We start from the raw sequence: 144179 nt of genomic DNA, 5'->3' as shown, positions 1-144179 counted from the left end.
CCAAGAAATTACTATCTGAATAGGCCTCATGGTTGTAAGCTGCGTGTAGGTCGTAGGTGTAAGATCAGCTGAAAGCCCGTCTGGCAATTAGCGGAGGCAGTGCAAACTGCAAACCCAGCCCAGCCTGTTTGCTGATACCGACAGAACACAACTTTACATTGGTTTATTCTGAATTTATGTTTTGAATGAAGTTTTGTTTGAGGATGGTAGAAAAATCTCTAATCCAAAAATGGGATTAATTTCTAATATCATTTTGGTATAATAGCTAATAAAGAGATTCATGGGTTGACGCGCACAAGAATCGAGAATATTGGCATTTTATTTGTTCCGCTGTAAAAAGAGTGTTAGGAATTTAATTTACTTACCTACTTATAAAAATAAATATTATTGGTGGTATAAGAGATGAAGAAAAAAAATGCAATTTTCCTGTAACCAAGAACATGTGTTCTTGGTTACAGGAAACTACTATGGTTACTATGTCGTCATGTTCAAAACGTCACGTCAGGACAAATAAACAAATGAAATAAGTGGTTTTTCGACCTAGTGTAGAGCCGGCCCAAACCAACCTAACTCTGCATGGCATTTGCATTTCAAAGTATGGTAATGTCATCATTTGTGTCAAACTTCTATGAAAATATGACGTTTATAATGAAACTGCCTCTCTTTGTTGTATGCTTAAATAGACGGAATCTAGTCCCATTTTATAAAATTAATTATGTTTGAAAATCGTGCTATTTTACTTACGATTGCGTGTTAAGTACCTAGGTATTTATAAATACCTAGTATTATCTATTTACAAGGTCTGTTGAGGAAGCAAAGAAACTGTAATTTCATCATCATCATCATCATATCAGCCTTTTATCGCCCACTGCTGAGCATAGGCCTCTCTTCGAGTACGCCACTTATCCCGGTCCTGAGCCAATCTCATCCAGAAGTGACCCAACGACCCAACGGACCGCAAGCACTCCTTTCGTCTGTAAGTGGCCACCACTCCGTTAACATTTTGGCTCACCTGCCATCACTCTGCCTGGCAACATGTCCCGCCCAGCTACATTTAAGTTTGGTAATGATGTATCCGACGTCTTGCACCTTGGTGCGTCGTCGGATCTTGACATGCCTCACTCGGTCTTGCAGTTGCAACTGTAATTTATTGCCCATAAAGTAATACGTAATACATAATTAAACGTAATATAGATTACGATGGATTAAGAACTATCTAATATGTACTACCTAATTTGTCGTGCTAAAGTTTTGTTCCGAGAAGCAACACTTCATCGCAATTTTTGAAGTGAAAACTTCTTTAGCGGCGCTGGGTACTTTTTGAGGTGGGGAAAAAATGATAAACTCGAGACTACCGGCCATATTCGAACTTTAAGATACGTCAAATACTAGAGATTGAAACGATATGGAATGGATATGTCAGTGTCAAACAAGTGTCAAAAGTGACGTTTCTTCAAACAAACGCGTCACTTTTGACACATGTTTGACACTGACATATCCAATCCATATCGTTTGAATCTCTAGTATTTGACGTATCTTAAAGTTCGAATATGGCTGAACGTAAGGCGATCACGTTACCGTAAGGCGATCACGTGACCGTAAGGCGATGACGTGACCGTAAGGTTTAGATGGCCACTAATTTAGATGGCATTTAAATCAATAAAAGAAAAACTCAATGACATTAGGTACATGAAAAAGGTTCTAGTCTTGTACGGGCTGATATACGAGGATCTCACAGTTACATTCTAACTTTATATCACTCAATATAATTCAATAAAGCTATACATCTTGATGAAATCGCTAATAAAAGTGAACTCTAGTACTGGTGAATAAAACTCAAAATATCATGACCAAATACATTTAGATGCGAGGTCTGCAAGGTAACTTTACAATTTCTATTCGAATTTTAAACAATTAACGCTACAAATTTAAGCTCACTGGCCAGCAATTTTCGGAACTAAAGTTTTTCAATAGAAAGGAGGATGGGTCAATTATACATAGTGCTGCAGACATTTTATAGAATAGAATAGAATAGAAAAACGTTTATTGCAAAAACCATCTACATACAGCACCACACATATACATTTAAGAAAGAAGATCTTATACACTAAACAGTTTTGGACTAGTCATTGAGTTTTCACTTCTGTCGGCACTCCCGGAGTGCAACCCGTTGTATTTTTTATACCACATCGGTGGCAAACAAGCATACGGCCCCCTAAGCAGTCACCATAGCCTATAGACGCCTGCAACTCCAGAGGTGTAACCAGGGCCGGATCTAGGGTAGAGCGAGTGGAGCGGCCGCTCTAGGCGCCGGATGGCAAGGGGGCGCCAAAATGGCAAATGAGGAAAAAAAGACGCGAGTGTAGCGAGGGGGGGAGGGTGGAAAATACGCTTGAAAACTCAACGAAGGGCGCCGAAACCCGATTTCGCTCTACCCTGATCAAGGGCTCGGGCCGGCACTGGGTGTAACATGCGCGTTGCAAACCATAATTTCGCGAATATGAATAATAAAGCGATTTACATCTCTCGCACAATCGTTCACCGCATATTTACAATTTGAATTCCATTCAATGTCACACTCGCATTATTTAGGCTATGAATACTTTACTGTCCTAAGTACCTAATACTATTTGACGGTATAAAAATTATCGGCTTTCGATTCTGCTATTTGTGTAAATATTGCTTGAAAGATACACGTCGCTCTAGTAGAAAGCCAAATATCTATAGGCATCAAAGTACGCTTATACAAGAATGCGTCACACTGGCAATGGATCAAACTATACTGAAATTAAATTCGCATGCAGGACCTATTCGTCTGACGCTACTTCGTTGTAGCACACGGCAACATAGTGCGCATCTTAGGCGCGGACGCGCGTCCCGACCCGAGTCAACACTCACGGAATGTGGCACGCGCACATCGCCTTCGCTTTACCCGTGACCCCTTTCACAGACGTACAGTATCCTTACTATATACCTACCTATAGGTATTGCAGCGAACAGTACTTTAGATATTGTTATTACTTATCTCCCGACCTTGCCAACCTCATCATCCGCATCACCATCCTTTAACACAAAAGCCTGTATTTACAAGACAGTTTCGGCACGAAGGTTGAGCTAGCGTGGGTACTATTACAATTACAAGTTAGAAATTATCAATAAAAACTTTTTACAAAAAAAAACCGACTTCAAAAAGGATGAAATAAAATATTATCCTTTTTGAAGTCTATGCGTTACCAACTGATATGTTTGAAGTCGGTGCCAAGCCAAGTAGTAACAATACCAGTCAAAAATAGGATTTACAGCCATAAAGCTGATTATTTTTGACTGGTATTGTTACTACTTGGCTTGGCACCGACTTCAAACATATCAGTTGGTAACGCATAGACTTCAAAAAGGATAATATTTTATTTCATCCTTTTTGAAGTCGGTTTTTTTTTTGTAAAAAGTTTTTATTTTTCCATTTTTAGTTTTAACGCATTGTTAAGAGCGCGACACATGAATGAAAAAAATCGGACTACTCTGTAAAAAGATGCGTGGTCATACGTTACAATCGGTGAGTGAAAAATCAATCATCCCCTATTTTCCTACCCTTAAGGTTGGATTTTTTTTCCCAAATTTATATGGGACCAACTTCGGGGTATACCCTTTCCAATAAAAAAATAATTATCAAAATCGAACTACATTGTAAAAGGTTATGCGTGGTCATACATAAAAATATATATATACGCGTCGACTTGAGAACCTCCTCCGTTTTTTTCGTCGGTTAAAAAGGTGTGCTGGTGTGTGTGTGGTGTGCTGAGGTGTGCCAATAAAGAGTATTCTATCTATCTATCTATCCCTCAGATAAACACGTATGTACTTGTCCGGGTGCCCCCAAAGTGGGGTCATGAAGCTTTTTTCAGGAGTTCGTACTTCCACAACATAGACGGCTAAAAGTGGTTAAGGTAGACTCCACGGGTAGCAAGATATCACACATACGAGTATCTTAATCTGACACGCTCGAGTTACTACAGATATCCCCTCTTTGGCTCCCCTACTATAACGTAACATTTTACTAGTAGGATAGATATAGGTTTCATCTACATTCTACGTGATCTACGGCAGAGGTGCATAAACTTTTACCCTTAAATACAGCCTAAATTTCTACATATTCCTTAATTTGATTTGTCCAATGGTAGCGTAGGTTATTACCTATTAATAGTCGAAATCATATTTGATTTTGACTGAAACTTATTTTACTTACCTGTTTATAGTAGGTAGGTATACCTACTACATCTATTAAATAGATGTAACTACATAATATCCCACGGTAACGCGACAGATATATATTCAGTTTAAAGCTTTAATTAATTGGCAGTAATTTATTGTCCAAACATGCTGCAATAAACCGTCCTAAATGGCCGGGATCATTCGAGGACCAACTTTTATTCCAATTTTATTGGTACGCAAATTAAGCTGGTAAAAAACGTGAAAGTACCTACCTACTTCAGAGAGTAGATATAGAGCATAAATCAGTAACTACGTTTTACATTTGAATTTAACAAAAAGAGTCAGTAAAAGTCTCTATAAAATAACTAATGTCCTAAATTTATACATAATGGAAATTAACATTAACATTACTACCTCTACCCTGCACTAGCGCCATGTTCTTGTTGTTGCTCATTTCCGTTTTTTTATAATTTTGAATTTTTGATAATTAAACGGTTCAAACACTAACATTAACATACGCTTTAGTATGAAACCAATTAAATCACAACACTAAATTTATTATTTGGTATAAAAGATCGACATATAAACGTAGCAACTACAATACCTACACTATAAGCAGGTAAAGAAGAAAAACCAACATCAACCTGAAGCGGTATTCGATAATATTTTTTAACGACTCGTGACACGACTAGGTAACTGGCAACATCAACGTTCAATGCGTCAACGACGAACCGTTGACATTTCCTATTCTGGGATTAAAATAACCTATTATATAGAATAAGCATTAAAGTCGGGACATCGCAGGATTTGCAATGTGACGAGCTGTCTTTATAAAATACGAATATGTACTAACAAGAGAGACGAGGAGTAGTCTGCCCTCTATCATATCCCGAATGCATTATAAAACAATTAGGCCCGTATTCTCCATTAAGTCATTTGAACAAAAAGCGCATAGGTAATTAAAACGAAATAAACAGTACTTTACAGTACATAAGATAACTCTTGGCATTCGAGATAACAATGGTTTTATTCTCGGCCGCAATTATAATAAAATGATGAAATGTTCGTGTAGTTAACCAGCCCCGACTAATGCCCTCACGAAAACACACACTAGTAAATTATTTTAGTGAGGTACTTCAATAAATTTTTTTGTTTGTTTTGCGTTTTATAAGAGGTTATTTTTTAATTAGTGTAGATTTGTTATAACGCATGGGTCTGTATGGAATTCTAACTTATAAAATTCAGCTGTTGATAAGACAGCGCATCTCACTAGACTAGCGCAAATAAGGTAGGTACTTGCGCCTAAGATGGCCCATATCGTCTAAAAACTAAAAGATGTCTAGCAGTTATAGAAATATTTAAAAAAATATCATCAGATGAATGACACTATGCTGGAATGGAATGCTCAAAAATCGATCAAGTAACCTACAAAACCACGATTCAATTTTATACCTATTATTTTTCTTTACTCTTAATTTATTGCTCGTCTTCAGAGGCAAGGGAGCGTGGCTAACGAATGAACTCTACTAGTTAGGTAAACTCTTTATTTTGATAATGTTGCGCCTCCGCTAATTCCGCACAATGAAAGTTTACGACGTTATAGAACAATAGTGCGCTGACCGCCGTTTACTTTTATTAACATCACCTCACAAGTGTTTTGATTAGCATAGTTTCCTTGCAATCATAATCTCATAGAAATCTGAGCATGCAATTAAAATAAAAACCTCAATTAAGTGTGGTCTGCCTTATCTTAGTCATTTATATTCGTGCGAATCAGTTTGACAATCGAGTCGGGTTGAAAAAGCGAGGAATCCACGAAGGGTCGATGAGACATTTCCCTCGTCCCGAGTCGACGGTACATACCTATACCGCCATGTATAAGATCAAAGATGAGGGACCATTAGGGCTGTCGCGCATATAGGGCAGAAACACTTGACTTATTCAAATGTTTAATAAAATGTTAAATGTTTTTTGATTTCTACTCGTATTAAAAGTAATTTAATATAAATCTAAATTTACCTAGAGATCATCACTATGGGTACTCTGTAAGTCTTTGCAGGTTTATAGCGTAAGATCCTTTACATATCTTATAGGATTACTATCAGAATAATAGGTACCTACTAGGTATAAGTGTATAAGAATCATGTCACCAAAACGATAAGTAGAGATATATCTGAAACAAATAGCATACCTTTTAAAAGGCCGCAAAAGACACGATCTCAGATTTTGCACATGGCCTATGGCCCTACACGGCGCAGTGTCACAGCAGTGTCAGCCCTAGCAGGCAGGCGGCGCGCGCTTATCCAAGCAGTCGTCCCGGGCCGCGGGCCGCCCGCCCAGTCGCGCCGCGCTCGCCGCACTACGTCGCTCGCCTCCGCGCCAGCAGCTCGCCGTTCAGCCGCTCTGACAAAACCATAAACTATTAGTGCACATAATTAATTTACAACACAGTAAAAGTGATGATACCAGTTTATCGACTATAAATCTGTGTGTTGTGATCGCGTGTCGCAGGTAAGTGATAATTGCTCAGTCGTTACCGCGCCGTTTGCGGGGCAAACAGTGACAGTGTGAAATGCCGTTGGAAAACAATGCGTCGGTAACCCTTTGGCTGTCGGTCGCGTCTGTTTGCGTTTTGACAGTTGTTTGTGTTGTACGTTTTTTTGTTTTGTGCGCGATCGTTATTCGTTAGGATTTCTAATTTGAACCAGTCTTTGAAAATGCGTAACATGAGATTGCTTGCGTCTTTCTGCGGTCGTTCGTTATAATACCGAAAGTACCTATTACGTCCTATACCTACTCTCAAGGATCATCTGAGTAAAATATACGTCTGCGTCACAGATTGTGGCAACAGGCAAGGTAGACTAGCGTGCTTTTGGTTGTTACGCTATCTACCTAAGTACCTACATCTGTATGTATGTGTGTCAAAAACCAAAATGTTCGATAGCAAAGGTGGACTGTATATTTAGCGAAAAAGGGGCGAAAGAGAGAGTGAAATTTAGGGCCGATGGAGCAAGAAAGTTGGGATAAATTGGGGATAAATAATAAGGAAATTGAAACTAAAGTGTGTATAGGTGTGAGCGAAGTTACCTTTGATCCGGAGACAGTGGGAACCAAATCGTTGGTCACCGTTGGAGACCGCTGGTGGTGATTCTGGCTTTCTGTCGCAAGCTAGAGGAAGCGTAAAATCGTTACCTGCAGTCGGCCAACTTAGACCTCAGATTTTCCCCGCCACGGATGAGTTCGGCGTCCTCCGGTACACAACACTGATCTTAATAATGTACTGAAGGTACTTAGTATAGTAGTGCTTTAAATAAAAGGTGCGAAGATAGACGAGAGCAACGAAAGGGGATGTGAACTGGTGGTAGGTTTTTGACACACACACTCTATTAAAACACTCTATTGTACATAAGGCGAACTTATCCCTATAAGGGATCTCTTCCCGTCAACATTCTCATTGGTCTCATCTTCAGATTAGAAATTAATCGAATAACAAGATAAGATAATAATGATATCAGAACCTACCTTGACTTTTTAACTAGGAGCTTCTTTAATATTTAACTAAGTACCAAGTAAGTAAGTTTGTAAGTTTGTGTTTACCTGACGAAGCCTGCGTTGCGGATATAAAAGTATGGTCTCTGAATAAATAATACTAAGTACCTACATAGGTACTAAGAGAGAAAAAAATCCCTCATAGGAATTCCTAAGAAACAGTCTTAAGAAATTCCTAATTTATGGGTGTCTACATTACACGATTAGCTTTGGCTAACTGCAGGTTATCCACAATACCCACTTATGTAAATAAAATAAGTACAAACTTACGGCACGTTAATACCTACCTACGTAATTTAAGCACCGATATCATGGCCATCACAAATATTTTTCAGAAATCCGCCTAAATTTTTCCGGCTTTTCATTAATTTAGTAAACGTGAACTGTTAAAACGCAAGACAAAGATCAAAGGCGCCCGCCTGACACCGCGTTGAGCCAGACATCAAACATGTGACTAGGCTTGTGTCGGTCGCGAACTAAGAACTGTTAGGAATGAAATCCCGTGAAGGACCGAAAGGAACTAAATCTTTTTGCGCGCTCTTAATCGGTCTTAAGGTCGTTTAGTTCAGTGTTCAGTGGGATTGGAGAGCGCTTGACTGAGTAAAACGGAAAACGGACGGAACGAAACGGTTCAAAATGTCGCTAGCACAAGTGCGAACGAGACAAAAAACGACGTGACACGCCAAAGCCCGAAAAGTACCTATGATGGAAAAACAAATATTTTTTAATATATGTTAATTTTTTTATTGAGTTTAGGTGTTTAATGTTTAATATCGACATAATCATATCATACAATTTGAATTTACCAAAGATTGTCATTCCCGGCTCCCAACAAGTTCAACGACCGAACTGAACTAAAGGAACTAAAAGAGCGAACTAGTTTGACCGATTGACCGAGAGCGGAGCGCTCTCTGTAGTGAACGAGCAGGCACAAGCCTACACGTGACATGCCTCACATGCCTTCGGCCGACGCGCTACGCCTCCGCTCGGCCGACGACGGTGCGATCAACGCCTGATTTGCATGCACACTTCCTGTAGGCAGGGCTGTATATTATACAGTCATTTTGATTGATATAGGAGTAGTTATTATTAGTGACTTGCAGCCAATGTACCTATACTAACCTTTCTAGTACTTACTCGCAACTACGGGTATACCTTACCTTTGTACTCGAACCTACGACCTACATTTAGGTTAGACCTACCTACAGGCTGCTCTAAAAATAGGTACGTTAACAAAAATTATGAGTATTTTTTTCTTACTTAGGTAGGTACATGTGTTTTACAAAATTTCATTAAAAGTTAAAACTAATACTACCTTTCTAGTACTTACTCGCAACTACGGGTCAACCTTACCTTTGTACTCGAACCTACGACCTACATTTAGGTTAGACCTACCTACAGGCTGGTCTAAAAATAGGTACGTTAACAAAAATTATGAGTATTTTTTTCTTATTTAGGTAGGTACATGTGTTTTACAAAATTTCATTAAAAGTTAAAACTAATACAATCGTTGAACTGACTGAAACAAAACGCATTAATATCTTCAAAATATATATTCATACGTAAGTACTTGTAAATCCCTGTAGGTATACTCTCTCATAGATACATAGGTACAACGTAGTACAAACACTAGTACCTACCTATCATACTAATATAATATATGTACTGACAGATACAGTCGGAATAATAGACCTTACCTTAATAATTACCTAGGATTTACCTAATTACTTCGTCTGCGTGGAATTAGTAATTTAGGTAGATATTTATTTTATCCAATCTGCTTTTTGTTGATTCCCCATATAAACTTCTCCCCTTTTGACCCCCTAAAAGCCTAAAAGAGTGATTTCTGGAATAAAAACTACCCTTAAACCGGGACTTAAACTATCACTATACCAAATGTCAACTAAATCGTGCACCAGCGCCATCGCCAGTGCGCGGGCGGTGCTGGACAGTTCCTATCGACAAAGTTTGTAAAGCAGTTCTTGTTAATTCCCTATTCAAAATTCTACCCCTTTAAGGGATGATTTCTGGGATAAAAACTATCCTACGTCCTTCCTCGAGACTCAAACAATCTCTACACCAAATTTCATCTAAATCGGTTCAGCAGTTTAAGCGTGAAGAGGTACAGACAGACAGACAGACTTCCTTTTATAATATTAGTATGGAAGTATGGATTTAAACAGGACTTTATATGGCGTGTAGGTATCTACTTTTAGTATTTATCTAGACGTTTTGAACGTGACATTTCATTCTTGTTCTGCCTGCGACGAAAAACGTAAATGCCGACGTTTTGTTTTAAATACTTAATGAGTGAAGACTGATCATATTAGTTTAAAACAATATTCGCAGCTTTACTTTAATAACGCTGGCTTTAGTTATGATTACTTGCATAGGTAAATATTTACATTTCTGTCTACGAGTCATCCAAAACTTGATGTATTTATATATAAATCTGGTTAAAAGATAATTCTCTTTGATGTCCACATGCCTGGTGTTCCGAGCCTCAGTGTGATACTATGAAGTTTTCATTCATAAATTGAGACAGCTTTATAATAATCATAAAAAAGATTTATCGCTGAAACCTGTTTTCGGTGTCAGCTGAAATTTGTTTGTGATGACCAATTTGTGAAAATAAAAATAGAGTCTGTGCGGAAATAGAAGAGTCGTGGAATGTATTCTCTTTCCGAACATATCTGTAAATAAATGAATTAAAAATTAAAAAACACGACTGAAAATTAAAAGCGAACTGAAAAGCTAAATGTTTTTCTAAAGGTTGCGTAATATGGCGTATTAAGTCCGCCATATTGTTTTTATAATGACGTCACATAGCCTATGTTACTCGGGATGATGTAAGGATTCTAATGATATATCATACATGTAAATCGGTTAAAGCGTTTAGCTGCTAGAGTGGAACAAAGAAACTTACATACCCACCCACCCACAGTCGTGTAATTAGGGCAGTCGTGTAAAAAATAATCGACTGCTAAATTTGACAGCTAACCTGAAAAAAGACAATGATTTGATTGAATGAAATTTAATTGTATCGCGTGTATTAGCTTTCCTGAATAATAATTACTTACCTACTAATTAGCTAAATTATGACATTAATTATGGCTGGCGTATCTTAAACTATTTAAATTGCATTCGCTTTTATTGCAGGTAGGAATTTATTGCATTCCTATGGGTAATCTATGCAGCAACTAAGAATAATAAAAATGATTTATAACCAAGTGCAAGTTAATTACAGTTAGTTCGCACCTGGTAGCAGGTTGTAGAGGATAGGGTAGGAAGTTATTAAATTATAGATTGTTGTTATTACTGGTACATGATAGCTCCCGGTGTTGACGCATCCCATAGGGTTGCTTTCGGATTTTTTTTCACAACGCTTCACCACCTAGTCCTAGTTACCTATTAAATAGGTCAGCTGCCTACCTTATATTTTACATAAGTTCATTTTTGAAAATTTAACAGGTACCTGCAGTTTATATGGTACCATACTTCAATTAGTTTTACACAGTAACACTAGGCTTCACTGGATTTACTGCTAAATGTATTCACCACAGAGGGCAACCCGTGGAAAATAAAGAAGTGAATAAACTCGTGCCCTACAAAAACATTTCTTGGTATAGGTGTAGGTTAAGGTTAGGTAAACGTGAAGGACTCTCTGGTACACATAGATAGTAGATAGGTGTGTAATATCGGGCCTGTGTTAGGTTGCTTTTGATTTTCTTAAGTTTGTGATGTCTGCAGGAAAAAACACGTAAGACTAAAGCATATAAAATATGCATGATCCTGGTACTTGAACTCGTTTTTACTGTAAAGCTGACAGGCCAGCACAATTTTATCTCTATAAATGTACACTCTGCAAAATGAAAGTAGGGTACTGCTGGTATGGTTTCAATAAACCAAATCATCGAGTATTTTCTCCAATGAGAAAGTACTCAATTCGTAGTTCCAGCAGCATTACCTACACTTTTATTACAACTTAAATAGGGAGCTGAATAGCTAGCTATGTTCATGTAAATCCCGTTTAATGTAACAACAAATCGTAAAGCTTGATTCGAGTCATTCAACTCAAAACTTGACCTCCATGCCTATTAATTTTACTGCTTCAATGTTGCAACTGACTAAAGATAGCTCTAATCCACTACTTGGGTGTCTACTTTTATGTTATAGGGCCATAAATACTTATTGCGTTTATAAAACTGTAAATTGTTTTATTTTGAGTCAAATGGCTTTGGAAATAAAGGTGCCAATGTTAGTTTTTGGCGCACGTGGGTGAACCAACCATTAGGTATACGTTTATGGGTGTCATTCATCTGGCGAATCGTGAATTTGTAAAGTTGTGTGGATAAATACCTATTGACTTTTAGACATCTAGGTTCTATCAATTAGCAATCTAGTTTTAAAATATTGGTAATCAAACAATAATACATTACCATTAAAGACATTTTTTATTATTATTTGTAAGCCTATGTTTGAGGTGCGTATGTTTTTTTTTAAGTAAAACAAACGAGATATATCACATTACCTACTTACACCCCATTTTAATACCGACTGCGCATCGGCGCCGTGTTATCAAAACCAGCATCTATGTATAAACCGGACGAGTAATCAGTATTATAACCGCGAAAATCGGGCATTTTTTCTGTCACTCCAATTACGCCTTCAATGGAGTAAAAGAGAAAGATCCCCGCAATTGGCGATTTTAGGTTTTTGCGGTAGCCCCTCAGTCCCGTAGGCGTAGGATAGTGAGTGTACCTACCTAAATATGCACCTGTGCAATAGACCTACCTTTCTGAAACCGACAGTGTTGCCATTTGAGACAAAACAAATTGATAAAATATTAATATCTATAGAACATTAGGTAGATATCTACCCAAAACTTGTATAAAATAAAAAGAAACAATCTCTAATTTTATTATATTAGTGACATTTACTATTTTATTGTGACTATTTTTTATGTGTCTAATAACTAAATGTATCAATATTATGATTTATCGGCAATGATAACGGCTGTGCAATGTGCATGTGTTCTACACGAACAAAGGTATGTTGTGAGAGTGACAGATTGACGCCAAGGTCCTTCGGTTTGATATCAGGGTCATACTCATTTCATAATAGGTTAAGTAGGTATTACTTACCTATGCTTAACATTCTCAATTCACTAAACCTATCCAGGGATTCAATCGAATCACGGGATTTTTCCAGATAAATGATAAAATCGAGCGAACATTCATTTTGAAATCCGTGCGATTTGATAATATAATCCCGTAGGTATTTGATGAAATCCCGCGGTTAGGTATTGTCATTTCCCTGCGTCATGTTATATACCTTCCTAAAACAAAAAAAACAAAAATCAAAATCAATATATATTTATTGTATAGTTATGGGTTTACAAAGGTCAATTTATTCATGTTCTCCATATCCTATCCTGCCTTACAAAGGCGTACAATATTTCGTAAGTTGACTTAGGACTAATTTCAACGTAGATACTTTTAACAATATATTCGTACAACAGATTAACGTGTATGTGAAAAAAACTGAGACACTAAAATATCCGTGGCCTAAAGCATAAATACAGATAAATCTGCATATACAGCAACACTGAAAACCGCCGCCTGGACGAGTGAAACGGTTTCTAATCAATATCCAATCAGCGGGCGCCGTAAACTTAACTAAGCGGGAAATTAGCTGCGGCCGCTGTCTGCGCATGCGTTCAACAGGTTTTAAAGAAATTCAAAATGCACTCGTTCCATTACTAGCGCTTCAATTGAGGTTTATCAGACATACAATTACACAGACAAAAGCTTATGTTATATACTTGATTAACCAGATCTTGACAGTAGAAAAAGGCGGCAAATTTGAAAAATGTAGGCGCGAAGGGATATCGTCCCATAGAAAATTTAAATTTTGCGCCTTTTTTTAATGACAAGATTTGGTTGACCAGCTATATATTTCGTATTCGTTTTTTTAATAGCGCTTTCCATGAAAATGTTGTATTCGTATGACAGATATCTTAATAAAAAAAAATATTCACATGGATACAGTTAATACAGTTTAATAACCTGCATACATTTATCTATAGAATATACCGTTGAATAACTAGGTTATGTACCTAATAATAGGGTAATTCCGGGGTAGATGGACATAAGCGGGAGATTGCCCATCCAAATATTTCATGGTATTAAATCCAAATATTTTAGTAGGTACCTACGCTTCACGTCATGCTTGTGAGCAAAAATATGGCCAAAATTTTGGGGGAAAAATAAATATTTAATAGGTACCTATGTCATGCCTAAAGACAAAAAAGACCTATTATAGGTAGGTAAATACGGTACTTATACGGTAAAGCGTATCTACGTAGGTATGTAAAAATTAAAGTTTATCTCACCATCCTGATAGCTTTAGGTACTTCACATAGAGAAGACAGGAAAAAGGAAATTATTTATTCGCTTTCACTCAACATTTTATTGCATAGGTAAGTACATAAGGTATAGGGTATAGGTATATTACCTTCAAAGTTTCCTAACTTGAGAAACTTCAGTAATAACTTTATGAAGAAAAGCTTTTACCTATAGACTCTAACCAGTTGTAGGAATGTACTGTAGGAGGTATATATACCTATAATAAGTAGGTATACTACTACTTACCTTATCATAAAAATTTATTCTTTAGTAAAATTTGTATGCGAATCCTATTGACCATAGCTTCGTGGATTTTTTCGGTTTTCTAATGATTATTAATTATCTAAATAGCCTATTAATATTACCTTTTTTATGGAATTTGTTTTTCGCTCCTACTTATAACTGTTAGAATAATAAAAAAATCAAACTAAAGGGGCATAGGTAGTTATTAGCTAATAAAATGCTAATAAACATCTAAGTAAGTTTATAAAAATATTTTTTATTATGTCAATATCCAGAGAGGAAAATGGAGACTATGTTTGTACATATATGCTTCTTAAACTTTTTATTAACTTTTCCTGTCAGCACCTTTTTCTTGGCGCGATGACTTCATAAAGGCACGGATGCACTGCAGCAACTTTTTTTTAGTAATTCACTACTTGCGAAATCTTTTTTCTAAGGTTGATCTAGGTATAATTTAGATAAGTATGATAGATTACAATAAGTCCAAACATGTGCGGAAACATAGGTTTATATTCAAATTGTACACAATTCTTTTTAGCAACTCAAATTACCTACCTAATGGACGGAACTAGAGTTTGACGGCAAACCACCGCAATGACCGTAATACAAGTTCTGACAACCAAAGCCGTAGATTGTTTACCAAAGCTGGATTTACTATTAGTAAATTGCTAAACACTTGCTTAGAAGTGTAAGAACACAAATCACCGCATTGAGCCAAATGGCCAATAATTCCCGCGTTATGAAGTTTTGAGTTCATAAATCGAGTTAACGGCCCTAACGTTGTTGTTTCTCGTAAACGGTACGAATGGACACTAAACCAGTCGACGGGTTACGGGTTATCACAAATTACTCGCTACTAAGAAGTAAACTCGCTACTAACCTAGCCTAACTTGTAACTTTAACACTTCTACTTATTCTACTTAGGTCTCTATTATTCATTTAATTTAACGCTGTTTAAAATACCAATTTAAGCCTGCAGTAAATTTTAAACACTGTTTAAATATTTAAGACTTAGGATTTAGGTATGCAGGTTGATAGGTAAAGTACCTACCTAGAAAATATTATTTTACTTTTAGGTTACCTATGGTGCCAGGCCCGATGCAGACCTACGAATAGGTATTCTAACAATAGATATTATGGACGCCCGGTATTACCTATTTTGTACTTTCTCTGTAACACGATAGTGCCTAGGTAATTTTTTTCTATATACCTAAGCAGAATATTGTTAAAGGACATAAGTCCTTGGTAGGGTCCTTGGTCCTAATAATAGTAGGTACTCTAATTACTAAATGTAATAAGTATTCACAATTAAATATCAACCTATTTATAAGGTAGATAAATGTAAATACGTGTGGGAATAAAATAAGTATTACAGCTAGGTAGGTAAGTACTAGGTACTAGGTAGAGTAGGTATTATTCCCTTGAACTAAAACTACTTTTACAGACAAAGTGATGGACAGAAGATAGTCGGTAATAATTTACAGGAACGCGACCATAGGACCTACCTATTTTTATAGTCACATCACAAATGCTTGAAAATAAATAATATCAACATGAGTAGCAGAAAGCAGAACACAAAAACACTGCCATCTTGTTAATTCAAGAAGAGGCACCCACTTCATCATTCCGGGTATCGGAACTGCCAATCTTCCAGTCCATCAATTTGATTTTACTCCGCCCCGCCCCGCGCCTGATTGGTTGTCTGCAAAGATGGCAGCAGCAGAGGCGGGATCGTTGAACTGGATTCGGGGGCGTGGCCCGAGATGTCCGGCCCTTTGCAAATGGCGCCGAATTCCGACCAATAGCGTGACGCGACTGACACTTGGTCTTTCGAATTTTAAAAAGATGGGTCTCAGATTCTTCAAATGATTAATCATTTTAATTATAACTGTGCTTTTTAGTTTAGCATTGGCATTTTCAATTTATTTTTGCTAGTTATCTTTCTTAGAAATACAAAATTATAAATAATAAACTATTATGGGTACTACACGGACACCATAAACGACATAAACCATAACAAGCTAATAGTAATTTTAATATTATTAGGTAAGTAGGTAGTGCCTAATAAATTATAAGTGGTCTGTGGTTTTCAACTTAAAATACTTAGTTAATGATTGAAACAGATCTAAACAGCTAAGGGCGCTAATAAATTACAAATTAAGCAAGTACAAATTTGTAATATTACTCTCGTCCCTACGGTCCCTACCTCAACTTTTATAATTATGTTATCTAAGGAAATAATGACATCTATACTTGTTTATCATAGTTATCTTCCCAACTTACTAACTTCGAGCTTTCAAAGAACCAAAGCTTTGTGACATTACAAAGAAGTTCATAAGAACTTCGATAGATGTCACTGCTTTGTTAGTCACAACCGCATAAGATGTCGTTACTTTTTAAGAGATGGCGCAATATGGACACAGGAGTCTATTTCCTTGGGATTGCTTTTGACTTGGGTTTCAAGTGTTGACTTTTTGTTTTTCATTATTCCCTGTCGAGTTATTAACTTATTACGGATACCTAATAGGTAAGTTAGGTAAACATCAAAATTATATTGATTTGTATACATTTACCAAATACACCAAAGAGTAAAGTAAGTGTAATAGAATTACAGTACATATTTTTAAAGTTGTCAAAAACCTACTTTCTGTCTATTGCGACATCTGCCGCTTCCATCCGGTATAAAAGTTTACCGCACCGTGAGGGTCCACGTATGTCACAGGGCAATTAATGCGTTTACCTAATGCCTGCTAGATGGCGCTAGTAATTTAAAATGCACAGATTTCTAAATAGGTAATAATGATCGTAAACTAAGATTAAGAAATAGGGTTACGGTTTGCATATACATACCTACCTACAGCTGTAAGTTAATTAATAATTAGATGTTACTTATTTTGTCCATTCCCGGGCTTCAAACCATCTCTACACCAAATTTCATCTTTTAATACAGACGGACAGACGGTTACTTCCGCACTTATAGGTAATATTAGTAGGGATTGGTATAGGTACGTAGGCAAAGGTATACCTATGCAATTCCGTATAAGAAAGATAAGATAAGTAAAGTCTAAGAAAAAAATGTGCTTCGGAAAATTAAGGAAAAAATATGCTAGAATAGGTGGCGCCATACCTTTGGTTTATACTCGGGTAGATGGCGGCACCGTTTGATATTTAACAATTTTAACACATAACCAAAGAGAATACCTACAACCACTCTACTGATGTGCCTAAGGAAACTTTCCAAAATTGCGAAATGTTTCGGAAAAATGTAGGAAAAATTCGGAAAATTTCTTACATTTTTGTATGAGAATTGAAACTTTCCAATTTTAAATTTAAATTTCCCATATTTCCTAGTGGAAGTTTCATGAAATTTCCGAGAATTTATAGAATTTTATGGAAACTTTCCGCAACTTGCACATCTGTAAACCACTCACATATCAGTGAAAGATCAAAGTCATCATTATATGGCGTTCTGATAAAAAAACATTACTTCATATTTATAATTATAGAGTCTGTTGGAAAAGTGAAGAGTCGTGGAATGTATGGGGTCCAATTTCGCGAAAGACTCTATAATTTTTTTGATATTTTTATTCATTTTTAGTTTTAATCCAGTGTCGAAAAATGGCAGTTTTATTGTGACTATAAAATTAACTATGAAAATAACCCTCTACTAGCTTTGACCTAGATGTACGAGTAACTACAGTTTGCCCTCGAAATAAACACATGCCTATCCTAAAATTTAGTTCTTATTATGTACTATAGGTAGTCTAGGTGAACTGGAATAAAATTCTTGAGGTTTATGATTTTTTTTCAGCTACATACCTAAATCATCAGACGAGCACATTGGTCTACCTACCTACATATTATTGTTAAGGTTCGACTTACAGTAGGTACGTAACCTAATAAAACTACCTATGTAGATATAGTACCTACAGGTACCTATGTTTAATCTTCATCTAACCAGCAACATAAAACCTACCTACTTTACTGTATGAGGGCCAAACTTTTGGGCCAAAAGATATAAATCTATTTTGTTGTTTTAGTCAGATAGGTACCTACTCACAATAAATTGGCAGACAAATAAGTACCAACCTTCAGCTTTCCAGCAACGCTATCCACCTACACATAAATGTGCTATCTTACAAAAAGGTACACTACATACCTATCGCTGTAAAGATTTATCTCTCCAATTTGTTTCCCTAGTCCTTAACTCCAACCAGCACAGGTCATAATCGCTTGGTTCTCCGAACAAGAGACGTCACGTAGCTGGGGAGGGTGCAGGGTGGTTTGCTCTATCGATCGGCGGCCATTTTTAGCGACGCATGCGTGGTCCGCGACCTGCATTCTGGTTCCCTTAATCTAATCCAAATTATAATTCTTAAATCGAATTTCCAGCGCATCGCACTCGCACGCACGCAGTTTCGTATTAGCGGAAGCGAGAACGCACGAGCTAATATACAATTTTAATCGATTTCCAAAACGTCAAGATTTGATTTAGGAATTGGCCTTTCATGTTGCCTTCAATTCATATTCAGTTCTAGAGATGGCGTTAATTTCATGCAATTTATTTTACAATGGGATATTTATCCCCGGCTATCTACGATGGATGACATTGGATGAGCATCCATTGTATGCGGAGCACAATGAAATAAAGAAGGTAAAATATAGGTATCTATGTTACCTTCAGTGTCGGCTTATTATTGTCAGGTATCTTAGTTTAGTTTCTAGTAGGTACTTCCATATTTATGCACAGCGAGTCATGACTTCCAAACACAGCGAATTATTAATATCAAATATGTAACCTAGATCTAAGTACACCTAAGATTTTATTTTATCCTAACTAAGGTATGTCTAGGTTTATATTACCTACTATATGTTATCTACCTACGTAAGCGGCCAATAAATGTAATATCTACAACTTATGCTAGCTTACCAAAAATAGAAACGAGAATTTTTCGATCACGTAAATGTCGTAAATTAAGAGCTTTAAAAGAGCACCTTTTATAAACATTAACTTACCTGCAACAGTGTTAATCTCAACATACTTAATACGTTAGATCTAGTATAATTACTCAATAAATAAAATAACATTGCATTTTTATACAGGTTTAACAAGTTTTTTAATATTAAAAATACAATTAATTAGGTACAAAACGTTATTTATGTGTTGTGGCAACTACGAAATAAGCGGCCGGGCGTCGCGCGTAGCGACGGCAGCGTAGAGCCCGGCGCCGTCGGGACGATTAGGTACCTATTCCATTTCATTTCAGCTAATAGGTATCTTACTCGTACTATACTTGCTTTATCACTGACTTAAATATGTGTATTATATATTTAAGCAGTTGTCTATTTGTTTCATAATTAGTACATCGTAAAACCGCCATTTACCTATTCATAAAAATCAAAATTGGGATAAAAATCAACTACAAAAAAACATACCTAACGCAATTTTTTTAAAGTGTTTAGTAACGTGATATTTTGTATTAGGTCCGTATATTGATTTGAATTTCCTGCCTAATACTAACATTAGGAATTTTTATTTACATTGAACAAATCTTATCTTCGAGGCTTCAGGGTATTTAGCTCATCTTAAAGTAAAAATTATATGTTAGGTTAGTACCTACACTCTGTATAAAACCCACCAAAATCGTAATCTGAATCGTTTAACTACTTCCACTATTAAGATTTACTTTAATATCTACTTACACTAATACGATTTACCTTTCGTTACCTACTCTACTTACGAGTGTCTTACCAAAAACTATTGTATATCTAGGTAAGAAAGGGCGGAGGGTCGGTTTTCCGCGCGTAATAATAACGGTCGTAGGCCCTCCCATGGGATGACCTTTTTGTCACGCACAAAATTACTAACACAGATAGGTTTTGTATCTATGTATATATAGATACAAAACCTATCTCTATCTCTATCTATCTATGAGTACACTCAAATATACTATTATTGCAATCAAAAGAAAGAAGTATTAGGTTTTAAGACTCCCACGTACCTATACCTAATGTTAACGTCTAGAAGATTAAGAAAAAAAACTGAAGCCGTGTGGAGAACATTGCGTTTAGCTCACTCCGGATATTATGTAGGCTACTGAATTAAATAGGCATTTCTGATATAATAATTTAGACATTTTCCATAGGTACTTGTATCAGGCAAGGTCTGTAGTCTACTATACATTTTCCTGGTGTGGATCTTTTTTTCTCAATTTCTTACGTGGCAAATCTCGTAACTTTTTTTGTAATAAGTACCACAGAATAAATAATAGTACTACGTACAGAAGACTCACTCTCTAACAAAACGCGTCTGTTACGATCAGCACAGATATGGCCGCTAGGTGGCGACAGCGCCACGCGCGGCTTATGGCTTTCCCCAAAATTGGAGCCGAACGGATGAACTTTTAGCTACCTGTAGCAAAGCGACGAAATCGCGGAGTGAGACACGCCTGGTAATACCTAGTTTGATATTTGTGTTGACTTATTTACGCAAGCTTTGATTCCGTTGTTATTCAAAACATAGTGTTGAATTAAGAATAATCTTTATACAAAATTAGGTTTCCGAGTTCGTTCCTAATAGGTAGGTGCCCCAGGCTCTCGCTTGCGTATCTACCTACGTACCTACTCTCCAACTTCGTCCGTGCAAGTTCCTATTGTAGGTGGATATAAATATAGCCTCGGCATGCTGCGCGAGCGCCGAGGGATATTTTTACAATGAGGGCGACGAACGCCACACACCCGTGCTATAGTTAGGGACTTCGTAGGTATTTTTATTGAGAAAAAAATGGACCCAGTAATGAAAAAAATTGCAGGATGTTTTACTTTCGTAACAGTTAAAAAGTAACATGACTACTACTAGAGGTACTTTAAGGTTGCTTTTCCATTAAGGTGGAGATGAGAGGAGACGTGTCGTGTAGGAATCAACAGTATTGGTTGTAATCCAGTGGAGCGGAGAAGAGATGAGTGAGTAAGCCCATTTTTAATTAAAAAAAAAAAAAATGAGGATTACAAACAACGTTGTTGATTGATTCCCTCATGTCTCCTCTCATCTCCGCCTCAGAGGAAGGCAGTCTTATATTTTATCTAAGATTTTTGACCCATATCGTGACAAACGAAACCTAGATATAAGTAGGTAGTAAATGAGATAATTTACATTTGTAGACTACGCAGAACTTGCGCTTGAGGAGGTAAATAAATAAGTAAGTAATATTGGCTCCACGTATTTAATTCTTTACGTATCTTACCAAGCATAAAACACGTACAAACCGTGCACCTAAGAGAATACAAAGCCTCCCGGCGTCACGTGCAGTAATAAAAGAGTGCTATCAGAGGGAGCGACTTTTCTTACATTTTCCTTGGGCTTTACGTGCCCGCCGGGACGGGACGTGACGTCTCGCTACATTCTGATTACTTATGTCAAAAGATAGGCGCCTCGTTACTTTTGTTCGCATATTTTTGAGTAGCAGGGAAAGATAACGAAAAAATTAATGGAACGCTTTATTGCAGCTTGTAGCATTTTGTATAATTAAACCCGACGTCCAAATGATAGATAGATAAATACTTACCAAGAACCTATTGCCCTGATTTATTAGTTATCTACTTATGTCTTAATATTTAATAATAAAAAAACCGGCCAAGTGCGAGTCGGACTCGCGCACTGAGGGTTCCGCACCATCAACAAAAAATAGAGCAAAACAAGCAAAAAAACGGTCACCCATCCAAGTACTGACCCCGCCCGACGTTGCTTAACTTCGGTCAAAAATCACGTTTGTTGTATGGGAGCCCCACTTAAATCTTTATTTTTATTTTTTTTTAGTATTTGTTGTTATAGCGGCAACAGAAATACATCATCTGTGAAAATTTCAACTGTCTAGCTATCACGGTTCGTGAGATACAGCCTGGTGACAGACGGACGGACGGACGGACGGACGGACGGACAGCGGAGTCTTAATAATAGGGTCCCGTTTTTACCCTTTGGGTACGGAACCCTAAAAACAGTTTATGGTTTGAATTACGTAAACTTACTTCATTTGTATACTTATACTTTTATAGGTACCTCTAGGTAAATAATGGAGTTAAAACTGTAATACTAAGGATAATACCTATGAGGACTTGTATGTTCATATGTATTAAAGTCTCTACTACGTCTCTAAATAACAGGGAGGTATATAAGTGTACTCGGATACATATCTAAAAGAGCGTCATTAAATTCCTCATCCGAAAACTTCGTTAAGCCAGAGATTTCAAAGTTAGTTGAAATTCAAATCGCTTACCCTTTTACGAGACTCGGCGGTGGGTCGGCATGTCGGCATAGCGAGATAATTAAAATCTTACATCAATGACATTTATGCTGATGCTGAGATTCTGCTTAATGAGGTAGCGGCGCTTTGACCCACCCTTCCTTTTCGTTATGGCGATCTCATGAAAATGGGATTATTTTGTTAATGCGAGATTAATCTATAGGCAGTGATAATTCCTACCTAAATGAGAGATTTAAAATATTGCCCTTAAACATCAGTGTTTTCAGCATAATACCTACCTGACAAGTTTAATTAAAATGCCAGTGAAGATCATTATATATCTAGAATCAATAAGAGTCATGACCAAGATAAATCTGCATTGTTATAATGACACTCCTCATTTTGTTCTATTCAAATCGGTGCACAGGTAGCTCAGACGGACGGACTCTATGTACCTAGGTATAGGTATGTGTTGTTTACCTTAAAGTTATTCCATAGGCACTTCAGTACCTAATATAAGGTACAACAATATAGCAACAAGTAGAATATCTGTACCTAATAGTCGCTTTTAAGTAGTAGTAACGGAAATGGTTTGACACTAAGGCACTATAGGTAGCCAAGTGGGCAATAAGTTACGGGGACTGCTGTTTCAAACTTCCCATCATAATAAAGTGTTCAAAGTCGTTGAATTTATTTTCGACTAAAGCTGGCAATAAACGAGAATCCTCGTATATCATTAAATAACATTTTAATAGCTTTTAAAATATCTCTATTTGTAGCAGATTAAACGTAGCGAAAAGAAATCGGAACTCAATGACGTCCATAAAATTTTATATAAAATTTATTAAGATTAAATTATATCTACTTATTGGAGCACATGAAGGGTAACTTTGCGACTTTTGATATATTATAGACAATTTATTCTTTGAATTAAGTATTAAGGGTGGGAACTTGAGAGAGATTGTATAAGGTATACGGATTGGTAGGTATGTACCTACCTATACCTACGAACACACGAGTAGCTTGAATGTAAGTCCTTATTTATTTTATAATTCGGCCGTCTTTCAAGCAGGTGTGACTAAATGATTTCCAGATTTTTTTTAAAATAACAATTGGAAAATGTATTTATTGAGTTTATATTGTTAGATACTTACAGAACAATCCTGCATTCTTAACATTCGACTTAACATTACAACTTCGGCAGCTTTAAATCAATATTTATATTGCTGTTCTTCTACGTGTGAACTAATGACCACAGCAAAGTATATATTACCTGCAAGAGGGTATACATTTTAGACACTATTTTTCCTAATGGGTAGCGTCAAGGTACCTTACTTACAATTTAGGTTAAATATTTTTTTTAGTTATGTATGTAGGGTTTGCACGGCGGCGGATCCGAAATGTATGGGAATATCCGCGGACCCGGATAATTTCATACATTTCGGATTCGGATTGCAAACCCTATAGTTATGTATGTATGTATGTATCTGCGATAATTCAAGTAGTATATTGACATTTAATTAATATGAAAAGTTATCCCAAGCCATACTTACAAGCAAAGTAAATGGCGAGTGAAATAATATCGCTAATATTAAAGCAGACAGGCCCTCCTGCAGCAATCGCGCCGAATAACAGCACCAACTCCTGACCCGCGAGGAGGAGCGCGAACACCGCCCAGAGAGCGATCGCCATTATATGCACTTCTAGCGCTGATCTTATCCACTGCAAAACAACTATATGCTACTGACGAGGAAAGTAATCAGGGCCTAACCAAGGTGACAATTGTACTTCAACAAACGCCAAACGAAACCAAAATGTATCGGGATGACAGATGCTACGAAAAGTCATGTGACATTTTCATATATTATTTTAAGTTTCTATTAGCATTTTTAATCAACGATTGTCATCTTGGCTAGAACCCCAGGAATCCTGGAGCAACGCTACAATACAGTTTAATTTAGCTGTGTACGTGGCAGGTCCGAATGAGTTTTAAGACTTAGAAGAAGCATTGAATCAAATTACTTAAGTATAAAATTATGAGTATGAAACTCAGTTAATATACCTACAGATGTACTGCATAATATTATTGTTTTCCATCGTATTTTCACGGAAACGTTCGTTTTTGTCATGCTACTTCAGTCAACCTCAGTACTAAAGTAGCGAGACTGACTGAAATAGCTAGTTAACACGTTCGTACGTTTCGGATTGCGGATTGGGTGAAAATACGATGGAAAATAATTATGCAGTAAGTACATTCTGTACTTGAGTATGACTATGAGTAAGGTATTAGGGGAGAGTGGAGGGAATAAGAGACTAGAAGCCTTGGTAAAAATGTTGCACAGAATTTAGATTTAAGTAAACTGTTTTTTGATGGTTTTTTCCTTACCTGCTTGTTTTACTTACCACGATGATTCCCGCAACGAAAAAGACATCGGAAGCGATGTAAAGTATCGACATGATGAAGAAACACCATCTTAAATAGTTCAGAGACAACTTTCCCTCGTCGGCAGCTTTAGTCAGGTACAGGTCGCATGATGGTGTAACACTCATTCCTATTCCGTGCAACGCTGAAACCTATGGGACAATGGTTGTATGGGTGTCCTTACTTGCTGCGTACGTTAGATACAGAAAAAAACCCATAAGAAGTTTTCTTATTCGATTGATTTCTCAATTAGGTGACAACTAATATATTAGTGATCCCATCTTTCAACTTAGCCTTCAGCGTGTAACCGGTCTCCTGGTGTACATAACATACTCTACCACTTCAGCAGCCGTGGCAGTGAGATGCAAGCGTGACACATACAGCGCCATTAGCCAATTTTATCCAATACGTATGGGGGTCGCAATCATCGTCGAGCGCACTTACACTACACGCTCGGAGCGTAAGTTCCTTTGCCCAGGAGTACTTATGACTCATAAATGAATCAGAATGAATGTAGGTAGTAGAAGGTACTTTAAGTTCTAATACGTTACGGGGTTGAAAAAAGGAAATCTAAATAATATTGATTAGGTACACTCACACATACTCTTGGCTAAGCTATCGGCTTATCGGCTACCTTCTAGAACTTTTGATTTTCCAGACTAAATAATAATAAATATGTAATCATATTATAAAGAACCTAAACTGAGAAGAAAAATAAATAAAGGAAAAATAATAATATGTAATCATACCAAGCTATAAACACTAATTAAATAACAAGCAGTCTTTAAGTTCTTGATGCAGCAACACTGATTGGTTCTAGGAAGAAATTTGAATAACCCCATATTTATTTGATCACGTGCATCGACTATTCATGTAATAGGTGTACTTTTAATTTCTTTTATATTGACATACCTACTGTGACTTCCATCTTCCATGACTTTGACAGCATTAACCACAGACATTCTCTCTATTCTTATGGCACAGATTGAGTAGAGCTTTTTCGCAAGAGTTGCAAGTAATTGCACACGGCACTATGGAACACGTGCAAGAGGCACGTGCTACGCAATGTGTAGGTATGTAATATATAGATGGTCAAGCAAATCTTATCAGTAGAAAAAGGCGCGAAATTCAAATTTTCTATGGGAAAATAAGCCTTCGCGCCTACATTTTTCAAATTTGCCGCCTTTTTCTACTGACAAGATCTGTTTGACCAGCTATAAATATAATTTTGTATTTTTGCTACTTCGGGTCTTACGCGTAGGTACCTTAATTTTTTTTCTCAAACTCAATCCAGCTTTTCTAGTGTTGCTGGTGTCCATAGGCGGCGGTAATCGCTTACCATCAAGCGATTCGCCTGCTCATTTGACTCCTATATCATAAAAAATAACATAAATAATGTGATATATAGGTATGTAATGTAAAAATAACAATATATGTATTTAAATTATTTATTAATAAAAACATAAACATCATCATCAACAACATAACTAAACGTATTACATATATGTACCTATAAAAATACACCTGACTATGAAATAAGAAGAAATAGGAACTTTTTTAAATAATCTATGCTATCTTCATAACGAAGCACTAGGAACCAATATTGTTTTTTCTTCGCATGCTGAATCATAATTCATAAAGATGCTGGTTAAGATTTTATTAAATGCACTTGTCAACGACTCGATGGCACTTCACGGCGAGATCACGAAGAGATCATGGTTGGGCTTGTATTTTTTTGCTGTAGGCATTAACCACCATTAGAAAGTAGGTCCACACTGAAAATTTAAAAAAACCTTTAGAAATAGTTTATACCTGAAAATGTTTGCGATCCACTGGCAGCAATCACGTAGGGCATTCATGAAACTGCGTCCGCGATAGTTAACAGCTCGGACTCCAGGGGCCTGAGACCCAGAGGCCATGGGGCCCTGCGCCTTCGTCCGTAAGAATGCAAACTCTTGTCTAACATTTTTTGTACGGGGTTGAGAATCATTTGAGGGCAGTTCTTTCTTTATATAAAATTGTATCACTAAGAAAAAGTAAATCCACACTGAAAAATAAAATATGTACTTGAGGTTTTTATAAATTATACACGTGACTTATATGACAAACATGTATAAAATAAGTTTTACAAGTAATGGTGATAGAGAAAATTATAAAAAAATTGGGTAATACTTATTTGCTACTCGGAATAATTTAGGCTGTTTAAACTTTTCTACCTAATATAAATTATACATAAACCTTCCTCTTAACTCTATCTATTTAAAATACTAAATCAAAATCCGTTGCGTAGTTTTAAAGATCTAAGCATACATAGGGTTAGACAGACAGCGGGAAGTGACTTTGTTTTATTGGCAAGGTGCGCAGTCGGTGGAGGGGGAAGTGGCGCTGATCGTCACAAATACAGGTAATCTTATGGAATGTCTGACATTAGTACTAGCGGCAGCCGCTTGAACTAATTTTACTCCATAAGACTTAACGTAGAAAGTCTGCCAAAATGAGGGCAGCACCAGTCGTGCACCTAGCGAATACTATGTAGTGATTAAAAACAGCATTGAGTAGATTTAACTTACATCCTAGGTCGACAAACGTTAAAAGTAGCTGACAAAGGGCGATGCCTTGACCCTGAATGGCGCAGACTATGACATACATTATTCCATGGATACTTGACAGAACCAAGGCTATGAGTCCACTGATGATAAAAGCTGTGGCCATTCGACGCGTAGGATTCTGAAAAAAAAAAATAAGTGTTTATTTAGAAAAAAAAAAATATATCTGCAAATAAATACATATTAATCGTAAATTTCTGGATCTATAATAATTTTGTGTTGGGTGACTATATAGGTACATAGTTGCTAATACCTACTGCTTATATTTTCACAAAACAGTTACAGGGCCAGGGTGCCACTCCTACTCTTTACTCATCATAATAAAAAACAAGCAACAACGGTTGCACTCCGGGAGTGCCGATAGAAGTGAAAACTTACCTCACTGTGTTACCGACGCCCGGTAACACGATACATACGTTTAGCGGAGGTATTCTATTTATTTATTATATATTATTATCATTCTCAAATAAGATCACACTTTTTCATTGACATGTTTATTTACATACTGCCATGACAACGTCAAATTATTTGAACATAGGTAAAGAGTCTTGAAAAGGAGTCCGCAACATAAATGTCAAATAACATTGAGTTTTTCTTTATTGATTTAAATGCCATTTAAATTATGAGTGGACCTTACGGGGATTACGGTCACGTGATCGCCTTACGCCCCTTACGGCCTCAAAAAGTGCCTAGCGTCGCTAAAGAAGTTTTCACTTCAATAAAGATTTTTGTTGAGCAATCTATCATCAATGTACGTAGTAAAATCTGATACTTACGAAAATAGATTTTGGGACGTTGATAATATTTAGATTTCAGATTTTGACATCTCGTCTCTATCTCACTTAGCCTTCCTGTCTTAGATAGATAATATCCCACTAAAAACATTGTCATGTAAAATGTTGCCAAGACGAGACTATATGGCTCGAACTGTCAAAAATTTATCAGATCTTATCAGAGCCAAGATTATAACTCTATATCTAGCCCTACCTCTACAAGCCCAACTTCACAAACTTTACACCTTAGTCAAAATTGTGTGGCTTGATCGATTCCCAGGTTATTTGTTCCCGTGTTATGGATATTTTCCATATTTATAAGTATTTATATATGTATAGGTACATATTATAATTATATATCGTCATCTAGTACCCATAACACAAGCCTTATTGAACTTACTGTGCTGGGACTTTGGTTGTTATGTTCAATTGTCCCATAATATTTATTTTATTTATTTATTATAACTTACCCGGTAAATCCTCACCAGAAATAACATACTGGTAACCAAGAAAGCAACGTCAGCAATCAGCACAATCCATCCCAGTGCCTTAATAATTTTGATAGTTACTCTTTCTCCATCCTGACTTTGCGTCAGACAAGAAATTCCTAAATCACCGTTCACGCCAAATCCGAAGCTAATCTGAAAAATAGGTAGGTACTCTCCATAAAGACAAAAGTAAGCGTAAATACTACCTACAGTTTTAGAGCACATTTTCCACCATTTTCCGCCTGAGACCAGAACATTAACATTTTAACATTAAACATTTTTATACCATGTCGGTTGCAAACAAGCATACGATACGCCTGATGGTAAGCAGTAACCGTAGCCTATGGACACCTCTGCAACTCCAGAGACCCTTTAAAAGTGCAACTCCAGAGACCCTTTAATTCCACAGCCTGGAGCGTCCGCGGGAGGAAAAACCGCACAGTGCGCTACCATTTAGGAGGAGGATGAACACCCTGCCGACGGCGAGCGGTGCGTTGGTAAAAAGTGATGACCGTTGGCATCATGTATAACAATTCTCCAGAGCACAGCCCATTGTACAGGCGGTAGAACACACACTAGGAAGCAGTGTCTCCTTAGACTTAAAGGTTCAATACCGCTTGTGAGTTTGGGATCATCGACGATTAGTACAGCGCGCCTTTGGACTGAAGGGTCCAAACACTCAAACACACATTTTAGACTTCATTAGAAACATATATACTTCCAAGACTTACAAGGTACATACTTACACGTAAGCTTATAAATTGGCCAACTGGTATGTTCCTTACCACGTTATTGATGTTGATGTCCACGACGTCTGTCCGACTGGCCCCGGAGAGCCGGCACGACACGCGCACCGCGTACGAATGCCGGATCATTAACCATGACAACAGTGGATTGGAAACCTGCAACAAACACATACTTAATGCACATTTTTGTGTGGTTTCTTTAAAGAAATCACTTGAATGTGTAGTCGGTTGGCGCCTGTGTTGAAGAATCCCATGATTGGGAGAATTGTATCAATGATTCTAGTATTTGTATGACGAATTGATGATTGAAGATACTGAAAAATAAAGAAGATGCATATATTGGATATACTAACAAGGGCAAGTACAGCGATAATAGTAGCAGCTGTCCTTAAACTTGGAATGCATACACAACATGTTTCGATATCTGGCCAATATTTAAAAGGCATAAGTACTAATTGCAAACGAATAATATAATAATACGCATTCTAGTATTCTAGTTGTTCTTGACAGACAAAACATGTCAAGTTCCATAGACAAAAATAGCATTGATATAGTTGGTCAAACCAAATTGTCAGTAAATAAGAACAAAAAAAACTATACACATCCTTTTCTTTTAGGTGCTAGTACAGTATGAGACAAAGATAGTATGATTCTCTCTGTTTATGTTTGAAATGAGACAATCCTTTGACAAACTATAGATTTTAATAACAAAACTTCCGTGAGACAAAGACATATTAAATATATTAAAAACGGGTCACTCACGACGACGACCATTAGTGAGTGACGTAGTAAGTGTTGTGTGCAACCCATCGTTTGACAATAATGCCATAAATGAGGGTAGTTTCTCGCCCCCCCTGCCGCCACCGGCGCCTGCGCCGAGTCATCGGGCGCGGAGAGCTGCGGCCCGCAGTCTGCGCCGGTCCGTCACCGTAAACGCAAGCTCCTGCCAGCCTATTATGGATAGCTTTATCCATCTTTATCCACGTGATAAAATAACTGTCACTGTTTAACACCGTGGGAAAGAAAGTGACGGACACCGTTTTATCACGCTGTCACGTAGACAAGAACGACCATCATATCCGTACTGATGACACTTCTCGGTACGAAGTGAAACATGTCGAGCGTTTTTCGACTTAAAATACGTGAATGACCCGTTTTTAATATATTTAATAAACTATAGATTGTAGTTTATATAATATCCTTTGCTTATAATCTTATAAAAATAAATATAATATTGTTGAAATGTTTGCATGAATACATCGAGATGAAAATAAGATGAAACTTGGAGGAAACGTCTGCGTCAAAGCAAGTTATTGGAACTGGTACCATCGCCCACACTGTTAACTGTACATTAGAATACCTACTTACTTTAACTATTTAGTATCTAATATAAGATTTGAGTGATTTGAGTGCTGTTTTGAACCTTTTAAAAGCTTACGAGTACCTACCTAATACTATCCGGAGGATTACGAGTAATATTCCTGACAATCTTGATGTATTATTTCTTGAGATAAATGGTATGAGCATGCTTCGTCTACAGCTGCACATTTAACTGCAGTCATTTTATTTTTACTTAAGGTGCCAACACACTAATTTCGCTAAGGATTCCTCCGTAATATTCGGCTTAGCTTTAAGCGCCGAAACCGGGGATCACAGCCTTATTGCCAGGGGCGCGAGGCGCGAGGATGCGGGCTCTCGCAGGGTTGCAACATCGTCTTTAATATCATTTAATGGATCGAGAAGTTTAGTATGGAATCTTTTTACACTTGCGTACCTATAGCTGGTCAACCAAATCTCTACAGTAAAAAAAGGCGCGAAATTCAAATTTTATATGGGACGATATCCCTTCGCGCCTACATTTTTCAAATTTGCCGCCTTTTTCTACTGTCAAGATCTGGTTGACCAAGTATAAGTACATACCTAGTGGCAGCTTGCTATTAAAATATTATTATAAATCGTCATTCTCTATGAAAGCTGACATATCTGTCAGTGATTTAAGGTGTTTTTGACACATTACGTAGATATAAACCAGCAAAAGCCATTCTAACAAAAAAAAAATAAACCAGAATGTTCAGAAAGGATTATTGTTCCAGTTCTTCCATCCATCTTTTACTCATCCCTTTCTACATAAGTATTACAATGCAGCATGCATTCTTCTTCTTCTTCCCTCGTGTCGAGGTTCTCCTAAACAGTTATAGGTAGGTACGTTATCTTTCTATAGCAAATATTTATCATCACGAATATATTACTCTATATAGTCTATATTCATATTGATATGTATTTTGTGCTAAGCCAATCATATTTAACCAGATGCGGATAACCTAAGAATAAAATTTTACTGTGGTGGGGTTTACACACGTATTCCTTAAGGAAATACTTGAAATGATTCAATATTAGTGCCCCTGTGTCTGTATGCTGTGGGATACCTTTACTAACCGAAAAAGTAAATAACTGCGTTACAGGTACCTATTCTATTTCGTAATATCTATTGGTATGATACCTGTACCTACACCTGATGCTCGTAAAATTTTGCTGTAGGTTTTTAGACTTATAGGCAAGATCTATTCTGTATCTCTAACTTTACCTCAACTTGTCTTATTCCCGTAAACGTTTGGTACCTTTCCCATTTCCGTTACAGCAACCCTAGCTACACAAGGCCTCTTAACAAGATTACATTGGAGATAAAACGGGGCAAATAATAGCGCGAGTGTAAGCCCGGACGAGCCCGGTTCTAAAACAAAATTAAAATTGGACGAAAACACCAAGTTGCGTTAAGATATACGCCAGCCTAGTCACTTTCATTGCCGCTCTGGCTTTGCAGAGCCAATAGGTTTTTTTTTTCTTTTTTTACTCACTGAAATCCAATTTTGATAAAAAAATCTGTAAGTATATAAAATTGTATCTTTGTGTCTTCTACAGCCTTCTGAAAGTTACAAGAAGTTATGTATTACATTATTTCTTTAGGCTGTAATCCCTACGCTATACCTAGAATATCACTAGAACTCCTACTGAAATATTTCTTGTGAATTTTAGCGGCTTTTTAAACTAACATTCGGCTAGACAAGAGAGCGAAGAAAGCAATTTCGTTGAAGTAGTAATACATACTATTAATTCTAAAAGCTTTAACAAACAACTATTAGGCAGTATCGATCGAAAAATTCGTGCACTAAAATTCTCGTATGAACACGGTTGCACAAAGAGTCGTATATTACCTAGTATTCTACTTATACCTAGTACCGCCCCCATATCGATCCCCGTTTTGGAATTCAATTCGCAGAGTGGAATTACTGCGCCGTTTATCTTGCCCGGTATCACCTGCGCCGATACGTGGCCGGAATGCTCACCCATCCTGATACCATCTGCACGAGGAATTATTTATTCGCTTTCCTGTTACGTAGGTATATTAAGTATTGAAAATTTGCTTTAAACAGAAACAGCATAAACAACTTTATGATACTGTGTTAGATATTCGAATTCAAATAAAGATAATCCCGGGAAAACATAGTTTTCATAGTAGGTACTACATCAAAATTTACAACTCTACCTAATTAGAGTAATAATGTAAATTTGTAAATTTTGATAATGTTTATTCAAGTACCTACCTAACCCTAAGCTCAATAAAGGAATTAATCAAATTGAGCCAACAAAAAACCAATTACAAAAATTATCTTTGACATCAATCAATATCATTTTAAATATACCAACTCGTAGAATTACGAAGTCTAATTATTATCGTGCATCAGATGACACATTTAAAGGTTAATTGGTAAACCACAACTTCAATAAGATGTACCTTTTAACAATACAGCGGCAAGCACAAAGCTATAAGTATTATATGGTGAATAAAATACTTGTTTGGGCAGTCAGTACTTACCTATTATCTACCTACCTAATACACGTGCAGTGATTTTAGGATCAATGTACGATTATGGTGCCGAGAGTCAGTTTATTTGTCGTAAGCCGTAATGCAGTGTATTCAACGCGGTAGAGCCAAAACATGTTTTCGTGAGTAGGTACTTATCGTAACCGCTTTTGCATATTCGATATCAAAGTTTTAGTACCTATCTGATGTTTAACGAAATTGAATACATTTTGGCCACTAAACATATATGTATTCAGGGGATTAAGATTCTTGGAATTTTGATTTTGGAGTCGACACCTCTTTTTGTAATCGATACTTCTTTTTGTAATATGATCTAACCAAGTCTCACGCTCCTCGCCTGTAATGTAAGCCTCAGCCTTGGATAGTTCCTCGAATGAACATGCCCCCAACATGGCGCGTACCGGGAAGTGTCAAAATATTTCACACAAAAAACCTTCTGTAAATATGAGAGGCGGACCGCAATAGATGATATATATCTCTATTTTTTACTGCCACCGTTGTTATCCTGTCTTTCGGCCGTAGCAAAAACACGCCTCGGGCTCGAGTCACGAATCGCAATATGGGCCTCGTGATAAATCTTCACGAATTCCAGTTTTATTTATTAAGTTGTAGGTGGTTTTACGAGGCCGCTGCGGGGGCCCTCATTACGGGGCTCCGCCGACGTGATGAAAAAACTTTTACCAACGGAATCTTCCTTGCAACATTAATTACAAAAGTCGAAAACTTTCCTCGCGCTTCCCTCCTTACCTCTGTATAGGTACTCTACCTACGCACACGTTCCGCTTTGTACGATCCAAATTTTATGATTACGCTTTTGAAAGGGGACCTAGTTCCCTGATAAGAATATACTATGCATTATATATATATAAGCAGCAGTAAAAAACTGAAGACATCACGTAGACCGGTCCACAGAGAGTTTTATGTCGGCAATTCGGAGCTTGCACAAAAGAAATGCGGACTTAGCGGAGGACGTGACATCCCATAGAAAAATGGAAATTGTTAGATACGTTCATTTTAGCCTTTGGTTAGATTTCATTATGATTATTTGGTTTGGTTTGGTTAGGTTTGTTTAGGGTTAATTCTTCATTTGTTGCTTAAATAATTTATTTGACGTACTTACGTAGGAACGAAAGGATTCAAACCAATTTAATCAGCCAGGGCACCGTAGTCCAATAATCACGGAGGGCGTATCTTGCAGTTAATTTATGCCACAATAACTCAGCTGGACAGCCAGTCAATAGGTAATTTAGACGTTCCGGCAACTTTGTAGTAATGAGAGCGCGCCTTTCCAGCACAGTTTATTGGCGCGATGAGGGACAAGCGAGTGGGTGTGTTGATGAGCTTGTAGGTTTTTCAAAGCATTCACTTCAATTCTTCATTTTCGATCCTATGACAATAAAAACAAGAGTCAAAATTGATAGCAATGGATCATGCTGTAAATATATATACAGTTTACATTCAAAACCTATTAACTGAAGTGACTCCAAGTCGGTAATACTGATGCCAATGGCATTGTAATTATTGTAGGTACATGGTAAACGATACCTCCAAATGCTATCTACATTTCTCATCGTGTTATTACTGAAGTGCGGTTGAGGATTATTGACTTAATTTGTTCACAGCTAAAAATCGATATTTGGTTGCACCTTTTATTCAAACCAGTTTTGAAACGGTCGGCAGTCCGGGCTTAAATGAAAAAGCTCATAATGTATACAAGATACTGCTACATGTGGTAGTTTGTTATGAAGTTTATTGAGAAACCAGCGGTGCTAGTTGCGGGGCTTATTGAGATAAAAAATATAAGACCACCGTCCCGAGTGTTATGTGTCATAATTTACAGATTGAATCGCTTCGCGTCCCTAAAATTATAATATTGTGAACGAAAACAGATACATTACAAATAGTAATTGGATAGTTAGATATTTTACGTTTACGATACGTAGGTGTAGGTATGTACAGCGAAGATAATCGCTTTGGGAAATATGGAACACGACGCCGGAATGTTATTAAAGAATTTTATTAAAGTTTCAGTCGTAAAGTAGATCATAGGGAACGATTCCACGGGTTAACTCTTTATAATGATGCTAGTGCTATCATTTGTCGAACGCGTTTCAAGCCTTTATGGTTTGTTATTACTGGCGTTAGAGCTGATGAAGTCGGGTTGCCTTAATTCAATTTATTATAGGTGTAGAAAGGTGTTATATTAACGTCCATAGTAATTGCTAAGCACGGCAGATGTGTAATTGTAAAGTATTTGTATATACAGCTTAGTATTTTTTCTTGCCGAGCCCCGTTTGCGTGTATTATAGTATATATCGTCTTCCTAGCGGGCTGTCACTAAATAGCGCGTAACAGATTGAAGAAAACTATTTAGAATATGATCAAAGTAAATCTAGCTAAACTTTTACCGCTGAAGAATCTGATAATTAAGTTTTATCAGTTAGGGCAGGCGAAATAAGAGTTGTGTTATTGCCAGTATCGCAGGATAGGTACCTACATGCGTAAGATTATGAGAAATTATTTACCTCTTAGTCTTCCTATGAAATGGGGCCTACAAGTAGATCTAAGTGGTTTGGCGCCACATGATCGCCACGAAATGTCGCTTATCTTCCCTTTTAATGCTACTTCATTTGCTTTAAAATATTTTCATACTCGTTCATGCCGCTTTATTAAAGATAAAATATTATCATTTATGTTTGTTTATAGACGTTTATTTAAAAATCTCTGGTCATTTGAGGAGGTGGAGGTCGGCGGGGTGCAGGTGCGCTCGTAAAGTGAACGTTTTATGGAAATATAAGATCCTTGTCGGGCTCGACGCAGTACGAGTTACGGTGGCGCCCTATTCGGAAAATGAAAACTCCACCTTTGCGTTCGATGCATACAATATTTGAATTTTATATAGTGGTTCCAATAGTAAGCTATGCGAAGATAAAAATGTAGCATACAACAAATAAAACAGATAGGTACATATACATTCTAAATTCCAAGTACGGAAACGCGTGTCCTCCTTGATGTGACAGAAAGTTTAGACAAAAAAAAACTAAATAGGTACATATATAAATTGCTAGATGGGTTCGTATTGTCTTATAAAAGTTATAAATTAGGTAGTACGATTGAAGTTAGTTTACTATTTTTAAAACAGAATATGTCTTTCGTGCTTCATATCTTGGACTTTTACTGAATACGTAAATACCCTATAATATAATAATATGTAGGTAGATAAGGTAAGGTACGTAGATAGAGACCTGATAAACAGGTACCTTCTTCATGTGTATCTTGGAATCCGATATCAAATAATTATTCATATGAATATAATGTAGAATAACAAAAGGTTTTAAGTCAGCTGCTGCATGGTGCTTATCTTTTCATTTCTCAACGGTAACAGGCACAGGCCGCTCCCGATATGTCGTGGCAACGTAACATTCACGTTACTTACATTCATTTGAAGCGAGTAGGTTGTAACCTTATCCTAAATACGACGTTTACTTATCTCGAGCAATCAAATTTGATAGCGATCGAATACGGAGGAATCTATTTATCCAAATAGCCGAGTTAACTTCCGAATTCTACAACGCGCTCAGAATCGATACTCGATGCCTATAAAACAGCATCGATTCACTAACACATAAAACGGATTCAAGTCTTCTGCTCTCTGTATAAAGCTAGAGAAGGGTTCCACTTTTATTGCAAGGAATTTGCATATAAAGTAACCATTGAAGAAAAGCGATCTCCGTTCGGCGTGGTGTTTTTTCGTATTCATTGTTGGAAGGCCGCGTACATTCCGTTTTATGGTTCATGATGCTTTCTTAGCTTTTAAATATATAAGAGCATCAACAGTTTTTTACGCTGCTTGATTTATTTTGGGAAAACACTTTTTTATGGTTTCTTGTTGCGAGTCAAAATTGTATCTACTTATTGTAATGATAATGTTCGTTCGTTTATTAACTTAAATGTCTCATCGACTTTTCTTTTTTCAGGTTCATGGATGGTTTGCAATCACAGCGGCTATGGATACATAAGCTGGTAAAGTAAGCTTTATTTCTTTTTACATAGGCGAGGCACTAATGCTTAAGACTTAAGTTATGACAACGCGACGGGATAAGGCTTAAGCGCATATGAAATGTGAACAAAAAAACGTATTGACCACGGGGCGTTACCGAGGATTCCTAATAAAAATGGTATTTAATTGAAGTCGATAACGCGTCGTGGTGAGAGGGCTAATAAAGTGTCTTTATTATGATCGTGTTAGCCGGCCTGCCGCGATAAACTAAACACTATCTGGGGCCGGCCGGCCGGGTCGTGTACCGTGTAGCGGCGAAATAATGATCTCCGGGATTTTGTTGCGCATAAGTATCCGGAGAGGTTTTATTTTGGTTTGTTTTTGTTTTAAAGCTTTCACTGTCTTGTGTTTTCTTCTTGTTTTATGTTGATAATAGTTTTTGTTTCTTTTTAAAGCCATAGTTTAAGCTTTTAGTTAAACTTGGCGTTTAAAAGTGTCTTTAAAATGGAATTGCCTTTTTAGAGATTACTCACATGCCTAGGTAGGAAGGTGTAAGTACCTATAGGTTCATTGAGCACCTAAATATAGGTATAAATAATGTTTTATCACAAATACCTAACTATGACTGCCTAAGGAAATCTTCGCGATGAAATCGATATAGGTATGTTAATAAATTCAAATGGAAGCCACATATTATACATTCCTACTTAAACATACGTAGGTATCTATATTTTATCTATATTTAGCTTATTAGATAGGTACCTACCTACCAATCAATGTCACAACCAGTTAAGTTGATTGCTTTCATCTTGTTTAGCATTAATAGGGCAATACATATTTGCTTAAATTTTAGAGCCGGTTTAGCGTGATTATTGCCTAATTATCAAACCTGATTTATCATAGCCACTAAATTGCTATTCAGAATTATATTGATAAGACGTTTTATGGGCGTGAATTAAATAAAATTACTGCGTTATGATTTTAATAAGTACTTATTACTCAAATTCCACTTTAATTTATAATATTTGCGTGACAAAGACCTTAAATCTATAATTATATAAATATCTAATAATTACGTAATCACTAACGTAATGTAATCTGTGACTATTTATATAGTTTTATTCAAATGATGAAGCCGTGAAGATTAACAGTTCCCTTACGAGTGCCTACTCGTATTAAGAAAAATATATCGCCCCCTTCGCTTTCGCCGCTCTGTAGCTTAGTTTTACTGAGCATATTTATTTAACGCCATGGCTTTCACGACATAAACATACTCGTAGGCATCGATTTTCTAAATTCTATTGCGTTAACTCGCATGATATGCGCCTTTTAAAAGTAAACCATTAAGACCAACATTAGCAGTGTTTGAATCCTTACACCTTAAATGGCACAAAGTTGCACTTTTCGTCGGTAGTTCGAGATAAAACGGTCGCAGTCACAATGGCGTTTAAGTGATAGTTATGGCAGTTTTTATAGGCAGTTAGATTTATTTTTACTGCACTGTTTGTTTAATGCGTTCGCGAGGCAAGAGTTCGCGAAAATTGCTCTCGTGTTCTAGCACTTATCTCGCTGCAATTTAATTCAGCAAAACTGTTAATAACGGAGTAATCAGAACAGAATATTACTAGAGGTTATAAATGTCGTAGTTATGGTGTGGTAGTAGCAGATTTTCTTGATTGGGATGATGTGTTTCTGCACTTAAAAATATTTAAAATAACTTGACTTCTTTTATGTTAGTTATTCGCTTAGATTTAAAAATCTAATATTTTAAATGATCTAAGTTTTGTTATTTTAATGTTAGAGCTTTTTCGATTCGGCACGTATGAACATACATATAATTATGTATATTTATTTTTATAATTTAACACAGTTAGGTAACTACCTACTTTCTGATGTCTGAAAACAGTTAAACTGAAATACTGAATTATAATTAAAGCTTTCTTAATATTAAACTATTTCTGACTTGATGTTTTTTTCACCTGTGGTGTTTTTTTACCCTACCTATATCTAAAGTACTCTAAATTTAATAGGTATAATATAGGTAGTATAATATAGGTATAGGTATATTCAGTAAGTGGGTAAACAATCTTGTGCTGGGCGTTTATTATCTTGGAGGTTGGCGGAGTGGGCCTAATCAGGAAATATGGGCGATAAACTCACCGGTGGCTGCATGACCGAATTGACAACCCTGTGGGACGTCATGGTTAACAGTATTACTATATTATTCTATCTACCTAAGTACCTAAATAAAATTATTGGGAGCTTAGTTTGACTATTGTCCAAGTAAAACTGCTATTTGATCTTAATTTACATCACCCCTATTTTTTAAATGTAGGTACATAATTTTATATCTAAGACTAATAATTTTAGTTATGTACCTATTTCTTAACTTATACTCTGGATTGAAAAAAAGAGTGATTTTTTAAAGTCAACTTTTCTACTACTTACAATGGAGTATGCAATTATAGGTACTATTTGGGCTTAAAGCTTAATTTTGGTACATATACCTACGTGTAAATGTAGGTACTATTTTTGTACCTTCTTGTTTGCATAAGATTACAAAATACAAATTGTTCCCATCTAAGATTTTACTTAATAGTTGGGGATTGGGGGAGTATTCTCGTGTTAGCTCAGGCACAGACTAAAATAGATAAAATTGCCCTCGTTATTTCAAAACAAAGATCTCATCAAAAATTCACCATGTGACTCTCGGGATGTATCCAATAAATCAGTTTTACAGCATTCCCGTGTCATTTCAGTCGTCGAACGGCATAAAATGATAATTTTACTGCGCTCCCCTTCCGTCTCCAGGCTTTACGACAATTGTGAAATGTATCGACAGTTCGGGTGTCACCTCTGAGGTGGACAAACCTTGAGAATCGTTAAAAATCTAAAATTTCCCAATTTCCACTGGCACAAGGATCATATTCGCTTGGTTTACACTTTTCCATAGCAAAATGTTGTGTGGTTAATCAGAAGCATATGGTACCTTCCCGCCCCCGCGCGAAGACTCTCGTCTGATATTTTAAGAGGTGCTCCTGAACGCATCAATCTTTCAGGTGACTTTAAAAGTAATGAATAATGGTTGTAGAGGGAAGATATTTCGAGAGCTCCACAGTAAATCTTCCACAAAATCATTAAGGTTTTTTTCATGAAGGCAAATAGGTGTAGGTGCCTACCTATACGTACGCCGGAGATAAAGCGCGTAGTAAATAGGTTGGTGTAAGTAGGTACCTAATAGATATTAAAAAAATGCATCTAGGTAAAGTCTGCAGCTATTATATATGTCTAATATTTAAGCTGATATTGTGGTACAGAACAATAAAAATAAATATAAATAATAATATATTATTTGGATAAATAAAGCCTGATAAATAGTTATAATCATATTGTAAAATCTGCTGACCAGGGATCGGAACCGGTTTTTTGCAAAAACTTAGAAGTAACCATATTTTTCGAATTATTTTATACTCAAAATGTAGGACTCAGTTGTGTTTTTAGGTTACGACTTCGTATTATTAGATTGCCTAATTAGAAATGAAGTAATTAGCAAAGAACGAAAAAATACCGTTTCCGTTCCCATACAAAAAATACCGGTATCCGATCCCTGCTGCTGACCATGCTTTTATAAAGGCAAGTCAGAGCTGAAGCTAGGATTTTTATACTGTCGGCGATAAAATACCTAATCCTAAGTTTTATCGACGATCACATTTATATTCAGTCTTCGCCTCACTGAAGAAGAAACAGCTGTAAAAAAATAAATAAAAAATCGTCTCTTAAAGTTAAACTTAGGTAGAACAGAACTGCTACTTAACTTGTAATTACTTACGGTACTTACGAGTAAATAAAATTAGTTATGTTGACGCTGTCTGCTTAGGTTTTCATCGAATTATTGTCAATACCTTTTGTTAATATTATTTTTTATTTGACTAATCAATTCTTGTTTTGTATGATATGAGTAGGTAAGAATTTCATTGAAGTTTTGTCTAAACTATCAGCACAATACAAATGTGATAATCTAACTGTCAGTGGCCAAATCGCACAGATTTTGTCCAAAATAAATTATTTTTATATTTACACAACAAATTAATTTGCCAATTAAACCTGCAACAGAGTCATAGCTCTAGCTTGGTCAGGCAAATATTTAGGCAATTTTTGTAATTTCTATAATATTACCTAGAACGTCTGACGCAAATAAACTTTTAACTTTTGATTAGGTATTGTTTGACTTAATACTTACGAAATGAGTAAACGTTTTCCGAGAGAGTCGCTTCAAAACTTATCGTCTCATAAATAATCTAATTATCTGCCCGTGGCCAAAACGTACCACAGTAAATTATGGCTAACCCCTTAGATGTTTATTGCTAGACAACAAAGGCGTCATTTCACACAATCAATGAGCCACGTTTGAAAATAAGGGACAGTCGTAATCGAACAATAAATTATGCAAATTATCTTGAACAAATGACAAAAAGACGGTTTCACTGTGAATTCACTTTCGTTCTATTCAGAACTAGGTACGATTTTATGGTTTCATAATAAATTACCATAGTCTTCAAAGCTTGCTGTTTGTGACCAATTGAAGGGTTTCTGGGGGCCTAGCCAAGATGACAAACGTATATACGTCTATATAGACAAACGCTAAACGAAAATAAGAAATGTACGGATTGCAGATGGTACGAAAAGTCATGTGACTATTTCCGTATTTACATTATGTATGTTTCAATTGGCGTTTTTCCATCAACGATTGTCTAGGATACCTATAAGTATTGGCTAGGTAGTCCTGTGAGCACAACACGACTGAGTTTTAGTTTTAGTTTTCTTTCATATGCGTGTGTTTTTTTGAATACTTAGTTTAAGTGCCTACGTCAAATACTCGTAGAAATAAGTCAGAATAGGTACTTAGTACCAAGACTATATTTTGGGAAATTTGATCAGTTGAAGATTATTATTTATTTATTTTCAAACATGTCCGGCTCACAGGGGAAACCAAACGCCAGAACATGGAAAAAAACATGTCAATTGACAAACATACAAATCAATATTTTACAAATACACAAGATAAGTAAAAAGACACAGACAAGTAAACAAAAAAAAAACAATTCATAATCATTAAGTAAACATAATAATAATATAGTATCCACATTTTATATTAGGGCATATCTCCCAACCGCTTTATTCTAGGGACGTCCGATAAAAACAATTAAATATTGGGATATTTTCGAGAGAAGATATACCTACTACCTATGTCCTATTAAAGTAGTTGCTTTCACTTTAAGGAAATAGAGGATCCCCTGAGCATTCCAAAGTGGCTTGTAGCATATTACCTTGCGCTCCCCTTGGGCTTCACAGTAGCTCACTTGGAAGATGCATCCCCAGTCCGTAAAACCTATGTTCTAGATGCTATCTCAGTGACCCACTTCACGATAAGATTGCGGGCCGTTCAGGAGCGGAACCGCTTCAGTTTACACGTCGGAAATGAAGCGGCCATTAACGGCTGCGACAATCGCGGTTTACAGCTGCGTTTCACTTTTACTGCTATAAACCTTCTCTATAAAACTTTACCGTCGCGCACATCATCCAAACACTTCTTCACTGAGGTTTGATTTGTTACGCAATGGATACTTGTTACATTAATAGTCAACCAGCACTAAATTGGTACCTATCGTAAGTTATAACTGACTACTTTTTGCGTTGTGATACGCAGATTATTTTTTAAGTAGGTACCTACTTAATATTATGTTCATTCACCAAGTTGAATACAAATACATACCTAGTTCAATATTCATTAGCCTGATGATGTCGGTATTTAGACATGTCTATATAATATCGTCTCTGTTAAAAGTCGGTACTACTTATTTTATTTCCTAATATTATCTTATTATACATAATATATAACGACTTAAATTGCCTATTTATTTGTAAAATATACGTAATAATCTAACACTTCAACCTGTCACAGATTAATTTATAGCAAAATTGTGACTTAACGAGTGAGTGAGTTACCTATACAATCGCTACTAGATATATAATTAGGTTTATAGGTACGTAATTATTATTGAACATAGGCAAAGTGCTTTTCTTACAACCACCATTTATGTAATAACACCTTCAGAGCCATTCCATCGTCTAGGAACTCTAAATTACATACAATCACACCTTGCAAATTAGACCCTTCCAAGAACCTATTTACGACAGAAGCGGGTCCTAATAACGAGGATTGAGACATGAAGATAGTCTGCCATCACTGCCTAATGCCTCATGCATCTATGGAGGGGTTTCATTAGGGAGATAGGACGGACGTTACTCCCGAAACTAATGAGCGCGGTGCTATCAAGTGAGGGAAGCTTGAAATTCATTATGGTTTGTGCTTAGGTATCTAAATTATTTTCTTGTATTGTTCGTTGTGCATAGAGCCGCAAATCTTGGGATTGAAACTTGTTTGAATGAAAGTAGCTTTATTAGTAGACATATATGTTAGAAAGTAGGTACTTAATATCAAAAGTCTAGTCGCTGTGCGCGCTGGTGGCATATTTAATAAAGCTACAAGTTTTAAAGCGAATAAAGATATTTGTATTTGTTACAATTTACAAGCGGAAGTCTCTTCCTAACACATAGGGTTAGGGCTGTTCAGCTGTTGAGCGCCGATATTCGCTAGGTGCAAGACTGGTGTTGCCCTCATTTTGGCAGACTTTCTACGTTAAATCTTATGGAGTAAAATTAGTTCAAGCGGCTGGCGCTAGTACTAATGTCAGACATTCCATAAGATTACCTGTGTTTGTGACGATCAGCGCCACTTCCCCCTCCACCGACTGCGCACCTTGCCAATACATGCGTGAAAGTAGAAAACACTGATATTGAAATAAAAAATTGTATTTAACATTTAATATTGTTTATTAATAGGTATGCTTAGCAGGTTTACCACTACATCTAAGATCTGAAATTTCAATAACTGAACACCGCCAAGTTTCAATGACAATCGCATCTGACGTCGCTATTTTACAGCTTTTTAAATGATTGTAACGTCCACAAATGCGTTACCTACGTCACGCCGTTAGGGTTGTACAAAACCGGTCGGGTCACACACACAGCACCAGTATGGATTAGCGCGCCTGCTGTGCGGGCGAACGTCACAAAATGGCGGCCGTAAAAGCAAGTTTAGTGAAGAGTGAGTTACGGTCGGATGGGGGCAGCGGGGTGGGCCCCAGCCAATGGCGTCTCGCTGAGCGAGCACGCCGCCCGCCAACTCTGCTCTTTCTTTTATAGTCGTCGTTGTTTTTCTCTGGCGCGCTTTTTCCTGATTTTTTTGCGGAAAAGTGTTTTGTTTGCTTTGTAAAGAACGCGGCGACACAATGTATGTTTAAGCGTTTTTCCCTGTCTACTGAGTGTACTTACCTACCTATGAAATTTATATTTTGAAAAGAAGGCACTATTCAATAACTACTCTTACAATCCTACATTCCTAAACAGGATATACGAGAAATTATTTACAAAATTTATCAAATATTATTTCATAGGTAAATTTCAAAAGGTAAAACTACTTACGTACTTAGGTAAGTACCACTTAGGTACTTTCAGAATGACCTATTATTAAACCACTCCTGCGTGTAATTCTGAACCTGAACTGAACTACCTATTCGGCAGAAACATTTAAAAAATTTGAACATGACCAATTTTTTTCATAATCAAATATCGACCGCGCACACCAGAAAATTGGTATCTGTCTATATATCTAGCTATCTACGGCGTCATGCGTGCTAGCCCTAAATAACTGTAAATGCCATTTGGTTACTGAATCCAGGCACGCATGTCGATAAGCGACAGCCTTGTGCTACAGCCATCCTGCCTACCGTATTGCTTGCATATCTACATAAATATGTAGGTCGTTTCATATTATGAGTAGGTATATACCTACCTACCGAGGCATGTCCTGCATAAAGAATACCTACTAATTAATAGGTTTAATAGGTAGATACAGCATTATCCACGTTATTATGTACGAGGTACCTGTGTCTACAAAAATCCTATTCAGTAAATTTTGAGAAGGTAGTTTACCTAACCTACTCATCTACAAAGTGACTAGGTAGGTAGCTCAAATAAAGTAGAGGGGGACTAAATAATACAAGCGAACTTATCGAGAAGAACGATTTCTAGGTGCTTATTCGTATTTAATTTAATTATTTTAATAGTAGGTATTATATTATTCAAATGCTTCAAGGAAATTAAATTTAACAGCTTAACACATTTGTAAAATACCTACATTTATTACATATCTGGTTTACATTATAAGTACCTATTAAGTCTTTGTAATAGTTAATCTTGTAACCGCTTAACCTAATTAGTTAAATTACACCTACCGAGGTTTCTTGCTCTAATACCTATATTTCAAACTAATGAATGGTTTTATTACATTATACTTTTTCACCTAGACGTATACCTACGGTTTCAGATAGAGGTAGGTACTCACCATTATATGTATAAGCCTACCTAAATAATAAATCTCACAACAAACTACCTAATTGATAGTATTAGGTACAAGACTTAAAAAGTTTTTGCTGAATAATTTCAACTCAAGCATAAAAACATAACTGTACAAATATAGCCAGGCTAATAAAATGTAAAAAGTTATTACAGAGAGCGAACTCATCAGCAAAAGTTGCGAAGTAATAATTTACTAAGACGGAGCCCACGTCTCCGCGCCGTGTAATATCTTCGTCTGACATATTTATTGTCTTCGAGGGTGCCTTCCCTGGAGGGGAACCGCCCTTGGCCTGCAGCCAAACCGTACCTACGAAAAGAATTAAGAAATACAACAAAAAACCACGATATAAATCGTTTCTTGTTAAGAATTTCCTAAATTCTAAAACCCTTATCTCGATTAATATAAATAGACGTCGAATAATAGCTAAGTTTGGATAGAGATGTCCGTAAGATTTGTGAAATTAATTATTTTCTGGACGTTTCTATATTTGGAAGGGAGGGTAATGATAGGCGATGAGTTTTACGAGTTGTGATATAGATCTGTTGACAAAACGTGCGATGAAAGATAATACTTGTCTCAGTAATGAAGTAAATATTTTTGGTCACGTTTTGATATCCATGCAGGTGTTTGTTTCGGGGAAAATTGAGTTTTAGTGCATATCTTAATATATTAATGAGAGTTTGGTGGGTAGTAATGGAGTTGTACTTAAAAAAAGCGTTGTAATAAATTAAAGTAAACACAAAATAGCTACTTACTTACCTAATGTAATTTTTGTAAATTAATTGGTTTTAAAGATTATTCTTATCATAATTTTTTACATATTAGAAAAGGATTTAAACTTTTTGAGAGCTGTAAGTTATTTAACTCTATCGTGATATTCGTAATAACTATTAACATTAATTTGCTATACAAGGTGTAACAAAAATAGTGGGGGCATATGCCCTTAAACGGATCCCCACTCTATCGTGTTCTGATTGTTTTTGAGAATTTTTATTCTATGGAACTGGTCGTCCAAGTCAGCCAACCCTCCATACAAAACCTAAACATTTTTCCCGTCAAAAAAACATTTTCTTCGGCTTTTTCCTAATCAGAACACAATACAGAATATTCCCTTAAACGGACCCCACTATTTTTGTTACACCTTGTAGTTTAATAAAGGTAAGTACCTATATACTTATTTTATTTCAATTGCTAATTTATAGTTTATTTGTAACCAATTAATGAGGAATTCATGGGGCGTTTTAACAAGGAGATATCAAGTATGCAGAGGGTATGTTTGATCAGGCGTCTGTCAGCTGCGAAGCAAAATTAAAAAGCGGACGCCGAGTTTATCCAGGGACGCACATCGTCAGATATGTATTATATTAACACATTTTGTTAAGAATTTCTTTCATCATCAATCAATTTATTATCTAAGTAGATATATATTTGCTTATTCAATAGGTATAAGTGTAAGGCCTGAGTGGTCGCTCAAGTTGGGCGTGCAGCGGGGCGGGGCGTGCAGCGTGCATGTTAAACAAATGCAAGCGTATAGTAGCGGCCTTAGTGCATGCTGCTCAAATCACTTGTGAGCCCGACGCCACGCTGCACGCCCCGCCGAACGCTCCGCTTCGAGCGTCCACTCAGGCCTTACACTAAGAAATATGTTATTACATATGTATTACCTAATAGATCGAAAGACACTAACTTAAATTAAGGATATGTTATAAATCTTCTTTCTAGTTTGCGTGGGTACTTATGTCAGTTAAATTTAAGACGTTTTTCAAGTCTTATTAATAAATGTTTAGGTACGATATAGACCAGGATCTCTAGAATTGTGTCGTATGCATAATTATTAGACCACAGTTTGATTTCTGATCCTTATAGTGATGTTCCTAGGCTTCAAGAAACTGGATGTTGAATTAATTACGTAGTTTAAAATTTAGTTGTAAATGTAAAAATGTGTAAATATTAGTATTTTAATCTCATTATGTAAATATGTAGAAATCTTGACTTGTAAAACAACCAATTTTACCAATAAATAAATCAATCAATCAAAGGCTGAAAAGTGGTGCCGTTACACCACCAGTCTTTTGAATTTCCCTGTTACAATTCTCATACATTGGCCGTAGAAAAAATCACGCCTAAATCACAAATCGGACTTAAGTGAGCGTATTTAATTGCACTACCTGATTTAAATTGGCATTAATTTGAAGTTTAGTTTGTTTGTGTTTACAAAAAATATTATTCTTATTTAATATATGACAAGTTAATTGCGAATGAATTTTTATTTTTTGAATTCAGTCAATCAATACCAATAACACTTGAACCAAAAAAATCAGAACAATGCAAAACCGAGCAGAGCAAGCAGAGCTATCCTGTACCTAATAAAAACATAATCTTACCATCCACCATCTTATTCTACTAAGTAAACGGCGAGAGATTGCCGACATTGCCTATATGCTAAGCATCACCAGTGGGTATATTGATTGCCCTGAACTGCTATTTAAACTTTCATTTAATACGCCCGCCCGATCTAAACGTTACGCTCCCCCCATTTCGCTCAAACGCACTTCATCCAATTACAGACAAAATAGTTTTTTGTGTCGTGCTAGTCGTAATTTAAATATTCTATGCAGAGATTTGGACATTGATGTATTTAATTGTTCCATTCCTTCGGTGAAGCGAAAATTAGCGAATCTATTTTTTAACCCACTTTGATCCCGATTGTTTTGTTTTCACAAGTAATAGGTTTGCGATTTGTCCGAGTGCTTAAGTATTTACGTACCCTTTATTTTTACTGTCATTATTGTTAGCAATTCTATATCCTTGTTAATGATAAGTTTTGAGTTGTATACGTTATTATTGTACTTTTGGAAAATATTGTTTTATTTTTTTCTTTGAAATGTATAAAATGTGATAGCATTGTGTGAAATTGCGCGCAAAGTGTGATATATTGTTTATTCCATTTCTATCTGTGAGTACCTGTAATTGGCTTTGTATTGTTACCTGAATCTGTATAATGTTTCTGTAGCTGTTGGTACTCCTTAAAAATAAAAATAAATAAATAAATAATATAACTCAATATAAGTGGCAACCCTAGCGAGCCCAGAGACCGGTGGCGAAGGTCATCGACCGGCCGCTCTGGAATATCGCGCGATATCTCGCCGCTAAACCCGCTCTCAGCTATGCAAGGTTTTCGATACGATATAGCTATAAGTGAAGCTATTGTAAAACGATACGTGATAAATGTATTGTGTTGCCAAGCTATCTCAACGGCTGAAGCCGCTCTTAGCTATACATGGCTTTCGAATCTTTCGATACGAGACCATTATAGGCCTAATGTCTAGTTATCGAGCGTTCTTTACAACGTTCAACTTCAAATTTCAATAACACGAAATTGGTAGGTTGTTTTAACCAAAGAAAATGTATTGTTTTTGCTTAAACGTAACTTTTGTGATATTAACCACGAAAAACCACATTATCGTTTTAAAGTCATTCCAGAACTGACTGCCGCAGTTCATTACACCGTTGATCTAGTGAATTCATTAATTTTATTTAAGGTTCCTTATAATAGCAAGATGAACGGTAAATATTTAATGTCACGAGGTAGACAAGTAAAACTTTTAAGCGTCCTTGGTGGATTGTAACTTAGATAGGTATACACTCCAGGCCAAAAGTATAAGTAGTAAAACAAACTTATATGACAATAAAAAACTGTAATTTTCATTTTATTCTATTATTGACAATTCAAAAACAAAAGAGTAAAATGATAAAAGAACATTTTAAAAGTAAATTACTTATCTTATCTTATCTTTAATAAAACTGTGAATTCAACCTTTCGTAGAAAGACAATTAAGAAGGTTGATTTGTATGTTCTCTCAAATTTATATTTTTTTCGCATATATTAGGATGTTTTAATACTTTGGGTGCTGTTTTAATCTTATAAAACTGCCTAAAGTAATTTTTGCGTTACCAATACACAATAATAATAATAATGGAAATATTAAAAATTAAGAAAAATAACTTTGTTTTCATACTTTTGGCCTGAGGTGTACCTATTGGGAAGACATAGATAGTTAAATCATAATACAATTATTAAGAAGGCTTTCTTATCGGAGAAACTACACTTCAAATTTCAATGTCTACGACGTTTGTCTTAAAAACTTTTTAAGGACTTTCAAGCGGACTCCCGATAAGTTATCGCATTCTAAGTATGTTTCTTGTGTTTAAGTGTAGTAAAGGAGCATACTATCTTGGGTCCATACTTTCAAAAGACTCGCGTAGTTAATTTGGAGTATCTACCTCCGATGTATGCGCAATGCTCTTCGAGCTTATAAACTTTAATTACCTACTTAATGAAAAAACATCCTACTTTACCGTAACCAAAAAGCATACCTATGCAAAAAGAGTTTTTAATAAAACCATGTTAATAAATATTTATTTTTAGTAATGCTAGGCTTCAAGACTGTGTAATAAATAATTATTAAGACGTTACACAAACCACAAACAACGAGCCCAGTCGTGCATATAGGTATTCCACACAGCTAGCCTATAAATACAGCACGCACACATGTAAACAAAATGACGTTGTTTTAACTTTATTTTATTTTTACACTCGCAAGCGGGCAGCGCGCAGCCTAAGCCTGTATGTAATTTCGCGCTCGCGGCGCAGCCGCACGCACCGATCAAGATGGCGGCGCTCTCATTCCAAGTTTAAACTTTAATTTCGAATATCGAATTTAGAAGTCGTTTTCGTACGCGATAACGCGTAGACGCAACAATTTGTTATTTCCATGGGAAATCAGTGTGACGTGCGCGATTCGTCGGTTGCCTTGGAGCTGAACGCTCTGGCTTCGTGAATTTCATTGGGAATCCGCGCTTGCTTCAGTTATTGGGAAATTACGAATGTTTAGTAAGTATTATAATATTTTGAGGATTTAATACATCATTTGCCTAATATTATCTACTCGTACCTAATTTGAATGAAATCTTTTGTATAAAATTGATAAGATTTTTTTTAAATTAAGTATAGATAGGTAATTAACATCGTGCTTGATTACTTTTATCTATTGACAAATAAGTATGGGTACCTAGTACCTACGTAACATAAATCCTTTTATAAATAAGCAGTAGGGACATTACTAAATATAGTTGCCAATTTTCAGTGCCAACTGTTTACCTACCCATTTACCTACCAGATCAGTATAATAAGTACCTAAAGAAACTAAATGAAGAGATCACATATTTACTGTCAAAATGTAGCTTAAACTGGACCTCCACTGGACTGGAAAATTGTACTGACTACTGGCCAGTGCCTATCTACGAGTAGGTATGTAAATGGATGATAGGTACCTACTTAGAGGTAGGTAAATACAAAGTGTACTAACGCGTATCCTGTTTTCTCATTGGAAACACAGGATAATAAATTTTCTTTAGTAAAAAGAAAACTATCTACTTCAATTGTTTTAACATTATCCATTTCCCAAGCGATCCAATAATCAGGATGACTGAAGTAGGGTATCCTGCCCTTTTTTTCAAGAACAATAACTAGCTATACATCGGTTGTCTTTGTAAGTCGGCCGAACAAGCAGTCACCTCCAATAATATGTTTCTCTTCGAAGGCCGCAAAAATATATGACACGCTCTTATGGCTCTACATATACAAGCATATAGCTATCCATGCCGTAATCGGCAACGGCGACCCTCTAGCTAGCTAGGGCTCTACAAATAAGATCATGTCAGATATTTTTGCGGCCTTCGTTGTGTATCATATTATTGCAGGTGACTGTTTTTTATCTAGGCATACGAATACCTAAGTCGCAGTTCTGTAAGTTCCAAGTCTTCTAAGATATCAACCTGTTCTATTCTTCGAAGCCGCGGGTAATGGCTAGGATCACAATAGCCGACCTCGCGACGGTTGAGGTCGCGTCTTACATCTCTTATTTATAGTTGAACGCATGCGCGATACGATGGGCTTGCGCACAATTTATGCACAAACAAGTTATAAAGCTAGTACAACACGTGGGTCATACAAATCCGGAATTACAATGAAATAAGATGTCACGTTCGGTTTAAACTGTTCCACTTAAGGGCCATCCGGCCCCACACTAGCGTCTTTTGAGCGTCGGCGTCTATTCAGCGCTATGGACAATGGCGTCGCTGCGCAGTTGCGCCATTGTTGCGTCGAGCAGCAGGCGCAGCAGCCATAGTGTTGACTAGACGCCGACGCTCGGGAGATGATTATAGTGTGGGTCGGGTGGCCCTGGAAGGGGGCGTAAATCCAGGAAATTAGAAGGAGACAAAAAATATAGTATAGTGTAAGTACCAGGCAGGTTTTAACTTTTTATCTCAATTACTAATTACCTACTCTAAGATTTATAAGCACGCTAAGGTTACTAAAGGTGCCTTTTAAATTCAGTATAAGTATTGGCAAAAGTTTATCATTGACACGTCATAGATCTACTGAAACTTGTATTGTACGTACTTATGTACTTTAGAATCTTAATCTGAATGTTCCATTTTCATATTCATTTGTCTTTGAGATAGCCTTTAGCATACATATATTTTTGCTTAGGAGGGCAGTATACCTACATAACTATTTTACCATTTGTCCGATTTCTTGTACCTACATAATTGGGTACCTAATAAAACAGGTTTTTATTTGTCAATTATGATCAAACCGATTGTACCTAACTAATGTGAAAATCTAGTAAACTAGACATTCAATTTATTTCGTAATACATAAATTATTATATTAAAACATACATAAATGAGAAAACGTAGAACGGAATTTGAGTCTAATACCTATGGTTATTACTTATTATGAGTTATTATTGGTAAAAATATGAAATTTATTTTATAACATCGTTACCTAATATCAAAGCAGCCCAGAATAGTACCTATAATATTTGTTCGGGGTTTTGATTGCACCCATACCTCAGTTTAATCTTTCTGAATAAAAATATCAAGTAGGTCTTAAAATAAATAGGGCAGCCGAATCAGTAATAATAGGTATGTTTTATCTATACAAGTAACTTGAAAATCCAGTATCAAGTACAAACACGGCATAAATAAAGTAGAAATACTTTTTAAAATATATAACTATCGTGACTAACTAACTGATAAGTAGCGTGTTTCATATGTTTTCTCTCCACGACGACAGCGCGACTCGTGAGTCGGAAAACATCGTGTGCCACGTTTGAGACGTGCGTGACAAAGTACATTCGGGACACGAGATTGTAGATTTTTTTCCATTGGAACACGTTTAAACTTATGGCTGAAAATGATGCGGTTGATTGCTGCTAAGCTATAATCGAAGCATATGTAATCTCGTTGTAATCGCCAAGAGCCTAAGTGGACTTAGAGTCTAGGTACTCTAAGTCCACTTAGTACCTTATATTTAGTCACCAAATTGTGGAATTGTTAGAATTTTGTACAGAATTTCATCCGTAGAAATTGCAAATAAGTATTTGTGTAATTATTTCCCTATTGAGAAAATAGATAATCGATAACACACGAGTAACGTAGCCCCGAATTTTGAAGAAATAAGTTTGTTGAAATTATCATTACTTTTAGTTACGTAGTGACTGTTCTTTAATCTACGAAACTTTCTGAAGGAATTTCTTTGTCATCGACTTTCGTAGGTAATATCTACGAATTCGGTTTATTGTGACTTAACGTTATTTACTCAACTTAACGCGAGATCTTGGCCATAAAGTTTTTTTTGCCAAAAGAAGCCACTTTTTATTTGCCAGTAACTTGTTACTCGAAGTTGACACAAATTAAAAATGTTTTGAATAACTTGACGTTAGTACCTACCTTCTAATACTTGCCGGTATGGAGCTGGTATTTGGGTCATTGGCGGCGTGTGCGAGAACATACCAACCTGGAGCCGTAGAACATACGTATACATGCTCCTTGGAATGGCAAAATTTTTATCGCATGCCCGTTATCGTGGTCGATCATAAATCTGTTTTCAAATCGTGAGTCGCCATTGCTGGCTTAGCGACTTGCAAACCGATACTGCCCGTGAGTGCGACTAAAACCAGACCTTCACCACTATAGTCTTAAAGTATAATTTACAGTTTCCTAGAGCCTTTATTTATCACGATTCGAAATCTAACGTAGTTTATTGTCGCATTGTACCTAAGTATTTGCCAATGCACGTAAAATGCTAGCCGGGTTCTCAAAATGCCAGACTTATTTACGGTTTTGCCAAAGCCGTCTTTCCAAGCGAGGGGACTCTGAAAGATAATGGCTGTAGTTGAATTATATTCTAGAATCCTCACTAGATACGACGATAGAAATCGGAACGGGCAAATAAATACCTTATTTAATTTATAGGTACTTAACTGAAACATATGTATCGTTGGTGTAGAAATTCTGAAAGGAAATGTATACGAATGACTTATTTCAATTTTCTAACACGTCGATCAGGTTCTCTCAAGTCAATTTTTTTATTCCGTAGACTAAAATGACATTTCATAGTATGAACATCATGTATCATTTCATACTATGAAATGTCATTTTAGTCTACCGAATAAAAAAATAGACTTTAGCTAGAACAACACCTGCCACCTGGTCTGTATAATATTATTAGACCGCAGTTCACTTCTGATCCTTGTTGTGGTGCTCGTAGGCTTCAAGAAACCCGATGTTGCCAGGCTAAAAAGTTATCTCCAATCTGCCCCTTGAATTTTCCCCTTACAATTATAATACCTATAAGTACATACATTCGCCGCGCCGTCGAAAAAATCATACCTACGACACTATTCTAGAGAGCCTGGTCTAATCTGAGGCGTGTTGAAAATTCAATGGGGTTTCTCCAAAATTAACTTTGTTAAATACAAATTATTATATCCCGTCTTTGTTTTATGCACTTTTCACTTTTTTCTAGCCTTTACGGAAATGAGTTTCTTTACCTTATTTATTTAAAGATTTAATTACGGAAATCATTCCTCTCATAGAGAATATCTCCAATCTCCACAATCTACATGTAGGTACTCACCCAATTTATAGAAAACATATCCAGCGGAAATTAATATAATACCTACCTACGCACAGTCAATATCCATTTATTGCTCTCAGCAAGAGCCAATTTATATTAACTCTATCAATTAATATAAACGTGAAATACAGAGTGTTTGGTAACCTAGCTGCTAACCCTTACAAGGGGCCCTTGCTTAAGGGCAAAGCTGAGGTTTTTATGAACATTTTTAGCAATTATTATTTTTTAGACGAAATTTGGTATTTAATTAAAATTTGAGGGTTTTTGGAAAACTGTTAATAGTTACTACTACTATTAACAGTTTTCCAAAAACCCTAAATAAGCAATTTGGAAATAAAATATTTTATTTCGTATAGGTTAAATACCTATTGGACCAAATGAAATATATTTCCCACTGGTATATTATTTAATTATATAGGTACAGTTAAGAATAAGGTAGGTAATATGTAAGAAGAAGGTACTTGTAAAATGTTTACATTAGTATAGTTATAGAAAAAACATTTATGAAGTTGATTTAGCAGAAACAGCCAATAAGCGCTTGTTACAGCAATTAAACAACGAAATTGAATTGATAATGAAACGAATGCGCGTACTTATTACAATACAAATGCACGTTAATGAAATCTAATCGACCGTTAAATTAAAACCGGTTCATATCAGCACCTAAACCGTAAAATGGATTTTTGAAGGCCTTTTGGAGGAGATGTAGTTTTTATGCTATCAAAGAAAGTTTCGTAACTAAACAGAATTATTAAATGATTGGTGTATAAAATGGTAATCGAATATAAGGACCTATTAATCGGGTCCATGAAAACAACTTTTAAACATAAAAAAAAATACCTCTTCTTTTCAGGAGTTTAACTGAATGAAAAATGCTTGGGCTAATTTTTTGGAAAAACCATAGGTACCTAATACCTTAATGTTATGTGTCTGTGAAATTTAACCTCAGCCTAGAACATTGGTATGGATGGAAATTATATTTTGATTAAAAAAATCACTTAAAATGGGCCTTAAACTGATTCTAGAAGAAAATATACTATTTTACCTTGACTAGGCGCACAAAAGCGAATAGGAAACGAGACGTGTAGTTAGGTTTTTGTCCGCATGCCAAACGGTCTAAATTCTCCAACAGCCTCGAGAGTTTCCAACAAAACTTCCCTTCCAAACTGTATGATTTACGATTATAAAAGATCTAGCAATTAGAGCAGGCTGCGGGCTCTGCGGGCCTTGATTTATGGTGATTCGCAGTAATCATGCCTGCGATCCGTCAGAGTAATTCTATTTTATGTCAGGGCCCTGATGAATGACTGTGGTCGTCGCAGCCATCTTGGATTGAGTTAGCTGTAGGTAATTGTGGTCGGCGGTGGCTACTCGGGTTATTTTTGAAAAAGGCATGAGCTCATTATTCACGCCGAGGGGATAAAAATAAGTAAGAAAACAAAAAATATATGTTGTACGAACTGTGTAAGTGTGCAGTAAGAATGCAAAATTCTTAGCCTGGGTGTTATAAGTAATATGAGCTTAACTTTACAATTACATAGGTCTTTTGTTACCAGCCATATGGCATATAGTACGAGTATATACTCGTACTGTGTAAAAACGTGTATCAATTATTGATAATTTTATAATTTGGGCCTAACACATTTCTGAACAATCCACATTAATGTTCAATTATGTTAAAATTATTGCTCAAGTGATCATACAGTTTCTTCATATAAATAATAACGTTGACTAAACAAGTAAATACAGAATACCAACATATATACATAAGTATTTAATATAAAGCATAAATGTTTGGTTTAATTACGTTTTTGGTATTATGCCAAGTGTCGTCCACTGTATCACGTATTTCATTATTTTCGTGGAACCTAAAGAAAATATATACATATTACATACATTAACTAAATCTAACTAATAAAAAAATATAATGATACTGTCATGCGTGATCTGGCATATTTTTTCTAATAACTATTAGGTAGGTAGGCTAGCCAGGTAGGTAGGATCACTGAAAGTAAAATTAGTGTTTTTTTTGGAAATTCTTTTTCTGTCTCAAACAGTGAATAGACCGAAGTAAAAATACCTCCTAATCACCCCAAACTAAACAGAAATAAAATCTTTGAGAAAATAGAACGCGTCGACTGAAAGCTATTAGGTAGGTAGTATAGGTAGGTACCTCTCGTATAAAGGCTGTCAGAAATGCTGTTTCCTATATGGCTACCATCAGTTTGGCACTGACATAAACGCCGTCGAGAACTTAATTTACTTTCTACACATCTCGCTCGTACTCGCATATTAGTACAAACGAGATGTATAGAAAGTAAATTACGTTCTCGATAGCGTAAATGTCAGTTTTGACACTGTCAGTGACTCATGGTTCGGCCTCTATGAAATAAAGTTACCTGCGTTTAAATTAAAACAGATTGGTAAATGTGTATTTCAGTATTTACCTGTACCGGTTCACTTGTTTTAATATCATTGTATTTTAATTTTAATTAATTTTAATTACATATATGCTTAATATTGTAATGTATGGGGTATTTAGTGCTATTTCAAGATTAGCAGTTAGAAGAAAAAACATACTAAATCATGACTGGTTATATTTTAAGTACTAGGTACCTTAAAATACACCTAGGTATATCGAAGTATGTAAGAAAGCAAAATTCGTAATAGTTAATCGGAACCGTCACGAACATAATATATATTTCATGCGGAACATTTTATTATATTTCTAAGACGTAATTCAATGTTTGAGATAAAGTGTTTATTGTGAATTACTTTTGATGCATGTTTTGCTTTTATGCAGACACTTTATGATGATAATGATATGGTTTTTGCATCATAAATTAATGCGGAGTAGTTTGCTTTGTTAAACGACAATAGGTATTATGTACCTATATTATGTTTTCTAATACATTTCACATATAAAACTCGGAAAATAAAAAAGTAGGATTATGGTTAGGTTAGGTTTGATATTTTCATGATGTGGCCAGCCAATCATTTCATGAAATGATCGCCACATCAATCTATTAAGATCTGGCCACGACATATACCTACCTATATGTAAACAGTCCATTTCATAATATTCTTTTTTTTAGGCAACAAACAGTCATTTATAAAAATAATGTAATAATACGTGATGTGTTAATAGACCTTGAGTGCCCTATGTTAATAAACTAATTCCTAATTTAAAGTAGCTAATAGTGTAGGAGCAGTAATCGGTATAGTATAATATACCTAACCTACCTAACATTTATTGACTAAAATATCATTTTCAACTGTTAGAAATATAAGATAAGTTGATTACAAAAACACCATGAAAAGTTTGATGTGATATATAACATCATGTTCTTTAGGTACCTACATCGTCCACCAAAATAGTCAGTTACATCGCGTGTCCTTACCACATGTAGGTTTTGTCACCACGTCGGGAACAGAAAGCAATAAATAGGGCAATAAACGTAACACTTACCTCAACATAAAGGGATCGGTACATAGTGCGATACCGCGTCATCGCCTGTCGACGCCCGCCGATAAACAAATCGTCGACTCCACTCAGCCCCTCTATCGGGCCCATAAAAACTTAACTATCCGGTAACACGAACACACCTGAATATAAATCAGAATAACTCGTGTGTTCTTATCAAAATAAACTAGACACGATCGCTGCCCTAAACTCATGACACGTCGCGTTTCAAACCACAACCGTGGCCTGCACTCCCAAGTTAGACTAAACCCTTTCGCTTCCAACACCCGATATTGACTAAGACGGTGTAAAATGGAAAGTATAGTTTACCGCAACAGACAAAATATTTGGTCAACGGAATTAATTTCAATATTATGCTAATTTCACCCTTTGAAAACAGAAAACGTGTTGGTTACGACAATGCGAGCAATCATCGGGATTTTTGCATACAAACTAGTGTTGACCGTTGTTACAACCTTTTCTAACAAAAAGATTTGTAATTTGCCTAATGCGTATCGATAATTTATGTAAAGGTTGCGCAAGTACGGCTTTTGTTGCATGGATACACTTTCGGTTTCAGAGGAACTCATTTGCATAAGGGTGCGTACAATGCGCGGATCTCGAACAATCCTTTTCGTTTTACTTTTAAAGCTCGCATTGTTGATTTTTTGCGGGTACCTAATAAATAAATCAAGCCAAATTTGTACGGTCCAAGTCAGCGTAGTCTGTCTAACTCTTTACATTGTTGTTATTTATTTTATGTAAGTAAACAGGTTTGCGTTAATATACAGCTGACGTTTATGTAGATAACAGGTATGTCAAAGAAAATAAATACTTTTAACGTTGACCTTTTCGATAATTTATGTTTCAAACCATGAGAAAATAAGCATAGGAAACCGGCCTCTAGGAACGGTATAGAAATCTGTAGGGTACTGAAAATCGATAGCCTTAAGGGGCTTTAAGTTAAGGTCACGCCAGGTCGGGCGGTACTTCCCGGTACTTGTGATGTAGGCACCATAAAGTGACTGATTGTACTTTACTGTGACAAATTTGTTTTAATTAAACTACAATCATAAAAGATTGTATCAATGGTCATTGATGGTTGAAATAAATGCCAATAACACACGTCATTATGGCGTGTAATATCGTTTTACAACTTTAAGGCAATAAATAAATTGACTACCGTTTGTAAATTTTATTACGATTTTAAAGTCGATGACTGTTTGAAACGAATAATTGATTTATGCGGGTTATTAATACTTAATTTGATACCGCATTCATACGTAATCAGTTAGCTACTCGTATGATAAATAAAAATGAATTATTATAAACTTAAAAAAAAATGGTAGACTAATTATAAATAAATATGGGTGTATAGGTTTAGGTTGCAGCAAGCAGAAAGTCTAAGGATGAACAGTATAAACATATTAATAAAAAATGTAAAAAAAAAAAAAAAAAAAAAAAAAAAAAAAGTAAAAAAAAAAAGTGTGTGTGTGTGTGTGTTAAAAGTAAATTGAAATAATATTAGAAAAAGTAAGAAAATTTTAATAGAGATGCAATTCACTTAAATTCAGACAGAAAATATTCTTTCAGCCTGATTCGAATTTTAAGATACGTCAAAAATTTGCTAAAGGTACAAAATGGATTGGATATGACGAATCAGACCGTTTAAATCGCACATTGACGTGTGTGTTTGTGGTATCCACGAACGAGGAGTCGCTAATATGCTCGGCCTGATCATGAATAATCGGCGGCGATAGATTTAAACGGGAAACCTGTAAGCGGTAAACTAATCACCATTATATTATGTATATTATAAAATAAACGTAACCAGATTTTAGTGGGGCCATAACTGTAGCCAGTAAGGACAGCAGTTCATCACACCAACGTGTTAACGGTCGGGGGTTTTCTACAAATGTTTCAGTATTTTAACACGTGTTAATAATCAATAAAACGTTTTAATGGTACATAAAAAGTTGAGATTTACTACGATTAGGCTCCTTATTATGATTGGTCGGAACGTGCCAGTTTTACAGTGTTATTAAAATTATACGCTTAAGTTTCATTGACTTTCACTGTTTCTTTGCTATTATGATGTCACAATCAAAGTTAATGACTTATGCAAATTATTGCCGCTTAATATGGATGTAAAGTAAAGCAAATATTAATCGTCATTAAAACACAGCCCTCGTTTCCATCCGATTAAAATTTGGTCCACGATTTAAATTTTATTTATGGTCCTGACGGTTTTTAAAGGCAGATAAAGATTGCCTTACGCGTTAAGCCTCTCTGAATTAAATTGGTTTGGAATAAATTGGGATTCCAGTTGATCGTAAGCAGTAACTTACAAGTTCATTCGGCCATAATCGCTTACCCTGCTGGTAGGCGGCTTTAACCGGAGGTTCATTAAGCAGCCACTCGCTTGTATCGATAAATTATCTACTGCATGGTAATCCACTTTAATAACTTGAAACTACTATGTAAGAATGCGTAGGCAAATGAGGTCGTTTTAAGAAGCCTATTAGGGCGTTTTTTTTAAAGTTGTCCCTTACACTTTTTTTTCAAATTTGGGATTTTTTATGTTATTTCTACTCAGAATCACGAGCTCTTTCTATCCTGATAGGAGAAAAAACGTGTCCCAAAATTTCCATACATTTTTCGGTCTTTCCATTCCGCGACCGCCATACAAAGTCTATGAAAAATGGTGACGGAATGGAAATAAAAACCTTAGGACACTTTTTTCTCCTATTAGGATAGAAAGAGCTCGTAATTCTGAGTAGAAATAACATAAAAAATCCCAAATTTGAAAAAAAAAGTGTAGGGGCAACTTAAAAAAAACCGCCCATTATATAGAATAAAACAGAACTGGCAGTTGCTAGGAGTCTACGACAGTCAGCAGATGAGAAAAGGCTAAACGGGTCTTATTATATTAAATATTAAGTATATGAAGTTGTGTTTAAATAAATTACCATGTACACCTAACAGTAGGTACCTACCTATTTTTGCATAGCTGACCTGACCTTGTGGCTTTTAGCCTACCTATAAGTACTACACAGATTTATTTAAATCTAGATATCGAATGCCAATTAACTTTTTTGGTTCCTGTTTGTAACCAACATATCAACACGTAATCCCCACAGTAATTTATACACGTACGCACTGTATATCATTTGAAGATAACCAATCTTATGGATATTTTCTCATAAAATCTATAGCTATCGATGTAACTTCATAACATGTTTTAGAACTTAAAGCTATCTCGCCTTACGATTAACTTGAATAAGATAGATAGTAGACGGTGAAACTTACACGTAGCGAAAGGTTTAATCAACAGAGAAACTTGGTTGCATTACACGTGCCCATTTTCTTACGTGCCTGCATGGCACAAATTCTAACCGATCGTGATTACCGGAGTTACCAGTTATCTGACAGCTTTTGATTTATTTCACGCATGGCTTGCGCGTGTCGTGGAAAAGCAAAGAGGTTTTTATTTTAAGTAGGTATTTAAAGTTTTCTTGGCTAAAGACAGTAATGAGTTTTTGAAGTGAAAACTTCTTTAGCGGCGCTGGGCACTTTTTGAGGTGGAGAAAAAATGATAAACTCGAGACAGCGTAAGGCGATCACGTGACCGTAAGGCGATCACGTGACCGTAAGGCGATCACGTGACCGTAAGCTTTAGGTAGATGGCCACTCATTTAGATGGCATTTAAATCAATAAAGATAAACTCAATGACATTACATGAAAAAGGTTCTAAAGGTTCTAAAGGCTGAAATACGAGGATCTCACAGTTACATTCTAACTTTATATCACTCAAATAGAATTCAATAAAGCTACATCTTGATGAAATCGCTAATAAAAGTGAACTCTAGTACTGGTGAATAAAACTCAAAATATCATGACCAAATATATTTAGATGCGAGGTCTGCAAGGTAACTTTACAATTTCTATTCGAATTTTAAACAATTAACGCTACAAATTTAAGCTCACTACTGGCCAGCAATTTCGGAACTAAAGTTTTTCAATAGAAAGGAGGATGGGTCAATTATACATAGTGCTACAGACATTTTGGACTAGTCATTGAGTTTTTTTTCACTTCTGTCGGCACTCCCGAAGTGCAACCCGTTGTTTTTTTTTTAATTTCATAGGGTCTAGGCAGCAAAACAATGGTTTATCGACAAACACCATTCGAAAAGTAAACATGTACTCGAATGACAGATGCAACAAAAATTGGCTTCACGTAACTAGGTTTCAGCTGCATACATAAATTACAAGTACCTAGGTAAGTTCCTACCTAAAACTTGGTTTACTTACTTACTTAAGTAGTTGTTTTTTGATCCCTAATTACAACTGTCATCAAAATCGTGATGGCGGCCATATTACCACGATTTAAAATGTCACAAATAATCATCAAAAAATTAGAAACGCTCCAGTTCTAAATGAATAAAAAAACCGTATATAAAAATGAAGTAAGGCCCCGCATCGAGTTTTTGATGTTAGTCCCACACATCCCACGCGTAGGGTCCGGCCGTGGGAGCCAGTCGTAAACAGATAGAATTAGACAGGAACGGGTTAAAATTAGACTAGTCTGTGGGATGCGGTCTGATAGATCTGGAAGATTAGGATTTCAAAGACTTACCTACAGTAAAATAAATTGTGGGAGACTCTTAAAGGTTTTATCTTTGTTTATAAGACGTCGCGGTGACAATTTCACATGATATAATATGATATATTATATTATATTGAGTGAGATCGAGGGACTTAATTACATACTTGGTTTAATTAATATAATAAAGTACTAATTACAAATGATAAATAAGATACAAAAAATGGATGTTAATCAAAGTTTTGATTAAATAAATATGTACCTACCTACTATAAATATGTAGGTTTATTAAAGTACAATTGCAGTAAAAGACAGGTTAAAATACAATTAAAAAGACATACATACAGTTAGTCATACTTACAAACTAACTACTAACTAAACATTACTGCCGCTCCTAGACGCTTCCGGTGCAAAAGTGCCCATAATACTCGCGGCATTGCCGCGCTGGATGGCTATGGATAGCCTTTTGCACCAGAAACGACTCGAAGCGGGGGTCCTCCCCCTTCTGCCTAAGTCGACGGCCTATGTCGCGCACCATGTTTTTCGCGTCCGCCCCCCAGCAGCCCGCCGTTGTTTCTACCGCGAAAGGGACAAAAATGTATCCTGCTCCCAGGGGGGCATACTTTTGCCGCTTCACTGCAGCCTGAGACTCGGCCGCCGCTCCAGCCGCGCGCACCGTGCGACTGGTATGCGAGGCGGCGAAGGTGCTGACACACGTAGTGTCCCACACCAAGCACCGCCCTCTCTCCCACGGTACGAGCGTTAGCCCATTAGGCCTTTTGCCATCCGTGCGACTAAGGCCAGGAGGCTCGAGTACCGACGGAATGCCCGCCGACCTGAGAGTCCTCTGAACTATATCGTTGAGGGCATGGTGACGCGGGTGCCTGCCAGCACAACGCCGGCAACTCAGCGCGTGGTGGCCGTCGGCCCCCACCATGGTACCGCAAATGCATATATGTGGCTCACATACCTTGCAGCCCAGGCGGAGAGCAACGGACACCCTCAATGAGTCACTATCCAGCAGGGTGCCTAATTGAGGAGAAGGCAGCGCGTGCAACCATGCCCCGGATTCTGACTGCGATACAGCCAGAAGTCTTGCGCAGCATTCAATATGTAGGTAGTTAACTATAGGTACAGGTCAGACGAGTATTTTAACTTATTATTCTCATGATTTTAAAGTATGTACCTACTGTTAATTTTTAGTTCATCATTTGATTCCAATTAATTAGTTTTATAGTCACAGAAATTTATAGGTAATTGGTGTTATATGTAGTGATGGGTAGGACATCAATTTAAAATGAGTTTGTATGAGTACCTCATTTTCTAAAATGAGGTGTTACAATGTCTTACTTCAAATGAGGTGAGGTACTAGCCTATTTTCAGCGTCGACTATTCCATTAATTCCAACGGCGACAAAAATATTTAATGTATATACATATTTATGTATTCATAACTTCCTTTATAAATAAATAAATAGTAACATTTAATTGGAGTGCAATTCTGGAGGTTAAGAATAGAACTTTTAGGAGAAAGATTATTTTAGAATCAAGTAAAATGAATAGAGGAGTGAAGTAAGACATTTTTGCGGTACGAAGTACTGCGACAAATTAACAAAATGAGTGGTACAAATGAGGTGCCTCACGAGTGAGCGACTCAACACTAGTTATATGGCATTTAGTAAAATTTTCTAACACTTATTTCTAACGTAGCTGAATGCTGGACAGTATCTCAATGATAATTCTTAAATCCAAGTGTGATAAAAATGTATCAGGTACAGTTTGTGCACTTTCTATTCAAAGGGTATCCGTTTGGTATGCTCTTTATTCTACAAATAAGAGCAAAGAATGTTAATTATCTTAAATTAAACTCCGTTACCCATGGTTCTCTAACAAGCAGTTCAATTAAAACGCTAATGAGTTTTCATGCCTCCCCGGTCTCCCCACTCCCCAGCGACCAATTATACAGATTACACGCACCCGCGCTGCTTAAACTTTCCCATCAACCCATTCGGCTGAATTAAAACATAGGACACCCCTATCTCTGTAGGCCTTTGATGTCACTAGTGATTTGTATGCCTTGGGTATGAAAGGGGTTGGGTTTGAGTATGTTCAGTAGGTTGTTAAGGTTTTAGGTACATAGAGACGTACGTGCTCTGTTAATAAGCTTTTGTTTTGATAAGCATGACGTTTATCTTCCAAATTAACATAAAGAAATGTAAGGAGAAAATAAAACTCGAAGGTTGATGCATTATTATTTTTCATGTTGGTAACAGTTAAATGTTTAGAATGGTGCAACAAATCATGCAAATAAATATCTATAGTTATAGGAAGAAGCCACGTGGCATAAATATTATCTAGGCATGTGGTTTAAAATAGTTTCACGAATAACCTTTACAGAAAAGATATTAGATACCGAAGTAACTTGTAAGACGAACAAATTGCAAACATTATAAAACAATTTATTGCCAAACATGTTACAACGAAAGTTTTGTATCATAAAGAATAAATAGACAATAAAAAAAAATGAGAGGTTCTCCTAGATAGCTCATAATGAATAATGCATGAAAAACTTAAAGGAAACTTTAGCCACAGACCATTTCCCCGGAACTATGGACCGGCCGAAATTATATCAGAGGGGGAACTTTTTTATTATTTATGTAATATTTTGCAATTTTTTGAATCAGAAGGGTGGATCCCCTCGCTAAAGGGTGGGCCCTGAATGAATTTATAGTTCTTTGTAGATAAACATATCAATTTGTTGGTGTTTTGTTAAGTATGTGAAGTGATTGTTGGTCGCATGTGGCCTCAGTTGGGCCGATGACTCCGATGGCCGCACTTGGGACGGAAATTAGAGTGACTTGATACCGTGCTTAATAGTTTTCATATGATAAAAGTTAGGTATGTGAGGTTTATCTACGGTGAGTGGTTTAAGTTGCTGCAAGTGATCAGGTCAGTGGTTGAGGAATTAGTAATCATTACCTACATAATACGAAATACTTACATAAGAATACTAGTGGCTCTGTGAGCTGTAGACCTCGCGAGCAGAGCTTAAAAGTTTTAAGCTCTGTTTTAAGTTAAAACTGAACAAATGTATGGCAAAAATATTTATTAAAATATAGGTATAGTACATGTAATATAAATAAACAAAAAATTAAAAACTACATAAAGCTACTACAAACAAAAATTAAACGAATACGCTTAACCCGCGCTTGATAATTAAAAAATACGAAATTTTTAATTTTTTCAAAATAAAAAAATAAAATAATAAACAACTATACGAAATTTAAGTATAAAAAAATACAAAAAGTTATGTAGCAGTATACAATTACTGGGGATGGATACCTGCCGATGCATACAAAAAAAGCGAACGTTTGCAAAATACGCCATTATAGTTCTTACTAAAGCTGACGAAATTTAGCTACTTATTCTCAAGTAAAAACTAAATATCTAAATACCGCCAAAACCAGCTATACAAATTTTCTGAATTTTTGGCCATTTAATCTATAAACATATCTCAAAAAGAAAAAACTCTTATGATACCGATACGACTATTTGTTTAGGCGGGAGCTATCACGACTCCGCCGATTTTGAAAAATTTCCAAAAACCGGATCGACAAAAAAAAATTATTTAGTCATAGAATTCGGTCACAAAATTTCACGAAAATCGGTTAAGAATTGCGACCTGTAGAGGAGAACATCCGGACATACAAAAGCAAAATGCCCGAGTCAAAACGTAGACCTTCGCTACGCTTCGGTCAATTATTAATAGTTTAGCTTAGCTCGCCTTAAAAAGAAAGCAACAATTTTTATATTTCTTTGAAATATTTATCAAATGTTCGACAGGCACTTCAGATAATTATTACAGTGCTGTGTGTCTTCTGTGTGCATTCACTTTGCATTTCTTGTAAAAAATGCATCTTGTACCTAGATCCACTGTCTAATATATATTTTTTTTGGGACTTCGTGGCCTGCTAAAACCTTCTGCGACCCTGCGTACATTAAACATCCAACAATCAACTTCTATAAGGTTTGTTTTTATAGAGTAACTAAGAGTTCCAAATTAAACTTCTGGGTCTCAGGAGGTTAGACCGATATCTATACGACAAGAAAATAGAAATCTTTGTTTTGCTCGACTTGGCGGGGGCACTGCCGGTAGGTAGGTATGTGTAAAGCACCAGGTTTTTTGTGGTTTCTTGATAGGCACAAAAAAAAAAATCATCTTCCACCCTGTTTACCCGGTCACGGAAAGGATAAGCTCCCATTTAAAAGATAAACAAGCGTTTACAGCAAACGTTGTTTACCACCATTCTCGGCCGTATCCGCTAACCACTTCCTGTAAAAATCGGACCAGCCCCGCCTTGCGTAATCGATTCCTTACCGAGCAACTTTGCCCGTGAATCGATTGGAAAGCAAGCGAATAAAATCGATTTTCCCCCAAATTGTATTGTCGTAAAATGTAGGCAGCAGTTTTAATGTTCGAATTGTTTACACCGTGGCGTCGCGAGTGTAAACGCTTGTCGATAATTGATGATTTGATTTACAGCAGCACTAAACAACCGGTGTTTAGGCGATCGCGATATGTTCCTTTGAATAATATCAATATATCCTGATAACTGGAATATCTTGCGCTGCCTCTGGTTCTATTCTGTGTGTAGTAGCTTAGTTAACGTAATAGGTAGATATCTTTTATAGAGTAAAAGTTATCTAGAACACCGTAATTTTAACTTACATTTTTCTAGAAACCACACGAATATTAAGCAAAAAAATACTATATCAATTTTTTGATTGATAGAAACGTGCAAGCATCTATCATCTAGTTTATCTCGTGTAGCCATATTTAGGAGTGGTTGTGGCCACATAATCATTTCAAATTTTAACTTACATTTTTCTAGAAACCACACGAATATTAAGCAAAAAAAAATACTATATCAATTTTTTGATAGATGGAAACGTGCAAGCATCTATTATCTAGTTCATCTCGTGTAGCCATAATATTTGAGAGTGGTTGTGGCCACATTATCATTTCAAATTTCAACTTCAACAACTTACTATTTTTTTTTAAGTAAATAAAGTGTTTACTTCTAAAATAATTCTAGGTAAGGCAGGCATATATTGTATTTTAAAATCATTATTTCTTTTAATATCCTATTATTTTGGTTTCTGTTTTACAATAATTTCGTGCGTAAAAATCCGCATTACAATCACAAAGGAGTTGAAACAAAAGGCTTTACGCTCCAGCGGGCGCGCGCACGCACGTCGCACGGCGCGCAGCGCAGCGCACCGCAAGCGCCGCTCCATACGCAAAACCATTAAAAAATCGTAATTATCCGATTTAGGGTTCAACGCTCGTGTAACGGCTCACTCATAAAAGGCACCTATAAATTTTATACGATAAACAAAGAAACAATTGCAGTTGTAATGACAAAGATTTGCGGTAGGTTATGGAGCATTGTCGGTTTCCGCGTTTTATGCAGGGCTTGTTGAAACTTTTATGCCCATAAACTTACTGGAGTAGGAAGGCAAGGTATGTTATGAAAGTCTTCAAAATGCTGCTTGTTTGTACCAAACTACCAACCACCTACACAATGTTTTTAGGATTTAAATATGCATCATATTTGAACTAACACTTTAGCTGCGGCAATAGTCATGCACATATGCGCAGCGAACATAGGTATATTAATTAATAAATCTACCTAGCTACACATATTGTTACCGACTCGACGATGTTAGTAAAATTTATTAATCTATTTTCTTATTGTTAGGTTTTTAAATTAAACGAATGAAAGGGAACCGTATATTGGGTAGTCTAGACTTAGTAGGTAGACTGCAGGCTCGCAGACAGCTATAAACCAGGGTTTGAAATATACACGAGGGGTAATGCACGCCACCTTATTTAGAATGATTAGGGATTTAGATACACCTACCTATATCTATAATACACTTTTAAGGTTTTTACAGTGCATATGGTCCTATTTTCCCGCACTAGTGCGTGTAAAATAGCACTTTTCGTGCGATGTCAAAAGTTTAAAGGGCCATATGTAGGTACCTACTGTAAAACGTTGTACGATACACGTGCGAATAGGTTTTTTGCAACTCGTGTCGATTTAAAACACTCCCTTCGGTCGGCTTTTAATTTATCGCCACTCGTTTCGAATTTCCTCTTTTCCGCACTTGTATCGTAAATAACTACCTATTTACCACGACAGCTCATAAAGGCTCATGTTAATCAAAAACACACACTTGGGTGAGAACGGCTTTTTGAATCAATATTTCGAATAAATCAGATCTTTTGAATTTACTATTACCTATATATATTAGTATGTGTTATTTCTTAATGCCATTTTTTAGGGTTCCGTACCCAAAGGGTAAAAACGGGACCCTATTACTAAGACTCCGGTGTCCGTCCGTCCGTCCGTCCGTCTGTCACCAGGCTGTATCTCACGAACCGTGATAGCTAGACAGTTGAAATTTTCACAGATGATGTACGTATTTCTGTTGCCGCTATAACAACAAATACTAAAAACAGAATAAAATAAAGATTTAAGTGGGACTCCCATACAACAAACGTGATTTTTGACCGAAGTTAGCAACGTCGGGCGGGGTCAGTACCCAAGTGCCGCCGCCCGGTAGGTACCCATCCAAATGGGTGACCGTTTTTTTGCTTGTTTTGCTCTATTTTTTGTTGATGGTGCGGAACCCTCCGTGCGCGAGTTCGACTCGCACTTGGCCGGTTTTTTTATAAATTATTGTTAGGTAAGTATAGGTAATTGTTCCTTATAAATCATCAAAATAAGCACTACATACTTATTGTTATATTTATTTTATACCTAGGTACTTAAAGTGTAAAATGGGTTAATTATATTTTTACATAAGTATTAGGTACATTAATATTGAGCCGTACTTTACATAGTGTCCGTCAAAGGTAACTTATACACTTCATATTTTCATAGAATGATATACAGACTTAGCTTGGTCCAACTCTATTATTTATTCAACTTCTCGTTGTTCGCGGGTCCGCGCGCAACGCGTTACGATGGTAATAAACTTTTATCGCGTGTTCTTTCGACTATTATTCGACAGTGTTGATGTATTAAATTACAATTATTAGATGATTACCGATTTGCCGTGACTTAACAGCCTCTTAGCAATAAATTGATTTTATTATGAATCAATCACATATCACGTAGAAGGCACGTAATATCAAGGTTGACCTTTGAAAATGCATTGTAAATAAATTTTTATCGCCTTTAGTTAGTGGTTTTAATGCGTCGTCGCACCTTCTTAGCGAGTGAGCGTAAATTTTATGCAACTATGTGCATGTGCAATTGCATACTAGTAACTTACATTAGGTACATACGTAAATCACGTATGAGTACCTACCTACCTATTATTGCCCATGCTGTGCATACAGGCCTGTAAGGTTTATTCGAGTAATCCCGAAAATCATTGCAAAATCACTCCATTATCCGCCACTTTCGTTCATTCGGAAATACCCGAATACTCCTTACAAAAGGTATGGGAAAACTTTCAGTTTATTGTTCACGCCATTGATATGACCATCGCGGTCCGTTACTAAATGAGTTTATTCAATACCTAAATGAAAATATAATATAGGTTAGCGGTCAGGATCCGGACCGCGCGGTCCGCCATTTGGTGTCCCTAAATTGAGATCGGAATTACATCTGAATTAAATGTCATTTAGTAGGTTTTGTACGTATCGCTAGCGCCTATACAATTAAGACTGTAAGTATGAGCGAAATACACGATATCGGAATGACATAATTTCAATATATTTCTGATATCAGTGTAGGTAGGTGTTTGAATTGGCCTGTAAGATTAAAGGAAGGGATCTTTTAATTGATGGCCGAAGGCAGGTTACCTACAATTTTCAGCAGGCAGAACAGTTAACTAAATTCTTTAGCGCATCTGATTAAATTAACTAATGATTCCTGGCGTTGTACGGACGATGAATGATTATAACAGTCATATTATAGGAAAGGTCCAGTCGGAAAAAGGAAGAGAAGACGGCCATTGGCACGCTGGTCTGATGAATTGATGATATAATAAAAATAGCGGGGGCCAACTGGATCTGGGAGGCCCAAGACCGAAAAAAATGGAAGAATCTGGAAGAGGCATATACCTCATAGGAGGGTTCTGGAGTAATATAATATAGACAAATTTAAGCTAAAGAACAAGCTGCTGTTACCCAGAAATAAAAGGCTTTTTTATTTATATTATAGGAAACATACCATACATAGGTTAATTTAATACATCTTTTATAATAATGACTATTAAATGTTAAATACAGCACCAACATATTTGAATTGATAATTTTATTGCAAATAAGCAAGAATCTAATTACACATTAACAGCAGATTCCATTCAATTAAAATAAATTTCTTGGAATTTTCAATTTGTATGATGTGATTACGGTGCAATCATGAAACAGTAGAAATTTAATCATAAATTCAGATGGGTGGGTAATACTATAATTATTAACTAACAATTTCTTCTAAGCTGCTATTGGATGCTGAAAAGCGAAATACTTTTCATATTAACATTACAAGTGATTTGTTTCTATAGAGTGAAAATTACGAAATGAGGGGTCGATCCATGAAGTTGTTAGAAAAAGGCCTCAAGAGTGCTACCTATTCATTTTGGCAACCGTATTATGATTTTAAAAAACGCTACGGTTTTTAAAAACCTGATGCTGGCTGAACCTGAATAGGTTCATAAACTAGATTTTTTTTGTATACAATTTTTGAAAGTTACACTAAATTTAAAATCAGGACTTAGTTATGTAATCTTTATAGGTAGGTATGTATAGGTAATTCATTTATTATTAGGTAGGTACTATTAGAGCTTTCGTCTCGAATCTTGCTAATGATGCACAAAGCAAACTTTACCTCCCTTGCAGCGAATAGTCGTTAGGTATAAACAAAACTGCACTTCCCACAAATTTACGAGTACCTACTTTACCCATAAGTACATACTTACATTTGCAGTTCCCACATAAAAGCAAAGCAGAAGCAAAACTGTAACCAACATTTTACTGCCTGCTTGTTTCTTTTTAATTAGTGTTTTAAAAATAATGAGGAATGGATGACAAGGGCTTGACATTTTGACATGGTATGTTCGTCTGGTTTTTATCATCCATCTTATTAGGCTAGTAATTTTTAGACTGACAACAACGTCAAGGGTGCTTAAGACGTAAAAAAAGAATGTTGCAGAGCACGAATATCTATAAAGGTACCTTTAATCTTTATTAGTTTGTTACTAATGGACCTTTTTTATTTATTTTATAGCATAGGTAGAGTACTCAATTTTTTTATCAAGTGTATTTTTTTATTAAGTAGTTTAATTTGTTGCAGATCTTGCCAAGATGGTGTGAATAAAAGATTACTCCTCCCTTCTTCAAGACGTAGTCCTAAAGGTGAGTAAATATTAATTTAAATGAAAAAAAAAACATACCTACAACCTCGGCCTACAACCGAATTGATAACCTCCTCCTTTTGAGATTTGGATGTCGGTTATAAAATCCATACTCCCATCTAGTTATCTAGCAGATTTTCTATAAGTAAGTTAGTTTAAATAATTAAATTTACAAAATAAATTTAAATTTACTAGGTATTTGATGTAATCCAGTGGTTCCTAACCTTTTCAGTCCGGTCACCCCTATGACTAACTAGGGAACCTGATTTTACCTCTCCTCCCAATGGTAATAAAAAATAAAACGTGTACGTTTGTTGTATTGTTAAATTAGGTTAGCTTATTACCCCCGTAAAATACCAGTTTTACCCCCACGGGGGTAATTACCCCCAGGTTAGGAACCACTGTTGTAATCGAACCGGTCGGCCCGACCACCCAAAACCCGCCATGCTTGATTTTAAAACTTTCATTCCCCTTCTTGAATTGGAAGAACGCTCGCTCTTTGCGATTTGCCAACAGATCTCCCAAACAATCCACTCTCCTTTAGTGTAAAAGAGATAGCCATAAAACACCCTCTCATGTTACATACGGTAGCTACTGTAAGAGCGACGGAGATGGCAGATAAACTAACATGGCGTCAACATGCGGCGTGGCTAATACGACAAGAACTAAAAAAGCTCTGACACACATTTGAAATTCATGGAAGTGTGCGTGTGTGCTGTGTAGGGATAAGAGGATATCAGTTGCCTGGTCTTGTCAACATTTGGGTAGTATTTATAAACATATATTTTATACGAATTTGACATTCAATTTCAAGAAAGCGTTTCATATATTCAAAGGAAAATGCTTTGTCGCTTATACGTACAGATATTTTTTACATTATTCTGGAACGTAGGCCTATTTTAAAATTGGCAACATTATGAAAAATTACTTACCTACCACTTAATTTCAAGATTAATTAGTATTTTATTACAGTCGCCACCCGTACATAACTTGGCCATGTCATGGTTAAAACTTACAATAATTAAATACATTAGAACACCCTCTTTATTTTTATTTTTTGTTGTATTAGCGATAGCGATAGTGACAGTAAAAATACACACTTTATGAAAGTTTTAGTTGTCTGGGTACTTAAACTCACTCACTGTTCATGATAATAATATAAAGCTCGCTGCCCAACCAATAAAAACATTTTCTCCAATATGCTCGGAAATGTTCACCTTATTGTAGCAAAAATAGTACGGGAAGTTCTACGTTATTGTCAAACTCTAATTTAAAAAAATCAAACTATCGCTGTCCTGTTCTAGCGGACGGGAATGAAAAAAAACACTACAGTAATAACTTATTACTGTAGTGTTTTTTACTTTTTAAAAATAAAAAACGCAAACAGCCAATTATTATAGCCGCGAGCCGCGTCTACACGACCCGATCAGCTATCATTTCAAACTATAGGATAGAGTGAGATAGTAAGATAAACGACCTTACTTGTCTCGTTCTTACAAGACCGTTTTGCTCGTGTATGATCGTGCAAATACTGCTTAATAAAATCAAAGATTATTTTTATATTTTTTTAAGGATCTCATCCGTGTATATAAAGTTGATATAGTTTGTCAAAGGACTTTCTCATTTCAAACATAGACAGAGAGAATCATACTATCTTTGTCTTACACTAGTACTAGCACCCAAAAGAAAAGGATGGGTATAGTTTTCCTGGTTCTTACTGACTGACAAATTGGTTTGACCAACTATATTGCACAATTATATTGAATGGTACTGAACGGCAGAATAAGTTTGTGCCCTTAACTTTAAAAAAATATTTTAGAGGGAAATTGTTTTTGACATTTTTGATGTGAAGGTTCGATTTGAGTGATGCTTGCTGCTTAAATAATTATTATTTTACCTTATTTCCTCGCATGTTTGGAGAAAAGCACTATATATGCCTCGGCAAGAATAGCAATTCGTGGATTCGTCTTCTTTGTCGGACTCCGCTTCGCGTCGTCCGACAAAATCGAAACTCATCCACGAATTGCCCTTTCCCGGCCTCTGCAATAATGTACTATTAAACATAATATTACATTTTTATTTTTCCCATTATCTTGTAGCACCAATATTAATCTAAAAATGGCTTTCAAAGTAAGGAACAAAGAATATTTGATTATAAAAAATATAAATTACTAATAATAAAAAATAAAAAAACATTTATTTCAGGCTTTTAACCCATAAAACACAGAGACAAATCACACAATACATAACACAAGAACTTAAACGACACAATAACAAACTATATATAGATACTAACAGAACAATACAAAATAATGAAAATAAAAATGAAAATGAAAATAAAACTGTCAACAAATAAATTATACTTATAATCTAACTTAACTAGGTACATCATTTGGTCAAAATGTTGTACCCGTATCTCAAAATAAAATAAAATTTATTAAGCGTTTGCGTCATTGTATTTTTTTTTAAATTTATTATTACCTATATAAAGTTCAGCTTGTGAAAACAATAATTAATATAAAGTGAATACATAAGTATACATATTATGTATTGTTTTGCTATAAGAAAATTATAACACAAATATGTTATGGTTCAAGGTTGGCGACCAATGACATTCTAATTCCAGGGTGTTATAGTTTCGAGAAATTATCAAAGATGGCGCTGAAGACAAAATTACCCAGTATCAGATATGAAAAACTAGAATATGTCTCCTTCCTTTCCGTTGTTTGAATATTTTGAATCATTCTTTTCCTTGGTGCCAAAATACAAGTAAAAATTAATAATGAAGAATTATTATAAGAGATTAGATCAGACTTTTTATCATTAAATATCATACTAGGGTAATTTTTTTTATAATTAATAACTTTTCTCGTGTACAATATTGAACTGCCTACATGTTACATACAGTACCGTACCTAAATTGTTTTGTCGCAACAATTGAAATTAATAACTATTTACTTATTTCCAATTTGTTTATATCTGGAGAAAAGCTCACAGCAAGCAAACTCCTCACAAGCAAAAGCTATCCAAGCTTTCGTCTCCACTATATAGTCCATTCGTGCCTCCAAAGATGGCGCTGATATCAATGCCCCGCAAGTGCATCTGTTTTTAGAATGGCTGCCAGCTTTATGGCATGGTTTTATTTAGTAAAGAAATACAAAACAATTTCTTGACTTCAATTAACTTATTAATCCCAAATGGGCGCAGATTTTTAATGATAAACTAGTATCGAATCGAAATATTATATTAAGGTAGGTAAGTACGTGCTTGTAAGCAATATCGTCACGGGTCTGCCGACAAAATGGAACAGTTGTACTGATTCATTAACATTCATAGAAATAAAATAGGTACTTACCCAATTATACTTAATCACATCAACTCCCGTCAGTTGTCATTTTATTAGAATGAAAGATGTAAATATATCGTGAAATAAACTGTTCTGGTCAATACACATAATTAGCATTACCTATGCTTAACTTGTTCGCGTCTTTCCTGTGGACAGAGCAAAGTTAAAAGAATCGTAAGCTAGTTTTTGGACTGAACCCTGAATCCCATTCCTGATACATTTTTTGAGTACTTACTTTGAGACTCAAATAAAAAAAAAGTGATGTAGGTTTATGTACCCGGGTCGATATCTTTTGATGTTTTGTCCACAGAAGTAGTATTTTTCTTAAACGTTGACCCATGTTGTCTTGTTAACCATTATAGTTTGGTACCTACCTACTTAAATAGGTAAATTAGCTCCACTGATGAAGGGTAGGTATTTACGAGTATATTACGGGTTTAATCACAATGGATCTTCAACTAACGCGGTCGCCGAATCAAAGGATAAGGTTGCCACAGGCAACCGACATTCTTTCCATGCGGCGAACGACCCAGAGGTTGATTCAAATTTAACAATTTGTTATCGTATAGAACTGGTTTTGATACTACCTCGACAATCCTCTTGGCGATTGATCTTTAAAATGGTTTCATAACCATGACAAATTGTTAAATCCGAATCGTGCTCCCAGCGTGACTTCAGATTACACCATAACTCTATAATATCTACTTATCTATAATATAGAAGCAATAAAACCCAGTCAAACATTTTTAAGTCTAAAACCCTGTTTGGAAAATAATTTGAAAATATTTCTTAATTCGCGACATGGCGATTAGGTATATAACAGCTGTTTACATAATTAATAAAACCCGCCATATGGCAAGATGACAGAGTTCTGGATTCCCTAGACCTAGTTTTAACAGTTTTATTATAGGCCAAGATAACTAAGTGAATAATAATTGTCCCCATTTCAAGAATTCTACTTAAACATACCGCGCTTTTTAAACAATATAAGTAACTTATTAAAATTCATGAAAACAGTCCTTTCTTTTGCCAAAGCGTAACGACAAAACGTTTTGTTTGTACAGTAGGTAGCTTCTCGGAACAGCCGAATGCTCTGACCCAATTTTCTATAAATATTCAAATGAGTTTTTTTGCCAAGAGAAAGCTACGGACTTACACATTGCACTATCAGTGTTGTGCGAGGTCCAAGCCGAGAAAGTAGTGTTGTGGAGTGTTTCAAATAATAAAAATGTTGAAATTTGGAAATACTAAATTGTGCTTAGTAATGAAAAGAAAATGGAGCGTAGGGAAAGGGTCGCGTTGCTTACTCCTGTTAGTTTGGGGGAAAAGATGGAGATGGCGCTGCCAACTGTTCGGTGAGTTTTAAACCTTCATTTTACATGTTTTATTTATCAAACACTAGCGACCCGCCCCGGCTTTGCACGGGTTAATAAATTATACATAAACCTTCCTCTTGAATCACTCTATCTATTAAAAAACCGCATCAAATTCCGTTGCGTAGGTTTAAGGATAGACATACAGACAGACAGACAGACAGCGGGAAGCGACTTTGTTTTATACTATGTAGTGATGATTTATTTAAACTAAACTGATTCAGAAGTCCAAATTATGCAATTAAAAATCAGCCTTTTTTTTGGTAAGTAGTTTCTAGATACTATTGTGTAATACTTGTTTCTTATCTTTCTAAACGCTCCTCACTGCACCCACCTTGACATTTTTCGGTTTGGCCTTACCTATGGATGTCTGGTACCTAGAGAATGCTATCTATGAGGCATTATGTCCGCCATTTGTACCTTTTTTTTATGTGCAACAAAGTTTGAAATAAATATGAATGTAAATAAACTTAATTAATACTGAATATTATATAAATTAACATATAACTAGCATTTTACCCGAGTAAATATGTAAATGTAAATACCGTTGGTAACTCCTTAAATAGATGTCTAATTAAACTATTGACACGTAGATAAATACCAATAAAATATACTTAAGTAGGTACTTACCTACTGATTAACATTATCTACTCGTGATACAACTGCATAACGTTAAGTAGTATCAAATCATATACTTTATGTTATCAAATTACCCTTGGATCTGAAAACACCACTTCCTAGATACTTTTTTCATTTAAGAACACTATTTATTCCTGCTACTGAATATGGGTAAGCATGTAGGTGGGTCAAACAACTATTTCTTGTTGTTATTCTGTCCCATCAGCGAGGAGACAATAGTAGCATAGATTGTTAGAAGAACTGCTGTATCATGTTCTACTAACATGCTCAGTAGATGTCCCATTATGGGAAGGTCTACCATACCACCATAAACTACCATACCACCACCATACCATAACTACCATACCATACCATACTATAACTACCATAAAATGCAAGTTTGGTCCATTTAAATACGAAAAGCCTAGAATTTTAAGAGTGACTCAGGAGACCGTAACCATAGCAACGTGTGACAAGAAAAAGTTGATTAACCCAGGTACTTACCTATTATACCATACGACCACAACATGTAGGTGTAGATATTATCTTTGTAAAATATCTTTATTTATCTAACTTTCATATTTTAATTAACTCAAAAGTTATGTAGGTAACTGTCCGCTTATCTACTTAATTAAAGTATAGGTAGCTACGGCCCGTTGCGTCGCAGTGTGTGGTCCACGGACGTTTTTACTAAATAAAATAAAGTAACAGCAACAGCAACAAAACCAAAGTTTAATGCAGTAACTTAATTTATCGCGAATGTCTGCCCTGGCGTGCCAACGTTTGTAAACAATTTAAGACGTTAACGTAATCGTATCAGATAATTATTGAGGTATTTAGCTTGGCTGCACGCTAAAGTTGAAACCTTATTCTTAAAGGTTCATTTGACGCTACAATTTTATATCGAAATCTTAAGGCGGGATTCCACCAGTGTGCGGCACAAGCATTTTTGTACTGCATATTGTGCCGCACAGTGCCGGTGGAATCCCGCCTTACTTACTGCGTGCGCTCGCTTTTTAGGGTTCCGTAGCCAAATGGCAAAAAACTGAACCCTTATAGATTCGTCATGTCTGTCTGTCTGTCTGTCCGTCTGTCCGTGTATGTCACAGTCACTTTTCTCCGAAACTATAAGAACTATACTGTTGAAACTTGGTAAGTAGATGTATTCTGTGAACCGCATTAAGATTTTCACACAAAAATAGAAAAAAAACAATAAATTTTTGGGGTTCCCTATACTGAAACCCAAAATTTTTTTTTTCATCAAACCTATACGTGTGGGGTATCTATGGATAGGTCTTCAAAAATGATATTGAGGTTTCTAATATCATTTTTTTCTAAACTGAATAGTTTGCGCGAGAGACACTTCCAAAGTGGTAAAATGTGTGTCCCCCCCGTGTAACTTCTAAAATAACAGAATGTTAAAACTAAAAAAAATATATGATGTACATTACAGTGTAAACTTCCACCGAAAATTGGTTTGAACGAGATCTAGTAAGTAGTTTTTTTTTAATACGTCATAAATCGCCTAAATACGGAACCCTTCATGGGCGAGTCCGACTCGCACTTGGCCGCTTTTTCTAGAGTACAGCCACATCTGGCGGCCTAGCATGAGTTGCGTTCTCGCGCGCGACTCCATACATCTTGCGCGACTTCAAGTATGGAGTCGCGCGCGAGAACGCAACTGATGCTAGGCCACCTGTGTGAATGCGAAGCATTGATATTTTGTTGATTTACATTTTGTTCATTTTTTATTTCCGAATACAACCCCTGACAAAGCAGTCGGTCACCTTTATATACTAATTAGACCGAACTGGATTATATCTCTATCAGATATGCAAATTAATGCCTCAGGTATACGGGACTGCAAAGTAATGATACGTTAATATGTTTTAAAGCTTTAAAAAGTATGGTCGATATGGATACGACTGAATCGAATTTATTTGGGCATTTCATTAAGATGGGACATTTAAGCAATAAAGACTGGTAGGTAAATTAAAAATAAGATACTTACCTACTCGTCGTTATTTCATTGCGTCACAGTAGTAAGACTAGCTTTTTGTACGTTTGAAAGTGTCTTGATCTCCGCCTATATTCCAACATCATTTGTTTTAAACTCACTAGATGGCGCTGGCTGGCGTTAATCGAAGATCAAAGCGCTCGTCACAAGTTGGAGTCTAAGCTCGGTTCTTACCAACCTACCCGCGTAATGTAAGTAGAGCGCGACGTTCTATGGAGATTATCAGTTTGGTAAACCAATTTATCACTAGAAAAAATTCGGGATGCTCAAAATTTCTAAGACAGATCGGCCATTGCGCCTTAATTTTTCTTTGCCTCCTTTTACTACTGACGAAATTATTATGCAGACTATACTTTTCTCTGCTATTACGTTGCTTGAAGCAAGCTGTGTCGGACAACGCGGGTGTTCCACAAAAACATATGTATGTATCCATGTATGTAGGTGGGTATGTGTGCTTGCACGCCGCCAGACGGGAATTAACGGCCTCGTTAGTACTAATAAGCGAGTTAAATCGCTCTCCGACTCCCAGTTTATTTATTAGCTTAACTAAGGACTGATTTTTCAATTGTCAGAGAAGGTTTAAATTTGTTTATCACTAAATGTCCTTTCTCTGTAATGCCAATTAATATTATTCGTGTCTAAAAAAGAAAACGGGAATGTATTTGTCGCTAGGTACCTACATATAATTAAGCTACGAAACGAAATCACTAATATGTCAGGTATAAAGGTAATATACCTACTTAAGCTTTAATTTTAGTAATAGATTATTATATCACTAATAAAGTATTAGTCAACGTTCCTATTCAAACAGTAATTTATGTTGGTTTGTGTAAAACCACAGGTTGTTTATAAACCACATAGATTTTAGATATTAATGACGCATTCTAAATTCTTCGACCCTCTTCATACGATTGTAGAAACTGTGGTTCAGCATTATTCTAAAACGGCGACCAATTTAATAAGAATATCCACGCCAGATTTTTATGGCGTTTCTTTATAAGAGGGGTGTAAGTGAAAACATGGTCGGAAGCGGGGAAATCCATGCAATAACTATAACTCATATAATTTCGAGAACCCCCGCTAGATGGCGGGCCACGGACACAACTAATCCATTTATTCTCGGGGCGAGCTTTAGTAGCTAACTCTTAAGCAAGTAAGCTCTTATATTATTGTCTTATATTAAGCACATATTTATAAATATTGACGCACAGTTGCAGTTAAGGGATTATATTAATACGCGAATGTTTTCTTTTTGCCGACTGTTACCTAAGTAACTACATATGTATAAAGGTTTATTTAATGATGATGTTTTCATAGTTAGGTATATTTTCGGACAAGCAAATTACATTTCAATCATCTTCTTTATCATATGAAATAAAGTCCACTTCAGGACAAACTCTTTTCTCAGGTGAGAATCTAACGGTATCCAGCGATCTTAATCAGATCGTCATCATCAATCCCACTACACTACTGAATATCCTAACATTGAAATTTTGCGTTTGTAAAATTTTATCAAAGTCGCAGGGAAAACGTGAATAAGAAACTTTTGCGAGCCGGCGTCATCCGAAGAATGCATGCTATTACCGGATGCCCTAGTATATATTCCATTCGTCTTCGTGCACAGCCCGGTCCAACGCTCAGACCTACCACCCGTGTGATCTGGAGATCCGTATCAGGTCGGGATCTGAGAAAGCCTTAGCCACACTGGTTCCCTTGAACGTGCGACTATCAAATGCCGGCAAGTGATTGAAATAACACTGCTGAAGGGGAATCTCCAAAGTTTCGAGCCGGAATTTTGCGGATGAATGTTTTAATTGCAACCTCGCGAGAATATTTTGTAATTGCGTGCCGTGTCTGAGCGGAATTATTGTGATAACGTCACTGGTTAAATTAAATGTTGGTACCGTGCAGTAATTTTCTTAGGCACGGCCGTTTTGCTTTCCAGTGACCTGGTTCTGGTTCTGACTTTAATTATTTTTCTTAGATAGGTCTAGCTGACATGGATGTTGATAAGATCTTAAATTTTTCTTGCCATGTAAATACAGAGGTACTTTAAATTGGCTATTTAAAGCTGAAGTGTTAGAGTTGATATCTAATGATCGATCTAATGTTGTAAGCGCGTACTTAGTAGCCCAAATGCCGGGGGCATTTCCAATGATTTTTATCTTAAACTGCTTAAAAGTTTTATTAACGACTTTTAGGAAATTAAGTACTTCTCTTAATATTGAGAGATAATAGAGTAAGCTTTATTACAGAATTAGATACGTATATAATGTATTTTTATCCGTCGAGTTTGCAGTAAGTAATCTTGTCTGAAAGACTTTCGCACGAAAGAGTTCTGTGCGATAGTATCTGGTAACAAAGAAAGTTTTTATTGTACAAGTTCTCATTCCCGGGCGGATACGGACGGTGTCTGCGTTTTCCAATTTAAGAAAAAGATAAAAACTACCCGTACTGTTCAATAGAACTTACTTATTGTTACTTGCTCTACCTTATATAAAAGAGGAAACGGGTTATATTCGGATGACTAGGTTTAATTTACAAGTTGCGTGTCTGGGCAAAATTTCCTATCCCGTACAGCAACCCTCCATGCTCAGACTAATTTAGTTTCCCGCCAGTTTTTACTGTAATAAACTGGCGTTTTGCAGACTTAGTAAGTATGTACTTATATACACGAATAGTAAATCTTCAGTTTATAGAAAGCTATGGCATAATACCGATGAGAATGAGATTGTATCACGAATAAGGTTTAAATATCTGAGAGACCGAGCTTTGCTCGGAAAACATATAAAAATTCTAAAATGCGCGTTTTTCCTGAGATAAGACCTAGCTAGATCGATTTATCGCCCCCCAAAACCCCCAAAGCAAAGTTCATCGAAATCGTTAGAGCCGTTTCCGTGATCCCCGAAATATATATACCTATAAATAAATATACAAGAATTGCTCGTTTAAAGGTATTAGATAGATAGATAGATAGATATAAGTAAAAAATTATGAATTCGCTCGATAAGCTGTGCGGTACTGAAATGAAATCAAAGATAGCAACGTCTATTTCCTTATTTAAGTAAAAGTTAAGTCAAATAAATAAAGTTTTATTTTCAGTCAACACGTAAAATCGTACTCTCATTGATTTCATGTTATTATATCATTTACGACTACTAAAAAAAAATAGGTAGATTTCAAAACATTCAGTTACAACAAAAGGCACTAGATGGATTACCTATAAAAGTATAGGTCATACCACAACTAGTAGCACAACTCTGCAAGATATAATATAATACGTAGGTATACTCCTCTTATAATCCAAGGCGGCCACAATACGGCAGCGACTTTATGTTTGAATTTAAATGACTACATTTTATAATAATGTCTTTGAGCCCAGCCGCTCCCTTGCCCCAGGGTTTTCTTTTACTCTTTTTATAATGTAATTTTCTTAAATCACCTTGGCCCTCTGCGCTCCCCATTGTCGTAGAATTATACCTACATTTGAGGCGAAAAACAAAGAATAATCATTGTATTTTAAAGTTATTTTTATAAGTTAAGGCAGGTTTGCGTATGATAAGATAAAATTAATAACCTAGAGCAATTGGGGCTGGCGCTCGTTATGTTCTTGGTTAATCGCTTAATCCAGATAACAAAGACACAGCGGGGAATGTTGAAATATATTAACATCATTTATAAATCTAAGTACCTATACTGTACATACTATATTGTATTTAGGTCCTAAATCTGCTCCTTTTTAGGGTTCCGTACCCAAAGGGTAAAAACGGGACCCTATTACTAAGACTCCGCTGTCCGTCCGTCCGTCCATCCGTCCGTCCGTCCGTCCGTCCGTCCGTCCGTCCGTCCGTCCGTCTGTCACCAGGCTGTATCTCACGAACCGTCATAGCTAATAGACAGTTGAAATTTTCACAGATGATGTATTTCTGTTGCCGCTATAACAACAAATACTAAAAACAGAATAACATAAAGATTTAAGTGGGGCTCCCATACAACAAACGTGATTTTTGACCGAAGTTAAGCAACGTCGGGCGGGGTCAGTACTTGGATGGGTGACCGTTTTTTGCTTGTTCTTTTTTTGCTTGTTTTTTTTTTGCTTGTTTTGCTCTTTTTTTTGTTGATGGTGCGGAACCCTCCGTGCGCGAGTCCGACTCGCACTTGGCCGGTTTTTTGTCTTAACAAATGTTAATTTTAGCCATAGTGTTACAGCTACAGTTACAGGCTAAATTCCTAATTATTAACGTACATATAATAAAAGTAAACTGTTCGTTTTTTGTCGCAACAGTAAGAATATAAAATTTTAATACGTATTTTTTCTACTCCCGTACTTTTATTTTTCATTTAAAGGGTCGTGCACACGCCTTTAAACCCCTATCTTATAGTTGTCAAGACAAGTCTTTAGTCTATTCCCCAAAAAAGAATTTGCGCATACACGCAGTATCTTTTTGGCGATTTTACGATACTTCGTCGATATGACCACTTAAAAATATTGAATGAAATACAGTGTTGCCAACCTAATTTTAATTGTCATTCTCTGACAGATGAGTGAACCATAGGCCTGTTTTTTTTATTTCATTCATTCTTTTCACGCCCGTTCCCTCCATTCTTACTTCTTGAATGAAAAATATTTGTTAAATTTACTATTTTATTTCAAAGTAAGTGCTTGGTCGTAGAAAAAGTATTGCATGCAACGTTGTTTAACTGAGTCAAAAAATACTCGTAGCGTCTTTATTAACAATTTTCGGCTTCGCCTCAAATTGTTACTCACGCCACTCGCCTTTTTTGACCCCTTTTAAACAACGGTTGCATAAAATACTATTAATTAACTTGTAAGTACTTACCATAATTTTTAGAGGACCGGAAACGCTGGGTCTGTGTTCACATTAACATTTATATTTAATTACAATAGTGACAATTTATTAACACTCTAATAATGAAACATGGGACCCCTGATTCGACACGCGACGATGTTTCGATCTTTCTGGATTTAAATTACCTAATATAATTGGTCAAGCAGATCTTGTCAGTAGAAAAAGGTGGCTAATTTTAAAAAATGTAGGCACGAAGCGATATCGTCCCATAGAAAATTTTAATTTCGCGCCTTTTTTAACTGACATATTTGCTTGACCAGCTATATCTTCTTAATTACTTGCACAGTTAGAACATAATTTGAGTGTGTTTTAAACATTTTAATAATAAAAAAAAATATATCTTTATTTCAGAAAATTAAAAATTCCATACAATATTGTTAGTCAATAATACATACATAGGCTAAGCCTATTTAAATAAATTGTGGCTTTTGAAAGTAAATTGGTGTCCAATAACTTTAAATAGTCGGTTTAATAATTTAAATAAATATTAAGATTAAAACAAAAGTCTAGAGAAACATGAGTAATTTTAAAGTTTATTGTTTATTTTCAGTAAGTAATTATTTTCTCGTCTAAAAATTAGGCCATCAAGTTTCTTGCAATAAAATATGTTTTACCAGTTTAATTACTGGAGACCTAGGTAATACGTATAGGTATACCTAGGTAACTTTAATATACCACCTTTAACTTTCAAATGAACAAAAATTTTCAATGAAAATAAATTAAGCTTTTATCAAATAACCGTTTTATCTTGTAGGCACCTGTCTACGTTTTGCCATCGGTATTGCAATGTGCCTTTGTTTTTCGCAGGCTTTAATTAGGCACATTTACTTAGTCATTAACTCATCTACCTATAATTATTAATATATTATTTTATTAGGTAATTATGCATTTAATAAAATAACAAAATACAGCTGGTCAGGCACCTGCCTTACTAGTCTCCTTAAGTGTAAGGCCTGAGTGGACGCTCATGTTGGGCGTGCAGCGGGGCGGGGCCTGCGGCGTGCATGTCAAACAAATGTAAACGTATAGGAGCGGCCTTAGTGCACTCTGCTCAAATCACTTGTGAGCCCGACGCCACGCTGCACGCCCCGCCGAACGCTCCGCTCCGAGCGTCCACTCAGGCCTTACACTAAGAGCCCATCAACGTGCACACTAACGCCATTGCTAAATAATCGTGATTATTTAAATTTAACGAAAGATATTTAAAAAAAGGGGCCGCTACGTACTGTAAGTATCTTGTATAAAAGTACCTTTGAATAAATCAAACTAGTTTCTATGTTGCTGGATTCGTCAATCTCATATGAACTCAAAACAAAAACGGCCGTTTTAACTTTGGACGCATAGATTGACGAATCCAGCAACATAGAAACTAGTTTGATGTATTCAAAAGGTACTTTAATACAAGATACAGAACGTAGCGGCCCCCTTTTTGAAATATTTTTCGTTAAATTTAAATAATCACGATTATTTAGCAGTGGCGCTAGTGTGCACGTTGATGGGCTCTTAAGCTCTAGCAATATCGATTTCTTAGCTTTTTCAGATGTAACGAAAAATCGCGTCAACTAAATCGAATTTTCTGTGGAACTCTTTCACGTCACAAACACGTAGGTACGCTAGGTGCAAGTAATTAATAATATCTTAAACTAGTCCTAAGAATAATTCCGGTGTTCATCAATCAAGCAAAGCCACGGGCTAAAGTAAATCAATCGCCGAAGCTCATCCATCCAAGGGTCGATGACCCGAACATCTGTTCCCATATTTATGTCGCACACTTATCGCTCGCTCTTGAATTTAAATATCGTATGCGACTTGCTGTCGTATTCGAACTTCAAGATATTCACAAGAGACGACACGTACTAGATCCATTCTAGATAGTTTAGATTTCAACTAGTTCTCTTTTGTAGCGCAATTCGGGCAACCAACGTCACTTTTACGTTAGATATACAGTTATAGATATCTATTAGATGTGAATTGGATCTGTAAGTGATATGTGGTGCAAATCGTTCTAGAGTATATCTCCAGAATCGCGCAAATGTCAAATTTGAGAGGTTAGATCTTAAACATATCGTTATCGTATCTTGGTGGTGTCTAAAAGATATCTAATAGATGTCTATTAATAAATCCGAATCGGGTCCTTGTTATCTGCTAGTTGGTAATGAGATTCAATTCGAGCCATTTGTGTGCGTTACATGTTGAGTGGTGATTGGAAAATATTGGTGTAACGATATAGTGTATTTGAATTGAGGCCCTTGATTGAGTCGCCTCAAAGATCAAGCTTGTTTAGTTTTTAGTTGGGGATAGGAGAATGTATTGTGGAACCACGAGATTTTTTTTTATAATTATGTTTTTCTATGTAGTGTATATTTTATAGCTCTTATGTAGATAGTCTGTTATACTTGTAAAATATACCTACGAATATACTTTACTAGTAGGTATATAAAAACAGACATCTATGTAAGAGATTAAGTAGGCAGGTATCTCGCCGATTTAGGTATTAATAGATCAATGTACATAAAAAGTATTTGTGATGTCTGATGTCCTAAATAACTATCTTATTTTACATGAAAATCGAATAAGTATCATTTATTTTTGGTCAACAAAGGCCCTAAGAAAACTACATATTCTTACTAAAAATATTTTTTAAAGCCCAACTCTACACTTGAAAGGTTCTAAGAAGGACTTCCTTTAAAAACAATTCAACTATTTACTTAAACAGATAATAGGTATGTACATACTTATTAGCAGATAATAAGTATGTACCAAAATAACATTACCTATTTTATAGGCTGATGTTAGTATTTTTTCTTCTTCTTTCATATTATAAATGAAAGAGAGAACATACCTACTGAAGGCAGATCCTTAGACCAAAAAAACCTTTACAGCAGTTAATTCCGTCTCAATATTCATAATAAGCCGCTCAACTATAAATCATATCTAATAATAACTGTGTTTACGCTAAGCTCGAATCGATTCCAGCGTCTAAATATTCACGTCCGCTCTCCCCGCCGGCAGACATAATAATGGGGATTAATACATATCCGCCATATTTTCTCCGGCGATTGCCGCGCTCTGATTGGTCCATCGGACAACATGGTTGCCACGTGTTTGTAAAAAATATTTGTAGTTCCAACTTGGTGTGCAGTCTTCAGTGTCAAGTGGTCACATTTAATATATAGGTAACTAGTATAATGGAAGATTGAATTGTGTTGGATTTTTCAGATTGTTAAAAGTTTACTTTTTCCGCACGTGAATGAATACCATTCATAAAATGTCCATGTAATTTTACTGTAATTATTAAAACAACATAGCCTGTATAGACTATTTACAGTGGAATTATGACACCAAAACTTTTTTACCAAACCAAAGCTAGACAATTTATAATATTTTATAATAAATTTAAATTTCAATCAACAAAAATCTGGCTTGCAAACGCATATTTTGAAAGACAGCCGAGCATTCACTTTAAGTTTTTACGCAGCGGTCGTGCGCCGTATTTTCATCCGGCGAGCGACTCGCTGAGATTTACGAGCAATTTGGTCTCTCAGCGATTCAGCACTTCCACCCGCAAACATATCTGCCAATTGTGCCTCGAATAAAAGGATTGGGATATTCTGGGACAAGTTTTGGTGCATTGGCAATGGAATGCAGCTGACGGCTTCAGAAGACAGATGTGTTGTAACTGCTGCCAAGAGCTTTCAGGGCGGTGTCTGGAAATATACCTTCTATATTTATTTACTAATATTTTGAGAGCAGAAAATTTAATTTTGTAATTTTAATAGGTAGAGTCCGTTTAAGATAACTTTGCACCGTCATATTTTTTTAGCTTAATCCGACTCTTGGTTTATATGCGTTCACTGGACTCTACACGTTTAAAAATATCGGGTGGTTCCTTTGTTTTTGTAGTAGGTATCGAAAATTAATCTAAAACTCTTATAAATTGAGTCTCAGTTTATAAAGTAGTTAATCTTGACGACTGGTCTGGCCTAGTGGGTAGTGACCCTGCCTGTTAAGCCGCGGTCTTGGGTTCGAAAATCCTGGTAAGGGTATTTATTTGTGTGATTAACACAGATATTTGTTCCTGAGTCTTGGGTGTTTTCTATGTATTTATGTATTTGTATATTATATATATCGTTGTCTGAGTACCCACAACACAAGCCTTCTTGAGCTTACTGTGGGACTTAGTCAATCTGTGTAAAAAAGTCCTATAGTATTTATTTATTTATTTATCTTAAAGTTCACTAATAACCTACTTCACTGAGGAGTAAAGTAAAAGTACTGAGTAGTAACACGAAAATATAAGTAACTTTTGTACTATAAATAACCTTAACGTACCGTTATACCCTTATCAACCGCAAACATCAGTATAATTTATCTAATTCTTTGACAATTCCACTCTAAACTAAATTAACATATTAGGTAGTAATATAGGTTGGTACATTCGCTTAAAGTTGGTAAAGATAAACAAACTAATTCTAGTCTAATACCTACCTATCCACCCGGCAAAAGTAATTCGCAGAGTTTCAGTTTTGCGGTAACGGATTAACTCGTCACAGCGAGCTTTACTCAGACAGCAGCATTTACCTCCCAATCTGAACACGCCCTTATCATATACCTTAGATGACCACATTTCAACCTTATTTGGAATACAATAAAGTTTGCTTTTGCGCGGAAAATTTAATCTTATTGGTCGGTATTACGTTGATATAAGTTCGGAGTAAGTTATTTAGTTCGGCTTAGATGACGTTTCCGGAGCTGTGGCTTTGGTATACCTTTGGTTGCGATCTCAATTTTACTTATGTGTGATTAATATTTTACCTGACCAATTATATTGTGAGTTTACCCGATAAAGAATTTGAACTTACAGTTTTTTCAGGGTTACTTAAAACTAAAAAGCATAATATATAACTTGCATCCATTGATCGTTTTCTGTATCTTTTTGTTATGCAACTTTTTTGACTCTAATTTTATACATACAAGTAACCTACACTAGAATCTAGACGCAACCTAAACTAACTTACCTATTATGGAATCAAATTTAACCAAACCTAACCTAAAACTATTCTACCGTAAACAGCAGTGTAAACAAAGAGAACATACGTGGTATTGAGATCGCAACCCATATGGGCCGGTCCGTAATAAGCGTTAGGTAGAACTGCCTACCTAAATAGGTAGCTGTGGTTTAGGCCCGTTTGAAGATCCCTGCGAGGTAATTTAATATATGGCCCGGGCTACAATTGAGGAAACTCCAGGAAAATGAGAATTACTTAACACGGATGAGTTTTGTTTTTGGCTATCAGGCATATTACAGAGAGAGATACCTAGATAGGTATGCTTACCTAGGTAGGTTGTGTACTTTAAATGTCCATCGTTATCCGAATATTCCGAAGGAAGGAAGGAAGGGACCGTTCCCTGTTACCTTGGAATTGATTTTATTAGGTAATTTAACAAATTTATGTTTTTACAAATTAATCACGTGGGTTACCACTTTTTATGGAGAACAGGGAAAATGTGGTAGGTGATAGAATAAAATAGAATGGGGAATAGACGTGAGTCTAGTTAGACCAGGAGTGGAGGAGTTAATTTAAGCAGGATTATGGTGAATTTTGGCGTAGATATTTGCTTTCTAAAGAAAGTTTGATCCCTGATAAAAAGTTTTAACAATACTTCTAAGGTCTATTTAAGAATTCCTTAAACCAAATTAACATGACAGAGCATCTCCGCGAAAGCGGAATAATTTCTCGAAATATAAAGGATAAAGAAAAAATATGGTAATGAGTTATTTCGGCGTCCCAATTTCACAAACAACCCATTCATATTCATGCGCTACCCTTTGTCTGTTGTTACGTAACGCCATCCATAGGCACGTCTTTGTTTTTTTTTTAATTTATTTCGGCACCCGCTGCCGCTTTGTTTGACGCCGGAGGGACAATTTCCTCATTTTGTTTAAAAAGAAATGATAACGAAAATGATCGTATCTGCAATTTTGCTTCGGCCAGTGGGACTTTGGTGGCATATTTTATGTAAGGCGTGATAATATGTGTCATCAAACTTATTATATTTAGGTAGGTACTTTTAGTGGTGCCTACCTAGATAAATAAAAATACTTTGTACTCGTGCCTTGTGCTTAAGCGGTGTTTAATTTACATTGGAATTATATTATACATGCGTATTCGTACGCTTGCAATCCAATGCAACATATAAACATGTTTTGCAAAATACACGTAGGTACGTAGGTATTTTATAAGGTAACTTTCTTTGTTTCAAATTATGTAAGTGAGCGTTTTCCAAAAAAATGTACATAAATGTCTTCAAAATATTGACTTCTTGGGCTCATTTTACTCAGAATCATCATGTACATACACGCCTCATACATAAAAAAATGCGTCAGCCCAAGAAGTCAATATTTTGAAGACATGAATGAAATGTACATTTTTTTTTGGAAAAGGCTCACCTGTACCTATACTAGATACAGGTAGCTTAAGCCAGGAAACAAATAAACATAATTATTTCTTGAATTCTCCGAACACGACTCGTAATGAGTATATGGCTTTATCAAGAAAAAGGCCCGTTTCATATTTTATGAGGAAATAGATAAAGGCCCCGCTGTGTTGAGGCTTCGAACTGCTGATTTACATGCAAATGTTAATAACTTGATCTGCTCTCGTCCCTGTGAACACGTTTAAAGACTTAAGACGATAGTGGACCACCGCTTGTTCATATAAACGTGCCTAGGCCCTATTTTCCTTACTGGGTATTGGCATTCCGTAACATATTTTTATACAATTACATGCAGTATACATTTTATACAATTACATTAAGTAGGTAATACATCAAAACCTACTCACAAAACTATGCCCCTTCGTTTTTTTTTCGATTATCCAATTATTATACTTACCTAAGAGTGAGGATCTTTCATTCCAAATATTTGTAGGTAAGTATAGATGTTTTTGCTCCGTCTCTTATAATTATCAAAAAATTGATAAAAGTGAAACGTATGGGCAGAGATATGGTTAAGATATATCAAATTGTGTAAATATGGGGCCTTCCTACGTTTGTATGGACAAGCCGTCGTCCACTTTCCTCTTAAGGCACAAAGCTCCGCTCTGGTTACATACCACCAAGTTTCAAGATGCCAAGTTCAGTTTAATACGCGGCCTTACAGAAGTACTTCATATATGGGTAGTAGTGACACAGTCAGGCCCTTATTAAGGCCCCCCATTAACTTGTACAATTATTCCAAGCCGGCCCATGCAGACCAAGATAAGAATAAAATTACTGCCTCGAGCCAGATATGCACGTCATTAGCGGTCTAGATTGAGATGGGCCCTGTTTTATTTACACTAATGTAAAAATAAAGTATACGAGACATCTATTTAAACTTTGATAACAGCATAGAGAAATAAGTAAGTTTAGAGTGTTCACTCCGTATATAGATAAAAACCCATTTATAATAATTTTTAAGCTAGCTTTGCGAAAATATACGTTAGGTATATTTGTAATAAAATTCAAGCGTAATAAATACCTAACCAACCCTTTATATAGTAACTTGTCATTATTGAGTAAGGAAACTCATGTAGGTATGGCGACAGCTCTCTAAGCTTAAATACCTACTCGTATTACTTTATGATAACAGTGAATATATTTATTTTTAATGGACCAACTGCTCAGGCATGTCATTCATTTTGCTTGGCGCGACGTTGCAATTAGTTTTAACTTTAATTTGCTGTTTAGATTTAGCAGTTACGGAGCACTTATAATGAAAATTGTTATTCATTTTGAGAAGTGCGCGCTTCCAGGCATGTTTTAAACATATTTTGCCGAGTCAGAATTTACATTTCGTTGCATTCTTATTATGTATACTTAAAAGAGGATAGACCGTCGAGGGCCGCTCCCTGGCGAGGGTAGAGAACATTTAGATTCATATTACTTTAAATTTATGCGAAATATCATATAATTTCGTGAAAATAAACCCGGAAGTATCGTTTGAGTTCATAAATTAATGTCTGTTGTCTGTTTAGTTCATTTTATTTTGGATCTGAAAATATTTACAATATTTACTGTTTAAAATATAATAGGTATTACTAATGGCCCTTAAATTCTCAGGTAAGATACGAGACATTGACTAAATATGGCATAAATAGTCAATACCTAATTGAGCGACGCAGACAACGCTCTAATTGAACAGTTATTTTGTGGGACCCTGTTAATTATGTTCTTTCACTAATAAAAAACTTAAATATATAAGATTTTAATTAAGTAGATATATAGGGTCGCAGCACGTGCGTATCAACATGCTGAATAAAGTTTTGCGAGCCGATATTTCCCCGAACGTGTCGTCAGGGCTCACAAACTTCATGAATCCCAATGTTCCGGAAAATATAACAAGCCGATTTATATTCCGACCCGGTCCGGACCCGCTTTTTCTATCATAGAAATCTGGAGCTGCCCACCGTAAAATATAGAAGGCCTTATTGGAGATATGTGTAGCATGTGGAATTAGATCGGTTGATTGCCTTCGGAGATTAAGTTTTGCTAGCATATACTGGTCAGCATAGCATCGCTTTTTTATATACCTAATAAAGTCACTACTTAAAATAGGTACCTACCTAAGAATAAAACATGTTTTATCAGATTCTAACAAGAAACTATCAGATTCACGAATCGCCTAAGCGTTAACTAATATACCTACTATAAAGTGTCATCGTATACCTAGGTACTTTTTAATACTCATTGCATTTATTTTCATGCTAATTGTAATTGATCATAAAAGTGAGACTAATTCAGTTGTTTGAGCGCGCGTAGGAAGTAATTATGGCTAAACATAGGTAATTATAATGGGACAGCCTATCAAGCATGGCCGACACGAGGCGCGGTGCATGCTCATATTGCGTCTAAACTTAAATTTTCAATCACGCAGAACAGTTGCATCCTGTGCACTGGGCCCGAATGCCAAGAGGGTGGTAACGAAATAATGCCCATTAGGCCGCGGGGACGCGAGACAAAGGTTTTCGTTAAGGGACGCGTTATTTTTATACGCCACGGCCTCTGAATAACAACTCGAACGGGTTTTCTTCGTAAAATATCTTCATGCGAGCCGGAATTACCTACCTACGCGCTAACATTCTGATCATGCGCTTTCGGCTTCCTCTCTATTCGAACGTCAACAACTATTTGGTTTTGATTTACGTTACGTTCTATACCATGATTAATATCCATTTAAAATTACGTTATACCTGCGTCATACCTACGTATTACACATTTCTGTTTAATTTAAATAATAAAAAACGTCAGGAAATAAATTGCAATTTTCCGACCTTTTTATATTTCTTTACGTCTCTGTATTCACTTCAAACTTAATTAGACTTTATAGAGCGTTCCTTCTCAATTTCTTTTTACTCTCGCTTCTGAGGCAGTCTGAGACTTATTCATTGGAGTGCGGGCGTCGGCGGGCGGCGGGAGGGGTGCGAGGGACTCGGCTTTGCCCGAAATAGCAAATAAATGAGACGAAAATGTAAATGTTGCGCTTCGGAGATGAAAAGCGAGCCGCTCGCTGCTCTTGTTAAGCTCATCGCAAATGTACCAGAATTAGAGGCGCGGCTAAAATAATTTTCAGAGCAGATGCGAGGAGGTACTGGATACATAAACACACTGGAAATAACCACTGCCATGGGGTACAACTACTCTTTTTCTTATTATAGTATAAAAATGTGTGGAAATACCTGGGCTTTACTCATGCTGCGTCGCAAGGTTCGTGTCATGCTCTTGTGGCGAGTTAATTATAAGTTCTATAAATATTCATGTCATATATAATTATAGACATTACATAAATATGTAATTATCATACATAAATATGTAATTATCAATAAAACCAAATATTAATTAAGTATTATAAAATAAATTTGGTAAGTATATAACAAAAGTAAAATATGATGGTGTATTGTAATCGTGAGGAGGCGTAACCCGTCTTCCCGGTATCGATCACGTACGGAGATGCGTTTCAAATTTCAATCACGTAGCTGTAGGAAACAATATCCGAATTTATATCTACGCGATGTATATCTACTGACGAGTGACGAAGGATTATCTAATGTATGGCACGTAGGTAAATGACGTCAGTATAGTTTATATGCGTAGGTAGGTACGTAGCTAACTTTAAAGTGAAATATAGATGGTTAAGCAAATCTTGTCAGTAGAAAAAGGCGGCAAATTTGAAAAATGTAGGCGCGAATGGAATTTCGTCCCATAGAAAATTTTAATTTCGCGCCTTTTTTGTACTGACACGATTTGCTTGACCATCTATAACTAATATCTAGGCACCTTACCACAAGGCACCGAGTTGGAGCCAGTTTTTAGGGTTCCGTACCCAAAGGGTAAAAAAGGGACCCTATTACTAAGACTCCGCTGTCCGTCCGTCCGTCCGTCTGTCACCAGGCTGTATCTCACGAACCGTGATAGCTAGACAGTTGAAATTTTCACAGATGATGTATTTCTGTTGCCGCTATAACAACAAATACTAAAAACAGAATAAAATAAAGATTTAAGTGGGGCTCCCATACAACAAACGTGATTTTCGGGCGGGGTCAGTACTTGGATGGGTGACCGTTTTTTTGCTTGTTTTGCTCTATTTTTGTTGATGGTGCGGAACCCTCCGTGCGCGAGTTCGACTCGCACTTGGCCGGTTTTTTTATTTATAAGTAGGTATAGTTTGTAGTTTTAGTTTTAATCTTTCCGTTTTTTTTAGTTTTATGTACATAGTTTTAAGGAATACCCCGTTGTTAGTAATTAGACAGAAAAACCTAGGTATGAAAACCACGTTAAAAAATGTCAGTAATAAATACATTGTTATGATACCTATTGAGTAATAATAAAAAAAACACTTTTTTTTTTGTTTCTGTATTATTATTTCGTTTGTGCTAAAATTATGCAAAACTACCTAATAGGTACTCATGGCATTTGAATTAGTATTTACTGTCATTGCGGAAAAATATTTAATTCAGTAAACCCCGTACAAAAGATCCTTGTGTAGTAACTCAATCAGTGCTTTTACTTAAGCATTTCGGGCCATTTCAGTTATTGCAATATCAAATAAAGCCACGACCACACGGGGGCGCCTCCCCACCGCATGACTCAGAGTAATCTGACTCGACATATGTCCGGGGTTATGTCACATGTGGACTTATATTAAACGCACTTATTTGGAAAAACAACGCACGTATCCGCCAACTTACCTTCCATATGTCGAAGACCTTATTGTGTTGACAAAAAACCCATTATTAACAAAATAACTACGTACTTACCTAGATATTTTTTTGTCTAAGTTATCTAATCGTATCATGGATAGAGATATGCAAGAGTATACAACATATTATAATATCTTTAATATTGATGTTTAGCAACAGTGGAATTACCATATGGTTTCTTGGAACCATACCAATGTTTATGTGTATGTCAAGGAATTATAATAGATAACGATATTATAAAATTAAATGTCGCGAATTAATGAGTTTTATTAATACGTGCTGTTGTTTTTTTAATATGTTGTAATTTAAAAATTATGTGCAATAATTTGACTACCTTACTACTGCTAAGAGTACTAAGAGTACTAAGAGTACTAAGTAAATAGTTATCGATTTTTTCTACTGTTATCTTTATTTTACACCAAGTCGGAAGACAAGACGGCTCTTACTTAATTCTCTATTTTTACCTCTCTCCTTTTCTCTCTCATTTTTACCTCTGTGATACTTGGATTACATTCTAATGTGCGACATAAAGGCATACGAGTATGATGTTAATCCAGAAATGTTAAAGTTGACTCGAAAATGTAACGCTTTCGTCTGTATCGAATTTCTGTCATGGCGGCGTTTCGGCCCGCTCTGATAAGATCTCAACCCGTCTCATTACGTGGCCAATGTGGCCATACGTATAAGTATAAGTTGCTCGGTATGTATGACGCGTCGTATCTGGGAGTGCATCGCTGCATCCGTCGAGTAACGACGCTGCAAGATCCCTGATATTGCGCTTCTTAGAACTCGAGTGCGGCACGGGATTGCATTTTGCATTGCTGTGTTATTACTTATTCTCTTTGTAAAAACATGAAGCACGAAAATATGTATTTTTACTTTAAAAACAGCTAAATATCTCGAAACAACATAATATTCCCAATTGAAAAAAAAATCGTATTAGACAAAAACTGCAGTCTGCAGTCAATCAAATCATTTTACTTAATTCACAAAATTAGTCATAAAATGTTAGTGACGTAAAGTTTTATGACTAATTTTCTATTTAAGACTGCTTAATAGAATTACAAAACGGAAATAAATATTTTATGTGCGTAAAACTGATCCCTTTAAAATTGTGTTCAGCTGTTAGAAGCCAAATCGGAACATCGGAAATATTGTTTGTTCATGAAAATGAATTAATTTGTCGGAGTGGAAAAGCGGGGACGCCGTCAACTCCTATATTCATCCGAGCCCCGTAAATATTTTATTGCCGAACAAAAAATACGCCGGGAATTACCGGGAAATATCGGGTACATTTTTCAATCTTATTCCTTAAGTGGTACAAGCGATGAAAATAAATTTAGCGCTTGTGGGCATTTATTGCTGAGATTTCTAGAGCTCTCTCCGAGTCGAGTGTTTCCCTGCCGTAATGGGTCGGACGATTGATTGAGGTGTTGGTTCTTTAATGTGTCTTGCTTGCTTGCTAAGGCGAATTGTTTTATGTAAAGGAATTGTGTACCTACTGTTTGATTATAGGACATCTGACCCTACTTAGATATTTACCTATACCTACCGCTTTGCTTTCTACTCCCAGGATTTAGCGGAACTATTTGATATTCGTGCCTTGAAAAGCAAATACTAATGTACCGACGAATAATTTACAAAATTGCTAAATTGATTTAAATCTAGAAAATGGTACCTTAACGATTTTTCAAATTAAACTTTCACCCACGGAACCCCTACAAAACTTTATACACATGGATTTAGCTGTTGAATCGTCTCGTCTATTCAAAAAGAATCCACAAAGTAAAACTGAATCTAAAAATGTTTTAGGAACATTATGGTGTGTGGGAAGGCGGCAATTGGGATGCCTCGAATTTTTTATAGGTAGTAACACAAATCAAGTAAATTACGTTGTTATCTCGATGTTATATGAGGTGTTGACGCAACTTATCACTACACATCCGATAAAGACAAACATACCTAATAACATTTAAATTAAAAAAAACGTACTTAACTAAAATTAGACATACAAATGATGATAGGTAATTTTTGTTCTCATAATGTACTAAATACATAATGTATAACTTACTGTAAAACTATTTCTAGTTGACAAATAGTTAATTCCATACGTTTTTTCATTATTTTAAAACGGCTCTTCGGTACCCTATATGGTTTCAGTTGGTTGATTGTATTTACTTGCTGTATGTTTAATTTATTGTTATGTAATAAAATGAGTACCAATATTAAAATGTAATGTTCGACTGATGTAACAGTTAACAAAACAACGAAAACCTTGTTTTTTAAAATCCATAAAACTTTAAGCAGTAGAGGCAATTCTTGTATATTTGACACCAGTGACACCACCATACATTGTAAGACAAGGAAAGGCTCAGAAAGTCAGAACCATTAATATAGTTATTTATTTCGATCTGTCCTTTTCTTTACAATGTTTCGGTTTTAAAATAAAGTTACATTAGTGCGGTACAAATTGACTTCTCTTTTTTTGGAATAATGTAATGGAATGGAACTGCATGGTAGGTACTTTATGTTTTTGTTACAATAAGTTTACCTATTTAAGAGGTACTCGGTTTGACTTTAAAAGCATGTATAGACTACCTACGAGAACATTAAAGGTTCACGGGTAGGCGTCAATGAATATGTTTCAGTCTTTATTGTAATGTACCTTTTGTGTGTTGTACCCACATTACTTAGGTACTTGAATTAAATTAGCGAAAAATTACATGAAAATTGTTTTTTGAAAATAAATATTATTGTTAATTGAACCACCTTGCCAAATTACACCTACTGAAAGTACATAAGTACCTCATGTTGCGGTGAACTTACCTATATAGGTACTTAACGTTCCTGAATTATAGGTATTAGGTAGGTCCAATCAGCATTAAAAGTAAGTAACGGATCAGACTACGCGTCAAAAGTAGGTATCTACTGTAGTTTGACTTGATAAAAAGATACCCTGTACCTATGTAGAAAAATTTGACTGTGACAGATATTTTAGAACGCGAAATGTAGAGACATAACTGTGTAATTTGAAAATAATTTCAGAATGGCAGATAATTAATTTCGGAGCGTTCTTTGATACGCTAGTACTATTGATGCTGACTGTATTATACACGTATGTTTGAATAAAGCTAAAGTATGTATTTATTATTTTAAATCCTTCATTATTTTCATCAAAACACTATGAACCTAATTAGTACGTACGGGACGCAATCGGAACAGAAATATCTCCTGAACGCTCCGGCACGGATGATTGACCTTTGTAGACTATTGTGCATTTCTGGGCTAATACCTCTTTAGTCTTAACAATCTGCTCAAGCAATAATAGACTTTCTTCCATTAGGTCTAAGTTGATTTCAGATTGAAATGCTTGATACATGTTATATTTTGTTCCAGGCACGTAGCCGGTAAGGTTCGGGCGCGGCTTAACGCGGTCGACCTTACAAACAGGTGAGGCGGCGACGCCACGCAGAACATGCTACTAAGGTTGGAATTACGACTTTATTATTAATAACATTAAGTGTTTTATTGTTTGCTTGTAATTTTGCTAACTGTCCTAAATGTCTCGAGTGGAAATAGCTTGATTTCTTTTATTTATTGAAGATACTTAGGTAGATTGAAGTAGTTACGTGGTGCTGCCAAATCCCTAATAAGATGGCAAATATCTAAGTATGTCAAACAAACCATGTAATTACAATTTACAAATAAAGCTATATGTTCAAATTTGCCACGCGTATTATACTTAGGCCGCGTAAGCTGAAGACGCCGGTTCGAATCTGGTCTCAGCCACTGGATAGGGCTTGATGGTCACTTTTTCTTTAGTAGGTAGGTATTTGACATACATTTCAGTTTAAAAGGAAAATTTGAAAAATGACCAACTAAGTAGCCTGGATGAATTGAGTTATTTGGCTACGTGATAGTCCACAAAAACTCTAAAATGTGCAGTATTTTTCATTTTCTCACGTCCAGATTTACGTGCAACGCGACAACAGGATATTAAGCGGTCATATACTGCACAATGTGCATTCGTGATTACCGTCGCGAACGCATTAACATCACGAAAGCTCACGAGAAAAACGACCCTACTCCACATAAGTTGTTGACGATTTTCATACTGTCCAGAGATGTAATAAGGTCGTAAGTCGTACATCGAATAAAAAGGATTATTCCCATTTTTAATCTAACCTTCATTTTTATAGTAAGGCCCTTGCCCGGGCAAATTGTGGATGTCAGTTGCACTTTTGCAATCTCGTGTCTCATATAGCATGTCTTAAAACTACGTCTTTAATTCTTACCGTAGAAAGTTCAAAATGCAATCGAAGAAATATATGAGATGCGATTTGTCTAAAATTATAAAATTGCATGATATCCATCAAAACAGCACGTTATCTGAGTTTGTAGGTATGTACCTACCTATCTAACTATAAACGGTATAGTAAAATAATCACCGACTTCACTGTTTATGGCTTGGACTAAGAATACACTAAGGACTAAGGACTAAGGACTGGAGAATACACAATTTCACAATTAATAAAACATTAGATCACATAAAAAACGTATTCACTTCGGAGCAAATTTCAGGTCAACACCAAAGAGTATTAAATCACTACGTTTTAAGAGTCGGCACTCTCGAACAAGCCTTAAACCGAATTAAGAACGTACATTGTGCCAACACACCAAATACATGTCAATACTGCCAACACAAAAAAAAACAACGCTAGGGCTTGACACTTCCGGTACCTACTGTTTATCGATATCGATAAATGTGCGATACGTGCTGTTGTACTGTACTACTGTAAAAGTAAATATTGAAAATCAGGTGGATTAATAAAATAAATGCAAAATATAAAAATAATTTTATTTTACATAATAAAGATAAGATACAGATAGTTTTATATTTACGTATACGCATATTACAATACGCTTATGAACGTAACTAAAGCTACAATCTACTTTTAGAGCACTCCTGCAAACACTGAGTCTTGCCTGTGAAGGCTGTGAACTCCAACTTCCCACAAAGGGAAAAAGCTGTCAGGCTCATTCACTTGTAGATATTCAGAGGTTGGAGTTTCATTCAGCCTTTGTATAGGTAAATATTCCAAATCCTCATTACCTGTTACCTTTACCCATAGTCGATATCTGAAATAAAGGGATTATCGATAAGTTGTTCGCACACTATTCGTGTCTTAGGTTACCTAGTTTTTACAAGAAGAATCTATTCACAGAATGTTTTCGTTTTAATCAAGGATGGTAAACGATAAAAACTACTCCAAACTAATTAAATTAGTATCTGGGAACGACTCAAAATGAAAATATCGCACAAAAACATCAGTTTACCGACCTGTTCGAATCAAGAGGAAATCTTGCTAAAAATATATCAGAAGTAAGTTTCCTTACACGCCTGACCCCACAAACTTCACATTTTCTTAAAGATTTGCCCCCCATTTAAATAAAAGCTAAAGTTATTTGGTCTAAACACAAAAATAAACACGTAACATAACCGCTTTCACCACAATTTAGAATGACGGTAGACGTTTTACCGATCATACCAACCTAAAGAAAAGTAGGTATAATACGTCTATGTTTGAAAGCAAGTATGGTATGTGTTACCAAAATGCAACAGCAGTCATTTTAATTCGATAAGATTATTTACTATGCCTCAACGTTGGTAACAAGTACGTTCCTAAGTTATCATAGTATGGGGTGTCGATGGGCTGGTCAACACTATAACTTTTAAGCATAGACTAGGAATCCTCTAGACGGAGTTTAGAGCAATTTTTTCATGAAACCGATGCTGTCAAAAATACTGGGGTGCGGGGGACGAGGTGAGCGAGTCCCGTGCCGTGATTGGTCCGTTCAAAGACACGGACGTCACACAAAGACATTTTGACTCGAAAATGGAGTATAGGTATTTGTGGCAGAAAGGGTAGCTCTACTATGCTCAGTCTAGAGGATGTCTTGTCTGTGCTTTTAAGTAGGCATATATTTCTTAGCCACGTTTTGTTCTGGTAGCTAATTAATTGGACTTTTGTCATAATTATATCATAGTAGAGTCAATCTCTACTGTGACTCTAGCACCTGCTATAGGTATATACGGATAAACCAGCTCTATTTAAGTACCTAATATGGACAATAAAAAGCCCAAGGTAATCTTCAAATAGGTACATAATTGTAAAAAAGAAAATAAGAAGTAAGTGGATAGGTACGTGTAGGCCTGTAGGAAAATTGAAACAACAAGATAATATAGGTAATCCAGCTCAAATTGACATAGAACCCATTTATTACCTATATAATAGCTATCTAATTTCCATATATATGATCCGATTAAGCTTTATCGCTGATATTACCTGCTTACGATATAAAAAGGTGTCAGCATTCATAATTAAAATTAGTAAAAAGTTGTGATTTCTATCAAACTGCTGAAGTCACACTTTCTTTGTGTAACGGCACAAAGCTCATATTTGCGTAGTTTTGACTAGCGAGCCCTTGCAGTTGCACACAGGTAGAATGTGAAAAAACTTCCATCGCTACATCGACCGCCATTTTCGAATGGCACACCTGCATTCCCCGACCTTTAAAGGCACCGCCCTGTCGTATTAATAATTCCATATCTTTATTTATTGACCTGCAAATTATCTTGTTTAATATAAAACGTTGCATTACTACAATGTTGCTTTAGGATTAATTCATATTAACAGGTTTATACAAACTATGATTATGCCTGACAATCATGACATATTATAAAGGTTATTTTAAGTTGTTAAAACAACTTAAAATGAACAAATGTTAAGGAACGGGTGTAGTCGTATTAGCTTATTGACTCCCAGATACTTTCTATACCTAGTAAGTTAGTTTGATGTATTCGTTTTATACCTACTATACAACTCCTATAATTTATATTAAATGCAGAAATTATTATTAGCAATCAATAAATAAACTCAAACGAGACTTTTATCTTAAAAATACCTTGGCAAAGTTTAATTTTATTCCACGCATGCTGAAACCTATTTATATCGATAGCGAGTACCGAGGACACCAAACTCACACAGTACCTACCTACGTGTCTAAACTAAACTAGGTATAGGTAGGCGTGTATCTTTCGGGCGATCTGTTCCGACCGTGGAATCACAATGCTTGTCCTTGACGCTGACATGGTCTGTCGAATACATAATGACAGACCACCTATCGATCAAGGCTTATATTCCCATCGTGAAACAAAAGCCGAAGACAGACTAACCATTATATTTGAGCTCTACGTATATGCAAAGATCAGCAGCAGTTACACTGGCCATTGGACGCTATTCGCCAGCACTCACCGTGGCTATAGAAATACACGGTTAGTTGGTTACGTGATCGGTGCTCGAGGAAAGCGCTTAAGACGTCTGAATGTTAATCCGCTAAGTATGGTTCAGCTAGATAAGTTTCTACAAAATTTTCGCAGATTTAACTTCAATTAGACGACCCTAGTTAAGAAGAAGAAATGACCATTCAATCGAATTACATACGCACACGATTTCCGATAAACTATCGATCAAGCTTGAAGAAAGTTTTAGAAGGGTCTTAGAGCTGCAAAACTTTGTTGTATAGGAAAATCATGTATGACCGCCTATAAGGTTTAACTTCAACTTGACAATGAAGAAATGATATTTATTCCACAAGTTTCATAATTTTACTTTCACAAACGATTGTTAGTATTTATGCACAATTGGACATTGTTATTGCGTATTTACAGTGTATTTTCACTACCATTGGATATTTACTCGTACTACTGGTGGTCAAGTTTCTCAAGAGGCTAAGTATTGTATCTCGATTTACAAGGAGTGGGTGCTAAATTTGAACATTCCAACGCAACTTTAAGTAAAAAGGGCTCGGATCGATCGAACCACCTCGCATGTAATACGTGACTCAGTGCTTTAAGGGCCTACTTTGGCGTACTCTAAATGTAGAACTGAAATGGAATACACAGCCTTCAATTGTCACGGACAAAATGGTTTCCCATGGGAAAAAAGGTCGTTGTAGCCAATCTTCATGCGCCATGTAGGAACGTTGGTACCTACTTATTTAGATTTGAAAATGTTATTCCTTAAATATCCTTCCATTAGAAATTATTTTATTTATTTTAGAAATGAAAAAACAAAATTTCTTGTCGATCTCGGGCCTCGGCTGAAACCTGCGCACGAAGATTCAATGTTTTTTTGCATTTTTTAAAATTAATTCATTTCAGTCCAACTTTGTGTCATAGTGTCATAACCTATATTTTATAAGTTTCGAAGTGTAGGTAGATATTATTTTATTAGAGCTAGGTTATTGCATCTACATTGATTCTCTTCTTTTCTAATTACTATACTACTCGTATAAGGTATTTATTGCCTACTTATTTAAATAAAATACTAGGTAGGTACATATATACAATCTCTTGTTAAAATTTAGTGCTACCTAAGTCTTCTCCACTACATGATATTTTTTCTTTATAATTTACGGTCAACAAACCTGACCTGGCCTTAAAAAGGAAATATTAGCCTCAAGGCCAAAGTTAAACATGTTTATAAAATTAATCGTTTATAAATTATAGGTAATAATAGGTATGATGACAGATTGCAGACAGAGGCAAGCGTTGACGCATGGTATGGTCGCGTTCATAATTTTACGTCATTATAAATTTTTGTCTATGTTTATATTTTCTTTTCTTTTTGTTTTGTTTGTAGTCTTAATTTGTTTTCATGTATAAATTTTTGTATTCTCTGTTTTCTTAATTACTTACTTCTTCTGTGTATCTTTGCAAATGTTTTAATATGTATCTTTTTGTGTTATCTCATTATCTGTCGTGGCATCACCGAATGGGCCCTACGGAAGACCAGCGCTGGCTTTATAGCCAGCATTATGCTGGGTCCATTTCGTGATGCACACTTATTGTTATCTTCTGTTCTTGCTGTTGTTGTCTGTACATGTTCGTACATGTTTTGTGAACGTCACGAATAAAAATCTTTTTTTATCTTTATCAGATTAATAGCACATACGTCATGGATTACGAAAATCATGTGTTAGCACTTATGTTAATTTCCAAAGAAAAACAATGGGGATGGGGATATTCTTAAAGATGTTTCTGACGTATCAGGATGATATCAAAATATTATTGATCACTTTAACCGATTTTTCTATTAAAATTGGCAAAAAACGCTTATTTCTGGTAAAATTTTAATCCCTATGGGGTAAATAACGCTAAAAGCACTAAATGCAAGTGATTCACCTTAGTATTATATTCGTATTACATTTTTGTTTTCCGAATTACGTCTCAGTAGGCAAAGTCGTCTGTATTGAATTTGAATATTTCGTCGTCAGAAAACAAGTTTATCGCTATAATCCCCGGTCAGTGGCACCACGACACCATATATGATGGCAGGTAGGTATTATATACGTACGCGATTTTATCTGCAATCGAGGCAATGATAGGCGTAAATAGTATCGGCCGTAGGAAATGTGCCGGAAGAAAAAGCACTAAAACGTAACCTAACTGGCTTTCTGCTCGGACTAATATAATAATATAGGGTCACTTGTCGAACATTGAAACAATCGTACACAGTGAAACTTTGCGATATCTCGGAAACTAGGTGTTATCAGCTAGTGCCATCTGTCAAGCAAGGGCAGGCTCAGGGACCCCCAGCACCTCCCCAATACGCGAGCGCGCCTCGGAGAAGGAGCACGTTGCTACGAGCGTTATTGTGAATTCGTGCGACAAAAGTAATATTTTTCATTTATGTTTCGCAATTTTTTACCAAGATATAGAGTCTAGTTTGGCGTTATTTCATTTTTTGTTGTGTTCTATGTGTATTAAAGTTACTTTGGAGCTAAATATTTTTAAATTTCGTTCACTCTTTGGTGCAGTTTTTTTAATTGATTCAAAAACACCCCCTAGTCTCACAATGAAACATTTTTATGAAGTAAACAATGAAACATGATGTTCACTGAACACCAGTATCAGTACACAATGAAACAAACTCATTATTATTTTAATTAATTAAAGACTATGTGCGAATTTTGTGAAACTAAAATACCATGAAAATTGATAATAATTTGTCTATCATATGACAAAATATAAGATACTTAACTTTAGAAATGGCTGAGATAGGATAGTTTATATGTTGAATGTTTCATTGATGGCAAGGTTAAGGTCACATGTCTTACATTAAAACAGTCGTTTATAAACACTATGTTGCAAGAAAGTGTATAATATCAAGCATGGAGATGCTTAAAACCCTCCCGCGTCCACCTAGTTGGCAATCATGCTCCGTGGACATAAAAGGCGCCTTTCTCGCAGCATGCCGTAAGTGCCGACCAGATTTTCGATTCACAATGAAACTTAGGTGCGCGTACAATGAAACAAGTCTTTCGTTTTTAGATATTTCAGCAATCTTATAACGATTCCATATTTCGGAAACCTTTTAAATAACAAATTTCAGCCTACCACTATTTTCTCCTTTCCTTTCTCATTAATTGATTGAAAGGATCTATGTATTAATGTAACTTATTTATTACAACGTTTCAATGTTTATTAAGGATGTTTCATGGTAGACTATATATATTACATCTGTTTCACTGTAAAAATTAGAGTGTTTCATTGAAAACATGCACAAGTACACAATGAAACAAAACTCATTTTTCAAAAAAGCTTTATAATACAGAAACTGTTAAAAATAAGTAGAAACTAAGAACGCCATATGATAGCCAAATAAATTGTTTATCTTCGTACGAAATATCACACTCATAACTTTAAAAACACCAGAGATAGGAAGGCTTGAACTTTTAGTGTTTCATTGATCAACAACTAACCCTACAGTCAAGGCTTCTAAGTGTACATAATCTCAAATACAGAATTTGCATAATCATGTATATAGATAATGTACAACCTGCAATAAAATGTTACACAACGAAGCCCGCACAAATATCTGACACGATCTTATTTGTAGAGCCATAAGAGCGCGTCATATATTTTTGCGGCCTACCAGGAGTAACGTATTATTTTATTGCAGGTGACTGTATCTATGTGATTCCTTTACCACAAATAGTTTTAATGTAAATGGTGGAATGTTGCCTGTAAACTTCTTGATACAAAGTACTCACACAGGTATCAGTTTTCAATCGTATATATTCGTAATATTCATATTGTAGTAGTTAATAAACATAGTTAGATACAGTAAATGATTCAAGCTTTTATAGCGGTATAAATATGGTAAAGGTACCTACTTACTTAATTTTTGAGCTAAAGTTATTATATATCAACGTTAAAGTTTTTTCCTACTTTGGCTATCCCATTAAATCCCGATTTATAGTAATTATTACCTATCTATTCGAGACCAAAATTAATTCAGTACTTATTTCAGTCTAAATCAGACGATCGCCATTTTGAAGTGGTAGGTATCGTGAATATTTTCGCGGTTGACTGTACTTAGTAGGTACTGTACTTATTGAATTTCGCTTCGAGAGTTCTTCGGAACGCTATCTAAAAGAAACGCTGTAGAGGGTTTGAAATCTCGGGATATTTTTTAAATTCATCATAGGTACGTGAATCCGTTTGACATGTTTCATTTCTATCTTAAAGTAAAACAAAACGATAGATAAATGCGTATTGATAAAGAAGCCCAGTCCGTCGCTGGACAATCGCAGTTCGCGTGAAGGCGCAGTTAGAATTGCAAATGAATCGGCCGTTTACTCCGTGTCGTAAACCCCGGGATATGATCCAGTCAGTTTTCGCGCCATTAACCTTTTGGACCTCCTCCCACTCCCGAGGGTTGTTGTTGTACCTACGTAAACAGTGCTGTGGATACCTATCGAGTGATCTTCGATTTACATACCCTATACCTACACCTTAGGTCCCTTAGGACGTAAATATCTGCATAACTTTATGTTGTTGACTTGTTGATAAAGATGCTATCTGTAATATTTTTATTTGAACACCTTGTAAACTTCTTGATATTTGTTATTTCAGAAGTTCATTTTAAAATTTTATTGAACAATATAACAATACCGTATATGCTAATTTATTTATTATTCATCCTTTACATATACATACTTACCTAGATTACTAGGTAGGTACCTCTACTACGACGTAGGTACTTGTACGTGGAGGAGGTTGATTTTCTCTGCAGTCCATTGAACACTGCTAAAATTAAATTAAATACCAGTAAATTCAAATGAATGACTAAATATTTATTACTTAAAAAACAAAGGTTTATTGTATTAGCTCTGTACGCCAACTTATATTCGCAGAAGTGAAGTGAATTTATATTTCAGCATAAGTGATATTTAAGTGTGTACTGTTCTATTGTGTTGTTTATCGTAATATCAACTCCAAATAAATATCGGTATCGGGTATGCCCGCCGCGTCGCTACACTCAACCGTGGGAGTCGGTCCCTGTATCACCGAATACTTGTAACGCCGATAACGCGACTTGACAGCTTGTAATGTGCCTCCAAACTCGCCCTGTCACTAAGGCTATTGAAAAAACTGCCCAACCAAAATTATCAGAACTCCCAAACCAAGTTTATATCCCTCTCAAACCTGTTGTACGGCCAATGGCAGGGAGGGGTAACGTGTCTAATTAGACTGGTATTAGAAAACAGTTCGGCCATCCTATGCTTGGGAAGTTAGGATTGAGTCGTAAATGTCAGCTCGAGTGCCCTCCGCCATCGCGTTCGTGCTCTATTTACGTATAGTTGACGAAATAAAAAGTTGTACAAAACGCTCGCACCTCATTTTCCGGATACATTAAGGTACACTACAAAGTATCGGACAAACAGGACTACTTGGCCAAATCTAAATAGATAGATAAATACTCGTATTGCTTAAATTGTCAAGTCGAGAGGTGAAACAATGGTTGTTATTATTAAATTCGGTTCGATTCTAAGGAGGATTTGCTCTACGATACGAGTGCTTTGTAAAGTTTCAGAACAAAAATAAACACGAAAGAACTAACCTAGTTACGCAACTCTTGAGTCTCGTTACTATTTTGGTGCGATGAATAACATATTGTTATTCAAAATCAATCACGGCGTAGCAAGAAAATGCTGTTACGTAACACAAAACAGAATTTATGATCCCCAACAGATCTCGGCCGCAAACGTTACAAGAAAAAAGCCTGTAAACATGTTTTTTCTCTGCTTTCATAATTCGGGGGTAGTGCGCCCCAAAAGAGAGGCAGAAAAAAACCGTGGCATTCGGTGCAAATCACCTATTTTATGTATACTTCGTGACTTTGCGCCGTATCGAATGACTTAGAAAGGATTATTTATATACGTATCGAGACTGCTAGGAAATAAAACTGTAGAGTTTGTCAATGGACGTCTTGTATGGGTTTGTTTTAAAAATAAACTGAGATATGTGTTCGACGGTGGCGTTTACGCCAGCCGATGATTTAAGCGACAACCGGGGGCTTGTTAGACGCGTCATTATTTTAAAGATGTTGTTACTCTTGTTACAAATATGTTGCCTTATTTTGATATGTTGAAGCTTCCTTTAACCCACTAGCTTTTTCGTAACCTGACCGCGTGAGCTAAACATACTACAAGTAGGTATCTACCTAGATGTAGAATAGGTAGCTAAGCTATATCATTTCACTCTCTAATTGTTATATTTATTACAAGAATATTTACCGCCAGAGTGGCATTCGAATTATAACAAACTACCATAATATACCTTTTTATCTCTTTATAAAAAGTGCCGCATGTTTCAAGCCCAGTTCGAAGCAATTAACATATTAATTAAGCGTTCCACTCGGGCTCATTTGATTGGACACACCTGACCCCGCCCGTAATTAAACCATTGTATTGCATTATCCTGGTATATATTAATGTATATGCTCATGTGGCTATTTATGTAACTTATTTATAATTTGTTTGCAGGTTGCCGTGCCCTTTTACGCAGACTTCTTTAGCCAGTTTACGACAAGGTGATTATTTCATTATATTCATGGTTATTTTTATGTCAATAATTTGTTTAATAATAATAATTTTATGAAAGGTTCGCTATTAGTAGGTACGTATGTTCCTAGCGATAAACCATTTTTTTTCATGTAAGTAATAGCAGAAACAATCCAGGTGGAAAAACTTGTATTAAAATACTGCCAAGAAATAGCAGCTCACCGATTAGTCATTTATTTTACTATAATATTTAGAAATATTAAATGCATTAATTCCTGTCCTGAATAAATTATTATGTATCTATAAATATTCTGCATTCAAACTTTATCAGCGAAGCAAAAAGCCAACTGTTTTAATTTGTTCTTTTATAAAACCTCCACGCGATTTCAAGTCCCTTTCCTCGAAGCTATAAATTGCATCAAAACGGTAATATCAGGTTTGAGTGCACCCGCGGACATTATTTACAACCCAAGTCCAGTTAAGAGAAAGCCAGTACCTCTTCATACGCAACTTCCCCGACGGGTTTCTGAATAAGGACATGCACATACTCATATTCATTACAAAATGACATACAGGCACATGCAGCGAGGCTATTATTATGGCAGTCGCTTTCGTAAAAACTAGTGCCCACGCCAATTACTGGGATTAGTTGCCAAGCGGACCCCAGGCTCCTATGAGCCATGGCAAAAATGCCGGGACAACGCGAGGAAAATGAAAATGAATGAATTTTTGCCGCCTTTTACAACTGTACCGAATAAGTACATAAATACGCAATAATGATAAAAGAAGTTAATTATGATGACAGAAATCATAACTACCTACTAAAATAAATAAATAACTAAAAATGGTTTTGATAGGAAGGTTATTCGAGTAGCAAATAATTTCTATTGTAATATTTCTGTGCATAGGTATAACAAGTGATAGGTATAACATATGCATGCATAAGAAACTCGCCTACTATTAGTTTGCCGATGGCGGTTATAAATTATTTTCCACAATGGCGTTTCTGACTCAGTCTTGAGCAATTCGTATTGGTATAATATTAACTTTTCCAATATATGAGTAGGTATACGATGTACCTACGGCTCCAATCCTGTTTGCGCAACAGCACACATGTTTGAGATAAGAAAGTACTTTTATTTAGGTGCGCCGGTCGTATGGCCGACCATTGGCCTGAAGTTTCCTAAAGTAAATATTTATAGACGCGCCGGGCTCAGCGCACACTTGTTCCTATGTTTGTTTCTGTCATTCAACAGGCCTGAATCTCGTCTGCTTCGTTGGAGATAATTTTGCTTTCATTTTGAAACGTTGCTTAAACTCGTATTTTTGTTTAGAAGTCAGCTTTGCTACACCCATCCAAATACCGATAGATAGCTTAAAAAACTGTAACCGGGATTAGAATTTCAGATTGATATTTAACCTACCTATTGATTATGTAGCAACTTACATTATCTTATTTATTAAATTGTACAACGGGACTTAATCGCGTATCTAAGTTACGCGATTAAGTCCCATTGTACAATTTAATAATGTGCAAAAATCGTGAAAGTTTAAATCAGTATTATGTTAGTTATTTTGGTAGGTATGTATATGTAAGTACTGCTCCTGTTTCTTACCTACTTAAAATTTTCCCGAAGTTGATTTTCATAATAACTAATGCGACTCGGATCACTCGGATATCTTTCTTCATGTGTCGGATTCAAGAGATCCAGTAAATTTCCATTAAGTTATGACTATAGGGGCGGAACTGCAAGACTTCAAACATCACACAACTACGGTTAACCTCGTTTGGATTGTTGGATTATTTCGTTACTTATTTATACAATTTTCAAATAAAATAGCACCCAAATGAATTATTTGAGTAAAGCTAAGAATTAATTCCGTTGACACGTACACAAATTGTAGCAAATTTATAGTTTACATACCTTTTGTCGCACGATAATTATGACGGCGCACTCAATAGTATAAGTGTGGGAAATTAGCTTTTTAACCTATGTTACACTTTGTATTATATTTTGACAATTCGGTTTCTATTATAATGTTGATTTGTGGCCTTGTTAAAAGCATTATTTAGCGTGTAATGCTATGTATGTTCTTCTTTTGTCCGTTTGATACATTTAACTGCCGTGTCTTGTGTAAACAGACAACACGTCTATAGATTGCACGTAGAGGTGTGAATTATTGTACTCATTGCATTATTGGTTGTACGACGTATTGTTTCCTTTGACTGGGTGCGAAGTTAGAAGGGTGTTACGCGAGGGGCATGGCCAGAACCCAAGCTTTTACGTAAGTACGAGAATAAAATTCGTTTCTCCTAGATACTGATGTAAACTAATGTAGGTAATTTGGAGACATGTTTTAGTGGTCTAATGGGTGTTTTACCTAAACTAACTACCTAACTACGTATTTAAGTACCTTTCTGCGTAGGTATTTAATTGATTTAAACCACTAACTAAATGAAAGTCAGTAGAACTGGCCATGTCATTGACATTAAGCAATAAAACATTACACAATTCAATCTAATAGGCTAGTATTATTTGTGGTGAAATTAACAGACGATAAAATTAAGTTTATATTCACAGTAAAATGTGAGTGAGTTGCCGTCATAAAGTCTCGCGTTTTTTATTGGTGGCAACACTGGTCGAGTGACGCTTGCAGTTTGGTTAAACGGCAGTTTATGGCTATTTTGCCTCTGTTAATCGCTTTACTACGCGTTCGCGCCTCCGCTTCCTCAGGGCCTCAACCCTTCGCCCCACGATTTACTCCTGTGTGGGTTGTCTGTCGCTCTGAAAATGATGTCGTTTCCGTTTAATGGCTCTTCATTTGCAGTTTTTGATATATAGCTGGTCAACCAAATCTTGTCAGTAAAAAAAGGCGCAAAATTCAAATTTTCTATACTATGATATCCCTTCGTGCCTACATTTTTCAAATTTGCCGCCTTTTTCTACTGTCAAGATCTGGTTGACCAAGTATAGGTATTATTGGGTTCATTCAAGTAGAGTTCCTTTAATTATCTAATTTGGTTTTATAAATTGTCTTTTTATTATTAAAATAATAAATTAAAGTGTGTTAGCCTTACACTAGTATCAAACTAAAGATCCGTATGGGTGTATTTCATGGGAATCTATGTCATTTACTGTACTATTAGACTTACTCGTACCTACTATTAAATGTATTACTAAACTAAATTAATAACTAGCTTAAATGACTTAAATCTATAATAGGCCCTTGATTATATTAAATTACATACGAGTACTAGGGAGATAGGTATCTCCGTTTTCATTACGCCGAAGGGTTTCAGTACGTTATTAGTTGTAGGACAAGGAAACTTGGAACAAAATTTGGGGACGACAATGTAGTTTCATGAAAGTATGAGAAGAGAATGAGGGCACGCTGGGCGGGCGTTTGCTACGCGCGGGGTAGGTTCCGCCGCCCGCCGGCAGATGGCGCGCGCCGGCGAGTAGCGCGTTGTGGCTGTGTGCGGCGCGCCGTTGATTGCCACACTTGCCACATGCACACTGCTGCAGCCGCCGCCACTCCGCGCCGGATCGCGGCACAGATCGCGCGCTGCTCGTGTTGTCGCCTGCCGCTATCTCGATACACACGCTCGCGATAACAACGTAACGCGATACTCTAAATAAATAACAAGAAAATAATACACCGCTTCCTACTACAAAAACTGGACTATAAGTGAACTGCCGTATGATAAAATAAAATAATTCATAAAGAAACGTTACCATAAATGATAATTCGGTTACGAGCTTATCATATCAATGACTGTTTGGTGCATTTGAAAACTTTGAAATAAAAATATCCGTCGAAGTTCGACGGTTTCATCGGCCTGGACTGTTTCTGCGGTTTTCCTCTTCCGGAGAGCTAGCTAAATTGGGAATCGCCTTTTAATTTTCATGTGCCGCCTCGTGTACGCGTGTGTGCGCGGTGCAATGTGCCCGCGTCGCGCGTGAACTGGCCGTGTCGTGTGCTGTCCCCGTGGCTTGCCCGGCCGCCACCCTGTACCCTGACAACCATGTCGGGGGCCTCGGCGTGCCCTGCGACGCGGCCGCCGTGTCACCAGCGCCCGCGTCCGGGCACTCCGCCGGGCCGGCGTGGTGGACCATGATGAACGGCGTCGGGGGGACGCTGTACGAGGAGTCGCACGCGTCGCCGCCCGGGGGCTCACCGCCGTCCGCACCGGCTGCCGCGCCGCCGTCTGCCTCCAGCGCCTCCCCGGCCTCGGTGGGATCCAACCCGCCGCAGCCGCTCCAGGTCCCCGCTAAGCGCTACGACCTCGAGCCCGGCGTCATCCGGCACGCGCAGCCCTCCTGGGGCTACCCGCCTGACGCACCCACCTCTTTCAACCACGAATATGGCGCCGGAGCCCCTACCTACTACAACCTCCCAGTGGAAAGGGAGCGTAAATCCGGTTTGCCTTTTTGGCCGGGAAGCGGGGGAGAATACAAGCCCTACGCCGATGGTGGCTGCCATCAAGGCTTCTCGCAGCCCTGTTGGAACTACGCATATGGAGCGCCGCGTGGAGATCAGCCCTTACCCTACGTGGGAGATGAGCGACGAACGGCGGTGTCGGAAGCCTCTGGATTCACCCACGATGCGTACGGACTTCGGAACTACGCGTCAGAATCCGTATCCAGTGGACCGTACCCACCTCCTGGATCCCTACCAGGTCAGTATCATGTTCATCGTCATTATCAAAGACTATGTTGCCCCAAAAATCACGTGTTCGATATTGTCGTAACAGCTGTTTGTAATCTTAACTGAACTTATCGGCAACTCGAAAGTGGAGACCCAAAACATTATCGTTGAACACAGAAATTTATAAACAGGTACAAAATTTCGCGAACTATGATTGCTGGGACATTATGGTCGTTAGTTTCTAAATTAGAAAAAAATACTACCTACTTAAAAAGAAAGTAAAACTACCAATTAAACAAAAATATTTTTGTATGAAAAGTATTACTACTAGTCTGCTTGACGTAATTTTGTAAGATGGTAACTTACTGCCACTTGCCGCTAGATGGCGATGTACGTACCCTTGTACAGCGCACACAGCAACAACTTCCTACTATGTGTGCGTGAGCTCGCACACAATGCCGCCTCCGCCCGTCTGCCGGTGTGAGAAATTTCACGGTTGCAATTTCTGCAAGCTGCTCACGACATCGAATACTGTCATTTATTGTCAGCTCCACAGAGCTCATTTTTGAATAGCAAGTTCTTGTAATTAACATCCAATGTGTTTTGTAATTTCTGTACGTTATCCGTGGCAATGGCAACGTATTTTCTTCGAAAGGGTAATTTATTCATCTATAATTGCAGAAGAACAGTTCCTAACATCGCTGTTCTATTGTTTTTATAAAAAAATATATTAATGTACCTATTAAAGTTTCCGAGCTATGGGATAATGGCTTGACGCTTCAATAGAAAGCCGTTGTTAAAATTCTTGTGAGGAGAGTCGAAGTGCACGGTGCTTCTAAACATTCTAAAGATAGGTAGCGTCGACGCTCACGCGTTCCGTAGATAGATGTAAGAGTATAATAGTCGGGTGAATCGATCGCTGGTCGTATAAAGACCCGATAAAGCAAAGGTAAGCTAAACAAACTGCCGAAGCCTCCGCAGCGCGCGGCCAATCAAAACATTTTCCCACACACCATAAATTTGATGAATGAACGAAACACGTGCTACAAATGTTTAAAAACGAACCGTAAGCACCGTTTTATAGGCAACTTACAACGGTGGCGCTATACAACCGACAATAAATTAAAGTTTACGTAAAATAAAGCGCCAATAAAAATGTATAACTAATAAATAAACACGATACCTGAGCTTCGAGACAATAAACCGATCTTTGAAGAGCAATAAACGAAATATTGCTACAATAAACACATTACGCTGATGAGACGATAAAAACTAGGTGCGAGCGGGACGGATGCGCGGACGTGCATGCGCCTGATTCATTGCGTCTCCTACAGACCTATATCACTTTTACGATATCATAAAACCGCGACGACATTCATAGACATGCAATATTACTGGTTTCTTTCTGAAATCGCGGCAAGTAGTAGTAATTACGGGCCGAGCCATGTCAGTAGTATGAGAGCAATAAAAAGGCTCCATTCATAAACAGAGGTAGTACTACACACTACACACTCGATCGCTGCCTAACCATAAAGATGGGTTTATCGCACCACTGTTACGGCAGAGGTGTAACTTGACATAATTTTGCGTAAAACGCGCATATAATGGCCCATTAAAAGGAAACAATTGTTGAAAAAGTTATACGACTGCTTGCGTCACTTTATGATTGTATGTTAACGGCCACCTGAGGTTGACATTGACTTTGATTTGTGAATTTACGGCTTAGTAAACGGTTTGAGAAATGGCTCCGTTAGTAATGGCACCGGTAGTAATTCACGTGCTTATTACTTACTCTCTTTTTACGACAGACTGTTTATTTCATTACAATAACTTTTACTTATAGGTACTTAACTTTTTAGTTATTTACATTATTCATTTCATACTTAGCCTAGTTTTACTTTCTTATACTAGCTTTTAAAACTAGTAGTAATCATGAGTTCATTGAAAAATCAACTCTATTAATATTGTCTTTGGGTCTACAGATAAGGTTCTTGCTGATAAGTTGCGAAGTGGGCAATGCCCCCAGTCAACTTACCGTTTTATCGTTTTTAACTATGCAATTATTATTATTCTCAATTTATTCTACCACTACAAAACAACTGCATATAAACTAGCTGTATTATAGGTTTGATGCTGTCACCTAATGGACAGTTTATTGCATTTACGACAAAATTCACTTAGTTTTCTTTAAACCATCATAATAAAACTAATTTAATGTCCATTACTTTTACTAGTAGGAAGAAAAGTTCAACAGGGTTATCTCTGACAAGTCGTGGACAGTTCATTTCAATGCGAAAAATTCCAATTAGATACCAATTGTAACTGTAAAATTATCGATTTCCATTCTTTAGTACAGATTAGCCGACTAAACTGAGAATTTCACATTGTAAATTGAACTCTATGCCATTGTAATACAAATGAGTTGGTGTTACAAGTGGTGGAGTGGACAGCGGTCGGGTAGGTAAAGTTTTATAGCCCACGAGCCTCACTTTTACTGCCACTACCGCCGCTGATCGCTACCTCGGCCCTTCGTAATTGACAAGTCGTCTTGTCATTATGTACTCCTTAACTTTAACAATCGCCCGCTGACATGAAAGGTTCTGGAAGTGGTTCAATAATTATTTGTAAAATAGGTGCAGAAAATAATGAATTCTAAATGATCGCTCGTGTTTTACAACGGCACAGGTCGGGAATCGTTTTATATTACAAATTATGAATGTATTGTCATGGTGGAAATAAAACAAGGAACCACAGATTCCATACACTAACCTATATCAAAAAGATACTGCAACTAGGTGTAACGAATGTAGAGTCAAATATATTTTGTTCTACTACTCCGACTAGAAATAGTTATTTGTTTAACAAGGGAGCAAAGTTGTTGTTTAACCTATATCGATACCCAAGGAAGCGTTAGAACCAGAATTTTCACCTCAGCAGCTCGAACACTTAAACTACTTTGCTACTTAAAAACAGTGATCAAAATCGCATTTTGCTCACTAAGTGAGACAAAATGACATTCAAGTGACCTTAATATTCAAATGTCATTTTAACATGCGGGGTCTAATACAAGTTCGAAATATGTACTTGGATTCTATTATCTCTGTCCCTTTCACGTCGTTAGCAAAAAGAAAGAGACAAAAAAAAATTCAAACGACATTCAACGGTATATTAACGGTTTATAATAGACCCCCGAAAAACGTCAGAACGCATCGTTCCAAAACACGTACAAGTATGAATTCTTAATAATTAATTAATGAAAATAAAGATTAAGATTTGATAAAAACTGATAAAACACTATTTGTACGATTAAAATAATGAACTCAAAAAATACACAGAATATCACGTAAAATAAATAATTATACTTTTAAGAATCTCTACTATAGTTTACAAATAGTAAGTACCTATCCGTAATTCGGACCGTATCTTACCATGTTTTTTTTTTTTACAAAAAAAAGTTGTCGATTGAAGTGTCAATCAATTGATGGTCGTTGTTTCCATATATTATTACCTATTTTACTGAAATTTATTAAGTTTAGTTGTTGTGTTTGATTGGGGTAATTAAGCTTAATTTTTAGTATATCTTCAGAAAACATGAGTGAATAGGTAAGTGATGAAGAAGGATTACATTTTGCAGGTTGTCTAATATGTTCTCACTGCAGAGGTGAAAAGTTTTGTAAACTACACGAGATCAAAGTTATTTACATCTCGTGCGCTTTTGAGTCCCTTCCTACGCTCAAGATTCTAAATTAGAATTTACTACTAATTAATACTATAGAATCTTTCGCTTGCACGGGACTCAAAATAAGCACTCGAAGAAATATCAAACTTTGATCTCTTGTTGTACAAATAACTATTGACCCACGAGCTATTCTCGAGGTAATTAATAAAAGTAGTGAGCATTTCTCTTACGAAAAGATGAACTGTAACTACTGAGGGACAAACTTAACTTTGCCGTTAGAAAACTGTTATTCCCATATATCGACATGTCGTGGTTAGTTTACCAAGTGCAAACAAATTTTATAATCGCAAAAAAGTAAAACTACATTATAAATTAATTTAAAAAAGTAAAATTTTTTTTTTCTACTCGTTAAAGTGAAATCGCATACTTTTTTCACTATGGGACCCCAACTCAACTATAATATTCATTTCGATACAGTTTAGTCAACTATAATATTCATTTCGATACAGTTTAGTCAACTATAATATTCATTTCGATACAGTTTAGCCAACTATAATGAAATTGACCAATCGAAAGCGCGGAGCAAGTACCAGGGCCTCATGAGTTACGAGAAGGTGTCGTTGACCAACCGGCCGGGGGCGCGGGGCGAGGGGGCCGGGTCGCGTACGAGTATGAAGGTATCGCGGCTGCTCGCGCATCTTAGCTGTATACTTTTGGTTTTTTTACCTACATATGATTCTTCTACTAGTTTTAAGTATTTTTTTTGTTGACTCGTAGAAAAAGTATTGTATACAATAGTCATATAATCAAGCTTTTCAATCTCGTACCTTACTTAGGAAACTCAGCAAGCTTCGTTGCCTAAACACGGTACTCGACTGTAAAGCTCTCCATTATATCACGATTGTATAAAATACTGTATTTTGTGATGTAGGTAACTTGAATTTACGGTGTTCGAGCTTTTTACTTGTGCTACATGGCATTGCTTCTTGCCAAATTTCATGATAAGTCTCCATAGGCTCTTGCGAGCGTCAAAATATGCTCCACAATCTGAGCACAAACGGCCTTATCTTTAGATTGCGTTGACTTAAAAGTTTCATTTTTTCGGCAACAGACCCCAGAATAGAGCAGAGAGTTTTGGTATCAATTTCAGCTTGATAGTCTTGATACCTCCTGGCGTTCCTGAGAAAAGGTTCTTGACAGACGGACAACAAAATGATAAGGATTCCGTTATGAGGTACGAAACCCGAAAAACAACCATATATGTAGTCGTTTGGTTACATCGTACCAATTAAAGGATACTATACACTAACACACACAGTAATCTCTTTGAAAATAGACGCCTTTGAGATTTGGGGTATTTTTACAGTTTCATTCCCATCAATTAAATAATATTTTACTAATTAATTTGTTTTTTGACAGCGCCACACACGTTGCCTTCACTGATTGGCCCAATTTGCTTAGTTAGGTTTATTACTCGTTACTCATTTGACTAAATTATTCAGTTAAAGTTAAATGGCATTATTGTAACCACTTTGAATAGCACAATGGTTGTAAAAATGTGCCACCAAGCGGTACGCCGCACTTGTAAAAGTTGCGGTAGGGCAGTTTTATGTGGGCAACACGGTGCCTATATACAACTAAAGCTAAGGCTTTTGAATTATTTAGCAGTTTATTACTCTATACGGCTAGAATGAAGAAGTTAAGGAACAACACAATGCGATAAGTCAAGCTCATAAGTCAAGAAACGTAATCGTTGTCACAAAAATTCCCTTTTATTCTAAGCAATAACTTAACATGTTCCTGTATTTATATAGATAAATAATAATTTATTGCTTGTAACGAAATATACGTAAGTAACATAACCCATACCTATGTTGACGAATGAGTTTTCTCTTAGATCAAACCGTCATGTAACTGCCTGTGCAGGTTTCCTTTCTAAACCAAACAACAGTTTTTGCTGTAAAATATCCGTCAGTCGTAGTAAATTCTCCTGTCAAATAAACATTAATTTATCAATATTTTATGTAAGTCGCTCATTTAAGAGTCGCGTTACGCCAAAGGCGAACGAGCACGAGCGAGTCGAAGAAGCAGGCGAGCCCTCCCGTTACGCATACTTATTACGAATCTCGAGGTCACTTTACACTGGTCCAAAACCTTTAAGAACAATCGGTCTTTCGCATTCTTCCGCTAGACAATGAGGCATCTATTTCGCAACGTTGCGGACGGCCGTTTGGCACAATAGAAAATAGTGCAGCCATTGCACGCGCGGCGTATTGAGAAGGTCGCGGGTTGCATACAGTATTACCGCGGTGATCTCATCAAAGGGACCGCTGGTATTAACTCGGCTATATCTAACTTCTAACGCCTCTTCGCCGGCAGCTATTGTTTCTATGAACGCCGTATGGAAATAGCTAGTTAACTGCGACCCGCTCTCTATCCGCTACGAGCTTCGCACTGGAATTGCCCTACTTCACAGTTGATTAAAATTTTCCTGGCGAACGTACTCGTACGCATTATTAAGATTGCGATTTCGCTCTTCAGTAATGTTGCAGAGCTCAAAATACGATGAAAACAAAATGCTAGGGCTAAGAATATATATGTAGCGCGTTCTAGGAACCATTTGCTGGAGCTGGAAACCTATTGCGGATTATCGTGCCAAAAGATATTTACGTCCCCGGCACACATACCTATATTACATAAGTTAGCAGAAACTGTACGAGCAGGCTATTTATTTTCAAGTGTTTCAACACTAAACTTGTATTATTTGTGTGCAGGTTCCCTGTCGATGTCGGTGGGCGTCGGAGTCGGCTGCGGCTCCTCGAACCCCCTGGACTGGACCGGCCAAGTGACGGTGCGCAAAAAACGCAAACCATACTCCAAGTTCCAGACTCTCGAGTTAGAGAAAGAGTTCCTCTTCAACGCTTACGTATCGAAACAGAAACGGTGGGAGCTCGCGCGGAATCTGAACCTCACGGAGAGGCAGGTCAAAATATGGTTCCAGAACCGGCGGATGAAGAACAAGAAGAACTCGCAGCGGCAGGCGGCGCAGGCGGCGCAGAACAACAACAACAACTCGAACGCGAATAACCACAACCACCACACGGGGCACCACCTCGCGCCGCACCACTCGGCGCTGCACCACGCGCCGCCCGCCAAACACCATCAGTGACCCGCGCCCTTCTCTGGGACTTACCCCCTTCACCACGGTATAGCCAGTTAAATGAAGCAGGGCCAGTTCCATTGGACCAGTGTGGAAGTGACTTGTACTTAAGGTTCCGAGATCCGTTACGTCCATGTTCGTTACCCAGTGCGGAGTGGTGAAGGTGTAGGACGCTACCGGTGACGCCGGCGCGCCAGCTCCCAGAGAATCTCCTCTCTAGTAACATAATGTGTTGTCGATTTGTGTATAGTATTAAATTACGAAGTTATGTTCGATAATTGTAACGAGACTAAGTACGTGAGTAGATAACGATTCCTGATATTAATAATGTCTAGTGTAGCGCTAATATTGTATTTGAAATTATTTAAGTATCTACGAATTACGAATATTAAAGACGTCACCGATGAATCATAGTTTCTAGATAGTTTATTGAAAATAAATTATGTATAAATATTTTGTGAGACTGCTTATTGCTGCTCGGGTGTTCTTTTTAGTTTGTTACCAAATTGTTGAATCGTCGGCTGACGCAGGAGACAGACACCCTCCCCTAGAGAGGGCAGCCCCAGGCAGCTAGCTATTGCATACCGACTAATTGTCACGATCCTCTATTTATTTTATACTTAGGCAAGGATAGAGACCACAACATGATCAAATATTTATTAATGTTTAATTTCTTATTTCATAAATCGTAAATTTTGTTATTTAAATTATGGATTTCTGACAAAGCTTTAACTCGGTTCCAGTAGAATTATACATTAAGTTACTGTTATGACTTTTTTAAATATTGAAGTTGATGTTATAATCAATTAAAATTAGGTGATATGGGCAAGTGCATTAATATTGTCCTCTATTGATTAATTGTACTGTTCGCTTTAGCCTGTCTTATTACTTTTTATTTTTGTTTTAGTTAAATATTTTATTATTTATTTTATACACTATTGTGACTTACCAACCGTATATTTAATAATGTTTTCAACCTTCTCTTGCTCTCATGTTAAGATGTATGTTATGTATAAATAACGAAATAATTTCCAAATATTGTAAGTAAATATCTACAAAGAGAATCATCCCAGTTTTAGGATATTATCGTACTTCTTAGATACCGGCATTTTCCTACTTTACAAAGCAAGTATAATTATTATATATGTAATAAATGTTTTATTGTGAACTTAGTACTCTGATCTAATGAATCTGTATTGTCGTAATTTTGTAGGGAATAAAATAAATTAGGTGTTTTTGTACAAAAAGGCGACCTCGTCTAGGTGACCGAATTTGTATTTTTATTGCAAGGCATCGATGATACCTGTACCTGCATATATCTACCTACAAATAGAACGAAACAACGAGTAAGTAACTTAGCTCATGTCCTGTATAAATGATTAAGAGGAAAATTAATGTTTTATAAGTAGGTGCTTGAATTTTGTCTGAAAAACTTTGACACCGAAAATTCAGTACGTTTTTGCATTTGTTACCCATCTATTATACTATTAAATAATAACGTATTTTTTACAGTTTTCATCAAAAAATCGCATGTAGTCAACGATTATAGAGTTCCAGTTATTTACGCGTTCAAGTTTAGGAGCAATATTTAATAAGAGTCTCCAAAAGATAAACACTAATTCTAAATTTCATGCAACAAAGTTATTCAGACAAAATATTACTTTTCTCACAATTTGCTTCTCTAAAACATACGAACATTCAGTGAATTCAGTAGTTACTACCTAGATACTACTTATATTAGAAACATAAAATATAATATACCTACCTTGTAATAAATAAAGGTCTCGTAATATTACTGTACAGTTAAATTAATGTAGTTAATCGCGCCAGAAAATGTGAGGTTTTGTTAAGTATAATGTAATAATTAAAAATAAAATGAATGTGCTCTCGACAGTTTTATGACGAATTTAAGAAAGAATGTATGAAAGCGGAAAAAATTAAATATTTCGTCGTGTCCTGGATTCTTTTTGATTTGCTTGATACCTTATCGCTAAGTTTTTTTTAGTTATACATATTTGGCATTGGTCAAAGGCTGTAAATACTAATGTTTTAAAAGGTAAGCATAGCATAATAGATATCTATACAATTTCATATTTCTTGCTTTGGAATTATTTTCACCAGAGTAAATTACGAAACTAAAAAAGTTTAAAATTAATTATTCATAATAAAAATTATTTCATCGTGGTAAATGTATGTGTCGATTTGATACAAATAGGTTAGGTTAGAGGCAAAATTAGCTACATTTTCTGTTTTTCGACAAACTGCCGTTTTCGAACTTCAAGATATTTACAAGAGACGACACGTAGTACTAGATCCATTCTAGATACGTTATAGTTTAGATTTCAACTAGTTCTCTTTTGCAGCGCAATTCGGGCAACCAATGTCACTTTTACGATAGATCGTGTTAGATATCTATTAGATGTGAATTAGATCTCTAAGTAATATCTTGTGGAAATCGTTCAAGAGTATCTCCAGAATCGCGGAAATTTCAAATTTGACAGGTTAGATTTTAAACATATCGTTATCGTATCTTGGCGATGTCTAAAAGATATCTAATAGATGTCTATTACAAAATCCGAAAAGGGTCCAATGTAATCGGCTCTAATCACGGAAAATTCGCTACGACGCATTTTGATACATTACCTATTACCGGAAAAACTGCTCCTACGACGTAGCGCTACGAGCGTAGCTTGGGTGTAAATGAGAATCAATTATTAGATACAGATTTAACTTAAGCAATTTCGCTTGTATTATTATTAAAAAATGTCTGCTTGATAATTTTTACAAAAGCATAAGCATAAAGTAGGTATAAGTTCTTACTCGAATTCTATTGGTTTCTAAGTTGGATACAGTAATTAATTATATCTGTATCTACCATAAACAATTGAGTAAGCTTGGAGTACTTACTCCATACATACATATAAAAACTCATTCATAAGCCAGCTTTGCGAATTTAATTGTAATAAAATTAAGGCTTAATAAGTAAAGTTGGACCAAAAAAAGTCTGCAGCGGATTTGATAGCCCACGCAGTGCAATTGTTGTTTATTTATACGTCATAATTTCATAGAAGTTTGACGTTTAAAATAACACTTGTAGTTTGCAACTTTGCACTGCGGGAAATATCAAATCCGCTGCAGACTTTTCTTGGTCTGACTCTATTAAGTTTTAAGCGAGTTTAAACTTATTAATAGTATAATCTTACGGGTTATTCCCACTAGTTACCACCAACTTGTTACCAGTGGTAACTACTGGGAATTTTTTTCCCACCTTTTACCACTGGTAACTACTGGGAAAAATAAATCCCAGTAGTTATCACCAACTCGGCTTGGTGGTAACTACTGGGAATTTTTATTCCCAGTAGTTACCACCAAAATTTTGATAGAGTTAATTACTAATAAAAATAGTATAGTATAAATAAAGAGTGATTTAATACATAATTATAAGTCGATTAAAGTTTTAGTAAACTGCCTTAAAAGTGACCTAACCTATTGAAACAGTTTAACCAGTACTAGTACAAAAACTATAATATGTGTAAGGAAAAATGTAGGTAATAATCCATTTAGATTATTTTTCAAGTGATTGTATGAGGTAATCCAAAATCACCCTATATTTATAATATACAATATATACTGTTTTTATTAGTATTTAACTCTTAACAAAATTTTGGTGGTAACTACTGGAAATAAAAATTCCCAGTAGTTACCACCAAACCGAGTTGGTGATACTACTGGGAATTAATTTTCCCAGTAGTTACCAGTGGTAAAAAAATTCGCAGTAGTTACCACTGGTAACTAGTGGGAATAACCCAATCTTACCATACTTCTCATACAACTTATTATTTAGTAAGGAAACTAAGGTATGGAGTGAGCACTTTCTCTATGCCTATACCTTGATATTTAGTTACGTTGTGGTAAGGTTTGAATACAAGTACAAGTAGTATAATAGGAGTAGGTATAACGACAAAAGAATTGCATTTATGTGTCATACTTAATGCAAAGATTGAAGACAGCAGCCTTGGAGAATAAAAATTGTAGCAAAATGTATGCTCCTCACCCCTTCTCTAGGTAGATCGTCGAGTTTATCCTAAGGCTCAGCCATGCATGAAACAAATCCAAAATTCTTCAGCGAAATTTGAACCTAGGTGTAGAAAGTAGAAGTTTAGGTGAAAATTTAACGAAACAAAAACCGACCCTACAAGGAACAGCAACATTAATTACAAGCATGCAGAACTAGACGCTATAGTGGAAGGTAAGTGATTTATATTGTTTTTTTTAACAAATTAAAAATATCTTGTGACCGCACGGCACGGCCAGTCCCATAAGATGGTCAGACAAGGAGCCTAGCCAAGATGACAACCTACCTAGCCAAGATGATAATAGGTACTTAATCTATGGTTAAGTAAATAGTCACATGACTTTCGTAGCAACTGTCATCCTGATACATTTGGCATTATAGGTACTTACCTAATTGTTTTTTTGTCATACATTTTGTTAAATAATAAAAAATACACCAATATTGACAAAAATATTTTCTAACAATAGCTTCCGTTGTTACATATGTACCTAATTATTTATTTACAAAAACGAAACCATTTGAGGTACGGTGGCACTACCTAAGTACCTAAAGGCTTCGTCACACAGGCGCGTTTTCCGGGCGGGGCGTGAGCGTTTTGTATGTAAAAGCGGCGCGCCCCGCTCACGCCGCGCCCGGAAAACGCGCCTGTGTGACGAAGCCTTTATCAATTTCTATCTGTTAGTCAACGCCATCTAGTGTAACGAATAGCAATAATGTGCTAAGTTAAAGCAAAACGCGCTATTCTGGTGTAGTCTACTTCTGCCATGGAAGACGCTGCACTCAAAAATAATGTTCTACAGAAAAAAAAACACAGGCATCACAACAAAGTTACCTTATAAGTATGTAGTTCTTATACCTATCAACAGCTTCATCGCAGTTGAAGAAATTTCGTAGGTAGATAGGTACTCCTTTGTACAACGATGTAGGTACCTATGTTAATTTAAACATACCTTATAGTGATAATAAGATAGTTTGTCTAGTGGAAAATATTTTAACTCGAAGATTATGATTTTCCACGGACCGACCTCTAAATCGCATGCTTTTCATGACTTCACCTTCAATATCTACGCTTTTTAGGGTTCCGTAGCCAAATGGCAAAAAACGGAACCCTTATAGATTCGTCATGTCTGTCTGTCTGTCCGTCTGTCTGTCCGTCCGTATGTCACAGCCACTTTTCTCCGAAACTATAAGAACTATACTGTTGAAACTTGGTAAGTAGATGTATTCTGTGAACCGCATTAAGATTTTCACACAAAAATAGAAAAAAAAAAAAAATTTTTGGGGTTCCCCATACTTCGAACTGAAACTCAAAAATTTTTTTTTCATCAAAGCCATACGTGTGGGGTATAGGTCTTCAAAAATGATATTGAGGTTTCTAATATCATTTTTTTCTAAACTGAATAGTTTGCGCGAGAGACACTTCCAAAGTGGTAAAATGTGTGTCCCCCCCCCCTGTAACTTCTAAAATAAGAGAATGATAATACTAAAAAAAATATAATGTAAACTTCCACCGAAAATTGGTTTGAACGAGATCTAGTAAGTAGTTTTTTTTTATACGTCATAAATCGCCTAAATACGGAACCCTTCATGGGCGAGTCCGACTCGCACTTGGCCGCTTTTTTTTAACCTGCTGTCATATTATATATGAATGTAGGTACCTACTTACTTTTCCCAGTAGGTAATTGATAGTACAATTTAGCTTACGCACAGAGATGTGACTTATTTGAAATACTTGTATTTAAAATGCAAATACTAAATGCAAAATACCTATTTTGTATTTTGTATTTAAATACCTTTTGAAGAAAAGTATTTTGTATTTTATTTGAAATAGTTTTTGGGACCTATTTTCTATTTTCAAAATACAAAATACTTTATAGTATTAGGTAATGTAGGCAGGAGTTACAATCTCTTCTGATGTTACAATCCTGGCAACTCTCTCATACTGTTGAATCTGTTTAGTAAAGTCGCACATGACCACAAGCGTAGCGAGTGGTTAAAAAAGTGGAATCTTGAGTGTTGCGAGGGTTTCAATGTACGAGAGGAGAACAAACTTTTCTGCCGTGATGAAACTTTTCTGCACAAACGAGACGTTTTCATCACACTAACGAGAGGCATTATACTAGCTGTAAAACATTACAAATCTAAATTAATGCTTTTAAAAATTGTCCGTTATAAACCATCACCCATCCATCCTTCCGGTTAATATGAGCAAACAACTAGAAATTTGCACTTTAGATAGAGGACTGATTGACACACTGTTTTCAAAGAATGAATAGAGTCTTTTCAATTCGGATATTCTGAGTATACTTTTTAATTCAGACTAGGTATTCACTATTCAGAGTACCTTTTATCGCAAAGTATTTGTATTTTTAAAAAGTATTTTGAAAATACCTATTTCGTATTTTGTATTTTAAATACAAATTCAAAAACTATTTTGTATTTTGCATTTGAAATAGTATATCAAGGAAGTATTTGTATTTTGTATTTAAATACTTTTTATAAAGTATTTTTCACATCTCTGCTTACGCAGCACCTTATTTACGAGTAGAAAAAATAAGTTTACATAGGATAAGGAAAGAAATTAGCAGCTCAAAAGCTCCTAATTAAAATAAACACGTCAAGTTACTAACTTATTTATGACTGCATGACGTTGGCAACCAGTAGACATCACTAAATTAAAATGTTCTTTACAGCAGCTACATTTCTTTTCTTATATTTCCTGATAGCTCCATAAAACAAATTTATCTGTTTATTGAAATTTTAATCACATATATAACGTCCAATCTTAAATAACTAGCTAGAATTTTATTAGCTTCCTATAATACCTAGGTATCTATTTTATCCATACTAATATTATAAATGCGAAAGTGTGTCTGTCTGTCTGTATGTCTTTCTGTCTGCCTGTTACCTCTTCACGCTTAAACCGCTGAACGGATTTAGTTTAAATTTGTCTTAGAGATACGTAGTTTGAGTCCCGTCCCGGGGAAGGACATAGGATAGTTTTTATGTCGGAAGTCATCCCTAAACAGGGTAAAAAGGGGGTGGAAATGTGAAAATTAACAAATCGCCTGTTAATTGATGTAAGGAATGCTCAAATCCAATGATTGCATTTTACTTACTCTAGCTGATGTTACTGATTCTACGCAGACGAAGTCGCGGGCAAAAGCTAGTATTTATATGTAGGTATATGCGGAGAAACACGGAAACGTATCACTTTCGTGAGTTATTATTATTATTCAGTATGAGAATTCAGAATAAGTATAGGATAGGAACGGGAGCATTCCCTAGTACCGTTCCGTACTGAATTTGTATGGCGAGAACCGGGAATTCCCGGTTCCGGTACTGTATTTGTATAGAAAACCAGTACCGGGAGCACTCCCTAATAGGTACAGTCAAAATTTTTAATTTGGGATCCGTTTTGTACCTTGTCACAGTGACAATATTATGAGGTCTCTAGCGACTTTCGTATTGATTGTCACTGTGACAAGGTACGAAATTGGTCATAAATTAGTCTTCGACCATACCTAGGTATATTCAAGTCTACTTACAAGCATGATGTAGGTACTTTTCAAAGTACCTACTCTCGATGCAAAAGATAGCGTCGGCATGACACTATCTATAGGAAAACCATGAAAAGAGAGTTCAAATGAAAATAGACCTTAATGCATATATTTAAATATAGGAATAATATATCTTGTGATGCGCCTGCGGCTATACCGGTTATAGAACCAACCCACTCATTAGCATATTAATGAGCCGAGCCGAGACAACTTTATATTGAACCGCCATTTTTAATTCCCACTTTACTATGTCGGGGAATATGAAACAAGTTAGGTTGTGGACTTTAAAATGGCCGAAGGCCAGGTGGGTCAGGCCTTATTCTAGAGCTTGAGGATTGGGACCTACTTAAGAACCTTGATCCAAAATTCATTACAAATAGGTATGTATGATACTGACCTATGTCAATATCAGTTCAGATCATGTTTTGATTTTGAATCAAATTAGTGGGTTAATTTATAATACGTACTTGATTTATTTTTGTCAAACTCGAAATGGAGATACTTACCTATGTATTTCGGAAATAGGGGACGCACGGTGACGGTTGTTATGGGCTACGTTGTAATACATATTAATAGTTTAAACTCAAGTAACTCTAGTCTTATACTATACGTCTATAGTCCAATTTTTAATGTTGTTTCACGAGAGCTTAGATATAGGTACCTGTATACTAGTGCTTTTTCTATATGACACGGCTACTATGCTCGACATTATGCATATAAAAAATTATACACACAGGTATTTTACACGAAGATTTGTAACATACGTTGTTGACTTAGTTAGTCAGGTACCTTCACGGTACCTACTGGTTTTAATATTAGTTTCTGAATACAGCCGAGGACTAAAAGCGCGCGGAGGCGTCATCCACAATTACTATAAAATATGGTCAATTTTGCACCTTTGATTTTTTTGCTCTCCTGATATCTTAAGCAGTGATATTAAGGCAACATTGTTGCAGGCTTAATATAAAGTAAGTAAATATGTAGCTGCAATGAAATCAGAGGTTTAATGTTATTAGGGCGGGGTATTTATCATTATGGGTATGTTAGCCTTTGCATTTAGTAATCTTCCACCAACCTCGTTCATAATATAACCTTTTTTTGCTATGGCAGAAAACCTAAGCCATTGAAATAAATTGAATGTTGTTTATTTGTGGTTATTCTCTTCTCCTGACCGATTTCGGGCACAGCGACAGCATTATATTATGCCTAGGAGCGGGAACGGAGCTAGACCCCTGAGATACTACATCCCATTTTTAGTTAACTTAATAAACTTTTAAGTCTTACAGGATAAAAAATTATGTAAGGGTCAAAAATATTAACGCGATAGCAAATGAAGAACTCTAAACTTGTATGAGTAGGTAGCTTTTACCACAGAATAAATAATAGTACTAAGTATAGAAGATTCACTCTCTAACAAAACGCGTCTGTTACGATCAGCACAGATATGGCCGCTAAGTGGCGACAGCGCCACGCGCGGCTTACCTATGGCTTTCGCCAAAATTGGGGCCGAACGGATGTACTTTTAGCTACCTGTAACAAAGCGACGAAATCGCGGAGTGAGACACGCCTGCTTTTACCTATTTAATATAGGTATTTTCATTCGTCTGCAGTTTCCGGGTAATAATTATTACTGTGCACTACAATTACCTATAAACATGAAAAATATGATCGTCTCACATTATTCTTACTTAGGTACTTATTCTTATTAGTAAGAATAAAATTATGAATAAATTTAGTGCCTTTCATTTCACACTCACCAAAATATGAACGATGTTCAGCTAATAAATTTCCTTTTTAAAATCTCTCCAGCGCATCGCGGGCAATGACAACATGGCCGGCCGGCGGCCTGGCACTTTAAAAATAAAATTTCCACACCGTAAATTTGGAACAGGAAAATAGAGAGGAGAATTCCCGTAACCGTTTATCAGATAATGTAATTATGTACAGAGTGTTCCGGGACACCTCGGCTCACTCTACGTAATTGAGTGCGCCCCCTCACGCCGGCTATTAGGCAAATCGAATCTTGCCCTCCCCCTCCCCCCACCTCATATGTGAGGCTTAGCTAGCAAGCAAGGATTCAATTTGGGCGAATGTAAATAAAAGCCCGCGCATACGAGTGCGAGATTCAATTTATTGGCACATTTACTCGTGGTACTTCTGAAAGTTTATTCTAAGACGCAATGCATTGCAAATTTTGTTATGTTTAAAGCGTGACAAGCAACGTCAAACACACTGATGTCAGCGTACATTGAAGGCAATATTTATTTTGTATGAAAAAGCGGAAGTCTAAAGGATTCATAAGTTTTAAAAGTTGCTGAACAAATGTTGGTCAGTTTGAGGAGTACAGCCTACAGTTTAATTTATTGCTCCTGTTACAGGAAGCACCCTGTACATAATACCTACGTAAAAAGCTCTCTCAGTAGGCTATTTTTTTAAGCTTTATTTATCCCTTACGTATTATATATAGGACATAAAAAAAATCTGTTTGACGTGACGTGACGAATTATGTTACTTATTCTTATTAATACGTACTTATTTAACGTGTAAGGGCTGCTTATGCGGTGAAAGCCTCCTCCAAATATTGCCAGTTTATATTAGTAAGTATATTAGTAGGCTATTACTTTATATTAAGTAAAAATATATTTTTATTTGGTTTCACAATTACCTACCTATGTACCTATATATTTCTTACAAATAAGGTTGGAACCTTACTTTAATCATATCCTCATTAACATATACACATACCTATGTTGATGATATGATATACATAATATATTACATATCCATATTAAACATAGGTACGTAAGTACATGAGTACATCTAATTAGACAACAGAGACAACTGCAAAAACAACTTGCTATGCTTTGCAAACCTAAATCCATTTTTATAGTGGCAATAAACTCTGGATATGTTTATTGAACATATTCTCAAAAGCACCAGTGACACCTAAGTCTGTCAAAGTGGTATGTAGCGTACAAATATCAAATAGGTATGCACCTTTAAGCTCGGGACACACTTATCCCACGTACGCAACGTATGCAATGCATTATGACAATCTGAACCCTGAAAGTTGTATGCTTAGAACCATACTTGTCATGCGTTGCGTTGCGTATGACAAGTATGTTTCTAAGCATACAAATTTCAGGGTTCAGATGTCATAATCCCCACCCACAACCCACCCGAGGTGTCTGAGTACCCACAACACAAGCTTTCTTGAGCTTACCGTGGGGCTTAGTCAATTTGTGTAAAAATGTCCTATAATATTTATATTTATATATTTATTTATATAATGCATTGCATACGTTGCGTACGTGGGATAAGTGTGTTTTCGCCTTTATGCGTTTGCCTACAGAAACCAGACATGAAAGTTGCGTCTAGACGCGTCGCAGGGCATATCTCTAGTCTAGCGTTATCCATAAACTTCGCAAACTTTGTCGCTTCGATCCGAATGTTTGTTTAGCAAATAATAAAAGCGAAAATATGTTGCCAGCTCTGTTTGACGTGTATTTCTGTCCCTGTCTGGTGTCGGGAGCGCCGCACGTCCGGGGGCCATAACGCCGTTTGATGGTCTGCTCTCCAATGCTAGCCGAGGCGATATAGCCCGAGATGTACGGCTGCGCTCTGGGCGACGCCTATATTTCCTAAACATCTTTTGGCCTTATAAATCTGACGGATGTGGCTTTGTCGTGGGGTAATGTTATATGAACGGCGGACACGATACCTAACTTATGGTACAAAGTAGCGAATGGTAGAGACATAAAAATAATAAAAATCAAACAACAAAAAACTACGTAAAAAGTTAAACTTCTTTAAATGGAAATAAAAACATCTAAATTAATTTGATTTTATTTGAATTCTTTTTAATATTTAGATTCTTTCTACGCTTTAATTAAAATAGCTTTTTTTGTGTAAGTAGTTGAGGGTGAATATATAGTAGGGGGAAATCATTGACAATTAGAGAATGACATGGTTTTACAGGACAATAGTTGAATGGCGTGCTGAAGGGTCATTAAAGTGCTTCCTACAACCAAATTAGTAGTTTGTGGGTAAGTGATGTTTGACGGTAGGTGGTAAATACTATCAACTGTTGTTTCTAGCAATATGTTTACGTAAGTAACGTTTCCATTAAGAGTTGTTTGTGTTTATGTAACCGTAAATGGAATGACCTACACTTACTAAGTAGAATTAAGTACCTACAATGTAGGTCCTACATCTTCGTATAAAAACCGCCTAGCTGGTAGGCATCTAGTCTATACCTAAGAATAACAGAGAAAACACGGGAATAGTGAAGGATTACGTATAATAGGTATATAAGGCGCGCGGCGGAGGAGGGGATGCAACCCGTGGATCAGTACCATCCGCCGCTTGCGGCGTACGTTGGTGTGCGCGAAGCGCCCGCACCGGCTCCCGTCACTGTCGACTCTGACTTATTAACTGGTGATTCTGAACACTTAACCAGTGATTGGAATTTCGGCAAAGCTAATTTTAATTTATTGTACGAGTCATTAGCGATTATAGACTGGACTGATTTTTATGATATAAGTGATCTTGCTGAGGTAGTAACTTATTTTTACAATAAATTAAATACAGTGTTTGATAGTTGTGTCCCTCGTAAAATAAAAAAATCTAAGAAATCAAAGTACACATATCCGGAATGGTACACGGCGGAAATTATTCAAACTGTTAAACAAAAATATTTATTACATAAGCAGTATAAAAGGAGTAAATCGGAGGATGATTATAGGAAATTTTCGGATTGTCGTAGGGAATTGAAAACAGCCATTTCATTTGCTCACAATCAATACCAAGATTTGTTACAGCGCAATATTGCGAAAGATCCAAAATCCTTTTGGACTTATATAAAACGAAAAAGGAAGATTAATTACAATACTGTATTAACAGAGGGAGGACGGGGCTTGTCGCAACAGGAGTCTGCTGAAGAGTTTGCCAAATATTTTTACTCGGTTTACAGTTCAACACCGGCTACATTAGATCCCACTGCAGCGAGTGCGGCGGCGACTGCCTCTAGCACGTATGTTCGTGTGCACGAGCTGGAGGTCGCTGAAGTTCTCCGCGCGTTGCAGAGACTCCCTCCTAAGCGCTCAGTAGGCCCGGATGGAATTCCACCTTTCTTATTAAAAGATTGTCGGTCGGTACTGGCTAGGCCACTATGCCACTTATTTAATGTATCCCTACAATTTGCAACTTTCCCGGATCAGTGGAAGTTAACGCGTGTGATACCAGTACCAAAGGGCAGTGGCGGTCCGAAACCGTGCCATTACAGACCAGTGGCAGTATTGTGTGCACCTGCAAAGGTTTTCGAATCGGCCATACAGCGATCTCTGCAGGAACAGGTCAGCTGCCAGCTGTCTGATGCACAACATGGGTTCCGAGCGGGACGTAGCACTTCCGGTAACCTGCTTCACCTTATGTCCGCGGTTACACCAGTTGTGGATGCCGGCGGTCAGGTAGATGTCACTTACTTTGATTTTAAAAAAGCATTCGATTTGGTAGATAATGACATCTTACTGAAGAAGCTGGCAGACGCGGGGTGTACACCGCGGACGCTTGCATTTTTTGCCAGTTATATGCGGGATAGGCGACAGTACGTAGATTGTGCAGGGTACAAGTCGATGCCGTATTACACGAGGTCAGGAGTCAGTCAGGGCAGTAATTTAGGTCCATTAAAATTTGTTCTGATGATTAATGACCTCCCAGGTGTAGTAAGGAACTCAGAATGTTTATTGTTTGCTGACGACTTAAAACTGGTACGTGAAGTCAAGGATGTATCGGACTGTCTCGCATTACAGAATGATGTTGATCGAGTCGTACAATGGAGTCAAGATAATAAACTCTTCTTCAATGTTGGTAAATGCTCGTCAATATCTTTTAGCCGGTCACACAGCCCGATACATCATCGATACACTGTGGAGGAGACGCCAATAGAACGCGTTGTGGAGGTGCGGGATCTGGGCGTGCACTTCACAGCTGACCTTTCCTTCAGAGATCACGTCGTTAGGATCTGTAAAAGGGCATACAGAAATTTAGGGTTTGTCATGCGGCAGGCTCAAGGTTTTTCAAATGTAGTCGCCATACGTGCATTGTACGAGGCTCTCGTCAAAAGCCACCTCGAGATGAACGCTAGTATCTGGAGTCCGCACGAATCCAATTACAAATTAATGCTGGAGCGGGTACAAAATAAATTTGTAAGGATTTTGTACCTGAAATATTATGGTGTTTACCCGTTTTACCCACTCATGTACCCAACTTTATTTGTACTAGGAATGGTAGGGTACAACCAGTTGGAGGTTAGGAGGGAGCTTGCTCTAGCATCCTATATTTTTAAATTGTTGCGCGGTAGGATCAGTAACCCGGGGCTACTGGCCACGGTGAGCCTGTGCGTGCCCCCGCGGTATGTGTGGCGCCGACGCCGACCGCCGCTGCTGGCGGAGCCGCGCGCGCGCACCGGCCTGCTGCGCGAGGCGCCGTGGACGAGGGCCCTTCGCACGCTCAATCGTGTTGCTACCCGGATTGATGTGTTCCATTGTTCTGAGAATGACTTCAGTAAAATCACTTTGTTTGTATTATGTTATAATTCTTAGAAATAATTGTTGTGTTGTGTTGTTTTGTCCTATATAAATATTTGCTACACTATCGCATTGGGTAACTGTCATGATAGCTGTACTGTTATTAAAAAAAAAAAAAAAAAAAAAAAATAACGACATATACCAACGTATAATCTATATATATAAATGCAAGTGTCCTGACTGACTGACTGACTGACTGACTGACTGATTCATCAACGCAGAGCCGAAACTACAAAAGCTAGAAACTTGAAATTTGCACACCAGGTTGCATTTATAAAGTGTACAAGAGATAAGAAGCGATTTTGAAAAATTCAACCCCTAAGGGGGTTAAAAAGGGGATGAAAGGTTGTATGGGGTACAAGTTTTATTTTGAGCTAGGAATTTGAAAGTTCGTAAAAAGATATATTATTAAAATACAAGAATACTAATTTCAGCGTTTTGGAAAATTCATCCCCTAAGGTGGTGAAAAAGGGGTTGAAAGTTTGTATGTAAATTAAAAAAAATTCAAGCGCGGGACTTGAAACTTTGTAAATGGGGATATTATTATAAGACAGGAAAAGTAATTTCAGCATTTTTGAAATTTCATCCCCTAACAGGGTTAAAAAGGGGTTGAAAATTTGAATCCATTACAAATGCTTTGAAACTTCTTAGAAAGGCATAATAGCCGATTACAAAAAAAAGTAATTGCGACGTTTTAGGAAATTCAATCCCTAAGGGGGTTAAAAAGGGGATGAAAGTTTGTCTTGGGATTCAAATTTTATTGTAAGCTAGGATCTTGGAACTTCGTAAAAAGGTATTATAATAAAAGAGAAGAAAACTAATTCCAGCGATTTTGAAAATTGATCCCCCAAGGTGGTGAAAAGGGGGTTGAAAATTTGTATGCACATCAAATATTTTTTTAAGTGCGGGGTTTGAATCTTTGTATAAGGGCATATTATAAGAATAAAAGAAAAGTAATTTCAGCGTTTTTGAAAATTCATCCCCCAAGGTGGTGAAAAAGGGGTTGAAAGTTTGTATGCACATCAAATATTTTTTCGAGTGCGGGACTTGAATCTTTGTATAAAGGCATATTATAAGAATACAAGAAAAGTAATTTCAGCGTTTTTGAAAATTGATCCCCCAAGGTGGTGAAAAAGGGGTTGAAAATTTGTATGCACATCAAATATTTTTTTGAGTGCGGGGCTTGAATCTTTGTATAAGGGCATATTATAAGAATACAAGAAAAGTAATTTCAGCGTTTTTGAAAATTCATCCCCCAAGGTGGTGAAAAAGGGGTTGAAAGTTTGTATGCACATCAAATATTTTTTCGAGTGCGGGACTTGAATCTTTGTATAAGGGCATATTATAAGAATACAAGAAAAGTAATTTCAGCGTTTTTGAAAATTGATCCCCCAAGGTGGTGAAAAGGGGGTTGAAAGTTTGTATGCACATCAAATATTTTTTCGAGTGCGGGACTTGAATCTTTGTATAAGGGCATATTATAAGAATACAAGAAAAGTAATTTCAGCGTTTTTGTAAACTCATCTCCCAAAATGGTGAAAAAGGGGTTGAAAATTTGTATGCACATCAAATATTTTTTCGAGTGCGGGACTTGAATCTTTGTATAAGGACATATTATAAGAATACAAGAAAAGTAATTTCAGCGTTTATGAAAATTCATCCTCCAAGGTGGTGAAAAAGGGGTTGAAAGTTTGTATGCACATCAAATATTTTTTTGAGTGCGGGACTTGAATCTTTGTATAAGGGCACATTATAAGAATACAAGAAAAGTGATTTCAGCGTTTTAAAAAATCATCCCCCAAGGTGGTGAAAAAGGGGTTGATAGTTTGTATGCACATCAAATATTTTTTTGAGTGCGGGGCTTGAATCTTTGTATAAGGGCATATTATAAGAATACAAGAAAAGTAATTTCAGCGTTTTTGAAAATTCATCCGCAAGGTGGTGAAAAAGGGGTTGAAAGTTTGTATGCACATCAAATATTTTTTTGAGTACGGGACTTGAATCTTTGTATAAGGGCACATTATAAGAATACAAGAAAAGTAATTTCAGCGTTTTTGAAAATTCATCCCCCAAGGTGGTGAAAAAGGGGTTGAAAATTTGTATGCACATCAAATATCTTTTTGAGTGCGGGACTTGAATCTTTGTATAAGGGCATATTATAAGAATACAAGAAAAGTAATTTCAGCGTTTTTGAAAATCCATCCGCCAAGGTGGTGAAAAAGGGGTTGAAAGTTTGTATGCACATCAAATATTTTTTTGAGTGCGGGACTTGAATCTTTGTATAAGGGCACATTATAAGAATACAAGAAAAGTAATTTCAGCGTTTTTGAAAATTCAACCCCCAAGGTGGGAAATAGGGGTTGAAATTTTGTATGGAGATCAAACATTTTTTTGAGTGCGGGACTTGAATCTTTGTATAAAGGCATATTATTAGAATACAAGAAAAGTAATTTCAGCGTTTTTGAAAATTCATTCCCTAAGGTGGTGAAAAAGGGGTTGAAAGTTTGTATGCACATCAAATATTTTTTAAAGTGCGGGACTTGAATCTTTGTATAAGAATACAAGAAAAGTAATTTCGGTATTTTTGAAAATTCATCCCTCAAGTTGGTAAAAAAGGGGTTGAAAATTTTTATGGAGGTCAAACATTTATTTGAGTGCGGGACTTGAATCGTTGTATAAAGGCATATTATTAGAATACATGAAAAGTAATTTCAGCTTCTTTAAAAATTCATCCCCTAAAAGGTTTAAGAAGGGGTTGAAAGTTGGTAGAGAATTCTAATTGTATTTAAAGCTAGGAACTTCAAACTTCGTAAATAGGTAGTTAGGTAGTACGTTTTATTAAATAGTGGACTTGAAAATGTGCTGGGGGTTGAGAGGGATTATATCGAGAACAATTTTATTCAGTTAGGGGCTTGAAACTTCGTAGCCAGGTTGTGTATAATAATTAACAGTCCCTACTGCTATCTTTTGCTGCATAATGTTCTAAGCTAATGTAGAATATATAACCACCAATATACAATCCACGCGTACGAAGTCGCGGGCAGCAGCTAGTACCTATATATTACATGTGTTGCACTGTTCAAAAACTTAAATAAAAAGTTTGACTCAATTTTTCTTCGTAAGTACGTACTACCTAAATAAATAATTAAACAATGAAATATATAGGGACAATATACTTATAGGAAAAATATATACAGACAGATCGATCCAGTCGCAAACAAAGCGAGACTTGTACTATGGGTACTTGGCGACGATAGACATAATAACATACTTATATAGATAAATACATGCTTAGATACCCACGTTCCACATAGACAACACCCATAACTCAGATGTATACAAAAAAATGTATTTTACTTGTTTGATATGATTTTAGTAGTGCCAATTACAGAAGAGATTAAAATTGGAATTAAGTATTTTTGAAAAAGTTCATGAAATCTTCTGGAAAACACCAAAATCTGGAAAGTAGGTAGGTAGGGCCGGAAGATTCCATTTTGGAAATACAAAAATCCGTGGCCCACAGGATATTGAGAGAAGTGTGTACTATGTGTATTTTAATTATGTGTTATTTATTATCTATATTTTTGATACGTTTTTAAATTACTTTTTTCTGTTTAAATTGGTTTGATACGGTGTATCCACTACTGCATGGACTCTTCCTTGTTTGCAATAATTATATTGAGTAATGAGATATTACCATGCGAATAATTTCCTTCGACACATATGTACCTACTTTTAGGTACCTACCAGTAATCAGGTAATGAGAAACTTATTGGCCAGGCCATTCTCAAACAGTTAAACATATTCAATATTGTTTAATTGGAATGAGTATGAATAAAATTGAATCGCAAAATGTTTTGCTATGCCGCTCATGTATCCTTTATTAAAATTGAATAACCAAAACTTATACCATGTTTTTAATTCAATTGAAATATTTAAGTGGGTAGGAAAGTGTTTGTTAGTTGTTAGCCTCAGGCGGGTCAGGCCGATAATTTTGTTGGTGGTTGCATTTGCTCTAATATGGTCGATCACATGTATTTTCTATTTGAAAAATCTAAATTTTGAGTAAATACAATCAAGTGAGTTAAAAATACAATATCTTTGACCCCACTGCGAGGTCACAGCATATAAAAATATGCAACACGGCGGCGGTACGTTACGGAGCGGATACCAATTCTATCAACAACCCATAAACCGCAACCTTTCTTTGTCTCGCCTCCTAATGTTATCGCGCTTGCGAGTGAGATAGAAATCTACAAGTTTAATGGGCCGTTACGCGAGAAAAAAAAAATCAGTCCGCATTCGCGAGCGTAGATACGCGAGTGATAGTGCCAAGACCGAAGGTCTCGTGGTGCAAAGTGCAGTGTTTCGGAGTCCTGGTGTACTGTACGCCGACCGCCATGTAAGTTATCTGTAACATAATATATATAGGTACCTACCGAGTCACTAACTACATGCATGAGATCGCCATAGAGTTGCCATACGTTGTAACGCTCTGGCCGACTAAGGCACACTGAAGCAGAGTCCAAGCCATGTTGTAGACGTCATACTAGTTTTCCATATAACCTTACTTAAAGCTGCCAGTTTAAAACGCATCACTGAGTGACATTGACTCGGCGGCGAACTAATTTGTTTGCTTTGAAAAAGTTCATTCACCCCATAAGTGGATGCTATAATACGAGTACCTATTTATAAGTAGAAGTTTGATATATAAATATGTATGATGTTTGCATTGGTTGGTGGCATTAAGGAAGGTTCATTTCAGTTTAATGGAGATGTGGCATGCTTGCCAAAGGTTAGCCGCTAGCTATGTACAAAGTACCTACAAACCATCAATATTAAGAGGGAAAACATGTTCAACCTCGTTATATAGAGGCAGGTATTATGCTGTTCAATTACATTGTTATTTAAAATTGTTTCTGTAAATGGAATACTCTCCGATACAAAGCGATCAACTTATAGGTGTTTTGAATGCTATATTTAAGTTGGTAGTTGCACCGCTGCTTTGTTTCACTCACACACCTGTGGTTTCCCTCTATCTTTTCAGATAAAATCTTCCTGTCAGATACCAAGCATTTGTTTTACTACTTAGGTTAATGCTGGTAGAATTTTCACAGTTTTAAGTAGGTATCTGCTTTGTTAGAGAAATAGAAGCAGGTCCGAGACAGTCACAGTAGCAGACATGAGACAGGTAGGTAAGAATGAAGATTTCCTGTTTCAGAAAAAAATCTAGAGGTAGGTACGCATGGTTAAATACATTTCTTGCATAATAACCACCAACCTACGCATGATATTTGTTCTGTTTATTTATGCACAGTATCGCTTATACTTTATAGTAGTCACCACATAACTAGTAAGTCACGTATCTCATACAAGCAGGCTTTAAACTTGAGATAAAATCTCAGCCATCCCGCGCATCTCATTATTTCAGCTTACAAAAACTCGGTCCGTGTAAACTGCCCCATAACTTACACAAGCAGAGAGAAAGTGTGGATATCCAAGTGCTCAATAATAGGAGATCCTACTAGGAATGTCTATCTGTATAAATAGGACTATTTCATTTGCATAACAACGCAGGACGTGGAGCGAAGTGCGGCGGATGGTCGGGATGGTTTAGTGGACATTTCTGGTTCGGATTTAGATACTTCAAATGGTAGACGTTTGGTTATTCGGAAAACAGAATACTTATTTATGAGCACAATTTTATAGATTATTTTTTGTAATAATACCTCAACCTACTTCAAACAGTTTACCTTATTTTATTCACCTTATTTACATATGAAGATTTAGTACGAAATAATAGAATATTTAACGTCTGAAATACATGATTTCAATTTGAATATCAATTTATCTATGAGCATAATTTTATAGTTTATTTTTTTTAATTTAGCTTATTTACGAAACCTGAAAAGTTAAATTTTCTAATAATACTTACTTATATCAATACTGATATATGTGTCAGTACTCGTAGTTATCGAGGTTTAAGCGAAGAAGGTATACTCATCAACCACCATACCTACACCGGACGTACTTACCTACAAGTAAAATATAGGTAAGTGGAGGCATTCGATGCAGTGTATTTTACTGTCCTACAAAATCGCAGAAATATTCATCTGGTGTTGTCAACAAATAATCCAAGAACACTAACAACCGTCTCATTAACATAATAAAGGAAGTAGAAAGTATCAGACGCCCATGCTTCCTCGTTGCACAAAGGGATAATTTGGAAAGTAGGTCGCCTCGGCCGTTGTTTCGGCCGCTCGGGACACCCATTTTGATGCAAATTAACATGAATCTCTCGCCTCAAACTTGCATAAGCATTTAGTTTGAATTTAGCTCTAGTGGGCAGTGTATATACTTATAGTGTTGTGTCCACGATTAAACAGTTAAAAAGTGACTTTACGACATGTTGTATTATGTATGTGCAAGAAGAAAGCAAAAGTGGACTGATACTTAACTTTAATTAATTTACTTCGTGCAAGGCCATTTGATACTAAATATGTATTTGTTACCACTAGGTATTAAAATGATATCTACTGGTGATTCTGTGAGCTCTAGGCCTCGCGAACCCAACCGCACCGCCATATTAAAAACATTTGTTACTTATTACTTACTGAACCATGTAGGTAACGTATCGAACATGCTTATCTATAATGTCACGAACATCGGATGGGAAATGCAATATTACAGGAAAACAACCGGATAAAAAAAAATCCTTCCCAAGTTGAAACAGAGCCGCCTCACTCGCGCTTCGCAATCACTCGGTCAATATCTTATCTACCTATTATCAAATCGTAGTGAAATAAATAAATTATTACTTAACCCGAAACACAATATCATCAATATCATAGCCCCAGAGATTCACAATAAAGGTGACAGTCCATTTCCAACCGTAGCTGCACTACTGTTCATTTTACTATGGAAATTGACAGTAACAGCGACGCGTTCAGTACCAGTAGTGCAGCTGCAGTTAGAAATGGAATGTTACCCTAAGACTTTCGCGATTAAGTATACATGGCCGCCGATAACTATAGGTAAATTAGGTATTCAATTGGTTCGCGTCTCAGTCAGTCAGTTTTAATGACTAATTTTGCATACCCGTAATTATGTAAATTACAATATACCTATAGATAACTTCGGAAATATGTAATTATGTAAAATATCGTATCGCGCGTTTTATACCTAGGTAAATAAATGCGTAGTTATTTTTATAATGCATAGTATAGTTTAATGTTATTGCTTAATAATCTCATCTATATTTTACAATAATTTACATACATTTACATTATCCAGTTTATAAAGGTGGGCTGTTAGTTGACTCTTGCATATTTAAAAGGAAATTTGAAGTCGTTGATCAGATAAAGTTGTTCTATACACCTTGATCGCGATCAGTAGGTAGCCTATAGGTACCTTAAATACCTTTGTGATTATGGTTTAATTACTTATGTGTAATATCTATTTTGTAAAATATTTAGGTACCTACCTAAATAATTATCATTGCTTTTAAATAACAACAGGATCATAATTATACATTTTATAGTAAGTATATTTAACTCTTTCGCATCTTTCCTATAGACATTGCAAAGTTAAGGGAATCGAAAACTAATTTTTACGCTGCACCCTTACAGGCGGGATACAATTTTCAGTTAGGTACTACTTAAGACTCAAAAAAGAAAACGTAATATAAACCCGAGTTGTATAGTTAACATATTAGTTAACCTTTTTTTTGAAAATGTGTTTTTTCCAACAACAAACTTGCATTTAACGTTAAATTTTAATATCAATAATGAGATTAGCTCAATTAACCTTCAGAACTCGGGTCAAACGCCAAATGATAGGTACTTACTTACCAGAAAATCCGCTAAAAATAACATGAGCTTTGTACTGGCTGAAAAGAAAAATAAAACAGCCAAGCATTTCGTTTCCAAGTATCGAATGCATATCAAAAGTTAGATGCTTTAATATCAACTGCGGCTAGTGATGTAGGTACCTTTGCCGGGAATATTGGGAAGGTACCATATCAGAGAAATCTGACATTTTGAGACCTACATTGTACCTACATATTTGTTTTTTTTCTGAGATTTTTCTCGCTCAAAGCAGTAAAAGTTATGCACCAAATGATATAAGTGAATAGTTATTAACTAAAATAATGATTTTAAGTTGTTTTATGTTTCTGTCGTGGCCATATCATAGAATTTGATCGTTTCATGAAATGGCATTTCAGAATTGATTTGGTTAGGTAAGTTATGTTTGACTTTTTCATGATGTGGCCAACCAATTATTTGAGGAAATGGTTACCACTTCATGAAATGATCAATTCTAAGATCTAGAATAATTATGCTATAATATTCAATGTTTGCTAGTTTCTTCCCGCGAGTCTGAATATTCACGGTAACAAGCCAGCGCCATGTCCCATCACTAAGCAACATAAAATCTATATCGGTCTGAAGCGGTGCCATATGCAACATTGTAAAGAGCCGGATTGTGACAATGTACGGGTTGTCTCTTAAACTGCGGGATAAGGCGGCATTGGTAATGGCCGAGGTCGTAGGTA

General features: G+C 36.3%; 2 protein-coding genes across 2 annotated transcripts; one reads left to right on the top strand and one right to left on the bottom strand.

Annotated features, from left to right (window-relative positions):
* Positions 1 to 6446: 6446 nt before the first annotated feature.
* LOC134655266 (uncharacterized) lies at positions 6447 to 30129 on the bottom strand. The gene is made up of 6 exons (XM_063510719.1): positions 30037 to 30129; positions 29723 to 29839; positions 28920 to 29090; positions 27641 to 27797; positions 26883 to 27117; positions 6447 to 6612 (listed from the first exon to the last, which is right to left on the bottom strand). Exons 1-6 carry the CDS (start codon positions 30127 to 30129, stop codon positions 6447 to 6449), a joined length of 939 nt encoding a protein of 312 aa, XP_063366789.1.
* A 20494-nt stretch (positions 30130 to 50623) lies between these two features.
* Positions 50624 to 123359, top strand: LOC134657206 (homeobox protein abdominal-B). Its single transcript, XM_063512765.1, has 6 exons — positions 50624 to 50942; positions 72475 to 72536; positions 99397 to 99486; positions 109897 to 109943; positions 113990 to 114595; positions 121018 to 123359. Exons 3-6 carry the CDS (start codon positions 99476 to 99478, stop codon positions 121410 to 121412), a joined length of 1059 nt encoding a protein of 352 aa, XP_063368835.1. The 5' UTR covers positions 50624 to 50942; positions 72475 to 72536; positions 99397 to 99475; the 3' UTR covers positions 121413 to 123359.
* Positions 123360 to 144179: the final 20820 nt, after the last annotated feature.

Source organism: Cydia amplana, chromosome 2 (assembly GCF_948474715.1).
Source record: "Cydia amplana chromosome 2, ilCydAmpl1.1, whole genome shotgun sequence".
Taxonomy (NCBI): domain Eukaryota; kingdom Metazoa; phylum Arthropoda; class Insecta; order Lepidoptera; family Tortricidae; genus Cydia; species Cydia amplana.
Note: the sequence above shows the minus strand (reverse complement) of the source record. Positions and strands in the feature narration are given on the sequence as shown.

Excerpts from the sequence above, each read along its gene's own strand:
- LOC134655266 (XM_063510719.1), bottom strand. The coding sequence starts at position 30,129 with ATGCCTTTTAAATATTGGCCAGATATCGAAACATGTTGTGTATGCATT. Across the intron at positions 27,798-28,919 it reads TTCTGGTGAGGATTTACCGG|AATCCTACGCGTCGAATGGC; the intron begins GTAAGTTATAAT and ends TTTTTTTTTCAG. Across the intron at positions 27,118-27,640 it reads AACGTTTGTCGACCTAGGAT|TGTGGATTTACTTTTTCTTA; the intron begins GTAAGTTAAATC and ends TTTATTTTTCAG.
- LOC134657206 (XM_063512765.1), top strand. Across the intron at positions 109,944-113,989 it reads TTTAGCCAGTTTACGACAAG|CGCCCGCGTCCGGGCACTCC; the intron begins GTGATTATTTCA and ends CCGTGTCACCAG. Across the intron at positions 114,596-121,017 it reads ACCTCCTGGATCCCTACCAG|GTTCCCTGTCGATGTCGGTG; the intron begins GTCAGTATCATG and ends ATTTGTGTGCAG.